At 35.7% G+C, this 125,921-nt stretch overlaps 3 protein-coding genes and 1 long non-coding RNA gene across 4 annotated transcripts in view; 3 read left to right on the forward strand and 1 right to left on the reverse strand.

The window, feature by feature from the left end:
* Window positions 1-2,836, reverse strand: part of LOC140163695 (uncharacterized) — a 5,163-nt gene extending 2,327 nt beyond the window's left edge. The window contains exons 1-4 of the mRNA XM_072187011.1: window positions 2,759-2,836; window positions 2,210-2,402; window positions 1,381-1,434; window positions 328-401 (exon numbers count right to left, since the gene is read on the reverse strand). Of these exons, the coding sequence (XP_072043112.1) occupies window positions 328-401; window positions 1,381-1,434; window positions 2,210-2,402; window positions 2,759-2,836 (399 nt within the window). The remainder of the gene's footprint in view (window positions 1-327; window positions 402-1,380; window positions 1,435-2,209; window positions 2,403-2,758) is intronic.
* A 17,087-nt stretch (window positions 2,837-19,923) lies between these two features.
* LOC140164866 (myosin-16-like) lies at window positions 19,924-103,403 on the forward strand. The gene is made up of 33 exons (XM_072188247.1): window positions 19,924-20,061; window positions 20,721-20,952; window positions 25,512-25,655; window positions 44,964-45,120; window positions 50,520-50,547; window positions 54,332-54,446; window positions 59,656-59,748; window positions 61,451-61,514; window positions 63,234-63,332; window positions 64,518-64,624; window positions 65,168-65,306; window positions 66,025-66,143; window positions 67,267-67,416; window positions 67,942-68,112; window positions 68,808-68,993; window positions 69,817-69,940; window positions 71,135-71,199; window positions 76,827-77,032; window positions 77,438-77,558; window positions 77,959-78,177; window positions 78,576-78,749; window positions 78,935-79,015; window positions 80,303-80,431; window positions 84,808-84,930; window positions 86,673-86,759; window positions 87,186-87,331; window positions 87,713-87,803; window positions 99,848-99,904; window positions 101,017-101,270; window positions 101,492-101,570; window positions 102,205-102,450; window positions 102,704-103,032; window positions 103,313-103,403. Exons 2-32 carry the CDS (start codon window positions 20,773-20,775, stop codon window positions 103,013-103,015), a joined length of 4,266 nt encoding a protein of 1,421 aa, XP_072044348.1. The 5' UTR covers window positions 19,924-20,061; window positions 20,721-20,772; the 3' UTR covers window positions 103,016-103,032; window positions 103,313-103,403.
* On the forward strand, window positions 103,364-107,702 carry LOC140163696 (putative uncharacterized protein MYH16). The gene is made up of 7 exons (XM_072187012.1): window positions 103,364-103,529; window positions 103,861-104,101; window positions 104,367-104,559; window positions 104,866-105,195; window positions 105,425-105,565; window positions 106,367-106,570; window positions 107,631-107,702. The coding sequence occupies exons 1-7, from the start codon at window positions 103,364-103,366 to the stop codon at window positions 107,700-107,702; spliced, it is 1,347 nt and encodes a 448-aa protein (XP_072043113.1).
* A 9,675-nt stretch (window positions 107,703-117,377) lies between these two features.
* LOC140164868 (uncharacterized) lies at window positions 117,378-121,154 on the forward strand. The gene is made up of 2 exons (XR_011860594.1): window positions 117,378-117,448; window positions 119,740-121,154. It is a non-coding gene; the product is annotated as an uncharacterized lncRNA (long non-coding RNA).
* Window positions 121,155-125,921: the final 4,767 nt, after the last annotated feature.

The following is a 125,921-nucleotide window of genomic DNA, read 5'->3' on the forward strand; positions in this document are numbered from 1 at the left end:
CAAACAAATTCAAAGTAAAAGGCAACCGTTACTACTAGTTTCACAGCAAACTATTCAAATTCAAATTATTCAAACTTATAGAAATATATTATTTCTACAAGCAAGAAATTAGGGCTAAAAATATGTTTGTGAAGGTTGTCATTCATCCAGGTTTAATAAATATTAAATTGAAAAGTTAACAAAAATAAATGAAATTATTATGCTAGTATTGTAGCTCTACATTATGAGTGAATTTTGGATATTGCTGAATGAATGTACAGGGTATTATACTGTGGAATGCTGCAAATAATGTTATATTTATCAATTCAAAGTAATACATAGGCTCACCTGTACTGATATGTGTTGAAGTAAACAGCACACAAGCTCCTCACATTCTAGTTGACAACATAGCTGTACAAGTACTAGGAATATTAACAGAAAAAAACTTATGTATTACAGATATCACCACCATCATATTCTACACCCCAATTGTTATAAGGGGGAAAAGGTTGACTCACAAACTTATGCACATAAATATGTAAACATAATAATTTCAAAAAGTTAAAAAGCTTAAAATATGTTTGGGTCTTTATTCACTTTCCACTTCAAATTCACTTGAAAAAAAAAGCACATTGACATAACAGAATCTTAGCCTGTAGTTTGGCTCTTGTAAATGTAAGAAGACTCCTACACAAAAAAAGGTGTTTTTGTTGTTGTTGCAAGTAAGTTACCTTCATAATAATAATAAAAAAAGTGAGGTTTAGAAAAACCCTTGCAAACAGTAAATTGAATGAGACCAAACTCAAGTAAACCACACTTAAATGTGGTTAATTCTATCATCAGTGCAAATACACATGTACAGTGAAACACTATTGGCTTAGTTTCTGGCTACCAGGGGAGATGCTGGTCACTACTTTTGTAACATGTATTGTGTTCAATTCATAAAGCCTCATATTGCATATGCCTATATCAAGACTTTCCCCAAGACGTTTTTTCTTCACCCTGAGGTCTGATATTTCAGTATCAGGAACTGCAATGTCATAACACATAGAAATAGTTATAAAGAGGTGTATTACTTGGACTTATTTCATTATGATTTGGGTTTGTTTTTGACGGATGGCTCAAGTTGGTGACGAGGGAAAGCCCTCTTTAAGCATCTCTTGGTGACGACAGCGCTTATATTTATTATTCCATATTACATGGTCCAAGTTTGGAAAACAGAGGAGCATGGTACACTTGTGGTACAATATGCAGGCCATGCAATACTTTTATTGATATACTTGAAATTACTATGCAGGCCATTCCCCGGGCCATACATGGTTCATTGATAATTTCATGGTGCCTGTATTATTCACATTACTCCCACCCACCCTTCTATCAGCTGTTTCAGTGTTAACTTACATTCAATTATCACATCAGTAATGGCGCTATCTTCTCTGTGAATCTCAAGCAGTTCTGTGGGCAACAAAATATAACATGTAAACTGATAGTTATTCTCAATAGTGAAACTGATGATGGTGATGACAACCATCAAGATTGCAATAATAATACTAATAAGTATATTTTTTCTATTGCTACTATTATTTATTTATTTGATACACCCACCAGTCACACTTGAGAGTATAATTATAATCACAATTATACATGTAAGAGTTCCAACAATTATACATGTAATTATAATTAGTAATAATAATAATATTGAGTATGCGGGTCATTCCTGTTTTCAGGGGTCAAAAAGTGTGACAGGTTTTTCATATCTCAATAGCAACAGGCAACAATTACCAAGCTATCCAGATCAAAACTGGGATATAACTTCTAAACAGTATTCCAATCTGGTTTGCTGAAGTTATAGCCCCAACATATCATAACTGGGACACCAAAACTAAATCTCATTTCAGATGGTTTAAAATATCTAAACGTGTTAGCATTGTAACAGTAGGACAAACCGTAAAATAAAATGGAGGCAATATTCCTGACAGTTTCATTCAAGACCAAAGTAGGGGGTTACTGACAGTGTTGTGTAGCCAGTAATTTTCCCGAGGGGCCAACGGAGGGCAATGCAACATTTCATAGTGGCCAGCATCTCAAATTTTGGGTCATTAAAAATGGCAATTTTTGTGTGCACCTTTCATGCACTTGTCCCAGAAGAGCCATATGGGAGAGAGTTTGTAAAAGATTTTGCAATTTGATCTCCCTCAGAATTTTAGCCTGATACACCACAGAGTCTTACCATGTAGAGTCTCCACAATATGCCATGTCAGTCTTTGATTATCAGCCAACATATCCAGTAGCATCTTGTTATTACTACCCATGAGTTGTAGCAGCTCTCCCAGGGCAAACTTCTTCTTCACAACTAACTCCTCTGTATCTTCCAGCATTTCAACTATGCATGGCATACAGATAAGAGAGTCTTGTCGAGTACCCTAAGATACAAAATTTGAAGAAAAAAATGCATTTCAATGAAGCCTTTAACATAGCAGCACTCATTTTTTAGGTAACTGGTAAAGGACAAACTAAAGCACCAAGGCTACCAATGAAATGATGAAGTCTGAAAATTGTTCTCTGAGACAGCATGGCCTAAATTGAAAACAGGAAGGTGCAGCACCCTAATCAGCATACAATCCGATTAACCATCCCAGCCAGGATCAGTCCCACAATCGAGTTTTGTACTGCTAAACTGGGATCATTAAAAGCAAGTCCCGGGTAATTTAATGCTAGCTCAATGTTTCCATCAGAACAAAGCAATGATGCAATCTAGTGCTCTATTGATTGAGTGTACTTGACTGTTATTCTTTGGTCGACCCTTGGTGTCCACCACAAATTCTTGTAACTTTGCATTCAAGTCAAATTTAAGCATATTTTCAGCAACACCTACACACAGAAAATAAGTTTCAGTAGAACAATGATTTTACGATAGACCATTTTTCCAATTGCCTAAAGTGCATAGTATTTTGGACCGGAACTACATCATACAACACAACGGGGGGAAGGAGCCTGCCCATTCCTTCCACCTCTTAAAGAAAGGCTTTCTATTTATAGTGTTTTCTAAAAAGGGAGGGGGACAAAATAGGAAAAGATGAACTTGCTTTGGAAACCCTTTATTTAAAAAAAATTCTGACTCAAGGGGTACCTCATGGGCTCCCCACAATGGCCAATAGATTTGCATTGTCACCAAAATTTGGTGGGCTCCTTTTAAGGAGAGGGCCCCAGCTTTAGAAAACATGGATACGCCCTGTAAATACAGGTATATCATCAAAAAGAGTTGCTAATCTTACCTGTAATGTCCACTCAGGATCATGATCTGTATGATTTCTGGTAAATAAAGACAACCTGCTGAAGTCTGCCATAATGTGCAATAGCTGATCGTTCAGAGCACCTGCATTTAACAAAAATGGTATATGGTGCGTGTTAGTAAGAGCTAGTAAAAAAATTAAGCTGGGTACATAGTGGCTTGGGCAAGTCTAGAAATCTGACACAAATCTATTTGCGTAGATTCTCATAAAACATCAACAGGGCCGGGTGAATACACACAGATTCGTGTAAACTTCAGAAGTTTACAAAAAGACAAAGTATGTACTTTTGAAGCACTGAGTTTGATAAATATTGCATATGGGTCATTTTATTTCTATTTATGTAGGGCCAGTGGTAAAAAATGTATAAGCCTATTCTACAGACAGTACAATGGGGGAATTGACAGGTTAGTTTAGTTAATTTTTGTGTTTTTATTGTACTTTCATTATCATTTTAAAACTTACCAAATGTATAATGAAAATACATTGTCCTCATTAATACAAATAAGCTAAAATGATTACCTTTTAGGCACAAAGTTGTGACATTTAAAAACAGCATTAAAAATTGAAATTTTCCCTTTTTTAGGGTTAACTTGGCTAAACTGATCGATAACACGCCAATTTTGACAATAAAACTGCATCTCATAAACGATATTTTCTCAATACTAGAGGTTTCACACAAAAAAAATTGGTTCCCAGTGTAAAATTTTGGTGTCCTCTAAATATAATTACACAAGGTCCCTTACTATTGTGTATATCATCCATAATAACTGCTATACCTTTTAAATGTTGATGGATAATTTAATAAGCCTGTACATGGTTTGAAGCATTTGAATGTTTATACTGTAGAGAAATTTAAGCAAATACCTGTATTGTGCGTGTGGTTGTTCAACGACAACCGTGGACCTACACACACAGACATATCATAATCCAAACGTGGACTACTGTGTTAAATTATGAAAGTTAATCGACTAACCTTAACCGTGGACCTGGTATTACACCTACAAATGAGGACCCTATCCCATATATGTAAAGGTATGCTGTATAGCACTCTCTGCCGCTGTCTTATGACCGTGGATGTCCAATTTGCTATGTATGGTTTTTCACTACACAAGTGTGGACTCAAAGTCCACGCTTGTAGGTGAAGTGAAAACAAACGCATGGAAAATCATGTGTTCAAATTCGCACTCAATTGTGGGAATCTGTAGCAGTTCTTGCAACAGGCTTTTATGAGCTGGTTCTCATCAAAACCAGGCTTTTGATTTCCATAAAATATTGAGGAAAACATGTAAAATCATAAGACTGTCACCACCTTCCCCTCATGGACCTGGCAAACAATGACAGACAATGCATGTTGCTTTCACTACCCTTTCACAGCTTTGCTGAATCTTAATACTAGTTCATCTGGCTAATCGGCCACTGTTGCCTTTCTGATTTAATTTTTACTTTGAGAAAATACAATCAATAAAGGAGATGTACATTACAACGGCAGCAAGGTCACTTCTATTAGAATAGGATGGTCGAGTAATAAGATAATAAGGTCGAGACGTAAGAAAAGAGCTTTTAGAACAGCCAAGAGAACCAAATCTCAAATCTCCAACTGACTGGCAGTACTACAAAGAGCTGAAGAAACTTGACCAGGCAGAATGTCGCAAAAGGTACCATTCTTACGTTAACAATATGACAAGTGAGAGCTTTAGCTCAAACTCCAAGAAGTTTTGGCGATACATCAAGAGCAAGAAATGTGACAATTCAGGTGTGGCACCTCTCAAGCGGGATGGTATTGCACAGTGGCGTAACCAGTGGGGGGGCGGGGCTGCCCGGACACAAAAAACTGGGAAGAAGAGCAAAAAATTGGGAAGAAAAGGGGGGGAGGAGAGAAAAAGAGGGAAGAAAAAAGGGGAAGGAGAAGAGAAAAAAGGGGAAAAAAGAGGGAAGAAGAGAAAGGGGAAAGAAGAAAAGAAAAAAGAGGGAAGAAAAAAGGGAAGGGAGAAGAGAAATGGGGAAGGGAGAAGAGAAAATGGAAAGAAAGAGGGAAGATCTATACTACTTTCATTGTGAAATTTTGTACTCTGAACACTGGATTTTTAGCTTCTAATATGCCAAAAACCATGAGCTTCAGGGGACTCCGACCCCTTGACCCCCGCCGGGGCTTTGCCCCTGGACCCCACCCGTTTATCACTTCGCGGCAAGCCGCTCACGATGCGCACATAAATAATACAACTTTTGGTCAAAATTGGGAAATTTTTCAATCTTGCCCCCCCGGAAGGTCAGGTCTGGTTACGCCCCTGGTATTGCACACAGCAACAGTAAGACCAAAGCTCAGATCCTGAATTAACAGTTCACTTCTGTGTTTACATGCGAAGATACAGATAATCTTCCTGACCTGGGACCAAGCCCCTACCCAGAGCTACCTGACATTCAAGTTCACTTCTGTGTTTACATGCGAAGATACAGATAATCTTCCTGACCTGGGACCAAGCCCCTACCCAGAGCTACCTGACATTCAAGTTCACTTCTGTGTTTACATGCGAAGATACAGATAATCTTCCTGACCTGGGACCAAGCCCCTACCCAGAGCTACCTGACATACCTCAAGTTCAACTTCTGTGTTTACATGCGAAGATACAGATAATCTTCCTGACCTGGGACCAAGTCCTTACCCAGAGCTACCTGACATTCAAGTTCATGTTTGTGGTGTTGCCAAGCTTTTGAGAGACCTTAATCCTCATAAAACATCTGGTCCGGATGGAATAACATCAAGTCTTTTAACTGAGGTTGCAGATGAGATTGCACCTGCACTGGCACTGCTTTTCCAAGCAACCCTGAATCAAGGTTGCATACCAGCTGTTTGGAAGGAGGGATTGATAACACCTGTCTTTAAGAAAGGAGATCGTAGCACTGCATCAAACTACAGGCCTATCTCCCTGACATCAATATGCTGCAAAATTCAGGAGCACATCATCCATAGTAGCATTATGGCCCATCTAGATACACACAAGATCTTATCAGATGACCAACATGGTTTTCGCATGCGCCGCTCATGCGAGACTCAGCTCATACTTACTCTGAACGACCCTGCAAAGGGATTTAACTCCAAACAGCAGATTGATGCAGTACTACTTGACTTTTCCAAGGCTTTTGACAGAGTTCCTCACCAATGCCTACTTCTGAAACTGCATTTCTACGGTATCCGTGGCCAAGTATTACAATGGATCAGAGACTTTCTCACTGGCTGCACCCAGCGTGTCCTAGTTGAGGGCCAGTCTTCAACCACTTCAAGTGTTACCTCTGGTGTACCACAGGGCACAGGCCTGGGCCCTCTGCTGTTTTTGGTCTTTATCAGAATGTTTGCAGATGATTGCCTCATGTATCGCACCATTCATGATACTTCTGATGCTGCAGCCTTGCAAGCAGACTTAGACAACTTACAGCAGTGGGAGCAGGACTGGCTGATGGATTTCAACCCAAGTAAATGCGAAGTCATCACCATCTCCAACAAGAGAAACTGCATATCATTTCGAAATACCATTCACAATGAAACTCTCAAGAAAACAGACTGTACCAAATACCTTGGTGTAAACATAACCAGCAACCTGTCTTGGAGCACCCGTGTAGATAAAATCTGCAAGAAAGCCAACAGCACTCAAGCATTTCTTCAGCGAAACATCAGAAGCTGCCCACAAAAGATCAAAGTCAGATGTTATACTACACTTGTCAGGCCATTGCTTGAATTCTCCTCAGCTGCATGGGCTCCTCACCATAAATCCGACATCAATAAGCTGGAATCGGTTCAAAGGGCGTGCAGCCCGTTTTGTGATGAGGGACTATCACCGCACGAGCAGTGTATCGAACATGTTTAGTCAGCTTAACTGGCCAACTCTCCAGCAATGCAGAGACATGTCCAAGCTTGTGATGTTGTACAAGAGCTATTATGGTCTTGTTGACCATGCCACCTTGTGCTGCTGTCAACATGTACAAGAGGTCACAACCTAAGATTTGTGATCCCTCGAGCCTCCATCTTGGTGTACCAACATGCATTCTTCCCAGTACCATCCGGATGTGGAATGCTCTTCCAGCTTCCTTGGTCACCGCTCCATCCTGTGAGGCATTCAGAGGAGGCCTGGCCAACATCATCCCTTAAGCATCATTGGAGTTTTTAGTCGCACTGTACAGCACCTTCATCTATTTCCTGCACCTTTTGTGTTTTTCTGCACCGCACTTGCTCCATGGATGTGATAATACTCGGCCAACGAGGGATACATCTCACCACAAAGAAGAAAAAGAAGAAGTAATATAAACATCAAAAGTACATGCATGCATATTGCATAGGCCATGGTTTTCCGTTCATGATCGTACAATAAATTGACAGCTAAAATGAAGAAAACTTTGCCATTTTTTCCCCAACATTTCAGAATTATATTTTTGGATTAATGAGAATATTAAAACATATTTCCGTTCTAATAAAGAAAGGTAAAATATAACACAACATGCGATCTGACACTTGGAAGCTTACGACAACCAATTTTGTTTCTTCTTCAAGATGTAATCCAGCGAGCACTTCAGGTGAACCGGTCTCAGGTTCTTGTTGGATTTCAATCCCTGAAAATCCCATTCAATGTGAGTTTTAACATTTTATAGTTTATAGTTACACAGCCGTTGACTACGGCTGTGTCTTATTTCTTACAGGATCTTCTTTCTTCTTCTTCTTTACACAGTGTCTTTTTTCTTACAGGTTCTTTCTTTCTTTAAGTTAGGCGGGCAGCTTAACTTATTTCTTTCTTCTTTTTGCCGACCATTACATTTGCTCTAGCACTAACATGCTTACACCGATTTGGACCTAACTTGGTCACAACCATCATTGACCATGCCCCTACGTGTCACATGATACTCGTGGGGTCAAAGGTCACGCTGGGGTCATAGGGGTCAAAAACGTGATTTCAACTCAAAATGCTTCTTCTCCTACAGATTACGTATGACGGTGACCCCACTTGCACACATGCATTGCTATGGGGTCCTCACAGATTTGGGGTCAAAGGTCATTAAGGGGTCACTTCCGGTATAAAACGAAAAACCTTCAAAATATTTTCTTTGCTAAGAAAAACATAGGACAGTAACGGTATGTTCACACATAAATTGTACTTACCCTGTGTAACTGTGGTATTTTTTTATTTAGGTTCAAAGGTCATTAAGGGCCACTTCGTATAAAACGAAATACCTTTAAAATGCTTCTTCTCCCACAAATTACGAGGACAGTGACACCACTTGCACACATGACTTGTTCTTACTCCAGTGTCTATGGGGTCATCACAGATTTGGGGTCAAATGTCATTAAGGGGTCACTTCCGGTATAAAACGAAAAACCTTCAAAAATTTTTTATTTGCTAAGAAAAACATAGGACAGTAACGGTATGTTCACACATGAATTGTGGTTACCCAATTCATATGTAGTATTTTTATTTGGGGTCAAATGTCATTAAGGGGTCACTTCCGGTCTGAGACGAAAAACCTTCAAAATACCCCTTCTGCCACAAGTAACATGGCAAAGTGGTGCCATGTGCACCCATGCATTGACATTAGCCAATGTCTATGGGCGTTTTCATATATTTTGGGGTCAAAGGTCATTAGGGGTCACAACACGGCTGTGTTCGTGGGTTAGACCACAGCTAAGTCTTCTTTCTTCTGTCGACCTTTATATTTGCTCTAGCACTGACATGCTTACACCGATTTAGACCTTACTTGGTCATAACTATCATTGACCATGCCCCTACATGTCACATGAAACTTGTGGGGTTAAAGGTCACGTAGGGGTCATAGGGGTCCAAAACGTGATTTTAACTCAAAATGCTTCTTCTCCTACAGATTACGTAGGACAGTGATGCCACTTGCACACATGCATTGTCATTACCCATTGTCTATGGGGTCCTCACAGATTTGGGGTCAAAGGTCATTAAGGGGTCATTTCCGGTATAAAACGAAAAACCTTCAAAATTTTTATTTCCTCTAGCCAAAATAACAAATTCTCGACCATGAGAGGATGTACCTTCTGCATCAGCGTACTTTTCATAGAATAACACAATCGCGCGACCTGCATGACCGAACCTTGACCTTGTCCTTGCCAAGCTGTGTTTGCGCCGTAAGCGCCGGTCTTTGCGTAGTACGCTCGACGCAAATAACTGTGCGTACCCAAGTTGGCTCTCATAAAGTCATGATCGAGAATTTAATATTTTGGCTATAAGAGAAACATCTTTTCTTTTAAATTTCTAAATCGAGTAAATATGTATTGTGTTTGGCCCCGGTTTAGGCCAATTTGGCTGAATAGCATGTTAGTTCACCACATAAACTTGTATGGCTCAAAATTCGGACCGCTCGCCATTAAGTTCACTGACTTCCGTGTTTTGAAATTTGTTGACGTTTTAATGATCCCCGATTTCCGGTTGATTATTTTAGCTGTGTCACGTCACGTGCATGACGCTGGTGGGAACCAGCCTAGCCTAACTTCAGTAAAAAACATGATCGCCGATATCGATGTGATGTGGGACTTGCATAGGATTACAGAGAGATATTTCTTGCCAAAATTTGACCATTTCTAGGCAAGTTGGCCCTACTTTGTCTGCGTTATGTGAAAAAGGACAGTCTTAAGTAAGTATACATGCAATGCCAACGCTTTTGATGTTTTGGGAGACTGTGAGGGATCCCAACAAACGGAAGACGGAGCCTATTCTTGACTGTGTAATATTCCTTCAACACGCTGCCGTACGGTAACAGTCTTAATATACGATGGACAGATAGTATCAGTTTGTGAATGAGGACATCATACTAAGCAAATAAGTTCCTTTCATGATACTAAGCAAATGTGTTAACTAAGGTTTGCCTTTCACTGCATCATTTTAAATATCAAATTAAAGCCCTTGAGTAAAGAAAGCCAAAACTGAAAACCTTTTTGTCATAGCACTTTCCGTGGCAAAGTTACATCTTTTCAAAGATCGACTTTCATCAAAAAGATTCTGCTAGCAAAATTCACCAAAACAGCATTACGGGGGTGTTTCTAGATCTTAGTCTCATGATGATAGCAGCTTTTTTTAATGGAACTGCTATCAAAATCCATCTAAAATTCCATGCGTGAGTGTCTCATTACCATAAAAATCATATATTTGGGTCAAGTGAAGTATAGAAAACATATTTATGTAGGTTTCCTTGACCGACCTGTTCTTGAAAAAAATTGAAATTTCTATGTAAATATGAATTGTGTTTGGTCCCCGGTCTAGGCGAATTTCGCTGACTAGCAAATGTGTTAACTAAGGTTTGCCTGGCATACCTAGACTTGCTTCAAGTCGTACTGTTGAAAAACAAAAGAACAAGTTTCTACAAAGGAAACAACCACTAAATAGAAACAAAATGTCTCTGTGACATCGACAAAGGTGATTCTCGCTCCGTGTGGCAGATTTGGGGTCAAAGGTCATTATGGGGTCATTTCCGGTATAAAACGAAAAACCTTCAAAAATTTTTATTTGGTCAGCCAAATAACAAAACATGAGAGGATGTACCTTCTGCATCAAAATAGCATTTTCATAGAATAACACAATCACGCGACCTGCATGGCCGAACCTTGACCTTGTCCTTGTAAGCTGTGTTTACCGCTGCAGTCAAGACCCGTTTCTTTGCGTAGTATGTACGACGCAAATAACTGTGTTACTCCAAGTTGGCTCTCATAAAGTCATGATCGAGAATTTAATATTTTGGCTATAAGAGAAACATCTTTTCTTTTAAATTTCTAAATCGAGTAAATATGTATTGTGTTTGGGCCCCGGTTTAGGCCAATTTGGCTGAATAGCATGTTAGTTCACCACATAAACTTGTATGGCTCAAAATTCGGACCGCTCGCCATTAAGTTCACTGACTTCCGTGTTTTGAAATTTGTTGACGTTTTAATGATCCCCGATTTCCGGTTGATTATTTTAGCTGTGTCACGTCACGTGCATGACGCTGGTGGGAACCAGCCTAGCCTAACTTCAGTAAAAAACATGATCGCCGATATCGATGTGATGTGGGACTTGCATAGGATTACACAGAGATATTTCTTGCCAAAATTTGACCATTTCTAGGCAAGTTGGCCCTACTTTGTCTGCGTTATGTGAAAAAGGACAGTCTTAAGTAAGTATACATGCAATGCCAATGCTTTTGATGTTTTGGGAGACTGTGAGGGATCCCAACAAACGGAAGACGGAGCCTATTCTTGACTGTGTAATATTCCTTCAACACGCTGCAATGACGGTAACAGTCTTAATAACGATGGACAGATAGTATCAGTTTGTGAATGAGGACATCGTATAAGTTCCTTGTACTAAGCAAATGTGTTAACTAAGGTTTGCCTTTCACTGCATCATTTTAAATATCAAATTAAAGCCCTTGAGTAAAGAAAGCCAAAACTGAAAACCTTTTGTCATAGCACTTTCCATTGGCAAAGTTACATCTTTTCAAAGATCGACTTTCATCAAAAAGATTCTGCTAGCAAAATTCACCAAAACAGCATTACGGGGGTGTTTCTAGATCTTAGTCTCATGACGATAGCAGCTTTTTTTAATGGAACTGCTGTCAAAATCCATCTAAAATTCCATGCGTGAGTGTCTCATTACCATAAAAATCATATATTTGGGTCAACAAGTATAGAAAACATATTTATGTAGGTTTCCTTGACCGACCTGTTCTTGAAAAAAATTGAAATTTCTATGTAAATATGAATTGTGTTTGGTCCCGGTCAGGCCAAAATTTCGCTGACTAGCAAATGTGTTAACTAAGGTTTGCCTGGCATACCTAGACTTGCTTCAAGTCGCACTGTTGAAAAACAAAAGAACAAGTTTCTACAAAGGAAACAACCACGAAATAGAAACAAAATGTCTCTGTGACATCGACAAAGGTGATTCTCGCTCCGAGTGGCTGAAAGCGATTCATGACGCCCTATGCAAAGCGTGCAAACATGGTCAATCAATTAATCAAAACAACAAACGTTAAGCTTTGCTAAAAATAGCTTTAGGTAATCGCCGCGCACTAGCACGCGTGGCCGATTACGCTGTTCGGGCGAGTTGTTTACCGCTGCTGGTCAATGACCCGTTTGGCTGCGGTTGTACACGAGCTGACTTCGGTGTTACTCCAGGGTTGGCTCGTGGCTGACAGCTATCAGATGTACTTCAGAGTAGCTTCTTAAGAGTACCTTTGGAGTAGCTCCGATATGGCGTATCCAGAAGTTGGCACAAGTGTAGCACCGGAGTTGGCTTCTAGACAGACAATGGATGGAGTAGCTCTGATATGGTGTATCCACTAGTCTATGGGGTTTGCTAAGGTGTAGCTACTACGGAGTAGCTTCAGAGTAGCTCTATTAAGGTGTAGCTTCAGGGCTACACCAGGTGTAGCCGCGAAGGTAATCTGCCGCGGGGGTAAACCGTGAATGAGAATCTGGATGTGTACCTACAATAGCTACATTACATTTTGCGATAAGCTTATTCTGTCGGTCCGTGCTACGTCACTTCCGGTTGATGATGCGACTCACGGTCGAGTGAAAACATTCGATTTTTGTTGATGATTTCTGTCATTGGTGTTATGTAAATTTCGATCGCAAATATTCAGTGGAATCAAACAACCGTTTCTAAGTCTTCAGAGTGGAAGAAACTTACTTGATTTACCGTTTATATACTGACAAACTTAAAATTAAATTCAATGGTCGAGTGTTGTTTTTTCCGAAATTGAGGGTCACTCCAGCAACATCGCTATGTAGCCTCCTTCACAGCCGGTTTCTGTTATTCACAACAAACCGTGAGCCACATGCAGTTTGGGCCCGAGACTAGAGATAGCCCGGATGTCCGACCGACAGAATAACGATTGCATACTTCAGTCTCATATGGATATGATTACACGTTTAAATAATGATCACCAAAAACTGAGAAACGTCTATCATTATATTTTCTACGACTTACGTCAACCAATAAGCTACAAAAATGCTTAAGTTTACTTCAATATTTCAAGTTCTCATTGATTCTTTTTCCACCACCAGCAGACGCCATCTTTGTTATAGACAGCTCGTATGAAATATTTTGCTCAATTTTGATTGGTTGAAAGTTAAAATGCAAACTAATGAGATTTCGTCAACAGATAGTGCTCCTGGAGCATTAAGGTTGGGCTAGGGTTAATGACTATAATGGTTTAGTGCTTTAGGATAGGAGAATAGGGTTAGGGTTTAGGGTTTAGGGCAGAAAAGGGCTTGTGTTCCAGGATAGTGTTGACGATATCGCATAGTTTAAAAGGAGGTGCTAGTTGCATGAGTATGGGTGGATACACTGCCTGGATATTGTGTTATTTAAACTAGTACAATATTGTAGGTTTACCCATGAAATAAAAGGGGAAATAAACAGACAAACAAGCAAACAAACAAACGCGAAATGAAGAAGAAAAATAACTAGAACAAATGTATATCAAAAGCTCTGTCTGGTTTTTTTTTTTTACTTGCGTACCGTACCGTACGATGTGCCACAGTTTTGGGGTAGGTCTACCTTCAGCGATTTTTTGGTATATCAATGGGTGGGTTTTCGGTAGAGACCAATGCGCCGAATTGGTTGCATTTGGGCAAAAGTGCCTTTTAAAATGTCCAATTAGGGTAAATTAAGGTGATTTTTTGAAAATTAGTGTACTGATGGGTTGCAAAAACAGCAAAAAGTAGGTATAATGAAAGTTAGCAACATAAAGTCTACGTGGCACATCCTGTGTCAACATGTTGGGGGGGGGGGGGGTTACAGGCCTTTTTATACGATTTTGGAGCTGTGAACCAACCGGGAAGGTTGCTTTCCCATTGCCTTTTTCTCTTTCTTCCCCCCTCTTTTCTTTTCCTTCTTTCCTCATTTATTTTTCACTTCCCCCTCTTTTCACTTTCATTACCTAGCTGGGGGTTTACACCCCCCAGCTAGGTATTGTAATCGTTCGGGTTCTTCCGCTGGCAACAAACCACTGTAATCTTCCCGTTTTCTTCCGCTGGCAACAAAGTGAAATTGCACATGTTTTTTACCTAACCCCCAGCTAGGTATTGTAATCGTTCGGGTTCTTCCGCTGGCAACAAACCACTGTGAAACCCTAACTTGATGCTATGTAAGAATTATTTGACTTGTGAAGATATGGTTTGGCCTTTTTGAATCATTGTTTTTAGCTGCGGGTGTTAGCTGCGGGTAGCAGCTCTATTAATAAGTCACCATTTCTTCTGTTAGTCCGGTTAGTAACAAACGCTAAAAATATGTTTTCTACATTGTTTGTCCCAATATATGATACTTGGTGAGGGGAGGGCCTATACCGGCCCCATATCAAAAAGAGTTTCGTTTAGAAATTTGGGAAAATGAGGGAAATTGAGGGAAGTTAAGAAACACCCCTAAAAATTGAAGAGAATTAAGGAAATTGGGATTTTTTTTTGAAGAGGATGAAGGAAATAGAAATTTTTGTTCTTTTTTTTTTTCCGAAATTTTTTGTTTGAAATTGTTTTTTCTGAATTTTTTTTTTTCCAAAATTTTTTTTTTTTGAAATTTTTTTTTTCCGAAATTTTTTTTGGTGAAATTTTTTTTTTTCCGAAATTTTTTTTTTCCCGATTTTTTTTTTTTTTTTTAAATAATTTTTTTTTTTTTATTTTTTCATTTTTGTTTTTTTTTTTTGAAATTTTTTTTTTTTTTTTTTTTCCGAAATTTTTTTTTTTTTAATTTTTTTTTTTTTTTTTTTTTTTTTTTTTTTTTTTTTTTTTTTTTTTTTTTTTTTTTTTTTTGATTTTTTTTTTTTTTTTTTCGTTTTTTTTTTTTCCGAATTTTTTTCGAATTTTGATTTTTTTTCCCGAACGAATTTTTTTATCAAACTCAGTGACAATAAACTTGATGAGAAGAGTAACATTTTGGAATATTTTGCATGGATCAGGTCAAAGGTCAGCTGGGGTCAAATCTTCGAATTTCAATATCTGGACATCTGTAAGGGTACGGGGCTCAATCTCGGCGACAACCTCATGACCAGGGGAACATGTTGGAACATTTTGCAGGGGGCAGGTCAAAGGTCAGCTGGGGTCAAATCTTCGAATTTCAATATCTGGACATCTGTAAGGGGTACGGGGCTCAATCTCGGTGACAACCTCATGACCTGTGGAACATATTGGAACATTTTGCAGGTCAGCTCATGAAAGACATCATTCTTGGGAAATCTTAGAATTGCGTTATCTGGACATCTGTAAGAGGTAAACAGGGCTCAAATTCAGGTGACAACTCATGACCAGGGGTGAATTATGGAACATCTTGCAGGGGTCTGGTCAAAGGTCATCTGGGTCAAATCTTAGGGAATTGCATTTTCTGGACATCTGTGAGGAGTACCGGACTCAAAACTGGTGACAACAAAAGCCTTTTCATGACAGGGGAAATTAAGGTGATTTTTTGAACATTTGTGTACTGATGGGTTCAGATACCTCCACAACACCAACATGTAGCTATGGTTTGTGGTCTATGACCACCATTTGCCTCTAGTTTAATTTTGCCACCCATTCGATTTTCATGTCTGTTGCCTACAGCGCCGACCATGCAAAAGATACAAGGCAGACCCAGGCAGACCATGCATGCTGTATTATTGAGCAATGTCAAGCAAAAATAGTGAAACACGCCGGCCGGCATTCTGTCGTGCGTATGCCGGCCGGCGGGAGGGACCTGGTTCGGTTACCCCGAGGTGAATATCAGGTTCAAGTGCTCTGTAAGTGTGAGGTCAAGTCAAGTCGCGTGCAAGACATAAGTTTCAGTCACTCGGATGTTGGGCTTGTATTATGGCATCTTTCCAAAAGCCATGCATGGTAATTTTTGACAGTAGCCCTAACATGTTTGTTGAAAAACACTGGTTACCATGGTTACTGTTTCTTTCCTGTGTCTGATATTTTATAGGTTCAGAAAAAACCCCAAAAAAAATGCCGCCGTATAAAAACATTAAATAAACCTAAAACATGTAAAATGAAACGGTGATTCGCGCATGATGAAAATATAGTATTGTAAAACACGATATAAATATAAGATCTACGAGGGTCATTCAATAAGTTCTACCCCTGCTCTCATAACTTTGGTTCTGTAAATGGTAGCTTCTTCAAACTTAGCATATTGAAATGTTACTTGCAAAAACTTTATACGTGTATCCAGAGCACGAGATTCTGCATATTATGACTATTTTAATAGTCATATTATATGCAGAACTTAAAAGTTCTGTCTTAGTCACAGAATTAAAACCTAATTCTGTGGTCTTAGAGCTAAAAATATAGACACTCAGCCACTTTTTGTCACTAGCTATTTTCAAATTAGTTTCCTTGGTGTCCAATTACCAAGTGACATTTCCATAGCAGGTTTTAAAATGTTTCCTGTTAGCCCTTTTTCCTAATACACACGTATTTTGGGCATTAATATTTGATTACATCTCTTATCTGCTCTTGTCTGTTCTTTACTAAAAAAAACAATGGTTTTTGAAAGTTATTATACTTAGTTCTCTGGGTTGATAGGATGAACAAATTTTAATCTTTCCCCGGAGCAGCCAGCGCACATAAACGTTGAAAAAAACCCCAGTACACCTGGCGGGATTCGAACCGGCAATCTTCGTAATACTAGAATGATGATCTAACCAACTGAGCCACAGAAGCACGCTAAAGAAGAGCGGAAGATGTAAATATATAGGATTGGGTAATGGTTTGAATGATGTTCGCCGCATTCCTAGCGAAAGGCATCAGAACTGCATATTTACAACAAATACACAAAGTCACCCAGGTAAAGTTATTATAGTTCTCTGGGTTGATAGGATGAACAATTTTTTAATCTTTCCCCGGAGCAGCCAGCGCACATAAACGTTGAAAAAAAAACCCAGTACACCTGACGGGATTCGAACCGGCAACCTTTCGTAATGCTAGCACGATGCTCTAACCAACTGATCCACAGAGGCATGCTGAAGAAGAGCGGAAGAGATTAATCTATAATTATTGGGTAATGGTTCGAATGATGTTCGCCGCATTCCTAGCGAAATGAATCAGAACTGCATATTTATAACAAATACACAAAGTCACGTAGGTATGAAAGTTATTATACTTAGTTCTTTGGGTTGATAGGATGAACACATTTTAACCTTTCCCCAGAGCAGCCAGCGCACATAAACGTTGAAAAAAAACCCAGTACATCTGGCCGGAATCGAACCGGCAATCTCCGTAATACTAACACGATGCTCTAACCAACTGATCCACAGAAGCACTTTGGGATAAGGATTGGGTAATGGTTCGAATGATGTTCGTCGCATTCCTAAAGGCATCAGAACTGCATATTTATAACAAATACACAAAGTCACATAGGTATGGAAGTTACTATACTTAGTTCTTTGGGTTGATAGGATGAACAAATTGTAATCTTTCCCCAGAGCAGCCAGCGCCCAGCGCACATAAACGTTGAAAAAAAACCCCAGTGCATCTGGCCGGACTCGAACCGGCGACCTTCGTAATACTAGCACGACGCTCTAACCAACTGAGCTGAGCCACATCATTACAACAAGTTGCCACAGCCCGAGTGACAAACTCTAATGAGCTGTGACATCATCACCCAATTTACATCTAGCCGTCCACGACAGCCAATACAATTGGAGCACCATTCGACTCATGACATATCATTTATACACAAATGCGCTAGAAAATGATTTATAGCGTATATGTAAATAACCACTCTCCTTGCTCCACAGTGTATCGGAAACCAGATCGGAAACTAACCCTTTGTTATGTTAAATAGCCTTCCCAATTTTACGTGTTGAAGACCACGCTCTCTATATCAGTACACATCAAAAGAGAAGCTAGCTCTAGCTGTTTTCCGTGTAAAAATGACACGGAATTTCTAGCGCACTTGTGCATAATATTTGTGTAATGGTTGGCCAAATATGGGCATTATGACCAATATTTATGAATATTGCATGGTACATCAAAAGAAAATAGCCGGATGGTGTCCAAATTTTGCTCGAATATACCTTATGGTCGATACTATCGAGTGAGTTTGATATTTTTTATGAATGAACTGTAGCATGAATGGTAGCACGCCGCCATCCACAGCCTTGATTCACTACGAAACTGTGAAATGTTGATATTTTGGCCTAAATTAATTTTGTTTAGCAAGATACGGCTTTTGAAAGGAGTGGATACGTGCAGTTGGCCTATACCCTTGAGTGTGTGGTTATTACGTTGTCAATTCGCCACACACGGGTGAATGGGAGATGTCCTCCAACTTTTTGTAATGGAAATTATTCAAAATTATTCCTTATGTCAGCTTCAATTTAAGCCAACTGAAATGACCAAATGGTATTTTATGGTCACTTCAATTTGGTTTACTTATGTGTTCTGTATGTACATATATTTTTTCTATTTTCGCGACACCGAATTCTGATTTCATTTCTACTTCGCCTTCAACAAATGGAAACAAATTAAAGCAACATTTGCTAATATGCTAGACAGGACCATGGGTTACAATAAAAATGTGAAAGGGCTACTATAATTATGTAGAAGTTGAGATATGAGGGTGGAGACAGAACTTTTTGAATGACCCTCGTATATCTGGAATTATCATTGTATGATTTATGATTAAAATAACGATGATTGTAGTCCTCGTTGCCATTATCGACGTCGTCATCATCATCACCACCATCATCATCATCTAAATCATCATCATCACTGTGATAGCCTATAGTCATGATAGCTCCAGACGCTCAGCTATAATTGTCAGGTCATCCTATAGCAGTTGATGCGACACGATCGCCTTTCCTTATTTGGGTTATGCGGGGTCGACGATTAAGAGAGAAGCACAGATTAACCAGTTGATTACATGTGTAATTAACAAATCAATACTTAATTACTTGTATTTCAAAATGGCGAAATTATAACAAGAAACTTGAAAATCAGTGTATAAATTAAGCGTTGAGAAAACCCCATATGCTTGTTTTTCGTAGACTTTATTACCATCAACAATATCCAGTAATTTTTGAAGGTAAGAAACACAATCCATAGGATCAAACACTTTTGATGTTTTGGGTCAGCCGTAAAAGCTAAAGGTAAATCTGCTTTGATATATTTTCAAATTCAAGGATGTGCACATTTGTAATTATCCAGAACCAATGCATGAAATTATAATGTAGGGTGGGGGTGCTGTAGTAAATGTACCGTACTGCCAATGCGAAACAGCATTAATATAAAAGTACAATTGAGACAGACAAGATTTATTTTTCTTGCCAGTAACAACCCCGCCTAGTTTGCACTCACCACGTACAGAGAATTTTACACAAATTTAAATTGATCAAGATATTGATAAACATATTCTCCCAACAGTGTTATAATATAAAACTTTTTTTCTTCAAATCCTATAGCATTGAAAATGAATATTGGTTTGCAAGTCCATGCACAGGGGCGCCGGCTGAATCTCTCCCTAACAGGAGTGCCTTTCATTCCCAACATACCGTGTGCATTCTCTGAGACGTATCATTGACGTCACCTCCTTATCAAACGTAACTTTTATTCATTTATGCAAAATTAATGTATATTCTACCGAGATATGTACGTTGATTGGAGAGAAGTAATGAGAGGGGCGGGGCTTTAGTATCCAACCAATGATATCGTGTACTGTGGGCAGGCTTGCATGGCCGCTGATCCTTGGTATGGTGTATCAACCCTATCCTCGTTGCAGTCCGTGTCCTGTGGATTAGGAGAGTAGTTCGGCTGTACAACTCGGCATCTTGCTTTAAGGTAAATCATTATTTGTATGTAATTAATATTTTTGATTTTAAAAATTATCTAAACTTTTTAGAACTATTTATATCACGAAGCATTTTCCTGGAGCTGATATCTTGCTATCGTATCCAATTCAACAAATTGTTTACCGCGTCAAAGCTTGTATTTGCAATTCGGATTGCTATTTTGGGGTTTGTGTGCGCTGCAAAATGAAATCTGTTCTGATGCTCAAATAGATAATTTCATTCTTGCACGGTTAGAGGGTATTAAACATCCTAGCTGATTTATTAGCCAGACGGATTTCTTGTGGGATTGTTATAATAAGTTGACTTTATACCACCACATTTAGTGCTAGGTAAGTGCAATTCTAGATGCTGTCAGTGTTATTTCAAAAGTTCATCTTCAGATGAAGGTTAAGGGTGCACACGCTGTTTTGAAGGATATCCTACCGGCTTTCAAAACTGTATAACTGGAAGACATATATAAATGAGAATGACGATTAGTATTATGATGATACTAACTAGGGCAATTTTAAGTACAGTTTTGCCACGGATAAAAGCATAGGTTGCATGCATTGTAAAATTAGCTTAGCTAATACGAGTATACAGTTCACATTATAAATTTGTATATTCAATTGATATGAACTATTTCTTGATTTTTCACTTCAATTTCAGCACCAACCTCCTGGATTTTCCCCTTGGATTTCAGTAATAAACCTCGGACATCATGGCAGATGATCCTGATCAATTTTTGTCTGTGGGCCGGAAGGAGCAGCTGGACAGTGCTGCTATGGCCTTCGACACCAAGAAATCATGTTGGGTCCCAGACGAAAAGGAGGGTTTTATCTCCGCAGAAATCATCAGCACAAAAGGAGAGATGGTGACCGTCAAAACCCTTACTGGAAAGGTACGGATTGCGTGGTGTGCCGCCATTTTGTATTGTTAAAAATCATTTGGATTTAATGAACTAAATATTCGTGTGTTGTGTGATAGTCATGATAATACACCAGCACGAATCGTCACGTCAACTTTCGTACGATTTGAGTTGTCATGTTGCTATGGTAACATCGTTGAATGTTTGTAATGGATGACTGTGTCTAATTTCCATCACTTGCAAAGTGACACATGGATGCTTAAGGATTATTTATAAATGTGATTCGGCTATAATTTATGTGTCCCACTGCAAAGGGTTACTTATTAACTGCGATAAAAAGAAACAAGAAAAATTAATTTCCATACATGTAATTAAGCTAAACCATTCTTACATTAGTCAAAATTTGATCGTATAATCACGTTTCCGGTTGCTATTGGTAGAGGAATTTATGTATGTAAGCATTATTTGCAGCATAGAAAAAGAAAATTCGTTATAGATAAATTCAAGAATTTTACAAGATAGTCTAGCATTGCGCAAACTTGACGTTTGAAACACAATTACCTGGGCAATGAACCCGGCAATGAACCGCCCAACTCAAATCAAAGGTCACGTCATGTAACAGAACATAAGACCGATATAGTTTGCCACTGATATTTGTGTTATCCTAAATTCAGTTTAGTTTAAATATTAGTTTATTATTTCCTAATGCTCTTTTGATATTGGAATGTAATCACTTTGTTCCGTCATTACCTGCTGCTATTAATTATCAATATATAAAGTAAAATGTCACAACCGAACGCAAAAAGTACAAATATTTACCTTTTAAATGCTTTTAAACATTTGATGTAACGGTTTGTTATGTAATCAGGTCAAAGATCGCTTTGTGTTTATACTATAGTCATAGGCAATATTCAACAAAACAATATGCGTGCGTCACGTTTGAATAAAAGTTGGTAACCACTTTGGGGCGCTGAATTTGTTGTCTTTCAAACAGATTTTGACACTATGAGTTGCCCCCTTAAATTATTCTCCCATGTGCATGGTCGTACAGGGGTAAAAAAATTAACTTAAGCTTTATTTTCAAATGTCAAATTCGTCTGGCCACATGAATATAAAGTTTGTGCGCGTGCGTCATATAAAAGGTCTAAGGTCATTTGTTATTGTTCAGGTCATGTTTGCTCCAATTATCGAGTGAGGCTAGCTAAGAGGTTTCAGAAAAGGAATTGGTTGTACTATCTGCGATGACGGTTTAGTATGTTACACACCAAAGAATTTAAAGATTAATAGCATTAAATGACCTTAGTTTTTATATATAGTGTATTCTTCATAGCTTCACACCACAGATAGTGTAGAATATTATTATTATGAATGCCCTTATTTTTTATCCCGTGTACCATTATACAAATTAACCATGGACCAAATTGATCCGGTCCTTCTGAGCCACATAATTTCTAATAACTATATGTCCTATGCGCTCAAATGTTACATTTGCGTGATCCTTAGGACCGGACCAATAATTTGATATGTTTTTCAGTCAATTTGGAGCATTTAATTTATTGTTGACCCATGAAAGATCATATGAAAGGATTTTCAGCGGGTTTTTTTTAAGGTGATGGGGTTCAAAACACAGCTTGCAGACTACGTATTCGAATTCAGCACCCTCAAATTAACTCAAGCAGTGTAGTTGCCAGCTTCCACTTAATAATGCCGAACGCCTCTAAAATAAGCATGTTTTTTCATTTCTGAACTAGTCTAAAAGTTCATACTATGACCGCAGGGCAAGTCACCTCGACTCTCGCCTGCTTAGTTCCAAATAAGGACCACGTTTTAACAACTAATTGTTTACACTCAAATGTCTGAGAACATAATTGCTAATTTGAGATTGAACATAAGTGATATTAATTATTATGTTGCCTTAATTTACACCACCTTAATATTAACATTAAGTAGAATTACCACTAATAACAGTGTAAGAGTGAAAAGGTTAAAATATGAAACATAGAAATAAATAGGAAATAACTATAAATAAGTTATTTATTTATTTAGTATCACAAACCATTTTTTACTGCTTTTGTTCATATGTTTATTTAATTATACAACTTATGAATTAATTAATTCTTCATAAGGTTTATAAGGGTTTGGTAGAATTTGTTTACAATTCCGTTTAAAACAATGCAAAAGTCACGCAAAGTCTCTAGTGCTACACGCAAAACACCTTTGTATTTCCACCTGCAAACAATTTAATTTTCACGGTATACATAAAGCTTTTATGTATGATTGTCGTATACATTGTAATTTTTGGAGTATTAAATGGAATTGTTTCGTATATTTAAGCGTATACAAATTGATATGCATTATAAAAATCTAGTAGCCTTGTATATCTTGCAGTATACATGCAGTAGTAGTGATGTACATGTATTTTGCTATGTCCATCACTGTATGGCTCGTGAATGGAATAGATCACATGTGGTAAACTGCTCTGGACATTAAATACCTTGAACAATTTGATTTTGAATTGTTCCTTTAACATTTGTAATTTAACATCTCATAATTGTAGATAGAGGAACACTTTGATAATTAGAATCACCCATCTGTAAGTAAATAGGTAAATGACAAGAACTGAAACTCTACAAGGACTATTTGAAAAGAAAATGACAAATATTTAACTAATCGTATTTTGTTTTGTTTTAACGCTTTATTCATGAAACAATGATCTAAACCGACGATGTTTTACGTACAATATTGGTACGATCGACAAGCTTGTATTGATAGGTAAATTAGCTGCAAATACGTCCAATCATTATTTCTTTTGGAATGCCATGATATTAATAATAATAATAATAATAATAATAAATAGACTTGTAACGTATTTTAATACTTAAAAGTTACCAAAATGTAATGATTTAACTTGTATTAGTTTAACTGACATAAAGCTTTATATGCAATACTGATAGGAAATGAAGTTTAAAAAAAAAAGTTATTACAATACTTGAATAATTGTTTTATGACAATAGTAACATTTAGCATGATTACAATCCCTCTCTGTGTGTAACATCAGTATAACAACCTAAAGTGGAATAACCCTATTACTACGTAACATACAGGTAATACTATGTTTGTGAAAATGTATAAATGGGTTTCTATTATGGAGTATAGTAAGCAATATATAACTTTAAACCTATAGATCCGTATGCACAAAACAAGTTAGACCAGGTCTCACTTTAGACCTGGTCTAACCATGGAGGTTAGAATTAGGGAGAAGGAATTTTTGGGTATTTACACTGATAAAACATACCTTATTCTATGTTTTTGTAGATCCTTTAAAGGGCAAATACATGTAGCTTAATATTAGATGGCTGCAGTTCAACTTCTGAAAAGATAAAACGATCCTTCCCTTATTCTAAACTCCATGGTTAGACCACATCTAACGTTAGACCTGGTCTAACTTGTTTTGTGCATACGGACCATAAAGTATAATATAGACTGAGTACTGGTTATAAAAGATTCAAATCATCAATCCTCATACTGCAGTTACTGTTCATACACAGTGCTCTCACCATTGAGGTGTGACCTCTACAAACAGTGTATGTTAGAGGTATAGGGCATTTCCTAGTTAACGTCACTGTGTGAAAAATAACCGGCCAATATTTATTGTACTCTCTGAAATTCTAGGAAATATAGTTTTGTAATATGTCCTAAATTTTTAGCTAATTTAGATATTTGGAAATATTCGTACTTTGGTGTTTTAGCAAGTAGGGAACGGCATGGCCTGCAAAATTCCCTGTGTAAATTGAAAAATCGGTTTACATAATATGAGTTGACCTACCAGTTGACCTATGATGTCAAATGTTTATATTGAGGACGCCCTCTATTGTTTCACACAGGGCAAAATACTAGTAATACAGAGTATCTATGACCAGTGGTCTATGGCAGACCACATGAAATGTTTTCACACAACCTATCTTGAATAACTTTTTTTTAATAATTTTATGATATTATGCAGCTTGTAGCACATGTAAACAAGTTTGGTAATATTTTTTTGTATTATTTGCCTTGAAACAAAAGCAAACAAAATCAACTCCATGTAGAATAATTATAGGGTCGTTCAGTTCAGTTCAGTTCAGTTTTATTTCAGTTCAGTTTTATTTCTTTTGCCCTGCAGGTTTTAAATCACAGAACAACAGAGAGCGTCCCAAATGTAAACATATGTCAACTCATCTACAATAATTAGCTTATTTGTTTACCTAGTTGCCACTTAACTAATACAAAACTAACAAATTAAAACCTATTGAAACCTACTTACCGAAGTCGTCATTGCTGCTGACAGGTAGTAATATTTCCCTGACCTGCTAAATTATAGCATAGAAATATGAACTTACATGTTTTCCTTGTCTAAACAACAAAATGTATTGTTCATTTGTTTCAAATTTCATTTGTTATTTGTTCACCTTTAATGATACACTAGAGCATGCAAGTATTACACTGGAAAATAAATCATATTTTTGTTTACTTTTAAAATTTACCGTATTACAAACTTAAATTGCATTCAGAATTTGACTCTTTTTTTTCTCTTTCTTTCCATCAAATTGCAGCAAGTAACATTGAAGAAGGATGACACCCAGCAGGTGAACCCACCTAAGTTCGAAAAGATGGAGGATATGGCCGGATTGACTTACCTCTCCGAAGCCGGTGTACTGCATAACCTGAGGCAACGTTACTATTCAGGTCTCATCTACGTAAGTACTAAATAATGCATGTGGTAGAGTCTACACTTGGATTGGAAATGATGCATAGAGCTAAAAATCGATCGATAGATTACTTGAATCAAATTAATCAATCAACCAATCAATCAATCAAAGCAAATCCAATGTCTCCTTAGCACCGATCTTTTAACGACAACGATAACATGATTTTGTAGAAAATGTGACATTGTGAGCAATTATTCAGATGTTCTTGTATTTGAGAAAATATGATAGTCCTGCTTGTCGAGGTACCAGTCCTTGCAAAGAAAAAGGAAACAATATAAACTATCCTATTTGACATGATTTGATAAAGCTTAATGTATCATTTCCAAACATATTTTGTGAACAATTGTGGATTTTTCTTCTACTATAGTAAAATATATAGAACATGATTTCATATTGGCTATAATAAAGCGACATCAAGTTAAGTATCCACTTTTTATAGTAATGTGAGACAACCAGTATTATACGGACATGCAAAATAATGCGAAAACTTTCAGTTACAGATACAAACTCCATTTTCACAACATATGCATGGGTAATCCGATCGAGATACTTAATTTTGTTAGGTAGTTCTTATATGCTACAAATCACTTGATAACTTGGTCACCTAAACCGCGGCTTAAAATTCCGAAATTACGGTACTGGTTAGCATTGGTAATACCAAAATGAATCAAGCACACGCCAGAAGCAACTTGCATTACTAAAGCAGGTTGGCATAGTGTAGCTATAGATCTCCTCTATCCAGTGATACCAAAATAAGTACAAATATTCCCCACATAATGTCGCTATAACGTCATAATGTGAGCGCGCCCATGCCAATTTGGGAAATTCTGGCTATGTGCAAAAATATAGGTTGAATTGATTTTCGGCTAAAATGATGGCCGGTCCTACCCCGGTAAGGTGCATTATTTTATCACTAAAATGAGCACAAAAGATGGATCTACGATTAGCTTAGGTCGTTTGGGCGTAAACGCGTGCGTTTTTCATGATGGATAAAAAATCTTAGGGGGGGGGGGAGGTGGTTCGTAGTTCTAGGATTAAAGAAGATGTATTTGCAAAGCTTTAACAGGGACGTTTTTATTTGGCATAAAAACAAATTTTGGCAAGAAAGGTGTACATTAAGACTAAGAAATGCCCTCTGGTTACATGCCATAAATGGACCCCTTCAGCACAAAATTATACCAAAATTATTTACATATGACATGCAAAATATATACTGCGACATCTAACGTATGCATGTTTTGGCACAAAAAACATACCATAGTCATGAAACTAAACCATTAGCATAACAGATTTGGTACGGAAAGTTTGCACTTGGCATGAATAGTCGACGCAAAGGGTATAGTCTAGCAGAAACGACATATTTAGCTTTAGGAGTAGATTGACATTTAAAACCACCAATGCATATAGAGACAAATGTACATTTTGGCACGAAATTACATTTGACATAAACAATGTAATGTTGGTTAAAAGGTTTGCATTGGGGATTAAAATTCTGGTAGCATACGTAAATATTCATTTGGCAAGTTAAAGTTTAGACATAGATGATGTCAAAGATGCCTTTTGTCAAAGCATTCTAGTGACTTTGTCTTTGTCAATGAAATTCCCTCATTTGGCACAAAAAAGCATACTGTGTGTTATAAAGTTATTATATATCTGGAGCATAAAGAGGAAATATTATGCAGAGTTTTGACGGGAAAGGTTTTATTTGGCATAAAAAACTAAACATAAACAACAAAACAACAACATGTATTTGACATAAAAAGTAAACTTTTTGTCATAAAAAAGTACACATTTGTAACACAATTGACACATTTTTTCAAAGAAAATTGTATATTCTGCATTAAAACCGAATGACATTGAAAAGCCCTTTGCATAAATGGAGCCCTTCAACACAATGTTATACCGTTAGTGTTAATGTTAATAGAATAGTGTTAGTGTTAAGAGAATAGCTGACAGAAACGACATATTTAGCATCAGGAATAGATTGACATTTAAAACACCAATGCATAGATAAATGCACATTTTGGCACGAAATAACATTTGATATAAATAGTGTAATTTTGGTTCAAAGATTTGTATTGGGCAATAGAATTGAGGTGGCATACGTAAATATTCTTTTGGCAAAAAAAATTAAGATTTAGACATAGAAGATGTCAAAACATTCTAATGCAAAAAAGCATAATGCGTTATAAAGTTATTATTTGGGATATAAAGAGGATATATTATGCGGAGATTTGAAGGGAAAGTTTTCATTTAGCATAATTAAAGAACTAAATTTGAGCAAAGAAAGTGTACCTTTAGCTAAAAGAAGCCCTCAGTTAGAAAATGTAAACATGTTGTATTTGGCATAAAAAGTTAACTTTTGTCTTGAAAATTGGCATTCAAAACCATTCCTTTATCATAAAAGTACGCATGAATAGGAAATAAACATGAAGACAATTAAAATGAACGAAGAGGTGTCTTTGGCATTATCAGAAAATTAGAAAGGTATAATCTCTGGCAGTAAGATTAATCGAAAGTATGTGTTATTTATCCATCTGAATGACCTTTGACCTCTATACTCATGCATCGTTTTCTGTGCCATGCTATATTAAGCATTTTAAAGAGTCATATAGAAACAAAAATTGTAAATACAAAAAATTGTAAACACGCATTGAACATTCCACTTTAATTAGAGCACCCTTTACATTTCTTTTAAAGCAGATTTAGCTCGTTAACATTCCTAAATATCATAAAGGCATGTTGATATGCCAACTTCGTCTATGCCACATGTGAAAGAGCATAATTGACTTTCATCCAAATTATGAGGTTTTGGCTGACTCTTTGATTCAATACATGTGTTCCTAAAATAAATGTTACTATTTTTAAAATTGGACCAGTAGACAAGGAATGTCATGATACCACTAAGTTGAGTATAAATATTCTGTTCATGGTATCTCAAACCAGAGTATTTTAGGTATGCCTTTGCATGGGTTTTTTTTTCAGAGTGTGCCACACACAAATTACCGGTAATTAATATCGTTACGAAGTACGGAAAAACTATATAGTTTTTAAACTGCAAACCAGATCCAAAAAGAAGAGTATGTTAGAAGAAAAAATTAAGTTATGTTATGGAATACGTTGGCCATAATCGTGAATATCACGAAGCTTTACAAATATGTGTGCATGGTGAAGCAGTATGACAACACATCAGACGTTAATTGACACGTTTTTGAAAGCGAACTTATTCCCCATTCCATTTGAAATTACAAAAATATTATCAACTTGCCAAATTACACACAGCTCAATCATAATTATTGTTAATTTGACCAAATTTATAAATTAAGGGCCAAAATTTGAGTGTGTTTAATTAAAGCAACACAAAAAAGTCAAAATGAGAGCAAAATTTGGAAAGATTTTGAATGCTTTGATTTTTGTCGAATCCATTGTCAGACAACATGCCGAAAATACAGCTTACAATACAAAGTTGTTATTAAGTAAGATTCACTTATTTTCTCAGGTGTGTTATGTCACGGATTCTTATGAAAATAATTGCAATTATGAGCAATTATGTATTGCAAGGTAGCTTCTATTATTAGTGACATATTATTTTGGAAAGCTTTTGGCTCTGGTTTTATTTATGATAAACGTAGTTTGAATGATAGGAATAATTCTGTTAATTCTGTTCCATAATTAAAATAGATTTGTTTAAACATTTGAAGAAACACATACCGTATTTGTACCGGTTATTTTCGCATTATGGCAAATCGTGTTCAGCGATGATTTTTTTTGACGTTTGTATAACGTTTCGCTAATTAAAGAATTTGACATTGCTCTGTCAAATATTGCAAGACATTGGTATGACATTATCCTCCAGTTGCAACTTTTACGTTAAACGGAAACAGGGAAACAACTTTAATTCGCTGTCGAAGTGACGTAATAATCGGATTAACTACCATAGCAATGGATGAATACAATTTTTGAATAGATCGCCATGCACTACAAGCAGATTGCACTAATCACCTGAGTATGTGACCAAACATAGATTGAATACAATACCGCTCTTTTCAAAGATACTAATCTTACAGGTGCGAGTGATTAGCATTTCTTTGACATTTATGGTTCAATGCAAAAATAACGTGAACGATGTAATGCAGGGCGATCTATTCAAAATTGTATTCATCCATTGCCATGGTAGTTAATCCGATTAATTATGTCACTTCGACAGCGAATAAATGGGTATGCGGTTCCACAAACAATAATCTTAATCGAAGATCCCAGCGAAGGTGTAAAAATAAAATTGTTTATAAATTGCCTACTTCATTAAAATTTTCATTGTGTATTTTTGCTACGAAACATTTGGCAAAAAACAAGGGAAACATCAGCATTGATACAGTTGAAGCCCCATTCAAATACATGTAAACTGGCTTCAAAAAGAAACTTATAATTTTTCACAAGGTCATATCTTAAAATCCTGTCTATTAAAATGAACAAAAATTACACACAGGATTACTTCAATACTCTACTCTAAACACATGTCAGTAACTAAGCAGTTGTCCAACTGACACAACAGCAAAATGCACTTACATGGGACACATTCACGGACCACATTCACAGCCCAACAGGTTTCTTTTGCTGGGTTCCAATTATTCGCCTGTGAATGTCAGTTCATTTTAGTGTTGTGTCATTTCGACAACTGCTTGAAACAAAAGAAAATCAACAACAACAACAACAACAACAGCAACAGAAACCATATTATGTTGATATCTCTTGAAAGCGTCAATCATGTGTAAACTTTGGCAACACAAATCAATAAGGGTTTGTTGTCAATTTTTATGGAACACAATCGAAATAAATATCAGTAAGAATTGCCTTTACATTATCCAAAAAGGGAGTTATTAAACAACTTGTAAACAAACGTTTGCAAAGACACTGTGCTAAAACAAAATTTAGCTTTCAGTAAAATGTTGTCATCAGCAGCATGTCCTACTTGTGTCAAATGGTGTTTATTATTAATTAAAAAAATAAAGTGTCAACATGCCATCTGTCTGAAGCAGGTTCCGGTATGTTAATGTTATCCATTTTCTAGTGTCAACTTTTGCGTAAAAGTGTTGTGTTTTGACGTCAAGAGACGTGTAGCTCATGTAGTATCCTGGCTGGTGGCCATCTTGGATGCCACGATGAGCATTCTTTTCATGTCAGACAAAATTAATACCTTTGCCGCCATTTTAGTTTCAGACTATATACTATGATCAGTCCTAAACTGGCGAACCTTATAACACTGCAGATTGATATCAACATCTTCAAAAGAAACTCTTGCCTAGTGATATGTTCTCTGATGTATATATAAAAATAGTTGATACGTGCCGTACATAATATGCGCAAATATTAAACAAAATGAACATTGTTATATTGCACAATTTTTGTTTGACTAAACTTGGATGTTTCGCTAAATAGGTGGTGACCAAAGAAATTGAGTAATTGGCAAAACATAAGTGGCTTTTTTTGACCAACATTTTTGTTCTATAGTCTATTCTAGCTAAAAAGCAAGTGCGAAAATGTCCATAAGTTGTTGAAGATTTGTTGTAATATAAGTAGGCGTCGACAAGAGCATAATTTTAATTTTACAAAACATACTTGACTATTATGATCACTCTACAAGACAGGTTTGCATGAATTTTTTCATAGCGAGACTTGCATTGTTCTGCACTTTAATTCACAGAATCAGCAAAATACAAAATCATCGGAAGTATTCCGTCACTAGTCGTCTTCAATGATAATTTCATTAATGTTTCAATCAAGGGCTATTAAGTTAGTCGAAACGTGGTCATTATTTGCTAACCACACTTTCTTGGCGGTATGTGTAAATATTAAGTAATCAGTTATAATAAAAGTAAGATAAACATGATTGAAAAGTAAATTTCCTACATTCCAAGTGACTGATGACACACTCCATATAGGGTATTCAGAGCAGATAGTGTTGCTTAAACTTATTCTTACTCCAGGAGCAGAGGATGATTTGGCAATTATAAAAGCGCCCGTGCGGTTTCTTGGGCAAAATAACCCCAATTCACAACTGTTTACATGCAAATGGTTAAATTTGAATTTGGACAGATATATTTACAGTAAAAACACCTTTTAAAGGTTGGTCGATTTCACATTTTAGTTATGTACAGAAGGCTGGAATGATCCTTCGTGCATACATCACTTTAGATCTGAAATCAAACCAACCAATAATGACACACGGCAATTCTAAAACAACATCGGAGTTCAGATGGATTTGAAAAGAAATGGCTGTTGAAACTCTAGTGATAACACTTTTACAGTGCATGATGGGGCTTCCTAAATCATCCTCTGCTCCAGGAGCGAGATCTGGCAATTATAAAAGCGCCCGTGCGGTTTCTTGGGCAAAATAACCCCAATTCACAACTGTTTAGATGCAAAAGCGCCCAATGATTTCATGTTTTCGTAGCAAATGGACTAATTTCCCTTGCAGATCGCAGAAGATCAGCTGGTATGTCTGCCTGACAGATTAAAACATAGAACACAAAACAGCCCAAAATGGGCGTCTAAGTCCTTACTTAAAAACACGGAGATAAGATGGTTGGAGATGGTTTGGACCCCCAGTGATTGCCCATCTAATCAATGGCATAACTGACGCGTTGACGGTCTTCGTTGGTATATATATGAGTGATTAGTGTGAAATTGTACCCAATGCAAGGGAGCTTTATACAGTTTATTAATAGTCAAGATTTCTGTTTTAGTTAGTGTTGTCGTTACGGTTTAGCGGTATCGATGGTTTAATGTCAGATGAGATTGATATATTCCAAGGGATTCAGGAACACAAAATCTGGCGTATTACCAGCAATGGTTTAATTTCGAGAAATAAAAGAAATCTTCATGATCCCAGCGTGTAGCGTATGAGATGGTTTAATCTCAACGAGATTGCTTAAAGGCCCATTCAGTGATCCCAGCGTGTAGCGTATATGAGATGGTTTAATCTCAACGAGATTGCTTAAAGGCCCATTCAGTGATCCCAGTGTGAGTGTAACAAAATTAAAATTTGCTAAAAGTGAAGGATAAGTCAGGTATTTTTGAAATTAACAATTTGACAAAAAACGAAGAAAACAGCAGTATTGAAAAACTTGAAGCCCCATTCAAATACATGTAGCCAATATTTCGCTACTTAAGTAGAGAAATTACAGATTCGTGTAAAATGTCTTCTATTGTCTTTAATACACGACTTTCAGCTTAACCTGAATTTGATGATTTTTACAATCCTCCCGATGAGCAAATCACTGAATGGGCCTTTAAGTTTAATATATTTTAGTATATTACATAAATATTTCAAACGTCGATTAAATGATGTGTCAAATAATTACAGCGTGTATCTCAAAAAAAAATGTTACAATTGTAAATAGTTTTTTCGATAAGACAAAGAGCGTTTTAGAGCTTTTGTTTTGAAGTGACAATCAATATACTGGGCATGCCGAAATTTACGTGGTCCCATTTCTATACATTGAGCCATAGGCAATTCAAGAAGTATTGATCATACCACGATAAGTATAGGGAATAGTGGACCAACTAGGATTTTCTCTACTTATGTAAATCCCCATATATATAGGTGTAGTTGCTTAAATGGGATGAGACAAAAGGTGGGTAAACAAAAGGAGCCTTATCATTTTAATATTATTTAAAAATAATAAATATTTCAGACGTTACTGTAGCAACCATAGTGATGCCATGTGTCAAATACTTCAGTCGTTAATGCAAGCGAGTACTTAGTACTAATAAAAATATGGCGATACCCTGAATTTTCAGATTTGCACTACAAAAGTACAACAGAAAGAATATTTGCTTGAAAACTTTATCTAAAGTATCTTTACCTCGACATGCTTTGTATCCAGACACTTTTCTTTCTTTGGTAAAGAACCCTTTATGATAACGATTTACGGATTTGTTATGATCAATATTTGCCTTAATCATTAAACGATTCCTGATGCAGATTTAAAATGATACAGTATCAACCGAGAGTAAGCTACTAAAAGTAAAACATTCTACTTACGCAATCTTATAGTCATAAAATCAGTAGAGTACTTGTTCTTCAATTAATTTGCGAATAAATAACCTTTATATCCTTTGAAACTATTGGATGAAGACCATTTTTGTGTTTGATTGCTGCAAACCACACACATTAAAATGAGTAAAATGTAATTATACATCTGCTCAAGCAGGACAGAAGATTTAATGAGGTTGACTTACGGAAAAAATAAACCACCCAATGGGTCTTTTCAAGTTTTCCGTATAGCTCATTTTAATATATTGTTCTGCTTGTGGATCATCGGAATTGTGCTTTGTATTGATATATGTTTCTACATTCATTATCGCTCGCTAAAATCCATACCAATCAAACACAAGAATTTGCCATATCCCCTTAAGAAAATGAAAAGGTTTATGCATATTCTGTTTCCCACATACCGGAGAGGTTTTCATACTTTATGTCCTAATCAGGCTCACAATAATAGGACTTGTCAATCATATCAAAGACCTTACAATAGGCGTTACCAAACAATACGAAAAACTTGAAACGTCCCAGTGTGTGGAATAAATCTAATTCTCATTCGAATTTTACATTGTATTGCTCGCAATATTTTGACAGCACATACCTGGTTCTATTTTTGTTTGATAAGTTCATTCAGCTGCATCATCAGATCTAGTGAGTGAAAATGGTATTATTTTTGGAACATTTCTCGGAAATAATCGGGACACCCTCTGTTTGTTTGGTACTTTTACTTGGTGGAGGTCGGTAAAACTGCTACCGAATCCCGAATCAAGTTACGCTATTCTTTGCAATATTTAGGTACATTTTATTTCACTAAAGATGGTGCCAGTGACTATAGATGAAGAAGTGAATTATTAAAATAGTAAAAATCAAAATAAGGATTCAAGCAATCCTAATATCTTTCATTACCGGGATTATCAGTGATTTACCAGACCAGAACACCCCAAAATTCATATAATTAGGTGTTTGCATTTTGAGATGACGCTATTTATGAAGGAATCTGATAAAGACAAAATCTGACATGAAAATGAAAGTAGGATAAACGTACTTTTTATTATTATGTGGTTAACCTACGACTAGCAGTCGACGCTGGGATTACATTATATTATGTGGTTAACCTACGACTAGCAGTCGACGCTGGGATTACATTATATTATGTGGTTAACCTACGACTACTAGCAGTCGACGCTGGGATTACATTATATTATGTGGTTAACCTACGACTACTAGCAGTCGACGCTGGGATTACATTATATTATGTGGTTAACCTACGACTACTAGCAGTCGACGCTGGGATTACATTATATTATGTGGTTAACCTACGACTACTAGCAATCGACGCTGGGATTACATTATATTACGTGGTTAACCTACGACTACTAGCAGTCGACGCTGGGATTACATTATATTATGTGGTTAACCTACGACTACTAGCAATCGACGCTGGGATTACATTATATTATGTGGTTAACCTACGACTACTAGCAATCGACGCTGGGATTACATTACAGAGCGAATTATTGTTCTATGAAATACACATATTGCGTGATCAAATTGGCCTGTATGTAATTGTGGATCGTTTGGTGGTGCAGGCTCTTTTGTACAGACAATCTCTGATAATTCATTTAGCTGTGTATATTTCCTCTTTTCACACAATGCTGATTTTATTCCTATTGAAAACAAATACAATAAATACTTTCCATCGAATTCATTACGCAATGATACCTTTGAAATAAAAATGGAATTCAACCGGGAAATACTGACGATATTTGTTAAACTTAATAATAAATTTACTATAAAGGTAAAGACAGACGAAGAATGTTGTCCACGATATGAAATTGGATAATGTTGTAAGAAAGATAAAAGGAAACTAACGGTTGGTGATTTAAAAAAAATTGGTACATTTATTTCAATCAGCTGATATTTACGTTGGCACTACGGTACATAATGCTCAATCTCAATGTCATTGTTATTGCCATAGGTTATTTCTGTACGATGGAATGTTGTTGCCTAAAGATATTTTGGCGCTAACATCAGCTGTGGTCATAGGTCTTCATGTGGTGTTTTTTAGTCACAATAGTAGTAAAATCACTTGCAATATTGTACTGATTTCAACAATTGTGAACCGTTCCCCCAAAACAGGAGAACATGTTAAAATCATGGTTCAATATAAATCCCCAAACGTTTTTGCACCATGAATACATTTTGAAGATTTGCAGACATTTGTCCCGGGTCCTTTGTTGTAAAATTATAATTATGAGAAATAAGTAATTGATATCTCCAATTCCACAGCATCACGAGACATAACATAAACAAACAATCACACCATGCTAGGGAGAAGTAGACCAACTAGGATTCTCTCTGCTTTATGTAAATCACCATATTTTTGGATGTAGATGCTTATAAATGAGATGGGATAAAAGTCATTGTGTTGATTAATTATACTGCTTTCTACGGACATTTCGTGGATTGTATCGTTTTGGGGACACACGCTTTTGGAAGATATTTATCAGAAATGTTCATGATAAGATCTACAAGTTCATTCAACTACTTACATGCAGACGTTACGAAAACAGAGTTTCCATTTTCAATGCTATTTTTGCAATGACGATCTGTATACAGCTAATGCTGACTGTTAGCCGAGTCGCCAAAGATGAAGTCAACACTCTCACCGATCACCTTAACCAATTGGACCTAAGTTTACCTATGAAAAGGAAGAGGAGAGCGAAATCCCATTTAGGACACCTTGATTGTTCGTCGTGATGGTGGATCAGTAAAGTTATTGGTTTGGGGCAATACAACGTGAGGCACGTTTTTGACGATCTGATATCTGAGAAAAAAATCAACTGGCAACTCGGTTGCTAAGCAGCAGTCAACATCAGCTGTATACAGATCATTGCAACAATAGCATCGAAAAAGAAAACTATCAGTTTTCTAAACATCTGCATGATAATGGAATTGTATTGGACTAGTCATTTGAACCAACAATCTGAGATACACGTCGTATGGGTACCGCAACAAAGATTCATTTAAACTCAAGTATTGTATATTAAGGTTAGCAACTATTTTGTATTGTTGTGATTTGGTAGTTCACAGCATCTTGCGAATGGTAGTGAGGTTTGACATAAATTACATTGCTCAATTCATAGCGAGCGTGTAGAAGAATCTAAATATCACAGATATACTTTTGTAGATCCTGTGGTTCTTGAGTTATGTTGTACAAAGGGCTGAAACAACAACACTTTTGTAAAACGTACATAACTCATTAGCAACAATAAATTAAGCAAGTTTTCAAAGTATATGATTTGTAGAATGCACTCTTGCAAAACATCAAAGTGTTATTTTTCAATAACATATTGATTCAGATAATGACAATCGATTTTTTGGTTGCTTCGACCAACAATACCTCGTCCACCCTTAAGAAGCGCTTGATACTACAACTATAATGAATAAGTTTGATTGTTACAAGCAAGGTTACAACTATTACAACGTGATAGTGTTTATCGTGAATAGTTTGCTGGTGTGCTTAAACTTTAATCTTTGTGATTAGTAAAAGATAGCTTGTTTTGAATTTGGGTTTGTAGCAAGATAATGACATTTAAATTAACAACGAACCATGAATATTGCGATAGGCTTATGTCATGATGATAATGGCAATAACAATACTATTATTTCGAAATAATAAATGATGATGGAATTAATAATAAAAAAACAGCAACAATATAGTGATAAAATTAGAAAAACAAAGAAAATAAAACAACAAATATTCTAATGTTATTTAAATAAAACTTAGAACCTTTCCAAATCCCATCTGACCTTTCCTCAACTGTTCCCACAAGCATGATGATAGTGCCCGTCTAATACTGGGTTCGTCGTGGATGGTTACATATAATATTATGTGTACTCTTTAACATACCTTCCATGTTGTTTTGGCACTTAATTTCAATAAACTTCATATCTTAAAATGGAAGCCGCGGCACAGAAAAGCACCATTATTGTGTATGCTTCCTAACTCAGGCTAGTATGACCTGTTTTGGCCGAAATGAGTTCTGGTACGATACAATGTAAGCTCATGCACCGTGTGTATCATACGAATACGAATGAGCACACAATAGTAATACTCATTGTTCTGGTGAGAAAAAGCAACAAAGATTGCCAAAAATATATTTTTAGAGCTCGTTAAAATAGTTCTCAAGTTTATTAAGAATAAACATTCAAATATTTAATTTCCCAATTCAAGCTTACATATATTTTTCTTATTTCAGAAAGAAATAGGATTGTTTTTTACTTTAGCTAATAAATCATACTTAATGTTTTGCTTCAATGTTTCAAACCACCCGGCGTAACAGTACTATGACCCTATTGTGAGACTACTTAAATTGCACCCTATTGCGTGTAGAGGTCTTGTCCTTAAAACAAAACACTATTTTACCTGAAGCATTTTTTAGAGGAAATTTCTTATAAAGTAATTCAAAAACATATACCTTGCGGAGACTTGTTGACTTAGGTTTCTTGTTTTAGATTTTTACATTCTATAATTTGCACATGGGTTTTATTAAAACTTCAAATTTCAATACAGAGAAATACAGCATGGGGTAATGCCAGTTGACTGGTCATGGCGACGGTTACAGGTTGACATCAAGTTGCCTCAAAACAAAGACTTCATGTACACAAATATACCTTAATTCAGCTTTTGATGGCATTTAAAATTTAAAATTCCGATTGTTTGTTACTTTCGACTACTTTGTATGTAAAATAAAGCATTTAAAATAACACAGAGACAGTTTTTAAATGGGCAGTTCTGAACCAGGCAAATAAGCATAGTTATATTCCTAGTGCTTAGCAATTGCTCCTATAATTCACAATAAGATTACGGTAATGAATCAATGGGCAATATAAAGTAACCTACTCGTACTTTCTTTTAAAAAATCAGCTTTATAACACTTTCTAGATTTTATTGCCAAATAATAGCGATTCCAAATAAATTATTGGTCAGTTGCTAAGCTAATGACCTTGAAATGGTGTTATCATATTCTTAATACTCTTTACTCATACATTCTGAAAGCAAGGAGACAAGTGTATTGCTAACCCATGATTGCATTTATGTAAGAGGAGGTCATATATATTCGCATCATGGAATCGGTAGCATAAGCTACAAATTGTTAAATATATGAGTTGAATTGATGTCAAATGTTCTATAGTTTGCACCGTACATCAACCCACAAAAGAATATCGCATCATTTACTCATAATAAAACTACCCAACAGTACATTTCAATTATAAAACCAATACAAAAGAATCTGTTCTGGATTTTTCAAAAATCATTCAGCCAAAGAATGTCGTTGTTGATGACAAAAAGGTTTTAAAGTTGTATAGGTAAATACTGTTGGATAATAGTTTGTATTTGTTCCAAGTGGACTTTGTTCTATCCGGTCAGAAAAGTTTTTGAGGTCTGGATGTGACATTCTAAACAAACTTTAATTGCTGTGAGATCCCGTGTGAGATGGACCGGTGGTTAGCTCTTAAAAATATCTAATAATTCATTTATAGCTAAAAATAATAAATAAGAATACAGTGCCAATTATGTTACATGGAAATGTTTGATACATAGTAACACATAATATGTAAACGTTATACAATAGTGCGACGCTTTACCATGTTTACAACAAGAAGGGTACGGAGCAAAGAAGAACTTGCAAGACTTTTATGCAAAATACACTGGAATGAAAAAGAATATACATTTTTTACAGCTCATATCATTCAAAGAGCCAAGAAGTATTATGCTATGAATATCATACATGTCAAACAATTACAACAGTACTTAATAACAAAACATGTAAACGTAAAATGAAGTGGTTTGATTTGTCTATATAATTACACAGTGTACAAAGTTCGATACAACATTGTACAAGAAGTAAATACGTAGTCTGAAGTGGGTACTGTAGACTTATTATTAAACTAACAATTGCGTCATTATCCTCGAATACAAATATACTTAGGACATAAATGTTTCAAATGGCCATTTGATGTTAGGTTTTACTATCCATATGGATGGATTCATTGGTTAGTGTTCAAATATGTTATTTATTTAAGAAACAATAATGTTGTTTTTTGTTACTTGTTTAAATATTTTAGCATGAATTTAACATGTGACAAAAGGCAGAGAAAAGTTGTCACCTGGCAAGTAACAACATCTTAATATATATAAAAAAAATCAAACAATTTATGAAAGGATGATATATTGGGGAAAATATTGGAAAATGTATTGATATAATGGAATATTCTGAAAATTAGAAATGTGCTGGTATGATTTTCTCCATAGATTTCGAAAAAGCGTTTGATACATTAGAATGGGATTTGTGCATTTCGGGGTTTAAAATTACTATGGTTTTGGGGATGATTTGTGCAGATAAATGGATCAATCTGTTTTATACAGATATTGAGAATTGTATAATAAACAATGGTTACGCTTCAGGTTATTTGAATATTTCTACTGGAGTTTCGCTAAGCCCTTACATTTTAATACAGCAGAAATTGTGGGTACTGCTTTGAGGAATGAAGGGTTTCCGAATGTATTATATTAAAACCAAAATAAGCTAATATTAGGATGACATCCTTATATTAGTGGATAGCAAGAAACGTTCTTTACTCAGAAATAATAGAAATACTTACTAAATTCAAAATATGTTCTGGATTATGTATACATTTTGATTAGTCCAAAATTATAACGCTTAAAATAAATTATTCTGACGACTTCCTACTTATAAATTTATCTATAGTATTTGTTTAACTAATAATATAGATTTCCTTAGTTCATTTTGAAAAGAGAAGAATATTGAAACATTGGTAGTTGATACATTTGTGAGATTGTAAATGTTTTTTTGCAATAATGTTAAATTGTTTTTGGTACGGTCTATGGAGTGAAAATATAAGAATATTTTTAACCAAATTTTTTTTGGGATACATTACAATACTTTTGATCCTAACCCTTTCATTAATTATGTAATTGAAATTGGAAATGGAAAATTAATCAAAAATGATAAAAGGTGTGGTTTATATCAACACGGTATATTTTCACATTATTTGGTAACATTTCTTATACCAACATTTCTTATACCAATGCTTGTTTTGTACTCTCAATTGTAATTTTTGTTTTTGTTTCCGGCTTGACGCAAATAAATAGTTATTGCTTCGGAATTAACAAATAGAAAAATGATTAAACTTCTCAAGTATAATGATGGACAAAATATCATCAAATCCGAAGTACATGTACATTTCAGTCCCCAGTCCCAGCCATATTCGGGTCCTAAATTTTAATACAATACAATGTACACGTATAGGCCTACACATTTTCCTCCGTGCTCTTATCAGGCCACAAGACTTGGTTACTTTACCAATCAAACCCATCATGTATCCCATTTAAGGAAATAATGATTGTTACTACTACTAGGGTGTATCTAAAGATATGTTACAATTTTAAATATTTTGGTTTCGACTAAAGAAGCAGGTACATTTAACAAAAATATATTATTTTTTATAGGGTTTTCCAGTGTGATTTAGAGCTTTTATTTTAAAGTGTCAGCCAATATACTAGGCATGCCAAAATTCACCCGGTCCAATTTCTATACATTCAGCCATAGGCAATTCAAAAGGTATTGATGACACCACGCTAGCATAGGGAAAAGTGGACCAACTAGGATTTTTCTATAAATGCAAATCAGCATATCATTAGATGTAGATCCTTAACATGATTTAAAATTGGATGGATACAAGCAATTGCGTTAAGTAATCGGGCTAACAAAGAGAGTCTTTATATTTTCAATATTTCTTTAGATTGTAACATTTTGTGAGATATACGCTGTATGTTAAATGATATTAACGTGAAGCAAACCAACATTTTCAAAAGTACCTTTTCCACAAAATATAGTATACATGTAAAAAATCTGTTTTGTACTATGAACACTAGAGGTAAAATTTTTTTAGTTGGATCATAGTGCATGTACACTGTCGTGGTATTTGAATGTAGGTTGCTAGCAACTTTTGACCTTTCGAAAGGGAGATACCAAAGTTAATTACAGGTATCTTCCGCCATCCATCTTTATGATGTTACAATGAGTCATTCAATGAAGTTAGGCGAGTTGATCCATTAAAGATTGAGCATAATAGCACATTAGAACTTTATTTTTCTAAATAAAGGATTTTAGATGCTTATCATTAAACTAAGCATGGTTAGAATTCGATTTGTATTTATAATACGCATTTATACACAGGCCTCCTATGTTGTTCTTTTTAAATTTATTTAATTTTTATGTCTGTATTTATTTATTTATTTATTTATTTATTTATTTATTTATTTATTTATTATATTGTTTGTGGTGCCTTATGGTGCCTTTTTGTTGTTCTTAAATCACTTTATTTGGTTAATTTCCTTATCATATTAAATATATTAAATACAAAAATAAAACAGCTTAGAAACTTTTGAAACTAAACGTATACTATTAACGTTTCATAATTTCCAATACTGTTACAAATATATTTCATTCTTAATTTTGAAAACTTAAAAGTGGTCATGACAGTTAACTATAACAAATGTTACGCCTTTCAAAATGATCTGTGTCAATTAGGCATATGAAACTGTAGATTGTCTTAGTGGCTACATGGGGTGTGCCTACACGTGCGTGTGTAGCCAAAGCAGTAGCGGTTTTCGTTCATACACACAGTAACGTCTATATATGGTTAGGTTATGCCAATGGATATGTCAAGAATGTATATGTGCTGGGTCATCCCAGTGATGCTGCATGCATCTTTATCGGGAGGATGTATGATGGTGATGGTATAATTTTACATACCTAGTATGCTGGTGAAGAGGTCATTAACTACGAGTTTCATCATCTAATTAACATTGTAAAAATAATCAAGCATCTGCATTAATTTGGATGGCGTTGCAAACGGTTTACTGTAATTTTCATAGTTAATCTTCATAAGCTCGAATGTAATTTTTCGTATGAAACAACAGAAAATGTTTGTACATTTTACGACTAGTCTCAAAAGAAACTATAATCAAAGACTGAATTAAAAAGACTAGTTTGCGTCTGATGTCATCTGTCAATCAAACTCGGGCACTGAGTTTCTGAACAGGGCGGTAAAACAGGGCTAACCAGCAACTCTTATGGTTGATTTTATACCTTCAAATATACAAACCGTCTCAAAAGTTAGGTCTTAGTAATGGGAAACTTTCTTTCCTGAAGGCACCATATCAACAATGTAAAAGTACCGTGATTTTTCTGTGATTCCTTTTCTCCGATTGGCACCAGATGAATAAACCTTCCTTTACGCACTACTAACCAATCAAGGGTCGTGGAGAGTTTGATTGACAGTGATGTCAGACACAAACTGGTCTTTTAAATTCAGCATCGAAGTGGTTACGTAATTCTCTTGGTTACCGGATCACGCTACTTTGGTATGCCTTCGAGTGCCATATACTTTATGTGGTGATCATTTCGATCGTGGTTGATTACTCTATCGCGTGATCCCGTTGACATAGTAACATTACGTAACTTCGATACTAAATTCTGTCTTTAGATTATAATATTTGGCAGCTAAGATCAAATTTCGTTTCATTCAAAATACTCATATTTCATTGTACTCAATTTCTTACTTAGCATTATTAACTTCGAACTATCAAAGCGAAAACGTGATGTTTTATGGTATCATAAACACGATTGGCCACCCATGTTTACATGCATGACATGCTGTTTTACTCACACAAATGATATGATATAAAAAAAACTATATAAATAAAAATTATAATAGCCGTATATAAAAAAATTTTTTAACTAAATAAAAAAAATACTCATTACTAATAATCTGAAAAATCCTAGCATGAGCATTCTTGAAAACAGTTTATTTTTCTGTATCTATTAAGCAAATAATAATAATAATAATAATAATAACAATAATAATAATAATAATAATAATAATAATAATAATAGATAAATTATAGTTCAATAATTATAATTGTAATGAAGTGTTAACTGTACCCTCAGTCTACTGAAGAGGGTTGCACCACTTCCAATCAGATTTTATTCAGCACGCTAAAACGCACGCAACAATTGACCACCAAATGACATGTAGGAAACACGGGGTAAGGGCGACCCTCGGCCCGAGAGGGCAGAGGGGGAGGGGATTAGTGTAACTCCGCATACTTTGTGTTGCTCTTATGAAAACATTCTAAGGGCTTTTGATTTCAAACTTGCTATTTATATTAGAATAGTGCCTTCCTTTCATATTAAGCCAAATATTTGGTAAAAATTGTTTCTAAAAATGTTTTTACGATTTTTTTAGCCTAAAATTGTTGCTTTGTGTTTTGTGCACAAATGGGATTTTCCATATTTCTTGACGGCTGACTCACATATTGATTTCATAATGACATAATAAGTGGTGATACTTATATTGATAGCAAAGGATAGAGGAGAGTCAGGAGACGCATATCTTTTCATATCAACTAAGATTATATATATAGGATATCCAGGGGTTGCAACAACCCTCCCCTCATCGGTAGACGTTTTGCATAAAATTCCTCCAGTACACACAAAAACATTTTTACATAACGTTATGTAAGTATAGAACCTCGTAATAATAAAGCAAAATTTACCTCAAAACTATGTAATATTTACTAAATTATGTAAAATTATTGTAGTAGAATAAAATTATACATAATTTAGTAAATATTGCATAGTTCGGAGGTAGATTTTACTTAATCATTATGAGATTTTATACTTACACAACGTTATGTAAACATTTCTGTGTTTCTACACTTGAGATGGGTTACCCTATGAGACTTGAGGTCTCTAATGTTACAACTCTATCATTTTTATGATTTTTTTTTCGAATTTCTTGTCTCAATAGTTTTTGTAATCTATAATTACTTTTATTATTGTGTTATTCTTATTGTTTATTTTATTTATTTTGCGGAATAAATCACTGATACGAGGGGTTATACCGTATGGTGATTGGTGTGTGTTTTTCGTGTGTACTTCGAGAGCAAGGTATTGATATCCCAGTTCTTCTCCTGAGATGTAGGTCAAGACCTTGGGGTTTATGATTTGCGTAAAGAAGTCTAAGAATACTAAATATGCTAATAGGGTATTGAGATTTTATTTTCATTGCATTAATTATTATTATTATTATTATTATTATTATTATTATTATTATTATTATTATTATACTTAATGTCCTTTTGATTTTTTCCACAGACATATTCAGGTCTATTCTGCGTTGCCATCAACCCCTACCGAAGACTGCCCATTTACACAGACAAGGTGGTGCTGCTGTACAAAGGAAAGAGACGAGCTGAAATGCCACCCCACGTCTACTCAGTGGCTGACAATGCCTACCATGACATGTTGCAAGGTACGTCATACAATTGACATGATTTTTTTTTCAAAGCAAAAAAAAATTACAAACATTTAAATTTGAAAGGCCGATAATGATTAAGCATTTTAACAAAACCCTAATTAATAAAGAGCATCCAAATTAAGGAGAATAGACTACCCAGCAAACACAAAAATATTTTTAAAACGTTTTATACATGTTATAGTTTGGGTTTTGGTTTAGATAAAAACGTTTTAATAACATAAAATGTCGGGTTATATAAAGGGCATGGAAATGTTTTAAAACGTTTTGCATGAAAACACACTACAACAATATTTTTAAAATGTTTTTAAAATGTTATTGTAAAATATTTTTGGCATACATTTTTTTGCCAAATATTTTGTCAACACTTCAATAACATTATGTTAGAATATTTGAAGTAAGTTGTCAACAAATGTTTTTGAATTTTATGAAAACATTTTATACCCTTTGTATGTCTTTTATATAACCCGACATTTAAACGTTTTCTGGCAACCGTTTTCTAACCTTTTGCGAATAAATTCGAAAACTGTGTTTGCTGGGTAATCATTATCAACTGTAATCAGTATAGAAAATCCACAGGGGCGGGTCCACATTAACGTAATTGCGACGCACCCCACTAAAATGTAGAAAAATAAGGGGAAAGAAACAAATAGAAGTTTTAGAAGGAAGGGGAAAGATATGAAGAAATGAGAAGAGAGAAGCACCTCACTTCATATCATAAATACATCCCTGTTCCTTACACGTGTTTGATCACCTCACTTCATATCATAAATACATCCCTGTTCCTTACACGTGTTTGATCACCTCACTTCATATCATAAATACATCCCTGTTCCTTACACGTGTTTACTTCATATCATAAATACATCCCTGTTCCTTACACGTGTTTAATTATTATATTGTCTGTAAGTACGGTTAAGCTGAAAGTTCATGCCCTGTAAAAGTGTTAACACTTCCAGACTAGTTATAACCACATCATACAGTAGATTTAGTAAATTAGGTAAAACTGTCAGATATAATTGGGCAGTAACTTCGTTTTCTCTGCACCACGTGGTGTTGTTATTACCAAATTATTTGGACTACAGTTTCCTTGGCGGGTGATCTAAAATAAAATGTGCATGTTAAACAGAAAATGAATGTGAATAGTGCTACACTAATGCGTTTATCCTGTTGCCAAAACATTGCATGTGATGCCGATCAAGCCGAATTTTTCGCAAAATATCTTGATAATGAATAGTTTGACATAGGCTCAGCAGATTGAATAGCTCAGCAGATTATGCAATCCTCATAATATAACATAAAAGTCTCTAGGACCCCTAGCTACCAAATATGGTAGGGTCCGTACATTGAAAATTATATTAACATAAAACAATGTTGATTTTTCTGTTGACATGTATACATGTTAATGCCATTAAACATAAATAAATCCCATTTGATCTAAAAAAAATAAATTTTGATATACATAGTACACACGTATATACCAACACGTGTAATCCTATGGAAGAAATAGTTGCCATCTATATAGCTAATCTGGATCGAATACCAATAGTCAACGGACTGAAGGTGCTATTAATCTTTCAGATTCAGATTTGAGCGCGGATATGTTATTAATATGACCCACACAAACACACCTTTGGGATAAGTGAGAACAATGGTACCACTTTCTCAAGTGGACACTTACACATGACTTTCTATTCATCACTTATAGACAGTTACCTGGCCGAAGCCTTTTGTCCGAAACAATGGTACCACCTTTATGACTAGCCTGTCGGCAAATCAAATCAGCCTCAAAGGAACAATGTGTTACGTAATCTATTGACACTCCATGTTTATAATCTCCTTGCCAATAGCTATTTCCGTTAAAAACTGAATTTGTAACGCACAGAGAACAAAAATGTATGACTCATGTTTTGGCCGAAATGCGCGACCCTTGAAACCCTTTGATCTCGGTCAAAGGTCATTCGTCTATGTTTGTGTGGTTTATTTTCTCTATTATGATCCCCCATATACGGAAAAATTGATCTTTAGCTCTGGATCCCCTAGCTATACTAACGTGGTGCACATGGCCGTAGTCGTTGTAACGTGATGTCAGAAAACCCCGTTACCCAATTATTTTTATCATATTTCAAATTTCGGGACTTGCAATTACAAATTGAGTATTAATACAAAGAGGTCTTATACATCGTGGATCTCAAAAAATGTTACAATCCGAAGAAAAATATTAAAAAATAATGGCTGTCTCAGTGTTTAGCCAACTCACATGACAGTCGGAAGCAAAATAATTACTCCACACAATGACTTTTATCTCACCTCATTTAAGCCTTTAAAGATATAGTGATTTACATAAAGCAGAGACAATCCTACTGTCTGTTCAATTAGCTTAGATTTTTGTTTTTTTAAGATAGTTGAAATTTTTTTTTTTTTGGCAAAGTCATCAAAGAAAAGTAATAGAACACTTTTAGACCCGACATGATTTATGCTTTTGAAATTCCAAAGTTCAATTTTTAACCCCATTTCTATTCAATTTTGCCTCATTTTGGCCGCTTATCGAAGGTAATCTAGGTCCACCGAATGAGTTTGCGACCTCGACACAGATCCATTGAGATGTCCATCCTCAGATTAGGGAGTACATCAGTGGCCTACCGTGGCCGCTCCTACCCCGGGGGCTGAAGAAAATTCAATTTTGCCGCCCCTTTCCCAACACCCCGAAGAGGTTGACCCAATTTTTTTTTCCGGTTGTTTGAAAAAGTGAAGAGCAAAAAAAAAAAAAAAAGAAAAAAAGGATTTTAGGCGCTAGCGCCCTAAAAGCAACACATTTGATGTATAGTACCATTTTTTCATAATTATTTATACTTTTTCAAAATTTTCCGCCCTCTTCTCTTAACTAATTCTTTTTGCCGCCTCATTCGTTTTTGGCCGCCCCTCCTGCTTCCGCCGCCCCTTCGTTTTGGCCGCCCCCTGCTTTTACCCCGGGGCTCGCGCCCCCAAAGCCCCCCCCCCCAAAAATACGCGCATGTACACGACGTCAAGTATGAATAGTGTAGACCGTTGAATTTAAACAATAGCGTTAATATGGCATAGTATGGCAAGCCGTATGCGCGGAAATCAATGAATTACCCTTACTTCCCGTATAACACCCCTCCCATTATACCGCAGTATTCATAATCATTATGAATATTTTGAGACCTAATTTAATTTTTTTATTTGAAAATATTCTACCGGTATAGTTTGTATGCAGCCAGTATAAGTTTTATAATATTAGGCCAAAAATTATTACAAATTTATTTTAAACAAGCACACCAATGAACCTAGACCCTCCCTCGGGTCCATGGAGAACGACTGGTAATGTAGATTATATAACATTAAATAAACCCGATTCGGATTTGGAGAGCTATTATAAAAAAATAAACAAGTTGGTTTGTAGATTAATTGAGTTTTCGTCGACGCACAGTGCTCCAGGAGCACTATAACTTTGTTGCCATTAGTTAGGGCTTAGTGGTGTGTTGGTTTTAATCTTTGGAGTGAAGGAGAAGGTGGTTTTAGCTCTAATTAATAATAAATAATAATAATAAATAATAAAAATAATAATTATTTACCCAGAGATGGAACCGAGACTGTGGGACAGTCTACAATGAACCTTGAGTGCTGCATACAAAGTTCAATATTGTATTTGTTTGAATCTAAACATAATTGCTACTGTAAATTATGACACACATCCTACACAAAATAAATAAATAAATAAATATATAAATAAATAAATAAATAAATAAATAAATAAATAAATCCCTTCTGTCCCTATGGGTTTATGGTTGGTTGTTTTATTACCACAGAGCATCCGATGATCAAGTGGAACAGTGATTACGTTACCGCGCCTATTCAATTAATGGTTCAATCCAGAGCTCGTCGGAAAAGGTTATGGTACCTGACGTTCTACAGATTTTTCTACATATTTGTAAACAATTGAGTTTTTATCATCAAATTTGTCAAGTGCAACTTGAAAACTTGTTGGGTCTGACCATATTTAGCAACATTTAATTTATTATTTATCACATTTATCGCTACTTTGTCAAATATTGAATTAAAACAAGAATCTAAGCTAATTGAACAGACAGTAGTTGGTCTGCTTTCCCCTAGCGTCGCGTGATCGGATCAATACTTTTTGAAATATCCCAACGTATAGATGAGTATAGAAATTGGACCAGGTGAATGTTGACATGCCTCAGTATAAAAGTGACTGTTACTTTAAAACAAAAGTTCTAAATTACACAGAAAACAATCCTGATTTGGCCGACATCATGCAACACTACCGACCAAGAAATACTTTTCGATGCCTATTTTCATTTAAAAGCATCCTTAAAATTGTAACGGGGATATCGAAAAGTGTTCGTCATCGAAGAAAAATGTTTCAGATATGCAAACAACTTACATCATGAAAGCTTTGCATTGCGGAAGTTTGATGCTTTCCAGTAGAGCGTAGTGGGGTACCCACTCAATGGCGTCAACATCATTATTCGAGGCGTGCAAAGTAAGAGATTTGATTTGTGCTTCAATTCGTTGGATTTGTATACCTCAATGTAGGGGTATTGCAATACCCCTGTACACGACGTTAAAAACTAAACACCAAAACATAAAAAGGCACAAAATATAAAATAGGAATATGAGAAAAGACAAAGGGAAAGAGAGGAAAAGAATAGATGGAGACAACAGAGAGAAAAAAGCAAGAAAATACATCACAATGAAAACGGTAAATTATGGGAAATATGGCAAACCACCGAAACGGAATTCTTAAAGGACAAATCCAAGTGCAAAACAAAATTTATGTGAATTGAAGCGATTCTGCTGGCCACTCATTGTGCTTACCATTTGCATTTGAACCTCGCCCTATTCCTGCAGAACTGCCCAGCAAACGCAAAACGTTTTCGACATCATTAGCAAAATGTTAGAAAAGGTTGCCAGAAAACGTTTAAATGTCGGGTTATATAGAGGGTATAAAACGTTTTCATAACATTCAAAAACATTTGTTGATTACCTACTGCAAATATTCTAACATAATGTTATTTAAGGGATCTGGAATGAGCGTTATGAGCGTTTCGACAGTATTTTTTGTGGGACATGAGAGCACATCAGACATATCGAATTGCATTCTGAATGCAAAAAATGTCTTTCTGATATCAAATGATTTTCATTTTTGAAATTCACGATATAATACAAATTTTATGACAAATTATTAAAATTTGATATTTTTCACATTGTTGATATATAACAGTCCTCGAAGTAAATTTTATAAATCTAATGATATATTTTTAAAACGTTTTAAAAACATTTTTGTGTTTGCTGGGTGCCTATGCCTCATTTTTTAAACCTTTCTGAATAATCGGGTTTTTTTCTATCGACAGATCACGAGAACCAGTCCATGTTGATTACGTAAGTACCCGAAACTGATATTATTCCTTTGTCTGATTTATATCGGTACCACTGAAATTTGATTAACATTTTCGATTGACATGTTCTTGAAGATTCCATCTGAGTTCAGTATTCAAATAGGTCTATCAAGATGGTCTTTTAATTAATGATCAAAGATAACAAATTCCAACTACTAAAAGGTCTATAATAATACAAACTCAACATGCATCTTCAATAATGGTCAATCAATATTTATGAAATTGTGAAAATCATGAAAATGTGCCGATTCGTTGTGGGTTTTCTCATAAAGACGAACTCCAGATAACTAAAACCATCACTTTGAATTAAACTGACCGTAGAGGGCGGCGTTATCGAACAGTGCGCCGAGTCGTTTTGTCCATGGCCGCTATACACGCACTCGGCGGAACAGTTTATAATACTGGCATTCGTCAATATGTGTAAATCTCGACGGTATAATAACAGAGATATAACATGACATAACAATGCTGTGTTAATTTTCAAAACATTACACCCTGACTAAGTGTGTCTTCATACTTTTCATCGAAAAAGCCACCTTTCAATTCCTTCCAAGCTACCAAATGATACCGATTGTTTTTAGTGGCTGTCACCAATTGACTCTATTCTGAATACCTTTAAGAAGGCTCTTACCTTTAAGTGTTAAGTGTTAAAACATTTGTGAAATATTTTGATATATATTAAATGACCAAATTTTAATTTTCGAATTTTTGAACGTAAATGAACAAAATAAAACCGTAACTTTTGACGTTTTTTGGCAGAATTTTGTAGGCCTATTTCAGCGATTATTAACATCGTCATTTTCAATTCCGATTACCCTAAAAAGTTATAAAAAAAAACATGATCCGAAAATATAAGGCAATGAAAATAATGAAGACCGGTAGATTATGAATAGTATCAAATGACATAGGATTATCTAATGAAATTATATTTCACAATACATTTGAATTTTTATACGGTTATTAATTCCTGTCGAATGCTGTGTTATTTATTTATAAGTATGTTTGTTTATCAACGTCCACTGTTTTCTCCACTATTGAAGCAGGTATTGCGCAGGTTCCAATGTGGATTAATACAGAGTGCACCTCAAAATATGTTACAATCCAAACAAATTCTTGGTTTACCCGATTCATATATCAGTAGAAAGCAGATACACACAAAGATTATGGTGATTTACATAAAGTAGAGAATCTTAGTTTGTCCACTTTCCCCTATACGTAGCGTGATGTGATCAATACCTTTTGAATTGTTTATGGCTCAATGTATAGAAATTTGACCAGGTGAATTTTGGAATGCCCAGTATATTGGCAGACACTTTAAAATAAAAGCTCTAAATCACCCATAACTACATCCTGACTTGGTCGACAACATGCTACATACCACTGATGGGGCAATAGTTTCGGTGTACCTTTCTTCTAGTAAAAAATATTTAAAATTGTAACAATTTTGAGATTCACCCTGTATGTCTCATGTCTGAAACTCTAAAGTCTTCTATGTTGTTTGAAGTTTATGAATAACAGGGAACAAAGGCAAAATTACATACAAGTAATTTCATTATCCTCCTCAATTTTTGAAATAATGTATATTTGTTATATGTATTGTTTCTTTCAACTTTACAGCACCGACAAGCTGCAAAGAATTATTATTATTTAATGTGCACGACACGCATGTCGTTGTATCATGCAAAGAAAAACAATAATGCTATCCACCCTTCTATTTGGAATGAAATATATATATTATTCTTATGGAAAGCACTTTAAACAACCCTGGACCAACATCTTTGCTATAAGCATGTCAAGCCTGTATCTAGGTTCCCAAACTCAAAGAAAGCATGATTAACTGGACCACTACTTTTAACATACTAAAGGTGATGCATCATAGGTGGTTATAAGTTGGAACAAGATTTCGTGCAAAAGTTACTTGCGCTTACTATATGTTATACAAGCTATCATACCAAAACGGTGTCGCTCAGTTTCATTTGTGTTCAAGGCAAATAAACCATAAGTCATTCATGCCCGATGTCAGTTTAATTCGTAAACAATACTCAAACGGGACGAAACCTAAATGTTCCGCACGCAGCAAGTTTCGACGCGATTAATTTTACCTCTGCGTAAAACTCATGCAGCCGTTGAGGGCGATAGATTCACTTTTCATATCTAACGTAAAGATATTTTTGTCGCAAATCAGAGGTCGAAAATGAACAGGACAAGAACACCTTGTCAAATTAGTCTATTACTATTAATTAATAATTGTTCCAAGCTTTTGCCACATAAAGATAATTATGCATCACTTTTCAAGCACGTAAAGATGTTATCAAAATATTATGAATTTTGTAAACCACAACTTAAAACCTGGTTTGAATAATATGGTAAAGCCATACCCAATGTCAATCCCTATCATCAATATTACACTCGAAAAGGATCACTTTGAAATTCCCCTTCAATATGTCCTTTGACTCTTGGTGAAGGCTGAAGCCCATGAGAGGAGGTCAGTCGAAACAAATGGCACCAACCTTAGTTTTGTAAGTTGAGTGTCAGGATCAAAAATACAAAAACAACATTGGTACCACTAATGTAGCAAGAAAAATGACCACATCATCATGCATTTTATTATTTATTTATTTTATTTATTACACTTTATCACTGGCACAGAATTACAAAAAAATATATAATATTGCACATAAGTTACATCAAAAATTACACAATATTATGAAAGGAACAATATTTGTTTTAAAAAGTCCAGTGAATGGCTGGAGCGAACAGGTGCCAGGCACCTCTAAGACGCCCCACCAAAATCATCACGGTAGGAGCGGTGCGTTTGATTCACCATTGACTGTCTTATAACCTGTAAATTAATAATTGACTATCCCCAATGACCCAAATGGGTCAGATGAAAAGATATAATATGTAAAGCAACGGTTCATCTCCTTACCAACACCTTTCTTCACCTTTTATTATCCAAATGCAGTTTAAGTCCTTCGGTGTAGACGAGTTTACCACTGATGTCAAATGTTTACATTGAGGACGCCCTCTGTTGTTTCACAAAAGGCAAAATAATACAGCAGGGTTTATGGCAGACCCCAAACCAAACTTGCAAAACAATTTTGTGATTATATAGCCCTTGATCAATAAGTTGGCTGTGGTCTTTTGCCCTGCATTTTTTAAATCTCAGACCAACAGAGGGCGTACCAAATGTAAACACATGTCAACTCGTCTATATCGCTCAACATACATTTAAAATCACATTTCAATTTCCAACCTTTTTTTGGTCGACTTTTCTTCTGTCTTTTCCTCGGTCTATTTCTCTTGAAAAATTGTGGTTTTACTCGTAATATTTTGTGATAATTATCATGTGCATGTTCGTCCTTTATTAACATCATGTTCTCACAAATTATTTCCAAAGAATCCCCATGGTGATTTGAGCCTGCAGACACAGTAACGATAGTTCATGAATTTTTGAATGACATTCCGGGACAAAATCTTAGTTTGTATTAATGATGAACTATTTACATATTGATTTTAATATTCAATACAACGACACTTTTAATTCACGTGGGACAATATACATAATTATTTTCATATTTGATTTAAACGGGGTGGATTGTTACGCTCAAATCACTTCCGGGGGTTTGTCCAGTTTGACGTGACCGTTCCAGCAACACTGATATGACTTTTACATAAAAAAATGAAAGTTTACGAAAATGAAATGTGCATGATATTTGACCTGTTTTGTTTCCTGCCTTTCCTTCAATCATTTTACACATATCCAGCGGAGAGTCTGGTGCGGGAAAGACGGAAAACACCAAAAAAGTCATCCAGTATTTTGCCAACATTGCTAGTGCCTCAGCAGGCGCAAAACCTGATCCTCAGGCTAAAGGGAAGAAGGTAGTTATGCCTAAATAATACTAGCCACCGGGTCAACACCTCTTAGAATCCTAGCCTATGATTTCTAAATGTCATTACATACCTGCATGCAATCATTTCAATCATTTCTTTTGGCATTCATTTTCATATTTCGAACTCTATTTACTAACATTCATAGCACCATTGTGACCGGATATACTAATATTCCATTGTGCTCAAACGATTTTAAGGAAGAGTAAAACAATCTAAACTGACAACTTTCTACTGTTGCCCAGTTTGCTGAGTGTTCTTAAAATGTTACCATTTGGATTTCATTTTGATATCAATCTGTTTTTTGGTATGAGCTACTTTTTAAAGGCTGAACAATCTCACATGATTTCGCAAGAGTGAACAGCAGATTGATAATTAACTTTTTTTTTTAACCTGCACATGTTAACTATTTTTGTCTTTAAAATAAGACTGACAAATTCAAATATAACGAGTTAAATCAATAATGTGCGATTTGCAGTTTTAAGGCCTAACAATCACACATGATTTTGCAAGAGCGAACAGCAGATTTATAATTTAACTCTTTTTCGAAACTTGCACATGTTAACTATTTTTGTCTTTAAAACAAGACTGACAAATTCAAACATAACCAGTTAAATCAATAATGTGCGATTTGCATTAAAAATTGATTCCCTCTTCAAATATGTTAGTTTCAGCTTTGGATAAATTATGTCCAGTTTTAATTTACAAGACGTACAACCTATTTAAGCCGCATATTAATGATTACGCATTCTCTTCCACCGAGTTTGATAATCTCGAGGGTTGGTAAATAAACCCAGGATCACAGGGTTTGTTATAAAAATTAAAGCATTTCAGGCGTAGTCTTTTACAGGGTATAAGTACATCATTGGGTATTACAATCGTGCAAAAAGTAGAAAAGTAGAAAACTTGAGGCCGTCGCTGTGAGCAAATCGCACATTATACGTTTTATATAGCATTAAAACAGAAGCTGAAATCAATGAGCAACTTCATTTGATTTAATACAATTCATAAAAAATCAAACAAAGAAGCAAAATATAAACACTCGGTTCTCATAGTTTTGGTTGAGATATTGGACTTAATCATTATCTTAAGTTAAAAGAGAGATAAAGTTTAAACGTCTTTTAAAGACGATGTTGGTACCTTTCTACCTAGCTATCCAAAGCCCATCCCATCCATACATTTCGGGCTGTGCAATAATTATGAGCCCCAGGGGAGGTAAAATGTTCAAACAGCGTGCAAACAATTGCATGCCCCCCTCCCTCCCACACTCGGCCTGCCAAAAATTGCTTGCCCCATTGGCCTGCCTAAAAATCTTTGCTCCCCCACTCTCCACATACTAAATTTGTTGGATCCCGATTTGCAAACCTTTTTGATGGGTTAGATTATAAAATGCGAGCGTAGCGAGCAGAAATTGTGTATATTAAATGTTTCGTACCATTTTCCAAAGCCTTTTTAAACCTTTTAAAAGGTGCCTTATACATGTGTGCCAAAAATCGCTTGTCCCCCTTTCGGGTTGCCAAACATTTTGCTTCTCCCGGCTTTCCCTCCACCCCCATAATTTTACCCTCCCTCAGGACTCATATTTATTGCACAGCTCCTAATATCGACGTATCATGGGATCTCTGCTTATGTGATTATCTGTAAAGCTTCTGATCTCCACCGTCTTGTTATACATCTCCATCAAGATTATGAAGATAGAGATAGGATAGCAAGTATGGTAGCTATGCTGAGGTCTTACTTGTATGCTTGCATCCGGAAGAGATTTCTACTAATTCTCATTAATATACTTGAAGCAATTTTGAACAATATTTTTAGAGGTTAATGAAATCAAATCATGATCCAGAAGGCCAGAAAAAGGAACGTTAGTGTTACTTGGTAAGATTAAAAATATCCAGATGGGAGGGGAAGAAGTTATTAATGCGAGAAAACAAAAAAGATTTACTCAAAATCATTGAACTTATTATTGTGTATTCAACTATTTCCAAAGTGAATACCGCTGCCTGGCACAAATGCAGACTTTAGTCAATATTGAAGATAAAATAAACTTGTTCACTTTGAGAGGAAAAATTTGTTTAATAACTGTTTTATCATCTTTATTTTAATAAACAAAACCTGTTGGTGCATTTCTCAGTTTTTGTAGAATCTTTAAAGATGAACTTATTCATTTATTTATTATTTCAGTTGCTTCAAGTCTCCCACTCTTAGTAAATAACCATGTTTCTACTCTTATTAACGAATCCATCTTAGAGTTCATTACTGTTGCATGTATGGTTCCTGCTTTTTTTCACACTATGGCTTCTTTAAAGCGATAGTCCAAAACACCATGCCAATCAATAATAGCATCATAGTACATACTACTGTTTAGAAAGTTCCGTGAAATGAATATGCAAGATAAGGGTAAATGCATGTACAAACATATGAGCTGGCAATGAAAGTTCATTATTTTTACCATTATTACGAAATGATGAATGTTGCTTGATGGCATCATATCATTTATAAAGCTCTTTCAACTGTTCAAAGAATGTACATTTCACGTTAATTATCCTCACCATATATGATAAAGACAATAAGAGGTATATTTGACCCAGTGGTTAGTATAAGCCTTGGCTGTTTTCGTGCGCTGCACCATGTTAACTCTAGCCACTTTCAAATTATTTTTTCGATGGCTTCGGAGTTAAGATGATGCATCGCGCCTTCTCGACCCGAACGTGTGGTGATCTTGATCATGATATTATCTAGCATTGGCTGACTAAACCCGAGCTCCACAGTCTAATCTGTGCCTCGGTATAGTTGGTCAAAATGGGAATTTGCTACTGTAAGTATTACAATTCTAAATCTATACTACTACACTTTTCTGTGTATATGAGACGCGGCCTATCCGATTTAATTACTACAATTCCAAAAGTGAACCTACGTTATCGTAATTTGTAGAAACTAAAATATTGACGAAGACATCGTTACAAAGAAAAGCTCGTAATTGCGAATAACGATAACTTTTGTCAGGAAATAAGAGGAAAAAACCCGGTAACAATACTAATTTTGATTTGATTAAACATACAAACATACATTATTGCTCTTCAAGAGTATCAAATTCCCAACAGCAATAGTGCTTACTGCGATCAAAGGATGTAAGTGGGTGGAGCATGAAGAGGTTATATGTAAGTAAAATGTAATGTAGATAAAGTTAAGTAAAATAAATATATAAATACATAAGTAGTGCTTGTTAGTAAGGCATTCCAGCAATAGTTGACATCACTTCTGTGATGGGATTGAGCGATGACTTTGAAGAAGTAGTTTGGTTTGTCAAGATCTATAAAACAGTACCAATATTCGATCAAAGTATTCAACGGTGGCTGTAAATGTAGTTAAATAACGCGGGATACAATACGAGGGTCATTGTTGTATGAATAGAACGTATATTCTGTTTATACATTGTATAACTATGGATGGCTTCAATTATGAAGCTACATTACAGCTGTCGTAAGTTGTTAATACTATTTATGCAATTCAAGATTTATTTCATTCACAAACGATCAGATAAGCGATTGCTCTAAATTTGGTAATTAAAATAATCTCCACAATACAGACATATTTTTCAAAAATCGTTCATTGAAATATTTGATACTTGAAAAATCTTTTTGACAATCTTAATTTATTCTTTTGTCGCCCTAATTATCTTGATTTTACCATCAAATGGAAAATATTTGGTATTTGAAAGCTAATACATGTTGTTTTCTGAAAACTGTTTTGAAAGGGAGTTTACAGAAACATCGGATGTATGCTACTATTACTTGTGTCAGATAGATTAAAGAATTATTAGCTATTGACACATGCGTATGTGAGTTTTAGGTAATGGAGTTAATTACAGACAAGATTATCTCATTATCAGTTCAAGACCTTGAACAAATTTCAACAATTATTTGTTTTCATTTCGATCACTTTAGAAGCATACGTTGAATGCAAATTCGTTGCTGATTTTTATATTTCAAATTTTGAAAATGATTTTGCAAAGAGTTGTCGTCAGGTGGATTTAAAAATGTTGGACAATTTGCGTTCTGATCGCTGCTTGCGATATAACTAAAATTGTATCGCTAATTGTGAATAACAATCTGAAAAATAAATAGATCGCTGTGATTGAATATTGGGACTCTACAATCTTGATATTTCTGAACCACCACTGGATTCGCGATATTGATCTGCACATTCACTTTTTCCCGACACGACAATTGATCCTATTCCTTCCTCTATTCTACCTAAAATCGTTCAGTACCTTTCAAACTTTTTGTTGCTGCATTTCTATAATAAGTCAATACTGAGTAGATACATACAGTAGATATAGTTTTGAACAGTCGTAAATCTCACTTCATACACGCATAGAATAGTACGATCCATGCATGGTAGGTATATGACCTTGACGAATTATAGGATCGTTTTTGGTTAGAGAAATGCACACTTTCGCTATAATAACCCATGAAAGGTACTGACGCGATGCTCACCACAATGGATAGTCTTGCGTAAACCATTATATACCATACCGATTCTTACCAATTTTACATTACTATTTACCTTTACCATACCGGAATGCAACATCCTGCATCAAATTGGTACAATAATTATGCTATGAAAGCATGCAAGCATTGCCACATACATTGCATCCTTATTTCAGCAAAGCAAAGTATGTATATCTGGCTCTATAGGAATACTTAGCTCTTCATAGGTTAGTGTAACTACTGGATATGACGGCATTATTTCAACATCAAGAACAAGGAGCATGGAGATCGGCATCATTGCCATCGCCAGCTACTGGGAAAGCGCCACTGTGCGGTAATGTTTATAATATCCAAACGCTCATCATCATTGATTGATTGCTGATTTATTGTAACGTATCATATATATTATAAATTTTACAACTTTCGCTTTTCTATTATCTATAATTATGATTATGATTATTATGTATATTTTACAAATTGCACACATGGCTGAAATTTGATTTGAATCACTTGCAATTAGGGCAATCTAGAAGACCAAGTTATCCAGGCAAATCCGCCTCTGGAAGCAATTGGTAATGCCAAGACCACCCGTAACGACAACTCATCTCGCTTTGTAAGTACCAAATCTTATGAAACATTCACTCAATATGTTACCATTTTAACCATTTCCATGCCTCTGTTTCTTCCATCAAATCAATGGAAACTTGTAGGGAAATCTTGAGGACCAAGTCATTCAAGCTAACCCGCCCTTGGAAGCTATGGGAAATGCCAAGACTACCAGGAACGATAACTCTTCCCGATTTGTGAGTAACATGACGGCCAGAGTAGTTTCAGTGTGCAGTGAATGGTTGGCCCAACGACAACTATACATCAAATCATAGATGTCTTTGTCCTTTATACTAAATTACATATTCTGTTTCAGTATATTAACCATTCTAGCTGATTTCATCACGTGAATATTTGTTGTTGTTGTGGTGGTGGTGTTTCCTTTTTTTCTTTTGTTTGTAGCGTCTTTTGTTTTTATGAGACATTAAGAATCCATAAGTAGTCGTTGGACACAAAATTATGGTATCGGCCTAATGGACGATGAAAATCGGACACCGTAATAGCTAAAGAGTTATATATCTTCGCTGCTCCACGTATGTCAATCGGAGTTGTTCATCTTTAAAATGTAGAATGTTATTTTGTATTTGTAGTGGTAGACGATAGCTCATGTGGTACGCTATTTGTGTACTATCTGTGGCTTGTACGCCCTTCAAATAAGGAAAACATTCTTAACTTTAAAATTGAACATTAAGTGGCTTCGTTCCACGATATAGTCCATACGTTATTTCCATTTTTGCTGTTGTTTAATGTCAGTATGTGCATGTAGTATTGTTTGAAGTTTGTAACAATGATTTCTTTTCAGTAGAAGACAATACAGTTTCTTATATTTTCATATATTATTGTTATGTTACATCTGATTGACATTGATAACATAATTTCAATGTAATGCCACTGTCACTGTTCAGTATACCAATCTATTCATGAGAAGACAAACTGAATGAATTCTGGGTCTCTACTAGGTGGTTGTTGTTAACTTATTCACAGTGATACAAATAAGCGAATCTAGATGATATGTTTTTTAGTAAAAAAAGGTTCAAAGACTTGAAAGAACATGGAGTACAATTCGCTTTATTTTATTGAATAATAGAAATATGCAAGTAAATCGAGACTTAAACATGTACAATGGGCAAGACATTTACAATAACAGAGATGCAAAATTCAAAACTTTCAATTGAAATTAAACATGTAACCATGGTAACCGGAAAGGAAACTTCACATACCAAGATAATGGATCAAACTCACATATGTATCCCATAATAAGTAAGCAACAATAGACCGATTAACTAACACCAAAGGCTCCTAGTGGAAACTCAATTTTCACACGTTTTCGATTGAAATAAGAACAGTTTGCTGATGCAGATCAGGGCGCTAAATTGAAACCAAAAAAATGATAGCAAATATTAGATTTTTCTCTACTTTATAGATATATGTCATGTATGTGGGGGTTTTATAACATTCGGTATAATGTAAATGTCAAAATGTTATTTGAATAACAAAAAAGTAGCTTCCAAAAAACAAACTTTTAAAGTTTTAAAATTCCTTACCAAAAATATATTTTTCATGTTGCAAGAATCAGCAGTATAATATGTGTGGTATGCTTTTTAATTAATTTTAAGTTTAATTAATTATATGTTGCACACAATCAATTTCTATTATATTCTAATCTAATAGATATTTCTGCAGTTGACAATATTTTTAACTTTACTGCATTTACCAATTTAGCGCTAGCGTTATTATGGCCACGTTGAAGTTTTGACGGTCATTTTATTTTGAGCATAAAACAGCTGATTTCTATAGACTCTTTTAGAATATTGATATCTGTGGTAACATAGCAATATATTTTAATTAATCAATTATTATAAGATGTTTTCTATGTTGATAAACTTGACATGAACACAGGGTAAATTCATCCGTATTCACTTCGGAAACAACGGAAAACTGGCCGGAGCTGACATTGAAACATGTAAGTATCATCGCTTTGAACAGATACGAATACATTTTTGGATACTAGTAATTAACAACTGAACAGCCTAGTTTTGTTCTTCTTGTTGTTTTTGAAAACATGTAACATATTTATCTTAGCTAGGTTACACACCTAATGGATAACACCATACTTGGCGCCAGGCATAGAGTCATTACCTGTAATATCATACTTGACGTCAGATATAGAGTCATTACCTGTAACATCATACTTGGATCCGGGCATATAGAGTCATTAGGGGCTGTGCAATAATTATGAGCCCTGGGGGCGGGTAAAATTGGGGGGGAGGGGAGAAATTTTTGGCGAGCCAAAAGGGGGGGGCAAGCGATTTTTGGCAAGCCGAGAGGGGGGGGCAAGCGATTTTTGGCACGCATTCATGGGGCGCCTTTTTAATAAAATGCTCTAAAAAGGCTTAGGAAAACAGTACGGAAAGGCTTAAATATGCAAATTTTCCTGCTCGCTGCGCTCGCAACATGCATCGAGACCATTAAGGTTTGCAATTTGGGATCCCAAAAATTTGGCATGTTCAAGGGGGGACGCAGAAATTTTGGCGGGCCGAGAGGGGGTGGCAAGCGATTTTGGCGGGCCGAGAGGGGGGGCAAGCGATTTTTGGCGAGCCGTTTGGAAATTTTACCCCCCCCGGGGGCTCATAATTGCATAGCCCCTTATCTGTACCATTATACTTAGCGCCAGGCATATAGAGTCATTACCTGTACCATTATACTTGGCACCAGGCATATAGAGTCATTACCTGTACCATTATACTTGGCGCCAGGCATATAGAGTCATTACCTGTACCATTATACTTGGCGCCAGGCATATAGAGTCATTACCTGTAACATTATACTTGGCGCCAGGCATAAAAAGAGTTATTACCTGTAACATTATACTTGGCTCCAGGCATATAGAGTCATTACCTGTACCATTATACTTGGCGCCAGGCATATAGAGTCATTACCTGTACCATTATACTTGGCACCAGGCATATAGACTCATTACCTGTACCATTATACTTGGCGCCAGGCATATAGAGTCATTACCTGTACCATTATACTTGGCGCCAGGCATATAGAGTCATTACCTGTAACATTATACTTGGCGCCAGGCATAAAAAGAGTTATTACCTGTAACATTATACTTGGCTCCAGGCATATAGAGTCATTACCTGTACCATTATACTTGGCGCCAGGCATATAGAGTCATTACCTGTAACATTATACTTGGCTCCAGGCATATAGAGTCATTACCTGTAACATTATACTTGGCGCCAGGCATAAAAAGAGTTATTACCTGTAACATTATACTTGGCGCCAGGCATATAGAGTCATTACCTGTACCATTATACTTGGCGCCAGGCATATAGAGTCATTACCTGTACCATTATACTTGGCGCCAGGCATATAGAGTCATTACCTGTACCATTATACTTGGCGCCAGGCATATAGAGTCATTACCTGTAACATTATACTTGGCGCCAGGCATATAGAGTCATTACCTGTAACATTATACTTGGCTCCAGGCATAAAAAGAGTTATTACCGCTTCACCTTGTAGGATGCATCTGGAGATGGGTTGTAAATTGACGATAGATAGTTCTTGTTTTGTTTGTTTGTATTGTTATTTATTTCACTATTTCACTATACGTATAAACTAAATTACACCATACTATGTTGATTGATATTTGAATTAATTTCTTTTCCAGATCTGTTGGAGAAGTCTCGTGTCATCTCTCAGCTTCCAGGTGAAAGAGCCTACCACGTCTTCTACCAGATCCTGTCTGGCTTTATTCCAGATTTGGCAGGTATGTAAAATGAGGCATGTAAATTTACATTGCAAATCTCCTATTTGAGTGTCCTAAGCCGAGGGTGGATCGTATGTACATGTATATAGGCCTATCTAACAAAAATGTATTGTTAACCCTCAAAAATATCAATGGCCATATCTCTGGCTCTAATACATTTATGCTAACCAAAGCTGGTGATAATAATCTTTGGGTAGGGGATATCATCAGGTGAGTGGAGATATTTGAGGTCAAAGGTCATCTACGAGTCAAATGAGGTCACAATTTTAAAATTATTCTGATTCATATCAATTTGTAAGCGCTCTTTAGCAAAGTCATAGTTCATTGTATTTACAACCGTATGACAAAACAGGCAAAAATAATAACTTTATGCACAAGATTGGCAATTTAAAGATAATCGGCCATTGCTCATTAAAATGAGGCTAGTATATGGACAATATAAGTGTGCTCTTTCATTTAATACCTACATTTTGGTCAAAAAATGTGCTTGGATAGGTAGTTGTCAACAGATTTACCACATTCGCTTTGCTATAACATTGAATTGCGTTATCTGTTAACCTAATGGGGAAAGGTGTTTTTAGGGGAAGTGTTAGCTTTTGTTTGATATTAAAAAAATTCTGATTGGATGAAGGGAACACTTGAGGTTTTGACAAAAACCAATCACAGAATCCTATTTTCCACTAGATCTCACACAGCTCTTATGATGCTATGCACTCAACCGTGTAGTATAACACAGACTGCGTACTAGGCTAGACTCGCTGTGCTGGAAATATCTGTGTGCTCGGGTGTATCAAGGTGGAAACTGTGCGTAGATGCATGCATTTATAAGAGAATCGTTTTTGTAGTAAAACCTTTTCATATGGAGCTCAAAGTCAAGTGGAGGTAATTCCATAATTCCATGACCTAGGTCAAAGTTCATGTGGGATCAAATTATAAAACTGCTCCGAGAATTCTTAATTGTCCAACAATAAGCCAACAATTTACATGCTTTTCTGCAAAAGCGATCGAGTATAAATACAGCTTTTACTCAAACCCTCACCGGCAAGTTCAAGCACTGGATAACCATGATAACACTGGTCATAATGAACCGGTTGAACTTGAAACAAGTAGCCTTAGTGACCCGTATCAGAGTATTGTTCTCTTTCAGGCTTTATGGAAAAAATCTATTATTCCATATCTTTGCAGACAAGTTGCTGATCGACAATACCGACCCCAAATGTTTCCACTTCTGTAGCCAGGGTGAAACATCAATCGACAATGTAGATGACAAAGATGAAATGAAAATCACTGACGTAAGTACACTGATTCTTCTACTTCTAGTTCTTCATATGCTCACAGGTAATATACTCAAATATGATGTCCTTTCAAAAACATAAATACAGGCTGTATCAAAATGATTGATACCCATCAATTTTGATGTTCATTGAAAAGCCTGCTTCTTCCAAATGCAACATTGGATACTCTCGACTTGTTATACAATTAATCTACAAATAATTGTTTATATCATATGATGAATTTTGAATTATATGTTGCGGAGGACGTGTCAACGTATGGACCTAAAGAAATATTAAAGAAAAAAAAAGGCATCTACTCGACTATTATCATAAATTGTGGAAAAGGTTGCAACCCTTAACTAGCTCATGGCAAGTTCATGTTTTTTGTCTTTCCAACCATTAGTAATGTGCTATTCAAATGGAGTCACTCATTTAGGTAACCACATTTGAAATTCACACTCCCTGTGTGGAAATTTAAGGTCAAGTCTTCCATAGGGTGTGTATGGATTTCAACTGGAATAACCCAAAGCATTTTATCAATATACACCTTCATACCTGCAGGATGCTCTGAATGTCTTGGGCTTCAATGAGGAAGAGAAATTCGCCATCTACAAAATGTGCGGTGCTATCCTTCACTTCGGTAACAGCAAATGGAAGCAGAGACCACGTGAAGAGCAGGCCGAAATTGAGGAACAACAGGGTATGAAATGACAATATTTACCAGCTAAATATATTGGTCCTCTAGTCTCGCCCAAAAAGATCGTAAAAAGCTCATAACACTGTGGAATGATGTTAACCTATCAAATGGCTATGATTCATGTTAGTTATTGTGATAGTTTCTTGACTCGTCATAAAAATATATAAAGAGTTTACAAGCTCTATGTTTCTCCCTAAGACCTTTGAAATTAATCGAAACATATTTTACGAATTTAAAATTATAAACAAAATGTAATAAACAACAAACGACTTGAATTAAATTGTTGAGAATTGAATGGACCAAAGTGCCACTTTCAAAACTGCACTTTTTCTTACATAACGAGCCATTCTACCCAAACGAAACGATGAGTTACATTATATAATTGGACCAGGCGTGTAAAAATAGGCTATAAACTTTTATAATTATTCAAGTTGGCAAAAACAAAATTTGATTCTAAAATGTGTAGGGGTAACTTCGGACCCTTTACGAACACATAGGGCAGATATTTGACAAATGGTGTTGTACAGGTGTTGCCACGAAGTTCAAAAAACTTTTTGTATAACAGCAGTGTAGGCATCTGAGATGTTGCAGCCCATTTAACCACCACAGCATTTATATCGTAACGACAAGTAATCAAAATCAAAACAAAAAAGAAATGCTACAGGAAACAAAACATAAATAATATTATTAATATTTTATAACTCTTTTCTGTAATTTGCAGCTATTGACAAGGTCGCTCACTTGTTGGGTGTAAACGCTGGTGAATTGACGAAGAACTTGTTGAAGCCACGTATCAAAGTCGGTACCGAATATGTACAACAGGGCCGTACCAAACAACAGGTAAATAAGCCACACCCCCACAAACCTACCCCACACCCTATATATAGGATAATGAAATACACTATCTCAAATTTCACATTATACACTTTATATATAATCTAACCCCTAAAAACATGGTGGCGTGACGTTTTTATTGGTAAAATGAAAAGATAATTATATCATCAAAATGAAGATGAATACTAAGGTCTTTTTTTAAAATTTGATACCAAAAAACCAGGATTTTCCATTGATCCCAATTAATTTTATGATCAATTAAGCTAACGGACTTGTAGGTTGGTGGATTGGCGGACACGGTACCATAGAAAGTCTATGGAAAAAGTTCATACAATTTGATGACATACGTTTCTTCTATTTTATGTTGAGTTGAAAACTTAAAATACATGATTATGTAGTACCAATTTGATGTCAGTAATTGTAGTCTCTAAATAGTTATGTTCTTTGTGTAATTTCATTTCATTAATCAGACTAACGACCAAATTTACATGCTCGTCCAATTGCAATTACAATTGGTCGAAAAGTGACAAACAGATATTGTATTATTTCTGGTTTGGAATGATTACTTATGACTAAAAGTAGTTACTGAAAAGTATTTAATCAGCTAATTAGCACTATTTAAACATTTGAATAATTAATTAGGTCTTATAATGATGCAAATTTATTCACCCTGTATACATAGAAGCAAGCATCGTACCCTATTATAAAGTTTTCTGGTGGGCCATTTCAAGTTCTGTTTGATTTTGTGGTCCTCAGATTGAGAAAATATAGTACTTCCAAAAAGAAATAGGCACTTCAGGTTTGGGTCATTGTAATCTCTGTTCTTTATGCTTTCCAGCAATGTATACGTTTACATACTATTATTGGTAAATAAAAAGGTATAACCCTTCATCTCAAAATTGATGTTTTCAGCTAAGAAAATAGTTTGTCACGAAAGAGGGTCCCAACTTGTAACACATGGCCATAGCCCTTTGAACTTTAAAGCACGAGTTTCTAACTTGTTAAATGATTTGAAGCCCCGGTATGCATGTATGAAACATACAACATAACTTATCAATAATTGTGAGTAGACCATTATTTGCATGCATTTAAGAATCACTTACAAAGGTGTAATTTTGTTTGTATTTAGGTCATATACTCCGTTGGTGCCCTCAGCAAGGCCATCTACAACAAAATGTTCTCCTGGCTGGTCGGTCTTATCAACAAGACCTTGGACACAAAGGCAACCAAACAGTTCTTCATTGGTGTATTGGATATTGCCGGTTTTGAGATCTTTGAGGTAAAGTTCTTGTACGATGTCAGGGGGGAAACCTTAAAATAAAAGCTTCATGGTTATAAAATAAAGACTCGGTTCATTAGGCAAAATTCTGTAGTTCATCGCTAACAACAATCACTTGTTTTATGCACAGAGGTGGCGTAGATTTCTTTCAGACATGGGGGGGGTCTTGAAGTAGTGAATCCAGTATCCTTTGGCGACAAAATAAGTTTATGGTACTTCGCGCGCGAAATTTTACCATATTGAAGCTAAAATGGTGAAATATGGAGCAAAAGTGAAACAAATTCGCGCGAACAGCGCAAACCTTTGCACTGATTATTAGGCTAAAATGGCCAATAATAAGGCCAGAAACCCACAAACAGGCGTCAACATTTGGGGATGATTGTATGGACCACACCCCCTCATAATATTGAGGGATATATCCCCACAGGATTTGACGCCTTTGGAAGTTAGCTTGTTAATCGTACATTAAATCCTGTTATCAAAATAGATTGTTTAAATCTTCATATATTGATCATTCTTTTGCAGTACAACACCTTTGAGCAGATTTGCATCAACCTCACCAACGAGAAGCTGCAGCAATTCTTCAACCATCACATGTTCATTCTTGAACAGGAAGAGTACAAGCGTGAGGGTATTGATTGGGAATTCATTGATTTCGGTCTTGACTTGGAGGCCACCATCGTCCTCATTGAAGGAGTAAGTTGGTTGAATACTGGCAACTACAACATACATACTATCAGATTTGAGCCAAAATAATTTCAAAAATCGGCATGGCTATACAGGTTTGCTGTAACGACTCGTATATGATTGCAAATTTAGCATGCGTTACTGTCATTTCATACAGATTTAAGGCCCATTCAGAGATTTTCTGCACAATTGTTGTCAAACTGCACCACTCAATTATAATAGGCCAATTTGATCACAATATATCATGTCTATTGTATAAAACATGTATAATAACCCGCTCTGAAAGTGTAAAAGGCTTATTAGTGCAGGCCTCATATGTATGAGTATTATCGCAATGCGTACAGACAAGCTGTACTTAGTTTTTTGTGATCTTCGGTGCATGCTTAGTGTCACCGCGATAAGATATTATAAAAAACAAAATACTAATAATACCGTACTTCAATGTATGTATTCTAGGCTTCTTTTTGATGTCCGATCTGAAGATTGCTTTCAAGTTCACCATTTTCCGCTCTAGTAGCACATTAATGCATGTTTCACAAATTTAAAAATCCGAATTTGTATTATTTGTAGGGTGTTCTAGTTCAGCAAATCGCAAAATGAGTCTTTAAATCAGACTTTATAAAGAGACTTACCCGTTTCAATCGCTAAATGGGTCTTTAAATCAGACTTTATAAAGAGACTTACCCATTTTACTTTCTCTTCAGCCCATGGGTGTATTCATGTGTCTAGAGGAGGAATGCATGTTCCCCAAAGCCACCGACAGAACCTTCCTTGAGAAATTGTGCAAGAACCAGGAGAACAATCACCACTTCAGCACACCCCAACTAGGCAGTAAAGCAAAGAAGACAAATGTAGAGCATCACTTCGAGATTCATCATTACGCTGGTACTGTAAGTAGAAAAAGTTTTGGTTCATTCGTAATCGTTCATTACAATATATCGAAAAGCGAACATATCCATTAACGTAGTTACGAGTGAAATTATTGAAGAGTATAAAAATTTAGATTTTACCTCACCAAGCTCGTACGTCCATCGGCAGTGGCATATCTTGTGACTGCATCCCGTCTCACATATAGTGCCATGCTACTGAATCCAATCGACCATCGCACCATCTATGATTGTAGAAGGATAGTTCGATTTTATCAAAACCTGCTTTAGTTTGAATCTTATGCAATGACCTTGACCCCCCCCCCCCCACTACCAAGATTTGGATGGCCTCTCCAGCCTTTTTAAACCGAGAGGCGAACATTTGCATTTTAAGGTCCTTTAAACTGTGTAACAATGAATCGGTTACGTTTTGATTAAAAATCAAATTGAAAAACAAACAAACCCAAAACAAAAACAAAAAACACCATTAGTCTTATGTCATATATACCATGTGGGCATGAGGGTATCAATCGGACCACCCTCGTTTAGAGAGACTTGTTTATGAAAAATCTACAGAAACCTCAAATCAAACATGTATTGCAATGCAATTGTTTTGATAATAACAGTTATGATCATAACTGAACACTATTTAAACCGGTCCTTTTGTATTATGACTATAGAGGGCGATATAATGGCTAATTGTCGATAATTGCCCGAGCTTCGTGGGTTATAATGGATAATGGACGATTTATAGTCATCTGATATCCGTCACTATGCGAAACCACGACGATTTAATGTTATGATAATGACTACTAATACTTTCATGAATTCAAATCTGACTCTATAGGTAGGATACAATATTGAATTCTGGTTGGACAAGAACAAGGATCCCCTGAACGAGGCTGTTGTTGAATTGTTCCAAAAGTCAGCAGAGCCATTGGTGGTCAAATTATTCACAGATCCAGTCGCTGGTAAGATAATATATTTGTGCATTTTGTTTCAATTTTGTTCTGTAAACTTATTACGCTATGAAGTTACGGAAATATCTAGCAGAAAATTGGTCGAAACTGTTCACGGTAAAATTTCTTTTATGAGAAGTTGTGTAGTTTTCCAGAAGATATGCCGAGTGACATTGTTTTTGGACAACTATTTCCGTTAATTACATTGCATAATAAATGATTACTGTGATAGTTCGTACGGACGAATTGTTGTTGTATTTACTCATTATGCTACTTTTTGAGTTTTGAAGTAATACTATATTTATTCTATGTTTTCCAATTGTTCAATTAATTCGAAGGTGCATGGCCAGATTATGGTCCAATTGTAATGGGCTACATTGTGTTTTCTACCTCACGCTGAGGCCCATCACCAAAACATTCTTATTCCAAGTACATTTATTGCTCCAGTGATCTGGATACTAGAAGTACAAAATGTGTATACTAGTAGCCCACATGCCACCAAACCACCTTGTTTTTGTTCTTCTCATCAGTGCTCATAGAGGTGGTGAATCGTCATTTTGATGGGGGTAAAGATGGGGGGGGTAAAGGGTAATGATTCTCTCAGTTTGGTCAAGCACCTTAGAATAAATTCATCAGGATAGTTATTCACATAACTTAGTACTTAGTTCTCAGAAGACTTGTACCGCAGTAATGCCCCGATCTAGTCACTACGACTATGCAGTAGTTACAGTGGCTAGATCGATGCATTATGGAAGAACGTCTAATGTGAGTAAAGCTTTGGATTTTGTTTGGCCCTCTTGTGTATGTTTTTGTTGGTCGTTTACAAATCAAATCATCACGTTTCGTACATTAGGCTATTTCAGAAATTATCTACACTCCCGTAAGAAGACATGATAGGTCAATTTTATTCCAATTTGGTGGATTTGGAAACACTTTGGACATTATCAAAATATTGTGGAAATTTCCCTGTCTGTTTTGGGTTTTGTCTGACGAGGCGTGTAATTCTCGAGTGTAATTTTGAGAATGTCCATAAAGAAACAAGATTACCTTATTGAGAATTTATGTTTTGAACAGTATTTTCACAGCGATAAGCCAATATGTGCACTTTTTTTTCATAAATCAATGAAATATCATCGTCAAAATTTACACATAATATGTTGTATAATTGTATGTTGGAGTTTTCTTTTTATATAAATAATAATATAGCAGGTGGAGGTGCTGGCAAAAAGAAGAAGGGTGGTTCTTTCCAGACCGTATCCGCTAAACATAGGGTAGGCCAGTGACATTGGAATGCCATTGGTTTTGAACAATACACCGCTTGTTCGTTTTCCTCTTCTCCCTTGAATGATTGTTGGTGTGTAATGCATTTTGTATCTATAATATCTTTTTGATTGTTTTTGCAAATGAGGGATTTGGCATTACCAAACAAAGACCGGTCGGCATAGTTATGATGTCGACTACAATATGCAAGAATATAGTTGAACTGAAATAGCTGTCATAACCCATTTTGCATTCAATCTATAGCCACCTGCTGAAGATCGCCCGTTATAGTTTTTTTCTTTCCCAAAGAGTTGCAAACCATACAAATAGATGAATGTTATCATACACCACTTTGTGTTTCAAAGCACAGACAAGATATTATAAAGTATGGTGTTAAAAATCTAATAATTTCTACAACAGAAAGATGTGGCTCGTTTTTAGTTGATATGGGTCGATATATAAACAGAAAAGAAATCAAAAGTATCGTAGATTTAAAGGCTTTATAGGCTTTATGTACATATGCGTTTGCGTTTGTTTAAACGGTTGCTCCATGTGGAGACACGCTTGGTTCAAATGGGACCATGCTCAAGCCAGAATAAAAAGTCTATACAAGGCGAGAAAAAAGAAGTCATTTTGATTTTTAAGCCAAATTGAAAAATCAAGCTAGAAGTTGCATAATTGCTCATTCTGTGGTTTTATTCATCACAATAAAAAGACTCGTCAAAATAAACGGTAGATGCGATTCACATCATTTTTGCACACAAGGCTACCATTGAGTGTAGCATTTATATAAACTTTGTTATGATTGTTATTCAACTCTTTTGACATAATCGAGGCTTTAAAATCTGTAATTGTTTGATACACATGACAGCTATTTTACTCAAAGTATTCTTACAGTCATTGTTACGTGATGTCTAATTCCTAACCTGCAACCTGATACACAGGTGGTCCCCGTAATGGTTCACGAAAGAAAAAGGGCGGGTCTTTCCAGACTGTTTCAGCGAAACACAGGGTAGGATGGTGGTAGAATTTACAGCATTATGTCATGGACTAGTAGAACAACCATCAGTTATCAATCACTGCCTAGTCACCATTCTGCAATTATCGATTGCATTTTCTTGGCAACAATTGCTTTGAATATGTCTTCAGGAAATGACTTTCCTCTTACACATGTTATGGATTTCGTGTTCTACGAGTATACATTGCAACTGGAAAGTCTTTTCTTGAAGACATGTTAATGAACTAGATTGCCAAAAATATGAAACTTGTTTAATATATAAGCACATTCATTCCTCATTCGAAATAAGCTCGCACACAACGCAATAGAAATCGTATCATTTTATATACGTTTTGAAATTACGAATATGAAAAAAAAGATAAAAATCGGATGTGAAGTTCCACATGGCTCTATTCTTGGCCCACTGAACTGATACAAATATTGTGTGTGTGGTACAACGCTTATCTCCGCTGCATTATCAGCACCATGAACCTAGCTGGGATCACTTCTTTCATATTATCACTTATCATATTTATCTGTATACCTCTATGCAAATGCTGAACCTCACTTTATAGCCTGGCCTGCTGCTACATCATGCTGATAAGCAAATTAAATGAACCCACCTCATCTTTTCCTCTACCCATCATGCAGCAATTCTTTCTAAATAACACTTGAAGAGCGAAAGATATCTTGAACTCCTTACATGTATCTTATCAGTCACCGAAACGGTTAGGAATTGCGGGATGTCTATCGCTCCTAAAATGTACAGAGGTGATATCTAATTATATGAACATGTTCAAAATGTGAATCATTATTCTTGAATCAATCTCATTAGATATCATCTCTTGATACGGTGTCCAAAAATAAATGTTTTACAAAGTATATTATCAATTACTGAAGTTGGACATAATGTGCACTTTCAATAAACATTCAAATTAGCATTCAAGACAAAATTGCGAATGCTGAAAGCGCGAAATAATAAATAGGCCTACCTACGACAGTGATATTTATTTTTGGACAGGTATATTTTTCTAAATATGGAAAAGACGTAACATACCATAGTTATAAAGATATTTAAATACAGGCTACAAATTTGAATTTTTGATATTAATTAAATAATAAAAGTCACAGATAATTCTGATTTTTTGACATTTCGTAGAAAGTCATCAACGAAAACTACCATTATCATGGTTATGACGTCATTTCCATATTTACCATTTTCACCTTTATGCTTCCCACCATTCTTTCCCCTTCCGTCATTTGCTAACACCATTTGCATTATCCTATATGCACTGTATTTTACAGCAGGTGGCAAAGGTGGCGCGGGCAAGAAAAAGAGTAACATCAAGACTATTAGTGCCGGACACAGGGTGTGCATGCATCAATGAGTATTCATGGTTTTCTAGTTGACAGTGATGATTTTTTTAATCCAAAATATCCAAAATAAATTGGATTTTGATGGGTTGTTTCTGGGTGTGAAAACAAGGAATGACCGAATGGCAGTTCTTGTATTTGTAGTTATAGTGTAGTTTGTAGGTTGGCATGAATTATAATCCCTGTAATCCGTTCGAAACCAATACTAATCTGTGCATTTATTTTTAGAATGAGATTTTGTTAATAAAATTGAGAAACTCTACGGATTTCTTTTTATTTGTTCAAAATTACAAACAAATACTATAAGAAATAAGGAGACGCTGCTATCGATACCTACGATGCTTCTTTGTAAAACATATTTCAAATCATAAAGGAATACTAGGGTACTATGGTACATAAAATTCCTTGCAGAATTAGTTCATCACAAAAATAAAGCTTTGAATTTAATTTTTTTAAATTTTTTAAGAAATAAAAAAAGGTCACAATTTGTTAAATGTTTATTCAATAAGAAATGAAATCACATATAATAGTTATAGTAAATTTTTAATTGCAGTGATTCTGATCATTTTTAACACTATTAATTTCCAAAAATACTTTAAACGAGGTCACTGTTTTGCCACTTGGTGTGATCGTTTTAACATATTACAAATCGTAACATTGGATGATATTGAAGCACTATTGTTTAGGTAAAAAATGCACAATTTGGTTTGATTTAATTCCAATTTTTTGTTTTGATTTGTATTCATTAGACTGAGTTGAGTTGAATATAACATTGATTGTTTTTCTAAAAACCTTCAAAACTGGGGATTAAATTTAGGACTTCAAAACTACACTTATTTTAGATTTAGGCTTTGCTTGTCTGTAGTTTATTGCAGGATATCATCTATCTCCCTTTTCTGCACTTTGTACACAACCACGCATGTATCAAATTCCCTCGTCTACCTGGCTAAAATGTATTCATGAATGCACCTACAATAATCATTTTTGTTTCTTAGAACCCTGCACCCTTTGCAATTCACCTTTACAGTAATTCCCACAATCCATTGCAAAATTACGTCATCGTCACTGCGCACATCGTCACTGCGCACGTCGTCACTGCGCACACTGAACTGTGCAGTAACGATGTGCGCATTGACGATGATGTATTCTCGGTGAAATTTGCAAATGCTTTTGGGAATGACCGTAATGGTCTATATTACCTTACTGTTCCTTCTCCCTAATTCTACAACCGCTTCTATATGATATGCTCACTATCTAGATGTTGCTGCATGAATTTAAAGTTACAGAACGCCTTTTTCATCACCCGTGAAAGAAAACATTATTTCCATATCATCCGAAACCATGAAATATGACTTATTGATTCATGTGCCATATTCAGTGTTGCCCAATTGCCTACTTTTGTGAACGCTTAATTCCCCTGCCTTTTAGCTGCAGTAATCTAAGTTGTAGCAAAATATGCATGCGTTATTCGCTATGTACATGCAGGGCGTCAAACAAAAAAAACGGGTCCCTACGAATATGGTGATATTTTAAAACGTATTTTCAACAATCTTTCATTAATTCATTGAGTAATACTGAATGATTGTTGAGGTATTGCTACTACACCTTTTAGCTTTGAGGTATTGCTACTACACCTTTTAGCTTTGAGGTATTGCTACTACACCTTTTAGCTATCATTTTCAAACAACCAGAGCTCATCGGATGTAAATTTTGCAATCTTCTGTTGACTTCTTTTTGCAAACGATAGCTAAAAGATATGGCATTTACATATGCAAACACTGGAAGACTGTTTAAAATACATTTTAAGATAACATTAGATTTGTCGGATCCGCTTTTTGGGATATCCCGTATGTAAGTACATGTACAGTTAACCGAAATGCATGCTCAATGATACTTTAAGCGTCAAATTATTATTATGGTATAACTATGACAAGCTTTTGAAATAAAATAAGAGCATTTATAAAATAAGAGCGTTTGGTATGCACTCAGAACTGGGTATCCCACAAAACATCATCATCAGTCTCATATAGTTGGTGACAGCAGTAATGAAATTTCATAGCATGCACTACATTCAAATCTGGGGGTGCCATTCTTTTCGCATGTTGAGTAACTACTAAGTTCGCACCACAGCTTTTCTAGCATGATAACTATGGTATTTTGGTATGCATGTCAATACCACAAAATCATGCGGTGCTGCACGCTGTTCAAGTCAGCTTGTCCTATAATAATCCTTGAAGTATTACAAACTGACTCAGTTATATTATCCCATCGCCCATAAATCATACGAACCAATATTAAGCACGAAGAAGGTACACAATCTTTATGGTACTTATGATGCACGAGTTCACAACACAACATCTATTAACAGAAATACATAACACATACATAGAAGCTGTGTTTTGAGTTCAGCAAATTGTTGATACTGAATAAAAAAAACATAGAAGATACGTGTTTATTAAAACAACCAACCAGAGTTAACCAAAAATACCGATAGTATAGGTTGGCTAAACAATTGATGTTAGTCAAATGTTCCTATATAGTTTATAAACATAGGATCCATGTGCCATTTTTGCACAATATCAAAATTTACCCTCTATTATAATGCTTGGCATCAAAATAAATTTTTACCTCTAGGTCTATTTGTGACGAAATCAGAACCACGGATCATTATCATAATTTACATATCACGATGAAACAGGTGCTTAATATTGGTACTCTATTTTAAAACCTTCAGCTGCCATGTTACCTATGTATGAAACCCAACTCCTGCATTGTTATTTTGGTAATTGTTCAGATTTGCTTTAATGAAACTTACCTGCAAACTGTCAATTGGTTATCTGCTACCCTACAGTTGTACCCCTAATTTATCAGAATGCTGTACCTTGAAAGGCACGATAATTTAAGCATGAAGCTGGAACATGTTTTCTCCCACACAACATGCGAAATGCTCTTTCACGCATGTTCAAGCATAATTACCGTTATGATATCCTTTCCAAAGTTACAGATACTTTGCGGCATGAAAAAAACCCACAATGTATTCACAATATAATGCTTGAATTGCTCTGGCATGTAGAATTTAAATCATGACAAGAAATGGCAACACAATATTGTTTTTGAACTTCATCACATATTATAGTCAAAACATAGGCAGCTGTGTCCTTGGAACATTTCATTCCACATCTTCATAATAATCACAGAATACACTTAAACAAAAAACAAAAACATTTGTATTAAACATGTACTATACCTTTTGTACCCGAATGACAGGAACAATTGAACCGTCTGATGGCAACTCTCGGCAACACCAAGCCTCACTTCGTACGTTGCATCATCCCCAACGAGAAAAAGGCAGCAGGCGTGATCGATGCGTTCCTCGTACTTCACCAGCTGGCCTGCAATGGTGTACTCGAGGGTATTCGTATCTGCCGTAAAGGATTCCCCAACAGAATGCCATTCGCTGACTTCAAACAGAGGTGGGTATACAATGTCTGGATGATATTCTTCGGTTGTACAGGTTATTTCAATCATTGAAAAAATAATATGCCACCAACAGTTGATTGCTACATGTACAATGCATTGAAATTCAATATATCAAATGTAGTAAATAAGTGTTGCGGCATTATCTTTTTTATTTGATAAGGATATTCTTATCCTCCAATCTCTCTATTTTGTCGTCATCAAATGGTGATGTTGGTAACTGTGGAAAGTAGGAAAGCATTTGAGAGAATGTATGAATGTACAATAAAATATAAAAAGAACTTACGAACGACGTTTTACATTCTAACGATGATATCGCAGACTGGTGTGCACTTTTATTTAAGAACAAGAAGAATAAGATTTACCATTCGGAACTTCTGTACACATTACCATTGTTACAGATATACCATCTTGGCCCCACAAGCTGTACCAGCCGGCTTCATTGATACTCGCAAAGCTGCTGATCTGCTGTTGTCACAACTTACGTTGGAACCAAATGAGTACAGAATGGGTCACACCAAGGTAAGGTTGAAAATGCAGATACTAAACTATATTAGGTGAATACATTGGAGAATCTATACAAACTTGTACAATCTTGACAATGATGTCAACAATGAAAAACATTTCATTCACTTTATGTTAATTTGCCATTCAAAGAGTAAAGATGCTAAGAACCAGATGAATTGCTGCGATATCCAGATAATTTAAGTTGCGAGATATTCATGATTTATACGCATGAGCATCTGTGAATACCCATATATGATTATATAATTAGTGAAACATAGAATGGCTTTTTCCATAGGCTATCACCTCAGATCATTTTGCAGGTGAAAAGGATAGTAAACTGAAAGCTTAATTTATTCTAACTTCCCCAAGTTGACCTACGAAATGATAACATTTTGTTAATATGTTGTGATTATAGGTGTTCTTCCGTGCCGGTGTCTTGGGTAACCTTGAGGAGATGCGTGACGAGCGTCTTGCCAAGATCTTGTCCCTCCTTCAAGCTCAATGCCGTGGCTTCCTCATGAGGAAAGAATACAAGAAAATGTTGGACAAGAGAGTTGGCCTGTTTGTATTGCAGCGTAACATTCGTAAATACCTCATCTTGCGTATCTGGCCATGGTGGAGACTGTACACTAAGGTAATTTTAATTACGAACTTAATAGCTTGCTTTTTGGCTTCACGAGTAAAAAGTTTTTCGAAAAAGTGACATTGATTTTTATACAAATATTGTTATACTCCAATTAAATGGAAGAGATCATACATTTTAAAAAGTTGGCAAAATATTACATACCTTTAGGAAGCTATACTTTTGTGAAGTTACAGCTTATAGTAACACGTAACCTATTTAGGACATGCTGCACAGTAACCCATTTTAAGAAACATGCAATAAATATCTAACGAAATAAACACCCTATGGAATCCTGTATGCCATATGACAGAACAACCAGCATTCTTACTACCATGTAATACCACATAATTGAGTCTATTATCAACAGGGCAATTGTTATACACCTGTAATGACCGTTTCGCCTTTAGGTCAAGCCCCTGCTCAATGTTGCCCGCTCAGAGGACGAGATGAAGGCAATCCAAGACGATTTGAAGAAAGCACAGGACACAGCCAAGAAGCTGGAAGACGAACGCAAGGCAATGGAAGAGAAGAATGCTGAACTGCTCAAGGAGAAGAATGATCTGTACATGCAACTGAATTCGGTTAGTTCGAACTAAATCTGTATATATTATGTATACTAGCATGAAGTTTATACCTGTATTATATTTGTTTCTAAAGAAATGATAATTACTATAATAATTCTTCTTGTTCTTCTTAATAATGTTGCCTTTATCATCATTCTCGTCTTCATCATCTTCATTATATTATTGATAATTTGCTATAATAGGATTCAGAATCCCAGGCTGAAGTAGAGGAGCAACTCTCCAAGATGATTGCACTGAAGGCTGATGTGGAATCTCAGTTGGAGGTACGTTATCCTAAAATGTGCACCGATTCAAATATCGATTGTTCTTCCAGGTGTGAATCATAATACAGCACTAACATTACAGCGCGTCCCAGAAAATCCAACTCCAATTATCAGTAATTATACATAATGATACAAACTACAGTGTGGTCCAAAAAGAACTTTACCCAATTTTACAGGTTCATTTTTTCGGAGTTTAGAGCCGCTATTCACAATATTGTTACATATGCTAAACATTTATCTTTCTATGAATATGTGGTGAAAAAATTAAATAAACGGAAGTTAAATGAACAAAGTAGAGCTAGTTTTAAGTAAGAGGGTCCAAAGTCACTTTGTCCACGCATAATTCAATATGTGTCGATTACCATCAGTATTGCGAATTTTGACACCTGATTTGTTGCCCTGCGAGCTTGTTAAAATAGTAAAGGGTCGGAGTTGCAGTAGTCCCTATACAAATGATTCTGCATATATTCCTGGATGAGCACCCAATGCATTCAAATATAAACCATTATGTTTGTCGCGTGGTTGATTAATCTATGAAAAGCAGTGACAAATGTTATGGTATTTTTTTGCTTTTAATATCATAATCGCAATGGCAATAATTGATTTCAAAACTTGGGGGATTATTTTGGTGCATGGATGCGACACCACACCTGCACAGAGCAAGAATAAAACAGACCTTTATTGACACTGAAAGGATATAAACTCTAGATTGGCCTTCAAAGGGCCCAGATTTGAACCCAATGGAGCACCTATTGGACTGGTCCCTTAATCCAGACACAACGCTAGAAGGTTCCTTTACCATTAAAATGCGTGTCACTTTCCTCAATGAGATCGCAGAGCAACAAACGTCAAACAGGTGTCAACATTTGCAGTATAAAACAGTTTTTTGATTTTCTCAATACGCTTTTGGTTTTTAAATCATGGCGAATTGTTCAAGTGTAACGATTCTTTTTTGAGCAGTAGATGTGAAAAAGTTGAGGAAAAAATACAAACAGTAAAAAAATCATATTTGACTGTATATACAATCGATTGCGATAACTGCGAAAGTTGTGTAATTCCTGTTGATTCATTATGTTCTATTCAGCAAGTTTATTGATTTTCTCAATACGCTTTTGGTTTTTAAATCATGACGACTTTTTCAAGTGTAATGGTCCTTTTTTGAGCAGTAGATGTGAAAAAAATTGAGGAAAAAATACAAACAGTAAAATAATCATATTAAATACAATCGATTGCGATAATTGCGAAAGTTGTGTAATTCCTGTTGATTCATTATGTTCTATCCTACAGGATGTCCAAGGCCGCTTGGAAGAGGAGGAGGATGCCAACGCACAACTCAGCGCAGCTAAACGCAAACTGGAACAAGAGAGTGACGGATTCAAGAAGGACATTGATGACCTTGAATTGTCCTTGTCTAAGGTACTGTGGCACAAATCCTTTGACCTCACCACTCATCCAATTACTACGTTGAGTAATTCATTCTTAGCTGGATAATACTCAAATAGTAGCTAATAGTGGTTGGATAAAATCAAGTCTAATTACCACGTGCTTCTCGGTGCTGTACATATAAACTGATTTTAATGAGAAAGCGCATGTCTCTTTGTCACGAGTTGATCTTGTCCAACCAGAATAATTGATGCACTTCATTGTTGAGAGAGAGTGGATAGAATGTGTTGTTATTGGCATTGTTAATATTATCATTTGATAATTACAGGTACTGTTTCCTACCTGCGACATACATTTATTAAGTGTACCTCATGAACAAAGTAAAACAAACATATACGGTATATGCGTAGCATGGTAGCATCTAAGTGTCATCCTACTTGACGACAAAGCGAGCATAGCACTTGGATGATTCCGTAGCATAGCCCGCCCCCCCCCCCGCCCCAAAAAAAATGTTTTTAAGGATACTCTTCTCTTTGCCGTCCCCATTTTATCCCCGAAAAATTTCCGTGGGGCAATACCCCCCGGCTCCCCTAAATAGGTCCCTGCCAAAAAACATACAAACACATCCCCAAAACAATTCATATATATAACAGCGATACCCATTCCCAAACATCTCTGTGGTAAAACAATTCCTTAGAATAAGTATCATTTTAATGATACTTTTCTTATCAAATTCAACAAAAGTTATTAAATAATCGACACCGTGAACAAAATACACATATCCACGTTTTCTAGAGCCTTTTGTTATAGCAATAAAATCACGACCAAGAAAAAAACATAATAAACATCACTTGTGAAACTGTTGACCTGGTAAAACAACATATTCTATTCAATCTCTCTCATGCATGTTTTGTGTGTAACCTGGTGAGTGCAATACCCTGATCACAAGTATAATACCTTTTGCTGTGTTATTTCAATGTTTTGGCAATCTTCTTTCCTTCAACAATATCTCGTGTCTTATTCCTTCTCTCTGTCCACTTCTGTTTTTCTCACTCTTTCATCTTTATCACGTACCCAGGCTCATCTTTTATGTGATTGGTTGATTATCCAAGTTTTAAAATACCCATCCCTGTTATATTTCCCGATTGCTGTGACTCTGCACAAAAAAAAGCACGTGAATGACTATGGTATTTTTTACCTTTGCTCTATCGTTTATAAATCAACCATTTTTTATTTATTACAAAACGAAACAAAGCACAAACCTAAGCGATGATTTGTGCGACGCATTGCATTGTAATAATTATTTCATCCAGCGTATTATTAAGCCAATGAAAGGTTTTAAAATGGGCTATTCCAGTTGAAATCCATACATTTCTATAGAAGACATGACCTAATATCTTCCACACAGGGACCATGAATTTCAAATGGAGTTACTTGAATTTGAAATCTATACCCCCTGTGTAAGAGATTAAGGCCATGTCTTCAATATAGGAGCGCATGGATTTCAACTGGAATAGCCCAAAAGAATAAATCATACATTACTCTTGCTATTGTTGGAGTTGATGATCATGATTCATAACCTCATTAATCCAATCACAGATAATAACTTTGAAATACGCGGACGCAAATGCAGGTCATTGAAAAAGTATAATGACCGCGTCTCGTGACGTAGCTAAAAGTACGCTCTACAATGACCGCGTTATGTGACGTGTTACGCGTTCGAACAATTTACGCGGACGCTGGCCGCCGTATTTGGACATAGCATGATTGCGTGCTAGTGTGATTGGTCGCTAGCGGTATTTCCTTAATGGGCTATTCGATTTTTTACAGGGAAAACGACAGATAAAGTTAAAATTGTGTTCTGTTTTCAAATTAAAAGAAGAAAATGTGACGTAAATTTAATTTAAGAAAGTGAAAAGTGACGGTTATGAATGAGGTTAATGACTTTGCATCAGTTATTTGTCGGGTATTGTGAAATATCTAAACATTGTGCTTTGGACCTTGGAATATCCCTCGGGGCTGCGCTGCGCCCCTCGGGATATTCCTCGGCTCCAAAGCACAATGTTTAGATATTTCACAATACCCTCAAAACAACTGATGCGCAGTCATTAACCTCTAAATATTAAAAACCGCCTGTGATTTAAATACTTATGTGAATTGTTCTCGAGGAAAGATTAAAAGCATGATTTTCGGTTCTTTTTTAAGGGAACGGATAGCAACGTTTGCACAGTATTTTTGTGGGACAAGTGAGCACATCAGACACATCAAATTGCATTCTGAATACGAGGAATGTATATGATATCAAAATTTGCTTTTTTGAAATTCGCGATATAGCCCAATACAAATTTTATGGAAAATTATTCATTCGAAATTGATATTTTTGATATTTAAAAGTCTTCGAAGTAAATTTTATAAATCTAATGACATGTACTTAAAGTGTATGTAGCTAGGAGGGAAAAGCCGTCCATCACTTGAGATATGCATTTTCCCCTATCTAAGTCAAAATTTTCAAATAATAGCCGGCCTTTCCTCCCAGCTACATACACTCTATGTACATATCATTAGACTTATAAACTTAATCTTGAGGATTGTTAAATATAAAAACATCAATTTAAAAAATTTGTATTATATCTCGAATTATCCAAATTATTTGATACCGGAAGGACATTCCTCATATTCAGAATGCAATGTGATGTGTCTAATATGCTCTCAGGTCCCACAAAAATACTGTGCAAACGTTGCTATCTGATTACTTAAAGGTAAAAGTAATAGTTGTTAAAAATTGTTGCTGTTACTATTATTATAAGAATAAGATGTATTGGATAATTATTTCAGAGCAACAATAAAAATGTTTACCATTAATACACTAAGCCAAAAAAGAAACTTATAATTTTTCACAAGGTCATATCTTAAAATCCTATCCATTCAAATTAACCAAAATTACACACAGGATTACCTCAATACTCTACTCTAAACACATGTCAGTAACCAAGCAGTTGTCCAACTGACACAACAGCAAAATGCACTGATATGGAACAGCTTCCTGGACCACATTCACAGCCCAATAATTGGCATCCAGCACAAGAAATATGTGAGAATCATTGAACAGATGATAATTTACAAAACGGTGCTGCTTTCTGCTTTTCGTTTAATAAACAGGTCTTGTTCTACACTATTCCACTTGGGAATTATCATCTGTGCAAGGACCTTGTTCATATTCTTACAGATATCTTGTGCTGGTACCTGTTGTGTAAGCTGGACAACTGCTTGGTTACTGACATGTGTTTAGAGTAGAGTATTGCAGTAATCTTGTGTTTTTTTTGTTTAGTGTATAGACCACTTGCCATGTGACGTCATTGCCCGGCAGTATGCGCGCGCATTATGGCAATTTCCATTGTTCTTTGCCCTGCAGTGTGCGTACGCATCGTAGTCTGCTAAGGGCACGTGCATTTTAAATCGCCCGCCACATTTCATATAGTACAGGAAAGCCATTGAACAGTGTAGCGGCTCGTTCGACCATATCGACAGATGAGTCCCTCGCCTTTGTTGATAAACAGTGATGTCAAGTGGTCTATATAGACCAATTTTATCATAATATCCCATATCAATTTCGTATAACATAATAACTCGCGCTGTTAGTGTAAATGGCTATATTCAGCGTGGAATGCCAGCTGCGTATCTAGGTTAACCATGCTTTCGAGTACAGACTTTGAATACTTTCGTTTTGGTATCAGATTTTGTCTTTATCGGATTGTTTTCACGTTTGTAATACGATTGCTTCATCAGCAGGTTAGGCATATCTACTTGTTCATTTTGATTAATTTTAGGGTGTTCTGCTTTGGCAATCACTGAGCGATAGATAATCCATTTAAATATCATTCGGCGAATCATTTTATATTACTGATCATCAACCTCATCTTTTCTCTCAATGCATATTCTTATTATTCTATAGTTATTGCCAAAATTTGTAAATGACAGTGATGTGTTGGTTATAGTTGTGATCAGAGAGGTCAGATTTGAGGCCACAATACAGCAGGCAATGCAATCAAGGACCATAATGATCTTTTAATTTGTAAAAAAGACAGGAATATTACACAATCTGTAAATTTACACAATAACAAGAAAGTATATATATCACACTGATTTGCCATGTCCTATGGCTATGTAAATGGAGTTGCAAACTGCATTACAATTTTGGACATTTGTTTCGAAAATAATATTTTCCCTGACAGAAATTATTTTCATGTTTTAATTATTTATTAATACAGATAAACAGTACATTATCGAGATTGAAATGATAATAATAACCCACAAAATCTTATTTTTATTCATGTTTGCTGTGTGCTAACGTTATACAAACCTGCTGTCGATCTGTGGCAAGACACAATTCCATCTTATTTATTGGTTAGGTCGAGGAAGAGAAGAAGCAGAAGGAGCATCAAATCACCCAGCTCAATGAAGATCTTGCTGCACAGGACGAAGCAATTTCCAAACTCAGCAAAGAGAAACATGCACTCCAAGAAGAAAACGCGGTAGGTGTCGTTGTGGGTGGGTGGATGCACATCTAAGGGGAATGACGAAATAATGGGTGGTTAAGGGAATGAAGAATAACGCATTAATTTACTATTTGGTAGGTAATAAGAAACGTTAGGATTATAAAAAATGATAAAATGTAGGAAATATATCAATAATGATAGCCAAAAGCTGAAAGGTTTACATTTTAGTGCGATTATGTTGGAACACCAAAAATTGACTACTATGTCCAACAAAATATAATTTAAATCAAAGTGGCTAGTTTCCAAGCTGGCCAACATTAAAATATTTGCGCTTTAAAGCTTCGTTTTAGGCGGAGTTTACATTACATTACTTTTACATAGAATCTGTATGTCAATCATAGGTCACATGTCTCATCCATGATCTATCAAACAAGCGACAACCTTATCCGTCAGTGCGCATGTGCTCAAACGGTAGACACTGTGCCTTTTGCAGACATGCGCAAATAAGCTTGGTCTGTCTGGTTTAAATTTGTCTATGCTAAGATTAGGTCCACAAAAAACACGAATAGATTTGATACGCTTTGATATTATGTTACATTTGTACAATTTGATCAAAATTAAGTACAATATATTGCTTAAATCGCATTATGGAAGGACAGCTTATGTGTGCTTCAAATGCATTATAGCAGAAGGATTCCGGTGTTAGTTCGTAGTCCAATGAGACCAAAATTTGTGTGCCCGATCAGGTTACAACTAAAACATCTGTAAATAGACTATTGCTGCCAATTACATTATTTACGTCGTCATCTCTTTGACATGTTTTCAATCAAATGGTGCAATACTTCATTAGTACGTGATAATATGCTTATGTTGCTTCTACACCTAATGCACCAAAATACACATAGACTGTGTAAATACCCTCAAGAGAATTCCTACGTACGTGAGGCCCAGATGTGTTGACGTGCGTACTGTCTATATTTGGTAGATGATTGAGTTTATTTTGATCACCCTTCTCAAAGTCAAAGTACAAATGATTTTTGACAGGTACCTATATTTCGCGATGATTTTCATATAATTACTATCATTAAATGAAAGTGATAATAAACCAGAAAACAACATTAATTTTGTTTCAATGTCTTAATGTATTTTTTACAACATGGAAAATATTGTCTAAAATTGAAACATAGCAGCGTAAAAATTTGCTCTCATGAAAATGTCGCCAATAGACATACCGCAGAGAGTGTGCTCTGTTTTTGAAGGGAGTGCGACATACCATGGAGGATATGTCCTGTTTTTATGTGGTTTAACATTCCTTTTAAGAAATGGGGTAGAAGATGTGGCATTTGATAATTTCATGCAATCTTTATCTGGCTAGCATATGAAACACATGTGACGCTGCAGTTCCACAAGGGCGTAGTTTTGGTGTGCTCTTTGTTCATTGTTGTATAGCGACGGCACTTCTGATAGGATCATACAAGAAACACCATGGGGGACGTTGACTATGAAAATGTACATACTATTTATTTTCTCATTTGAATATGAAGCGACTTTCCCTCCGCCAATAGCGATACTGATGTGTTATACTTCCGACGTATCTGAAGAATCATTGCGCATTATGCGATCATTTGTCACATGACACAGATGTATTGTAGATTTCGCTTCATAAGGATACCGATTTTTAGACAGCTTACGTAATGATGTAGTTTTGATGCTCAAAATGGCAACTGGAAATCCGAATAATGATACTTACAGCATTCTGTTTGGCTTTTTCATTCCAGAAAACCGTAGAAGCCCTGCAAGCCGAGGAGGATAAGGTCAACCACCTCAGCAAGGTCAAAGCCAAGCTCGAATCCAATATTGATGAGGTAAGTTTGATTCTTGTTATTATCTTAAAAATATAAATATACATAATACTCTTTAGACTTATCGATTTGACATATGATATCATTTTTGTAATTCAAAATTTTGCCCATAAAGAACTTCTTAAAAAAAAAAAAAACAAAGAGTTTCTTGTTTTATTATCCTAACAATTGGCTAGAACGCCTAAAGCACTTTTATTTGAGAATGCGGAACAATGGAGATGAGTGTCCTTCTGTGCGACTAGGAGGGAGATTGTAATTTTTATAGAGGATCAACCCACACCATTCCATATACTTGTTTGGAGGCTAGAATGTTTGCTGAAAGTAAGCAATTCGAAGTTTTGACATCACTGTGTACCACTTTATTAACATTAAATCAGAAGAGAAAGATCCGACGTTAAAACCACTTTGCTTTATTGCTTGTACTGACAGTTGGAAGATAACTTGGAACATGAGAAGAAAGCACGAGCCGATGTAGAGAAGGTGAAGCGTAAGCTTGAAGGAGACCTCAAGATGACTCAGGAGACTGTTGAAGAGCTAGAGCACGCCAAACGCGATCTAGAGGAGCACGTCAAGAAGTAAGTACCATTTGTTATCGTATTAAACACCAATTGAGCCTATTACAAGGACAATTAATCTCTAATAGCCTGTACGCAATTCTGATTTGCAAAACAGACGATGTCATGTATTAGTATGCCCTCTCAATCATAACAGACGTCAATGGCATATAAATGGCGGCCCTCATGAATTATTTTGTATTATAACGTGAAAACGAATAGGCCACATCCACTTAGCTACTATTACTGCTACTACTATTGTTTTTGCTAAGACTACTACTTCTTTATTACTACTCCAGCTTATGAACATTTTTCATTATCTACTTATTGAGCAACGTTCTATCTATGGTTGATTTTGGATTATAAACTAACCCTTTTCAATCACCATTTTGTTTTCATCAGGCGTGATTATGAGATCCAACAGCTTAGCAGCAAGTTGGAGGATGAACAAGGTTTGGTCGCACAACTGCAGAAGAAGATCAAGGAACTGCAGGTAAGATCAATAAGAGCTCAATCATTCCAATGTGTCAGAAATATATTTGTTGTCAGAACACAGATGAGAGGGTCCAATGGCATGTAATATTCTTAAGACTTTATACTTTGATCAGCTCGTAATCGGCGGGAAATGTTAGGTTTTACCACTACGCCGAAAAATAGATCTAATCAAGAGTGATATAGTTAACCTTAATTGATAATTTGTGATACTTCTGCCGAGTTGTCACAAGACAATACTCGAAAGGAAATATATTGATATTTATCCGCGATGTTATAAGGCCCGCCGATTAAGAGCTGATCAAACTATAGTTGCAATCCTTGATTGGATCACGAACAGGGTCTATGGTGATTTTAAAGCAGCTCTTACCTTTAGGTTCAATTCAAATTGTGAGCTTATTTCACTTCAAAAATACTCGTACTAATTTTTTAACCTTAAAATTCGAACACATCGCAGAATTTGACATAAAAGTACCAAGACATGTTGATCAAACTGATTGAGGATGGAAATGCCTATCATTTAGAGACCGTTGGACCACATTTATGAGTCATGACACAAATATGTTTGTACATCTATAAAATGACTTTTGAATGTGTCAAGTACAAAAACTCATTGCAACTTTAGGTCAACTTTTGAGCTATGCTTGATGAATTGAGGTTTTAGAACTATGCCAATGGGAATGAAAGCATTGGACTTAAAGATACAATATTGTAATGTCACAACATCAGGCAGCTGATGGAATGTGTCACTAGTTGTCACGAGTGATGCCGTAACATATTTCATCCCATGACTTTAAATTCTCTACTTTTGCATGATAACAAAACTTTCTGGAAAATTCACAGACCATAGAACATGGGTCGTTTTATATGAAAAAGAAAACTTTGACACTTCCGGAACACTTTTAATTTATATAAGATATTTTTAATGTATTTCCAATGTTTGTCTCATTTTTCAAATACTCTCAATATGTTAATTTGTAAATTAAGAATGTAAACATAACAGTAATTGCTGTTGAATGCATTATATTGGTACCTGAAAAACGATAATAATGTACTTCCAAGGCTTAACTGTATAAGTATTTGGTATGACAGGGATATGCAAATAAGCTGAAATTTAAGGGGGTATATCATCCACTGATAATTGTTAAATTTTCTCAGGCTCACAATTTTTTATGGTTTTGGTGACATATTATATTATGATTACAATATGCATTTCAGTTTTCTAACTCTGATCTGATGGCTATGTTAGTCAAGTTGCAGCCTTGAAACATATTTGTACGGACTTTTTTTTGGGGGGGGGGGGCAATTAGACACCTTAATTTGCATTCCTGCATAACCAAATCATTTGATGTATTTTGTATGTACGTTAAGATTATCAGTCATATTATGTACGAAATGTGTATTAAGTGTGTATAATTATCCATACAAATACCTCTTATCAAGTGCAATATTCTTATGGTTTCCCCTGTGGGTTGAAGGTCATTACACGATCAAGTTTTCATCCTGTTGTGATATACCTCAAATTGTCTCCTCATCAGAAAGATTAAAAGTTAAACGTCATGTTGCTCTAGGGTTATGAAATCAAGAAGGTCAAATGGCAACAACCTGATACACAGAGGTCAAAGTTCAAAAGGATCAGATTTTGATATAAAATTGGATCGGTTGAGCCCATATTTATTGGTCAAGCTATGAGTTTAAAAATATTGGACGAGACGTAATCGAGTCAATATTTTACAACTCATAGCGAGACCAATAAATATTGGCGTAAAGCATCAATTTTATCATTATTATGTTTTGGATCCAATATTTTCACAACTTGGATCCATCAAAACATAATAATTTTCAATATTGGTCTCAACTTATTCTTCTCTGAATAACAAATAATTATATAAATATATTTATTTCAAAATTAGGGTGCAATTTGTGATGTTGGTTCCTCATACAGGGTTATTGCAAATAATGTCTTACATGTTAACTTCTGAAGCAATAACCTATTCTTCTATAAATATTCAGCCGTTGATGGGGTAAATAGCCTTGAAAATATTGATAATCAGTAAAATAGAAACGTAAAATAAACATGAGACTGAGTTCAAACTGTTGAAGTCAAACTTTTATTTTACGCTTTTATATTAAGTGCTTGTCGATGTCAAGGCTATTTACCACTATATCTACGGCTGAATCGTGCCAATAAATAGCTTTAATAGACCAAACAAATTATGTTGGTATTGGGTTTGTTAAGAGTAATTGAGACCAGTTTTGAAGAAATCTGAAAATATGACTTCTGTGCAATAGATTGTTGGCATTTGATCTATTTGATGAACCCTGGCTGAACTACAAGTCCTAGAGCAATATGGACATTTACGTTTTTAATTCTTAGAACACTTTGAGATATATTACAACCTGATAGGATCATTTTGGAATTTGACACCTCATTATGTTATTTGACACCTGATGGAGACCATGAGGGAGCATTGAAAGAAACGCCATTTTAAACTTAGTTTTGTACTTTTAGGTGTGAAGGTTTAAAATTGCAACAGAAATACCATGTAATAGCATTAGTTTTCATTAAAAAGAAGTAGACATACCATTAACTTGGAGGTAACAAAACCATTTTGGAAATGTATATGTATTGACCTGATTATTTGGCGTTTTGAAATTAATTTGTAGTTGTAGATACAAATAATTAAACTATGCTCCTTCAGAAATACATTTCTTATACAAACAGACTCTCTGAAATTAACCCTAGTCCTAACAACACCCTCTTTGGATATATAATGAGAACTTCCATCCGATGCTAATCGTCTATAATGGACGATACCACCAGGGGTACAGTATGATGTAAAAGTCAGAGAAGTATAATAATGCGGATGGTTACCACACAGACAGTTTTATATTATGCTTTAACCCTCGTCTTAGTCAGGGTACAACGGGTTATTCTAGTTGAAATCCATACACCCCAAGAAACTACCTTAATCTCAAATGCAGATTTTTGCCAAAAAAAACATATTTTTTACGAACACATGCCGTCACCCAAAGACCCTTATTTTTTACTGCAACTTTCATTTATCACTGATTTTGTTACTTATTTAAAAAAAAGATTGAAGTCATTTGGAACTAGAAATTCGATGTTCGAGGTTTCTGCGGTGCTGTTCCGGAATCCGATGCAATAAAACTCTAAGCCACCAAGGCTTGGGTTCATCTTAGAAATAGCAAAACAACAATGGCAAACCTACAACCTTACCAGGGGCAAGTTGGACCATAACAATTCAAAGATAAAAATGATGGGCTATTACAGTCCACAAATTTAATCCCTTGTCACTATCACGTCATAATAATGCAAAATTCTGGCTATGTACAAAACAATTCTGGCTAGGCCAAAATTAATTGATTTTGGCTAAAACAATCTTACAAACATGCAATTTTTACCGGATTTCTGGCTAAATATAACGGAGAAACACAATTCTAATCTAAATTTGAGTTCAAATTTGAACTCAGTATCACTTTTAGAATATTTTAAGAGCAAAATCAAATCTTAAAAATTTGACCGACCGCCTTACCGCTGTGTAAGGTAGGTAGTAGTCAAAACACATTGGGCTAAAATGAGCGCAAAGAATGACTTAGACTTAGATAACCCAAGCTTTTGGATGGTTATTTGAGCGTTTTAGTACAGTGCACCGGGAAAATCTGTTAGAGGGTTGGAACAAGACAACGATAGTGTGGACTTGAACCTGTGTTTATAAAATAGCCAGTCCCCAATATAATAAGCAAAAACACAAATGACATTCCAATTTTTTAGCTATAAATGGAAAGTGGAGTTCCATAGCTATATACTTAAATTTGGCTTTAATAACACTTTAGAAAAGCAAGAGATTAAGGTGGTATTTCAGAAATTTTGGAAGTGCTCTATGCATGTTTTAAACAGACTAAAGGAGTAGTGCAACGAATACTGATCAATACGCTTTTTGTTTGAAGCTAATCGACATACGGTTTTTTATAATACACACATTTATAATTTCTTTGTATTGTATTGTTTTTATCAATAATCAATACAGTTAATGAGCTAATGTGACTTAAAAGTGCTCATTAATATGTAATTTTGCCAATATTTTGCAAAATATCAATGTATAAATGTTCATAACATTTTTATTTAATAGAATATTGGTTTCAAACTTAGTCAAAGTTTTCTATAATGATAATTTATGCATAATTAATTAGCTAGCCACCCTAATTTGCATAATAATTAGCTAATTATGCAAATTAGCTCCTTAATTATGCAAATATGCAAATTAAAGGGCGGCTAGACTATATACATTAGAACATATTAGAAACACTTTGACCAAGTTTCAAGGCAAAAGTTTACAAAATAAAAGTACCATGAACATTTATGCATTGATTTTTAGCAGAATATTGGCAAAAATTACATATTAATGATGCTTTTCAATGATTTTAGCTCATTAACTATATTGCTTATTGATAAAAACAATAGGATACAAAGAAAATATAAATTGATGTATTATGGAAACCGTATGTCCGATGTGCTCAAACAAAAGGCATATTGATCAGTGTACTTTACCCCACTCAATTAATCTGTATTAAACATGCTCAGATCATTTTCAAAAATTCTAGAATATATCCCAAATACCACCTTAATGTTGGTACAAAACAATCAAAGATTAATATTAAACAATAGTGTATGATTTGGTGAGGAGCATTCCTCATTTCTTCAACATTCTTAATTTTACACGACTGTAATGTACTTTAAAGACCCATTCAGTGATTTCTTATTCAAAATATCATATCAAATTATCAAAATTTAGTTTTTGCACCTTTGTTAGTTGCGTAGATGTGCTAACATAGCCTGCAGTGGCTGAGCCGAAAGCCGTGTATTAATGACAAAATAGGACATTTTAGCTCCATGCATTTGAATGGCTTCAACTTTGTCAATACTGTTGTTCTCGGGTTTTTTGCCAAATTTCAATTTTCAATATATCCAGTGACAATTTTGATGACGTATCCTCCCTTTTTAGTAACTTGAACTCAATTTTAAATTTGTTTACGCTTTTGATGGGATCTGAATGGGCCTTTAATGAACTCGAATACAAAAATACTTTTTGAACAAAATTTTGTCATGACTAGAAATGCTGTACACAAACATATCCGCCAAGATTCGAGGCCTGAAACGCGAATACAACTGACGACTAGTCAATCCTACACCACTAGTCAATCCAATACCACTTGTCAATCTTACACCCTGGGACTTAATTCAGCCAATCAGATTCACCGATACACGCATCCATAATCTGATGGTAAAAAGTAACATTTTGCGAGAAACAAAAATCTTTACAATATTGTTTTGAAGGATTGATATTACACTCTTTCACACTCAATATCCATGTTGAAAGTTTTACACTGATACCATGGATATGGTCCAAATCTAATGTCATTGTCAATTCTTTTATATTCAGCATGATATAAAAGTGAAATAAAATTACTTTTAAAGATATAGTTATTAAGATAATAGCTATTAAAATATTGACCTTTTGGTTAAACTTGAGAAATCATTATCTTAACTCAAACCACTTTGTCGAAATGTCAGCTGGATAAGAGAAAAATAGAAAAACGATCGGTGTAATTTGCCTAAAAGTTAAAAACCATGACCACGTGAATCATGTCGCTTTTATTTTACTAAAAATAAGTGATTTTAGAGACTGGAGAATTGCATCTCTAGTCAGCAAACGTGGTTGTTGAGATAATGATCAAAATTAAAGAACAATTTTATTGTTTTGGATACATTCGAATCTAAATTTAAGAACCTCTGGGCCTAGTAAACGGTAATCACAAGGACGGTTTTTAAAACCAAGGACGGTTTTTAAAACATTTACAACCAAAAGGTTAAGTAACAAATGACACCTTTCAAGCATAAAAATAAATAATAACCTATGAATTTTTCATATTCGCCTGAAGAATCGCTCACATAAAAGGGAAGCAATTTCACCTGTACAAAAAGCAGAGAATGATTATCTAAGTCTGTTTTGTCACTGCAGAGTCGATTTAACGATTTTGAACCAAAATACTGTGGCGATTTTTTCCCCATAATATTGGCATGATACGATCTTGAAATCATTAAAATATTCCAAAAATGTTGAATATTCAAAAATTAGAATCGATTTTGGGATCATTACTAAACAGGTTAAAAACACGCACATACCCACACACCCACCCGACAAATCTACCATAATATTCACGTTGAAATTAAATTGACCTTAAAAATACTTGTCTAAAATGTTGTAAAGATTAGAAGAACATGCGATGGTAAATTGAATTATGTTCTTCAGAAGTATGTTCCCTATATCATCGCTCAAAAATAGATTCAAATCAACATATTAATCATTCCGTGCATATTTGCAACCTATTTCCCCAGAAGTAATCAGATAAAATGTTATCAGAATAGGCCAATATGGCCAAGTGATGTGTGAAATTTGACCATTTATCGTCTAGGCCCATGTCCTGAACCAAGCAAATTCATTTAGCAACAAAGATTTGTTTCGCGAAATAATAATAAAGGAAATTTATCACGAAAAATATCGACGACAGATGAGCCATAGTAGTCCTACAATATCGACACGATGTCCTTGAAATTAATTGATCACTGATGTTTGAAGTAAATTAATTCCACAAAGTATGACTATCTCGCTCATCACTTTAAAGATGAAACCACAGATGAATCATGACTGGTGTACTCGCGTACATAGTCTAAATGCCAGTCGTCTACAAGCGGAGTCAGGCACATACGTGAACCGAACCCGATACAATACTTGGATGACGATCAGTTGTGTTTACGTATCTTCATTCAATAAGTTATAAGGGCCGTCGAATGTTTTGGCTTCTAGTTTCTATCATCATCAGTAAAATAGGGCAAACTTATAAATCATTCCACATCTTATTCTAAATACTTTCAGATCTACTAAGAAGGACGTAATAAATCGCAATCGACACACTGTATCTGATCTTAACAAATCACACTTCTTGCAGGACTCATGACAGTTTTATTTCAGAAACAGGTTTAGACTATTCAGTTATCTTGGATAACTAAATTAATAGATTGAAGTAATTGCGGACCAATTGCAAAGCACGAAAATATTTAAAAACATGCAGATGTTTCGGTGTTCATGAAATGTTTTCTTAAAATGGCGTCAAAATAATTTCTGCAATAAAATTTGGCTTCAATTTATCTTAGATATATTGTAAATATATTTGTCCCAATTTATTGTGACTATATTGTTTAAAAGAAAGATCTACGAAAAATTAAATGACTGACAGAAATGTAAATTTCTTCTGTCACCTTCGAGCTTGTAGAATTGTTAAAGAGCAAATGTTACGCCCTTAGTAGGCCCTGTCGTATCAAAAGTTGCAATCATTGCAGACACATAACATCGCTATTAATCATCCTCTACATTAATGAGCTAGCATTCTTATCGACCCTTGACCTACCCATGTACCTTTCAATTAGTTCAGCTATTCAGACAGCATATGGACTTACTGGACAAAGCTCAAACGGTAATTAGCATGGTTCAATGAAAGTTTCATTAAATATCAAAGACATCGTTAATCTTAGCTCACCTGGTAGGAATGTTTGGTCGTCATTACTCGGGTGGCATATTGCATCATTATTAATTGACCTTTGCTCATGCTGTCACTTTGGAGACTTTCTTACAATCACTAACTTCAAATTAGCAGATTTAATCAAACAGAAAGAAGACAAATAATTGCAATTCAATTTTGACTAAAATGTTTACTCTGACTCATTAATAAAAATTGCCTTTCAATGGTTAACATATATCGACTTACATAGTGAACTTAATTTTGTCAGTACTTTAGACGATACAGCTTAATAAAATCTTAAGCCAGACAAAAGGCATTGTACTCTCGCATGGACTATATACATGACAATAGAAATAATGGTGAACTTTTTCAAAGGTTCAACTTTAGCCAACTTTACAAAGGGAAATAATAATGGAAAAGCGATACCAAATTCGCAATATGTAAAATGTCTAGGCACCATGACCATGTAAACGTAATCATTACAAAGATGAGAAATATTTGTAAGTCCCTGCATTTGTATTTCTTAATTAGCATCGTTGGGACTTACCGCTCAAAGAAATACGCACATCCTATAAACACATCATTACCCATGCCACCCATAGGAGAAATTGCTGTTTCAGACACGTACAACAGAGACGTGAAGAGTAGTTGATCAAAATACAGCTGTTAGACACGACGATTCAATTATGAATGATTAATAAAACCCTCAAAAGCATGTAATTTAAATGAAATCAACCATGGAAACTTTAAAGCAATAATAACAAAAGTTAATTAATATGTAAGGCGACAATGAACATCAACAATGTTCAAGTCAAAACTTATGCTATCTCCTGAAGATGAAAGTATGGGACAAGCTATATAACCATGATATCGTATCAGACTAGACTATGCTATCTACTGAAGATGAAACTATGGGACAAGCTATATGGCCATGATAACGTATAGATTATCAGACTAGACTAGACCTACTTTTTGACACCGGTCCAAGTTTGGTACACTAATATAGACTTGGAAAATCTACAAAAGGCTGCCCCAGCCAACTATAGGTATAACATTGACTGAGTAAGATGGAAATATAAATCTGAAGGGGCACCTTGCCAATGCTGATTACGGTGTATAGGTGAAGCTTGTGTCAAATTAAAGTAACCTTTACATTTGAGCCACACAGCACGGTTACTACCTTTATGGACATATTTATTGCTGGTGTTTGAAGTTAGTATACACTTATTGCACTTACATTGAACTTACATCGGCTATATGTGTACTGTCTCAATAAATGGTTATGTATCGGTGGAGATGTAAGATTATTATATAACGTTGTCATATGCTGAAGTTGTACCAGGGTACAAACCCACAATATAATCCAAGACCGAATTAGAAAGGACTAGTTTGCGTCTGACGTCAGGACAAAGGCGCGGCGCGATTGATTGCTGACCTGCGCAATATGGTATTTTTGGTCTGTCATACGCAAACTAGTTTATTTCAATTCGGTCTTGAATTATAATAACATCTATGTTTAAGTTAGCAACAATTGTGTATTGAAAACCAACATAAATTATTCATTGAGCATGTAGGGTGCAATGACATTATTATGGTCTTCAACATATGCAAAGACATTGCAATCATACCTCCAACTATGTAACTACACTGACATCATTTGTAAATATTTAATCATCTCAGGACCCTACAGCGCTTCTATAATGAGCTCCTTAAAACCTTTATTAGGTTACAGCTTCCTGATCATGAGCACAATATTGTCTATAATTAAGAGGAATATATTATTTATGTACTAGTAATAGGACTAGATATAAAGCCATATCATTATTTCATAAGAATTATGTCCCCAATACTTTGTTTATACAACGGAATAAAAACTAGATCTTGTTATGCCCCCAGCAGCTGAATATCTAAACATAGCAACAATTAGTGTAATATAAATAGCCACGAGAGTGTCCTACCATGTTAATATATATCATTGTATACATGACAGTTTGAAAACTACTTATTATCCATGGTAGAATGGATATTTCTTGATTGGGGTGCCTTTCCTGAAGCTTTTGATTGGTGTCAATGAAATATCCTATAGATAGATGCACTCATATGCCTTTACCACATTTGGCTTGGAATCCAAGGAATGGCAGAGATCTAGTCAAGAGTGGGGAGTGTGGTCATACATGCCCTGGGTCAGTTAGCCTATACACTGGTATTACTCAATATGATAAACAAGATACATGTGTAAGTTTATTAGTAGTGTTTCAATTATGATATATGAGTAGAGTAAGTAGTACCAAAGATCTGCCCGTATTAGAGATTAAGGAATATTATTTGTTTGGATAGATAAACATTTGTAATGCTTAATTAAGCAATGTTGTGTCAAATGTATTTGAGATAACAGTAATGAACACTTTAGAGATGCTTAAAAAGAATTTGTTAAGATATCATGATGTGTCTGGATAAGATAAGATGAGTTATTGTAAGGGTTTACAGACAGCTGACATTAAGAATATCTTTCTGGGTCATAGTAGTTGATGCCATACAAATGATGTCAGTGCTGGAGAATTCATCCTATGGTGTGTAGCACATCATCTGTACACGTACACTGGCATCAATGAGTGAACTCTCAGGCAGCCAGGGCAAAGCAAGCCTCGAGTCGGGTTTCTCAACAGGCATCCACAGATGTGCACACGTCTCAATATGCATCTCACAACACTCCTATATTAGCATCGGCACATTCCAATTCCAAATAAGCACTGGTGGACCTAGTGCGCCAGCTGCGTTCTGATTGGTTGACATCCCTACTGAGCTTCCCTATTGGCTGTTCCCTGATCTGTGACTGCATAATAGTGTCTCATTACCTCCAAAGGCCTCCTGTAATGACACCAACTAATTTTTTTAAAAGGCAATGTTATCTAGTAGTCTATATCAGTACTCTGACAGTTCAGTCATAGGTAATAACGTGGTGTAGAGATATTCGGAACAGTCTCTTCATCTGCAAGGACGGTTGAATTTCCTCTCACCTCTTCAGTGCAATACCAAATCCGGAGCTGACACCAACGTCAGGGTCACTTCGTACACTATTCGAGCAAGTGCAATATTTGCAGTCAGTATCAGTACCCGGCTTGCCAGCAGTCAGGCAACAGCAGCTCTTCACTCTCATCTCAACATCACAACAGTACTTCTTCCTAGCTACTACAGGAAGACTTATACATTGACCAATTCTTCGTGCATCAAGACTTTATCAACACAGACCAACTAACTATTCAAGATGTCTCTCGCTAGTAGCTCTTCGATATCATACAAGAAGTCGTCTTCATCAATTACTTCTACTGGTGGATATGCACATGCTACCGACTTCGTCGGCCATTCAAATTATGCCAAGCTCAGCTCTAAATCAAAGCAGCTTATCAGAAGAAGTTATGAAATGGGCGATTCTGCGCCAGGAATGAAGCACCTTTTCCAAGTAGGCATATCTGCATGGAGTTTCTGCTATGTTTTCTTATTGCATGAATTGAAATGTTGTAAAAGTTCCAATTGGGCATGTTGGTCAAATTGTATAGGATTACTAAGGATTTATAGTGCAATGTATTGCCGAGGACCTTCAGATGGTAAGTTTAGACCAAGGATAGTGCTCAAAGTCAAGTCGTGTCATTATCTCAGTCAAGATATCAAGATGTCGGCCTGCTTGCAGCAGAATGCATAGTTTCTATTTGTATTTACAAATTACACTAATTTTGACTGTTCCGAGACGTGAATGCAGCACTCCAGGGGCTTCAAAATGCCTGCTGTGCGATAATTAGGACTGGTGGGAAAATCGGCAACCCAGCTGAAGAATCACAGGACGATTTAATTGAAATATTTGCAACTGGTAGGCTGAAGATGAACTTTTAATTGGCGCTAATTACACATCGTACCATATTGTAAATCCCGTAATCAATGGATATATATTCTATATACGACTGATTTGAGTGACGTCCACCATTTCACGGATTTAAATATTGCCTTGACAACCGTTTCCTAGGAACTATAACGTGTCAAATCTGAATGTTTATTCAGCGATCTAATGGGATTTTTGTGGTGTTTGTTTTCTGACTTTTCTTGGTTTAATAAGTTGCCAGGCGCGTATATTACACTTCTCCCTGTAGTGATAAAAAATAAGTTGGTAACCTTTCCGGTTCATTCAGTACTGAAATCAAGAACCTACTACAGAGTATCCGTATCGCATAACCAAAACGAGGAAAACGAGCAGCTCCAGCGTTAATTTGTTTAAATTGCAGGAATTCTCCAGTAAGAGAGCTATAATGTTTAGAATGCATGTATCAAAGCAGGTACGGTTTAATTGTTTATACGTATGTTCCATTTGACTGCTACAGAAGGAGTTCCTAACCAGAATGTTAAAGACAAACATTTAATTTCCGTATTTTGTATTTTGTTGTTTTACTTTAGGCTCGCATTGAAGAGCTCGAGGAGGAACTTGAGGCCGAAAGACAGGCTCGTGCTAAGGTAAGTTGTTGGTCATTTCGCGGTAAAAACCTTTCATCGGGCAAGCTTTAATTGCTATTTTAAAACCTTATCAACTTAAGACATGGCAAATAATTTTAGAATGACGCTCGGAAGTTTAGAAAAAGCATCACTTACATTGTGGAATTTGTTTGGTTAAAATCATCTGGGTGATATTTTGATGAGCGCTAAAAATAAACCCGAGTCGTACTTCTTAAATGTCATGACATGGCGGGAAGGCATTTGATGGTCGTGGAGGAATTTGCTTATTAAGACATGTCAAGATTTGGGATTTCATACTAGGATAGTTATGTAGACTTGTTATCACCTCCATCAAAATCACGTTTCATTTCAGACAAATATTTCTTTTCAATATTCTGTCAATATAGCATCTAATTCTTTAATTCATTTTGACTGTCTAATATTTTTGCGATTATCACCAAACGGCTTAAATGATCAAATATATGTATGTTTCATAATAATTCACGACGAAACAAAAACAGAATAATATTGAATTTGGGTTCAAAATTAAAACGTCCAGAGAGCAGCCTAAGTTGTCCTCTCTAAATATTGCTAGGAGGAAATTAGTAGATGCCGCGCATTCCTTTCATTCCTCTTTTGATGCTTACTGCACAACGATGTTGGGAACTAGATCTAACAGAATACATTTCATAAAATGACAGATATAAATTTTGCGTGAGATAAAGTTGAGGTTAAAGCATGAGAGATGCAAGGAAAGATGTTACCAAGTATTGCATTCCAGAGATGGTGCCACATTCACCACATTATAAAATGATAATCTGTCAAAGGGTCAAAGAATTCGCAATGACATATTGGATATAGACGTACAGCACTATTGCAGCGTTAATCAACACCTGGAAAATTGATACCCGTGACCTTATGATTGGGGGATAAATAATAGGTCACTGCTCTTTAGATAGGTTAAGAGTTCATCGCTGGACGAGATAATTTAGAGTCACTCAAGGTTCAAATTGTATTGATACCCTTTAATAAATTCACACATCTGAAACAGATGAAGACAGTGATAATAAACATAAAAATAAAATTGCTTGGACATTTTTTATTATGTTTGTTCATATTTGCTTATTTAACAGGCTGAGAAGGGACGTGCAGAATTTGCACGTGAACTCGAAGACCTTAGTGACCGTCTAGAGGAACAAGGTGGTGCAACGAACGTCCAAATTGAACTTAATAAGAGACGTGAGGCAGAAGTCACAAAACTGAAGCGTGAATTGGAAGATACTCACATGCAGAGTGAAGCAACATCAGCAGCGCTGCGAAAGAAACACCAAGATGCCGTGTCTGAACTTACAGAGAACTGCGAGGCTCTCAACAGAACTAAGTCAAAGTAAGTTATCGATCGATAAATTAGCCTACCTGAGAGCTACAGAATTTACCCATCTGAAATTAATATACCACGGAAGCAATATTGTATCAGCTAAATAAATTGGACGTGCATGATTTTTTTAATTAAAGAACAGGCTGTTAATCAGTAGCAGTACATTGAAATACTCTGAAATATCTTAGTTGATTTTCTAAGACTTGTACAATCGATATTTTGTCTTGCAGGATTGACAAAGAACGTCAACAACTCAAGGCAGAGGTAGATGACCTTTCAGGTAACATTGAAATGCTCCAGAGGTCAAAGGTAAGTAGATAATCTAAAGAGAGTATATTAAAGGAAGGTGACCCGGTATATTTGGAAAATCGAATTCTTTAAAACTTACCTATAACATAAAATGTCGTCCCTTTCAAGCATTCATGCAAAAAGAACACGTAAATTTGACTAATTCCTTACGGAATTACTGACATTAATACAGCGTGATACTGGTGGTCTACAGTGTTTGTTATTAATGAATGTCATCATGATCATGTAATACATTTTCTTATTAATATATTGACATTAGGAGTTCCAAATCAGTGTATTTCCGTAGATATCATCAAGTAAACATTTGAATTAGTCTCAAACGTGGTATACCACAGTCGAGACTAATTCGCCAGGGTTTTGAGGACTTCTTCGGAAATATACCGATTTGGAGAAAATATGAGCTTTTACCTGATACCAACATTTTAATGGGCTAAAGTGGGGATGGTTCTTTCAATCAGGTCACCCACCTTTAAGATATTAAGCACTTACTACTGGCAATGTTCATTTGAACTAATGTAAGAAGAAAATCGTCCTAGATCTCACAAATAACACATTATTATACTTTGAAATGCTCTATACCAACGTACCCGTATTTAATTATGCTTGGTATGTGTGCATCTTATTCTACCTATAGATTAATTCAGACAAAACCGCACATCAACTAGAAGCCCAACTAGGAGAAGCAAATGCTCGCCTTGATGAATTTCAACGCCAGATTGCCGAACTTAACAGCCACAAGAGCCGCATGTCTCAGGAGAATGCTGATCTTCAACGCCAACTCGAAGAAGCCGAGAGCGGCGGAAGTGCACTCACCAAGCTTCGTGCACAGCTGTCTGCTCAACTTGAAGATCTCAAGAGACAGCTTGAGGACGAAAGCAGGGTATGTCTAATTGAGCATTTTGCACTATAAAAGAATACAATGATTAGAACTGTAAAATGACTTTACAGTACCTGAAGTTCAAACACTCTTTAAATAAGGTAAGTTTAGGTGTCCTAATCTAGATATTAAAGTTTTGAAAGATGACTTAAAGACAAACAAAAAAAAAAAAAAAAAAGATTCAGCATTGAAGCTAAATATTTGACAATTTAATACAACTATTAAATCACTTCTATTTCTTATTTCTATCTTCCAGCAAAGGCACTCAATCCAAGCTCAGTACAAGAATGCTATACATGAGAACGACCAGCTCAGAGAGGCTGTGGATGAGGAAGCAGAAGGCAAAGCTGAAGCCACACGCAATCTTGCTAAAGTCAACAGTGAGCTCTCCGCCCTGCGCGCCAAATTCGACAGTGAGGCCGTTCAACGTGCAGAGGAATTGGAAGAACAGAGGAAGAAGCTCGTAGCTAAACTTGCAGCCCTTGAAGAACAACTCGCCACAGCTCTTAGCAAGAACAGCAGCTTGAGAAGACCAAAGCAAGACTGGCTGGTGAATGCGAGGATCTGATGATTGATGTTGAGAGAGAGTAAGGACGCTAGATTCCTAACAACAAAACAACTCAAACCTAAAGCAAATATATTGCATTGACTTTTGGATCCTTTGTAGACAAATATTCAGAAATGTATATTTTTAAGTTTAACCTTGTTTAACTTAACGACAATATTTGGAATTATGCGTACAAGTAAAATAGATTTCAATGCTTGCTTTATAAAATAACAAAAGTGATAATAATATCAACAACAAGTGCAATAACAACAACATAATAATAACAATGCATTCAACCATTTCCTTCTTTGTTCACAGCAAGCCAACCTGTGCGCAGCCTTGGAGAAGAAGCAGAAGAACTTCGACAAGATGGCCGCAGAATGGCAGGCGAGAATTAATGAGCTCACTGCAGAATTGGAAGCATCACAACGCGAAGCACGTGCCTACTCTACAGAACTCTTCAAATTCAAGAGTGTACACGAAGAGAGCCTTGAAACAATCGAGATCATCAGGAGGGAGAACAAGAACTTGCAAGGTAAATATTTTATTCCTAAATTTCACATTACAACTAAAACACGACATAAATTTATATTTGCCTAAAGATGTATCTTTTGTTAGCCATACGAACTTGAAGCTGATTTTGCACATAGTCGTTGAGCGATTAGTGTTTGATTCATTGGTCAATCAATCGTCGCAGCAACTGAGAGTCAATTAAGCTTTTCTGTTACTCTTTCAAATGCAAATAGATAAACACAAATTGCTAGAGGCGTTATTTTATTAACTTTACGCAGTCCATGAAAACAATACTTTCATTATAAGATAATCTGAATAAATGTAACTATAAATTCTTTTTACTATGTAAACAGATGAGATTCAAGATCTTACCGATCAGCTTGGTGAGGGTGGCAGGACCGCACACGACCTCCAGAAAGCACTCAAACGTGCCGAGATGGAGAAGGAAGAGCTGCAAGCCGCACTGGAAGAGGCTGAAGGTGCTCTGGAACAGGAAGAGGCTAAGGTGGTGAGAGCTCAACTTGAGGTCACACAGATCAAGTCTGAAATTGAACGCCGCCTCCGTGAGAAGGATGAAGAGTTCGAAGTCACCCGGTAATTATTTTGCATTAAACATAAAACATTTGATTTTGAAAGCATAAACTCAATGTACTTGAACATTTTCTGGCACTAGTCAGTTGGGCACGTAACAATGTTACTACCACGACATGAACTTATCTACATACAATCTCATATTGAGCAGGCTAGAATCTCAAATTAAACATAGAGAGGAAAGGTCTTTGAGAATAGTTCAATTCCTGCAGTGAATCAGGTACAATTATTTGAATCTCTATTGTGTTTGTGTATTTTTACCTTACAGCAAGAACCACGCGAAGGCCCTGGAATCTATGCAAGCCAGTCTGGAGGCCGAAGCCAAGGGTAGGGCTGATGCTCAACGTCTTAAGAAGAAGCTTGAGACAGAAGTGAATGAGCTTGAAATCCAACTTGATGCCGCCAACAGGAACTATGCTGAAGCATCCAAGACTGTCAAGAAATTGCAAATCACCATCAAGGTTAGTTCATATTGCATGGTCAAACTAAAAAGCAAATACTATACATGTATATGTGGCTCGAAACCAGTTTCGATAAGAGTAGGGTGACAACCCTAACTGACTCGGTCCGTTCCTGTTGCATCCCAGGAGTGCTAATACGGAAATCAATGTTTCGACAACACTTAATGGATGTGTAACGTAATCAATAAAATAAAACAAAGAATAAAATGAATCGTGCAATATTCGAGGTCTTTATAATGAAATATCAAAAGCGTTACTTACATCACGATTAAAAAAACCCTGTATCGTTTATTTTTTCTCATTCAGGAACTGCAAGCTCAACTTGATGACGAACAACGTGCACGTGAAGATCTACGTGACCAGTTCCAACTCACAGAACGTCGCTGCAACATGCTTCTTACCGAGCTGGAAGAGCTCCGTGCTGCTCTCGAGCACTCCGAGCGTGGACGCAAACTTGCCGAAGGTGAACTCTCCGATGCCACTGACCGTGTATCCGAACTGACTGTATCCGTCCACAGCCTGACTGCCCAACGCCGCAAGGTTGAATCCGAATTGTCTACTGCCCGCTCTGAGTATGAAGAAGCTGTCAATGATGCAAGAAACAAGGATGAGATGGCTAAGAAGGCTATGACCGATGTAAGTCAGAATGTAGAAACTGTGCAATTTCCATGCATTATGTCATAACGTCCAACTGAGTGAAAGAAAATCATCCACATAAGTTAAAACATATGTTTATAAAACATGTCAATAGGTGTAAAATACTTTATAAAACTTCAGCTGTAAAAATACTCTAATATTAGCATTGCCAAAGAAACATTGCATCTACAATTTTGACTTTAATCTTCATTATTTTTCCTATTAACAGGCCATGCGCTTGGCAGAGGAACTACGATCAGAACAAGACCGCTATACTGGCGAGAAGATGCGCAAGGGATTGGAACTTACCCTGAAAGACATGCAAGCACGTCTTGATGAGGCCGAAGGCCCAAGCACTCAAGGGAGGCAGGCGAATGATCCAGAAACTGGAACAGAGAGTACGTATATAATTAGGCATCAAAGTTCTGATTTTCATTTTAAATCGTTTTATTAAAACAGTAACAACTTTTGGACAACATTATACAAGTTGGAACTATTTAGTAGCAATCATTATTTGGATTATGCAAATGTTGTTGCCTATTTATTCTGTTCTTGAGAAACACTTGTTTGGGCTCGGAAGCTGCGAATTCACAGACCCATTTTGTGTTAATATTGGCAGCAAGTAAGGCACCACGTCGAATCATATCCTGGCGATACAGTTAATTGTATCAAGCACAATATTTAACATTTACATAGTGTTGTCGTTCGTCATTAAAACAATTTTTAAAGCGAATAGGGCCAAATTAGACGCTGTGCCTAAGAACTTCGGCAGTCTGTTTGGTACATGAGATTAATTCATATGTGCAATTTTTAAGCAGACCAAAACACCACAATAAAGCAGAATTATCCAAAATAAATTGCAGCATAACATTGTTCATTGCTTTTTAAAGACGTTTATTGTTGTAGAAATGTTTAAACCTCAATAACATAACTTACTGTAGGCACCTTGAAACGGAAGTAGATAAAGAAAATACAGTAAGCATGGCAAGAGTATGTTAGGAGTCTGTGAATTCACAGTGCCTTCGAACTAACATCTAAACGAAAAATAAAGGCATTATCGTAAAAAAATAAGAAAACAGCAGACTATTACATACTTCTTTATTGAAACTAATCAAAAAGTAATGCAAGCCATCACAGCTACTATGTACACTCTTACTTATCTTCCACCCAGGTGGAAGGAACCTCGAACACGACTATGAAAGGTGAACAACGCCGCCGTGGTGACACCGAGAAGAACTTGCGCAAACAGGAACGCCGTCTGAAGGAAGTCATCTATGCCGCAGAGGAAGACCATAAGAATGCTGAGAGAATGCAGGAAACCGTTGAGAAACTCAACACCAGATGCAAGATCTTCAAACGCCAAGTGGAAGAAACCGTAAGTGGTATTACCAACAATGGGACTTGAATTCAAGAGCTAATTATGAGCTGGGTGTTTGTGATATTAATCATGAGGTGCAGTACACATAGTGGGGTCTTTTAAAAGAATTAATTATATAATAACCTAGGATTGGAATTAGATTGCATTGCTATGAAAATCTTAGTGTGTGTGTAGAACTCGGAATTGATCCAAATAAAACCCTTCTAACGAATTTGAAGTTGGGCTTTGGTCAAATACGTTAGCTGAATTTAAAAGTAGAGGATTGTCTTGTATAATGGTTATAACTTTGTGGCGATCTAGCAGATCAGTGAAAACCAAAACGACAAACAAGCAGTGTTATTGGCCATGGACGTTTGAGATCAAGACATTTTACGATACTTTTGGGCGATGAGCTTGAAAGTACTGTTTTGAATTGATACACTCACAAACTCAAGCTATTGCCCATGAACTGAAAACAAGTGCCATTTGTTAAAATTATCTATTGAAAAACAATCGATAGCATGTTTCCATATTGCTTTACAGATTGCCGACGGATTGCATAAGTTTGGTGAGTTGTTTTACGCATTGTAACAAATGAAGACAATAAAACGGATATTAAAAAGTAAATTAGTGATACTGAAATAATTGTACTCAAAATTCAAACTCAATGAAAAATTTAAAAGTAGATTGTAAAATGTCTGCGTACTATTTTAAAAGTTTTGCATAATTGTTCTTAGAATTCCCATATACATGATACATATACAAGGTCGATGTATACATTCTTACAGAATTTTTGTTGTAGTCATAATTATGAAATACAGTTTATATATTACAAAAGACAATGATTAAAAACTGACGTTGTTGAGAACAGTTTATCTGTGTTCCTCCAAATATGATATGTTGTGATCCAACAACAATAGTGTTGGGGAGATAGTATTTATTTCGCCAGTATAGTCTACAATATTTGTTTTTTCATTGAACTTTGATATGGAACACTTTGTATTCAACCAATAACTTACTATATGCAATCTAAGTGCTCACACTTACGATGTGTTGACACCCATTTTAATTCTAACAGGAGGAGCAAGTAGAACATCCAACCTTGCTTACCAAGTGGCGCCGTTGCCAAACCGAGCTTGAAAGATGCTGAGGAGCGTGTTTGAAAGGATTACCAGAGAACCAACTGAATTAAACTCCGAGGCAAACATGCGCAACCAAATCACCACAACACCGCGCTATGGTGCTTGTTGATTATAGGGGATTATCAGGTACTTCAGGAAGTTGGTGACGAAATGCCAACCAGAGCCATACACATTATCATTGATCGCTCCCGCTCACCCTCACTGACTCCACTTCCACGAGTCGATCCCCTTCCTGCTTATCATCTGTCGCACCAACCCCACGATTGGAAGGTAACTTCCCAGGCTGAAGGCGGCGCTACCAGAGGATGTACCCACGGAGATCTGATCCGTCCACCTAGGGCACCCCTTTCAATGCCTTGAGACCGATCACCCCCAAACATGGCAACGTGTTCACAGGGTAGTACCAAAAGGCGACTTCTTTGCGTCGGGAGCTATGCACTCAACGTTACTACGGTGCTGATCATTCTGCGGCATATTCTAAGTCAGCGGAATATTTATCAAATGATATTGACCTGCACTTTCGGAATTGGACATTCTTTGAGATTAGATGATATTACTCTTTCAAACCAAGAACCTGTCATACAGCAGCGAGCCTATATTCGATGCACATGCAAGATCAGATGCACCTTCAGCGATGACACAGAACAGACATAGTGTGGTTGGAGTCGGATTGAGCCAGTTGCATCTGAGCCTGCGGCACCTAATAAAACGCACCTGTCGAGCAGGGGCGAGAGTTGAGGCAAACTGGGGAAGAAGCTCCAGCTGAAACCCCTTGCAGAACCGGTCAAAGCTTACAATCACCAAAGTGTACACATAATAAAATTATTGCCTACTATGGTCTGACGGTAGTTTGCGCATTTCACAAACTTTGCTAATGCCGTTGTCCTAAAGGCTACCTACGCTGATCGAAGCTGATATAGTTTTTCTGGCCATTAACTATATCGGCACTCTCTGCTTTCCTACGTGAAATTGAGATGTCTGGAAGGAAGATGCCGGAAGCACATATGAAATTTAAGAAGCATAATAACAGCAATGTTCAAATTTCATTTTTGAAAACCTGAAACAATATTTTTGGTATTATGAAACAATTGTAAGAAAAAGTTTTTTGCACCTTACGTTATTTTTTGTTCTAGAAATGCTATTAAGTGGATATGTATAAAATTTGAATCCATGAGAAGCACTGCACAATTATTTTTGAATGATTTCGACACAGCGTTGATTTGAGGTTAGGAGGAGACTTGCCGGTCACTTAAAAAGGACAAAAATCCACAGGACAACCTCAAATTATACTCAAATCATATTATATTACTTTGATATTAAAAACTTACCTTGATATCACAAGAATTTGAAACAATAATTGAGTAAATTACATAATATTGCACTTCTATTTATTCATTAATTTATATTTTATTTGATTTTCGTATTCACCAACATATATATTTTGTATTATTCAATATTACGTGACCACCATATCCCAGTCAGAATATCTTGTAAAAAGGCGGAGTTCGATAATTCCACTCTTTGGAACCACTTGTATAAAATATATCTGCTTATTATCTCCCTGTCTTTCCGCTTTGTTGGACAGACCAAATTTTGTAGTCGAATCGGAATGTTGTGCTCCAAACACTTTTGTACCAAGCTTTTTGCATTCATTTTATTATTCGTAGCTAACCTTTTAATATCTGAATGGGTGTACAATATCGACTTTTTTACAATATTAAATCAATATGACGGTCTCCCGATTTTCGCTGAAAATCATGCCGGTACATTTATTGGCTCTTGGGAATATAATGAAACAATATGTGTATTTATATATAGATTGAGTATTTATTCCTATTTCAAGATTGCACTGTTATTGAGAAATTTATGCTCCGTGGGTATAGATCAAAGGTATTATATATAAATATACTGACGCCCTGCTCGACACGATATATCAATCCTTTTTTCTGCTTTCTCTTTTGCAGTGTTTATATACCTTTAGCTTTTCGTCCCCATGTAAAACCCTAAAAACCAAGCTTCTAACTTGATATACTATAATTTATATAAATTGTTTTATACCGTGCATGAATCAGTATAAAAGAAATGCTGCAAAATACCACAGGGCCGATTCATGTAGTAGGTTAATACCATGGCTGGAAGCAAGCAACAAGCATAAGGCAACGATCAAACAAATTTCATTTCAGTTGTTCAAAAGGATTAAACCGTATACAGTCAGCTTATCAAAAATACCAACTGTATTTTATTTTTGGAATTTAGCTTTTTTTTTGACTAAATGTACCATTTTTTTGCCCATGCTAGAATTCAACAGTCTGCGCATCATTAGATATGAAATTAAAAGTATTAACACACTGTTCATGCCTCCAGTATATTTGTATGATACCATCTTCATTTCCATCTTTCTGTCTTGTGTTTTTGTCCATATGCATGCTGGACCTGGGCCAAGTTTCTCTCTTTCTATTGACACATACACAATTAAATGCTGGCTGAATTTAGTCTTGGTCCCAGGCAATTCCCCTTTTCCCACATTCAACTAATAGCTACTGTGGCATTCTGTACCTTTTATGCTTTTTAATACTAGCTACGTTCTACTACCGGTTAATTAACAACCTCATGACGTACTTTTTTTCTCTCTATTTTTCCTCTCTTGACTTAACTGCACTGAAAGGGTATGTTCCATAACTACTTGCCTGCTCAGAAACATTCCTTCCAAATATTTATATTTTTTTATATCTTGCTAATAATTCGAATGGCTATTCTTGTACTTTCAAATATTTTACCCAATATTTTCACATATCAAATAACAAAGCCAGATGATGGCATTACTGAGGCACTTTTTGTGACTGTTGGATTACTGCATTAGGGTAAAAAAATACGATTGCTTAGCTAATAACTGATTAATTGATCAAGAGAATTTAAGCTGGTATAAGAATTTGAAAAATCATATTTGTTCACTTTTACCGTTACATCTAGTCGTTTGTGAACTTCTGTTTGATCTGTTTTGGCTATTTGATGACATTTTGCATGTGTTTCGGGGAGGTGGTGCAATCAATTTTCATTAATCAAAACATTCACACGCATAGAGTACAACCAGGGCAACGTGAGAAATGCAAGACGTGAGTTTCAAAACAAATTCTTTAAAAAAATGCTTTAAAACTGCGGAATGATGATCACGCATTTGCTGCAATTAATTTGCCACCAATTACCAGCCTGAATAATTTATCGCCAGAGAAAGTTTCTATATCGATTTTTTGATTATCAAGAAACACTTAAGTTTGTTTTTGAAATGAAACGGTCTTAGTAATCTCAATCTGCCCTGCGGGTTTCTTACTATTTCAAAAGGTACTATCAGTGATTCGTTAGATTAGAAGTCATACAAAAATCATCAAAAATCAAGATTTGTGCTATTTTTTTGTTAGAGTATAGTGACATCCTATCATATACTCTTCAGCCAGTGTTGGAGGCCCTCCAGTCCATACGGACACTTTCAATTACACGGAGAATTAACCACTGCTGTTTTCTTAATTTATTCTCTTCGCCACATATTTCAAATGTTTTTTATACTATCTTGGAATCACCGAAAGTGCCTTTAAAAATCATTTGGGTTAGAAACCCATTAGCGACTTCAACTAAATGTTTTCAGACGTAAAACACAAATACAATACACAACAGACAAAAATATTACTGCCAACGGGTCACTTGCTTACTGGAAAAACGTTCAACACGGCCAATACAACAAGGTGATATTACTGATGACAGATTAGCCAGAAGACAGAAACCAACGTATTCAAGATACAACCACGCTGACGCTCTCCAAAGAAGAAGAGATGTAACGCCACCTAACCTGACCAGCAAATACCGAACTACAAGAAAAGGCGATTTGTGACCGCCAGAAGATGGGAGATGAATTGAACATCAATAACGGAATCGAGAATATATGAATAAACTGGATAAAGAAGTAGATAGAACCCCAGTAAAACCCTCATCGAAACAAATAAATTACAATACGAAGACGATCTACATACTTAATGCTAAAAGAAAACGTTCGCCAATAAAATAACACGGTGATATTGCTGATAATGAAGATAGAAGCCAAGACACGATCACCAAACGCTCAAAGAAGAGAGGATGTACAACGCCCACCTAACCTCCTGACCAGCAAATACCAAAGACTACAGAAGAGAGAGCGTTGTGACCTTAGGAGATGGGAGATGAATTGAACATCAATAGCGAGAATCAAGAGAATATATAAAGAATAAAAACTGGATAAAGAAGAAGCAGATGGAGGCCCCAGTAAAACCCTCATCAGAGACAAATAAAATTACCAATACAGACACGATCCTACACTTTTTCTTATTCTTTTCTAAAAGAAAACGTTCGCCAATAATAAAATAACACGGTGATATTGCTGATAATGAAGATAGAAGCCAAAGATACGATCACCAAACGCTCAAGAAGAAGAGGATATACAACGCCCATCTAACATCTGACCGGCAAATACCAAACAATATTGGAATATAGAAATGCAGCTCTCATAGACTACAGGAAAAGAGATTGTTGTGGCGATACAAAGGAGAGATGAATTCAACACTAATAACGAGAAACAAAAGAATATTACGTATAAAGAGCACAACCAATAGGAAACATATGCGACTAAGCTAGAAGTGACATGAAAAGGAGGTTGATCAGCGATCGTAAACAAATTAATTCAAGAGATGATAAAATGGAAAAAATAGAAACAGCGAAAAGCAAAAAAGGGTGATACGACATTAAGCAGGGGAACAGATACAAGAAAAAAAAAGAGTTCGAAGAGGGTAAATACAAGAAAGACATATTTACGACTCGAAATACGACGAAAGAGATGAGTGAAAGAGATGAGGTACAATGCTCCAACAGCATTTCCATCTATACAAATATCATCAAGCAGGTATATCGGATTATCACGAAACAGCAAATGAGACTTAAAAAGCATTATGATGAAGAAAGTACAAGCAATAATCACGATCTGCAAAAAATAGTGATGGAAAGATTTGCAAAAGACGTAAGGATTGTACGACTTCTTCGGGAAAAACTACATCGTAATTTTCAAAGGAAGCTTGACGGTTCCCACAGCAAATGAACATACACAATGTAGGAATAAAAACAGAAAGGGAAGGAAAAATAAAAATAAAACGAGAGGATGGAAGCAAAAGAAACGGCTCAAGAGGAAGAACAGAGAAAACTGATAAAAAAACAAAAACAAAATGAAAAAAGAAGAGAACATCAAACAGAACAATAAAAGGAAAGAAAATGAGAAAGGAAAACAAAACCTCTTGTCATAGTCAAGTTGACCGACTTCTGCTGTTATCACGCAACTCTCAACTGATTTACCACATGGGAAGTAACATCTGCTACGACATCTGGATGGTTCAAGATGGTGTATATAGATCACAAATAACGCCAATGAAATCCACGGCAATTCTGATCATTCATATAGAAGAAAATTCTGAGAACTAGAAAATCTACAATACTTTCAAACTAACACCACACCACCAGCTTGTTTCGATCACAGTTCTCCATAGTAAACTGTTGGACAACAAAACCTCAGTGTTTCCGATAGTACAGGCGTATAACATTCAGAACCATTCAACACTGTAGAGGTAACAATAATACATCAAACGTTAAGCTCCGATCTGGCGGTGTGAACCAACACGAATACATCAAACGTTAAGCTCCCATCTGGCGGTGTGAACTAATACGAATACATCAAACGTTAAGCTCCGATCTGGCTGAGTGAACTAATACGAATACATCAAACGTTAAGCTCCCATCTGGCGGTGTGAACTAATACGAATACATCAAACGTTAAGCTCCCATCTGGCGGTGTGAACTAATACGAATACATCAAACGTTAACTCCCATCTGGCGGTGTGAACTAATACGAATACATCAAACGTTAAGCTCCGATCTGGCTGAGTGAACTAATACGAATACATCAAACGTCAAATACAAGAAATCTGAGAAAAGCAGTGGTGAGAGAGGCTTTCACGATGGATTGAAAACAAAGCTGTCGAGCTCTGACTGCTTGTAATCTACTACACAAGAACATTTCACGCAAAGACTACTACCAGATACTAGTATGTGACGCTTTCGACAATGTGCTGCATGCATTATCATCAAGTAGCATCTGAAAATTCAAAGTTCACACTTTACAGAAGACTGCATTTCCCTCAGAGCATCGCACAAAGGCAAAAACATCCAACTGAATTATCTTCCTAATTTACACAACGCGTCAACACAGAGTCTACTCAAATTCAGCACCAGTCATCAAAGGGCATCTTGGAATCTGCAGGTATATTGACAACCTATGCAACTACATCTAATTCACCAAAGGAAGAGAGGATAAAAAGCATAGGAATTTTTTCAATCTAAGAAAAATAGTTACCAGATAATCTACAATACACAACCGATTGTAGCAAAATACGAGGATATTGTAAACCATTATTCTAATTGTTGACTGAAGGGATGAAGAGGGATTCGTCTTACTCAAAGGAAAAAAATCACCAAAAGACTTCTGCCAAATCGTCATGAAATCATTGAGAGATCATCGGGAGATGAACAAGAGACAAAAACATCAGTAGACCTCGTTATCGCTATTCGCTGCGAAGTGACTCGATTAACAAGCAAATTACGGTTTCGCCATTCATAGTAACATTACACTAATTATTACGTCCGAAAACAAGATCCCAGTCGTACATATAATTACGTTCGAGGTTATCTTTATCATCGAAAAGTAACCAAGGATGATGGAAACTGTTACAAAGTTTCCTGGCATATATATGATGTGTAATCATCATATATCTGAGTCAAAATTGTAAAGAAATTGGATTTGAAAATATAATTTTTAATCTGTTGCAACACTATTTAAATTGAAAAATATGATTTTTTTACAATTTCGAGACATTTTGCTCAAATTATTCTGTTCAAAAAGTATAGGAAAAAGTACATTTTCTGGATATTTTCTGTCATTCCATGATTTTATTGACAAAATCAAGTGGCAATATTTAATCAGCTCAAGTTATAATCGTAATTTTGGTGACTAGAGCTTATCTAAATATTTTATCTTCTAGCTTTATGGTCAAATTCTTGATTTTGTGTTTTCCACGTATCAAATTAGATTTTATCACCATTTTCAAACCAATTTCTTTGCTGATTCAGGTCAAAGGATATATGTTTCCAAAAACAGGAAATATAAGACCTGAATTTGAAGAGCATGATGAATATGCAACACGCATAATTAAGTGATTTGATTAGATATGCAAAACACATAATTATGTCATTTGATTCACTTAATCAACGGTCAATACTTATGAAATTTGGACATGGACAAAATGTCAAAAGAGGATGAACACCACAAAGAGCAGAACTTTACTTACCTTTTCTAGTTTTGCAATTGTACTCAAATTTCACATTTTTGGCTATTGGAATGAATGGATCAAATGATGTTGCAAATGATTGGGTTTTCGAGTACCACAAGGTACCAAAAGGTACAGAGTTACACTAACAGCATCTTCTGATTTTCACATCAGAAATATCAGCATGACCCTTTTACTCATCATATTCAAAGATTGATATATCGAACTGGACGTTCCCTCATTGTCCAATTCTTATCGACTACAATGGAGTAACATATTCTCATCAGGTCTTGCCATTTTAGCTTCATCTTGTGTTTTAAGAAACAGACTACGCCCCTTTCTTCATTACGCGTCGCTGCATTGCACGATCAAGATCGCATTCTTCTTGAAACATAGGCTATATAAGCGTGAAACGCGGCATTGGCAAACACAAAATAGCGTCCATGATAATCTATGGCTCCCTGAAGTTATGTGTTAAATGTATTGTCTTGATTGGGGGGACATGAAAGCAAGAAAGCGAGATGTGCCGTGCTTGGGTATAATCTCATTGCAATATTTGGCAGTAGAATAGTTTCAATACGTATTATTTACAACTTGCTTCACATTGCATTTGTAAAGTTTGATAGCCTCATTTTTTGCCAATTCAAATCACTAAACGATAGCTTACTATTTTCAAAACCTTATTTTCAAAAATGATAATATCAGTGAAAAAAGTGGATGCTATTACACTTGCCAATTTAAAATTTTCTTCAGATATGTGCGTTTGTTGCAAGCCAAACAAAAACATTTTCTTCGACCTCTATTCTAAGAATATAACATTCTCACTGATTTAGTTTTTAGCCAATTTTTGTTTAAAAAAATGTTGCACAAATTTTTCAATGCCATACATTTGCAAATTTCAAATTTTCTTCAAATATGTTTTTTGTTGCCAAAGAAACTCCCAATCTTCACAATTTCACCCTTTATTCTAAGAACTCGTCGTCCTCATTAATTTCGTTTCGAGGTAATAAAAAAAATACATACACATAAAATGTTGTGTATGTAATAATGCAATGACCAAGTTTTACATTTTTGAAAATAAGTTTACTATGCAACAAATACCATAAAGCCCTCTTGCTTCTTGCTATCATGTTATATTTATTCGTAATATATCGTAATTTGTAGACCGTTATCGCCGTTGACATTTTGTGTCTGTACCATTATACTCGTTATTCACGTCCAAGCGTTTACAAGTGAGTGGCGTATTCGGTATATTACCATTAAGGATTCTGATAGCGATGTTTTCACGTATTTTTGTGGGACCTGAGAGCACATCAGATATATCGAATTGCATTTTGAATACGAGTAATGTACTTCTGATATCAAACAATTTAGATTTTTTTTAAATTCGTGATATAATGCACATTTTATGGCAAATGATTAAAATTGATATTTTTGTGAAATTTAACAGTCCTCGAAGTAAATTGTATAAATCTAATGATATGAACTTAAAGTGTGTGTAACTTTCGTATTGAAGATATAGATTTTGTCCCCCAAAACACCAAAAAAGTAGGTGTTTTGGGGAAAACAGATCGTCGATCGTCGGCTTTTCATCCCAGCTACATACACTTTAAGTACATATCATTAGATTTATAACGTTTATTTCGAGGACTGTTCAATTTCAAATATGTCAATTTTAATCATTTGCCATCAAATGTATTATATCGCAAATTTCAAAAATCAAAATTATTTGATATTAGAAGGGCATTCCTCGTATTCAAGATGCGATTCGATATGTCTGATGCTCTCAGGTCTCACAAAAATATGTGAAAACGTCGCTATCCAAGCCCTTAAGACGTTTAGTGTATTCTGACCATGAGTGGGTCCTCTAAAGATTTTTACTTGGGCATTTCAAGAGTATTTTGAGTATTTTGACCAAGTGACCAAATTCAAAATATTTTTATGTTATTTTTATCTTTATTCGTCTACAATTTTCTCGGTCAATTCCTTATCTTGCTGGCCAATTTTGGACCATGGCCTATAGAACAAAAGATGCTAACCAGTGTATATGTAGAAAAATACACATGTACAAATTAATACTGGATATATACCGAATAATTGATAAATAATGTACCACCACGCAAAGCCGGAATATTATATATCCCAAATACCATGATGTATATACTGAATACCGCAGCTCATCGCCAAAACGCTTAATGATATTCAATGCAACTGTTAACTCCTTTTCTCTCTTCTCTCTATTTTCCATCCATGTTCTCTACGGCCATTTTTCATGGTATTTAGAGAGGATCGAGGATCCAGCATTTCTATTAAGCTGTAAACGACTCACGAATAAACTTGACAACTCTTAGCAAAACAAAACGGTAAAAAATCAAGTCCTTAACTGATCGACTGCGGTGTTGTTCAATCTGCACGTTGTAACTTCACTTCCTGCACGACGTGATTATTGCACGACACATAATATTTAAAAATATCCTTCCCACGTGAAAACGATTTGGATCAAAATTGTGTCCATTATGGGAATTTTTTGAAATTGGAGATCTTGCCTAATTATATCTGGTTACATTGCTCCGGCTGGATTTGTGCATATTATAGGTCTTACTGGGATAGCCAAGTTGAAATCCAACACACCTAACGTGATCACATGACCTTAACCTACCACACATAGGAGAGTGTGAATTTCAAATGGAGCTACCTGATTGGGTGACTCCATTTGGAAATAGAAACCCACAATATGTGGGAGATTTAGGAATTATGGCTCTTCCATAAGAGTGTATAGGATTTCAACTGGAATAGCCTATTTCGGCCTAGTTCTGTAACACCCTGTAACTCACTTGTTTTTATATTATAAAGACCTGATTTGCACATTTCTTTGTATTTCCACCCTCAAGCATTCAAATATATTGCACTATCATGACCAATTTCACTCTTGCACTTTTTTTCCTTTTAGCCCCAAAGCTGGGACTAGGTATTCTAGTCTCAAGTCTCAAGATTCAGATTCCGATTAATCAACCATTATTAAGTCGATAGGTTAGCAAAATCTCAGGAAAAAAACATTATGTGATACTTTTTCCCTCAGGCATGGTGTTTTGGTCGGACTTAATTGGTGAGACTATGCGATATGCACCACTGGCACTTGATGTTGTGGCAATTACTAATCAAATATATTTGAATTTGAAGGTAGTAAATTTTAAATTCAATTTTTTTTTTGTTTAATATTGTATATACTAATCACGATTATAGTAGTGTGAGATGAAATTATATTATACACAAAAGAAACAGAGAGTTTGAAAGCCGATAATACTAAATGCGACTACTTACCAACGCTCACGATTTTGTTGCCAACTTAAAAAACTGACTTTCCTGTCTGCTCTATGGTAACAGGGACAACTCCACATAATTGGTTGCATCTTGAATGTAGAGGCAAGTTGCACGTTTGGTTTGACAATTAACATATGCATTCATTATTGTGGGCATTGCTTCAGCCAAAATATCGAATATTTGTCTGATTTCCAATTTGGTTCCAATAGGCTACTATCAAACTAATTCGTCCCACACTTTTTTATTTAATAGACCATTTTAGTATCCCGTAAGCCTGTGCGAATCTCCGATGCGCACATCGTTACTCGGCGGTTACTGCGCAGTTGAACGTGAGCAGTAACGATATGCGCATTATCAAAACGGTGACCTATGACAGCTTAATCTGCTCAAAAACAACTTCGCTCAATTCGGTTTCTTTCTCATTCAATGGACTTTTCACTCATCCACCGCATGTACATGACATGCCTTCGTATTCATATGACCTCTCACCTTGATGACCTCATCTCAATTGAGGTCGTAAACTCGTAATGCACGAAAGGTACCAGCCATTTACCGCGGTACTCCTGAGTCTCCATTTGATATCACGAGGCTTTCACCTGTCAATGTATGAAAAAAATTGAATTCCTTTGCATATGCTGAACCCACTTCAATGTCATGCCTGATTCAAATTGGTCAAATATGAGCAAAACTGCAAGTTTATGAGTGAATATGATACGAAACTCTTAAAGGAGTACGTTAAGAAAGATTTATTCAAGCCATATCAAGAACATACTTAATCCAACCTTATCCAAAGGTTTATCAATGAATTGGAAGTACAGATTTCTTGTAATTTTTTCCATCAAGAATTATTCTGGATGCAGTTAATTTTACTTCTATACTTGTATGTGAACAAAGGAATGATGATGTCACTGCCATCTGAAAGGTGGGGATGGAGGGGTGGCGATGACATCTCTACATACAGCTACTGCCTATTTCATTGCAGATTATAGATAGCGACGGTTCGTGTAACCAAGTGGAACAGACTATATAAGTGTTTGTACCGTGCTTCGCACCCGTCCACTCTATTGATTTAAGAAAGAGTGCTGTTATGCCGTTGTTCTAACCAAGTTTCAGTTGGAGAGGATAATGTTGTTGCATCAAAATATAATAGCTAACATTGGTAGACATTTTGGCTGAAAGTTATAGGAACTCTATATTTCCAATTCATTGTTATGCCTTTGGATATGGTTGGACTAAGTATGTTCTTGAAATGCCCTGTATATCTTTTACTTTCATACTACTCCTTTAATAATACCTTCTGCTAATATTTAATCTCTGTGGTGTTTCTTTTCAGGCTAGTACCAGTCCATTCGTCAGATCATCGTCGATCTACTCTTCATATTCTTCAGGGCGTAGCCGGACACGCAACGGCTCCATATCATCCAATGGTACTCATAGCCGTAGAAATAGCATAGGCCATACAAACGGCGACTCTAAAGACGACGATCTTGAAAATGATCTTCAAATTACTATTTAAACAAAACATTATGATGAAAGAAGAATATTAAAATGGTGATAATCGCAACTTGCTAACTGATATGACTGTAACTTTAAAAATTAAAAAATTAACGAAATCACCAAGGGAAGTAAAGCAACCCTTTTACTGATGTTATTTACATACAGTAAAATGAGTGTAATAAAGCAATAATGCCAAAATTTTAGAATGTTATACACAGCATCAAACAAACCTAAAAACTTGTTTATGAACTTTTACAAAAGAAATTGCTTCATGGAATAATGCAATAGAAACTTAAATTATTTCTAATATTATATTGTCTGTTATTTATATTCTTTAATGTATGTAGAATGTTTCTAGACTATACAGTAATTTATTGCAAAACCTAAGATGTTAAGATACACCATTAATAGGGCAAATTGTACTTTAGCAAACCATGCATTTCCCAAGGTGCTTGTACATAGGGCGTAGATGCCTGTTTCTTCTAGGAAAAGATCCTGTAGGGAAACTGTAGGAAACAACCCTGTCCTTCCTTGTTAGGGCTACGGCTGAAAGAGATTCGGAGCTTAGGCCTAAACTTGGGTGCAGGCTTGCATACATTATTTGCAAGTAGATCACGCAGTGTCGTCCTTTTCGTTCAGCACAAAAAATCACTGTCGCTTTTTTAGCTCCAGAGTTGAATGAATGAGGAAAGATGCGAGTGGTGTTGGCGGCCTAAGCTTACCTAATGTTGAAAAGACCATTGTAATGGCATACTCGCACTTTCTTTCAATCTGAGACTTGGTTTTTATAGAATCACATATCTAACATTTGTAAATCGTGTTGTCAAGGAATTTTATTGAATTGCTTATTAACAAACGCCACATCAATTGGGAAAATGCATTGCGTTGCTTAGAACAATCACTGCACACTATTTTGAAACATGGACATATGATTTTTTATTTTTCATTTCAAATTTTAGTGTATTTATTAATAGAAACTGTGCATGTATGACAAAATGTGTGATCATGATTGGGAAAGAAGAATACTTCAAAAAAGCCTTAACAAAACAGAAATGATTAAAACTAAGTAATGCATCCACTTCTGCTGTAGAGTGTAGTTTATTGTAGTTGCCATCATATTATTTTAAGTTCCAAGCATAACATTTCAACTTTGTTTCCTTTAAAGAATGCTTAAATCATAAGCTTACTTAAAAAGTAGTCGTTAGATTATGTTATACCTCATTCCATTAAAAAATCATAACTGAAAATGCATATTTTTATTTCTTTGATTGCAGTTTATTTTAGGGAAGCGTAAATTTCTTAAAATGCCTGTTGTGTTAGAATATAGGAAAGTTGCCTAAGCTTTTATAACCTCTTAAACCATCAACGTGTGCGGTACTTACTGGCTGAGTATCAAACACGAACACACACAAAAGGAGAAACAACTGTCTACAGCTTATATAAATTATATATATAAATAAAAGTAATTTTTTGAGAATTTTGGTCCAAGAGACATTGAGAGGAAAAGGAGAAGATGATTATATAACATTGTGTATAATATCCCTTGGTAGGATAGTTGACACGACGTCGTGACATAGTGATAATTTGTGGCTTTCAAATACTATGTGAGATATTCTACTACTATTACTTCACTTGAATGAATGAATGAATGTACCTGTCTTCCTCTAACATTGCTATTAATAAACTCTTGTGGGTTGGTACCAATTCGCAAAAAATGAACGAAAAAATGGAAAGAATTTTGACTCTTTATTAAGAAGTATTGAATCCGTTTGGAAGTACATCCGCACACACGTCACATCATAATGACAACATCACCTTCCTGGTACTTATCTTTAAGACTTAGACTACCAAGCTAATATATTGGTCGCACTATATCGGATCACCTGTACTATACACTAGGACTAGATAGGACACAATCTGCAATGTTTGAATCTCCATCCTTCTCTGGCTCAATTGTTGAAGTTAAAATATTGTTTCTGCTCTCATGTGACTCATGTCAGGATCTTAACTACGCGAAAAGATGAGAGCTATAAAGATTGGAAACAAAGGTGTCGTTGAGGTGTTATATTTAAATATATATATATTGAGGGTTGAGAACCAGAAAGCCTTGATAATGTAACACATTGTGAGTTAAGGCTTTCTGATTCTCACCTATCGATTATATAATACCATATGAGTAAAATTGAACTCACCTGGACAATTATAGTCCCACAATAGTCCAAATGATCCATCAGGTTTGGCCAACATTCTAGCTTGGAAAGGTGGCAATCCTAAAGTTTCATCGGTCGGTCACTGGCAGGCAATTAAGTAGAGCACTTGTTGAGGCTACTTGGTTACGGCTAGTGTAAGCCAGCTTCATCGATAATCCAGACTCACGTAGTCCTTGGTCACCTAAAGATGATATTGCCGATTAACCTTGGTAAATAATGTTTCTCAAACCAACAAGACTACCTATCTTGTATCGATTGGGATATTCATTTAAATTCACATCCTTCGTTGAAAGATTACTTTGCTATTCATTTCTAATTGCCCCATATGGACGTGTTTACCTGTTTGATGCTAAATTTCATCTTTAAAATTGTTGAAAACATTGCTGGATTTTTTACACACTTGGCCCCTCATTAAATACTTTTGTTTGGAATTGCAAAATGCTTTGCAGACCTTTTTCCACTAATGATGATAGTGTTATATTTTATGATTGAAATTCCAAATTCTTCTTCAACCGGATGCAATTTTCATAATGAAATAGCCCAATACATATTTAAACAAATTTCCCTTTAATCCTGGGTTTTCTCACATTACTGATAAGTTATGTACCAAAATCTTCTTTCATACACTTAACATGAAATTACCTATCAGACGTAGTTTACCAACATGTGCCCAGCGGTTCCTTAATGATTTTCACGAAGAGCTTTCATCTGATCTTCAGATATGGAGTTCCTCCGTTCAATCATTCTGTGACATTGAAATGGTAGGCATATACCTTGGGTAGTCCACACACCTTGGGTATGTATGAGGTAAAAGAATGTATAGTCTGGTGGGGCCAAACGGTTGTACATGCTCTTTTAAAACAAACCATCTCAGGACACACGGAGAGATATCTCCGATTGGTTGATTGATTGGCCAAAATGAAACCCTGCAGTAGAAACGAAATCACAGAACGCCCGATGATCTTCTACGTTCAATTTTAGAACAGAAAAGATTTTAGTTTCTAAAATATATGATGAGAGAGGAAAACTTACTCAGTTTTGTAAAGATAAATATACAATTGCGGTTGCATACCAGCGGTTAGTAAAGTATCCAGGCTGTCAGTAACGCAATTTTGATGCCAATACGAAAGCACATGTGCCAACAACAAGGTGTTTTTCATTGACCAATCAGAAACATTTCTCCCGTGTGTGTCGACAGACGATTTGTTTAGTAACTAAGGAGCACAAGTCACCTTGACCCCAAGACAATGAAGAATAATCTTAGAAGTAACTGGTGCCTATGTGAAATTGTTGGTCTTTTGCGCCGCAACTTAATATTCACTTCTTAATTCCGAGTTCCAAATAAGTGCTAGTTTTTATTTTACTTTGGCACATTTACATTTTTCACCTAATCCATACCAAATCAGGTGACTTTGAGGACAACTTCAGCGCATGTGATTTTCTTCAGATAATTACACTGATTCCTTAAAATGGTCTCTTATATATCTATATATATTTACAAAGCGGCAGCTAATGTTGGAAAGAGCAGAATGAATCGAGAATATTCATTTATAAAAGTAAAACCCAGTTTTGTTGGAAAAACCAAAGCTCAACAGACCGAGCGCAACTCAAGTAAGGTGCAATACTTTTAACAAACTGACTCACCTGTATTGTGTATTCCATTTATGTCTGAGACTCGTGGATTTGTCCAGGGAATGCGAGGTATTTCTTCGAGTCCCTGTAGACTAGGGGCTGACATTCCACCTAGTTGCACAAAGTATTTTCCACAGAATAACAATCAAAAAGTATCCTATTATAATGGAGAGTGGTACACATAAAATAATGCAATAGGATGAACATATTCATCAGGATTGTGTGAAATAATCTCTTGTAAACAGGGTTCGTTGTATCTGATCTAGAAAATGTACTCGTGTACGTTTCAGTATACAACTGTTGCCTTTGCCAGCACTTGATGAGTCATTGTTACTGGCAACTTATCTTAGATGTATCTGTAGCGCAGGTCTTAGTGCAGTCAGTTGATTTGCCATCTGAGATTCGCTTGATAACTGTTGTAGAAACTCATCGAAAATGTGAACAAGTGATACTGTCTCTTAATTCTCTGTTCATAGTGATGCTCCTCCTCTTTCTAATTTCTATAACCTCATGTTTAATCCAGCGTTTAAAATGGTTCTTGTTCCGTGCGAATACAATCAACTTCCCCCCATTCAAAGACGCATGATTCATGGCATCAACATGATTCGTTATGGCTGACTTGTCAGAATAGTTGTTAGGCTTCTTCTACCTGCTCTGGTGGCCCATAGAAGACTGTTGCTGACCTTTGGAAAAAGATAGAAATATAAAGAGATTTGAAACAAAGGTTGGATTGTATATAATATAAATCATTAAAAAACTTTTGTTTGAATTAGCCAAATTTTCCAGATCTTTTTCCACTAGTGTTATATCGGTTGAAATTCAAAATTCTCTTCAAGCGGGTATGAGTTCCAAACTGTAATAGCCCAATACATACTTTCTAAACAAATTCCCTTTAAATTGGGTACACCAATACTAAGTAATCAGAAGTAGTTTACCTATCATGCCCAGTAGTTCTTTACTGATTTTCAAGAAGAGCTTTCATCTGATCTTCAGATATGGAGTTCACTCCGTACAAGCATTCTGTGACAGTGAAATGGCAGGCCTATAGACCACTTGACATCACTGTTTATCAACAAAGGCGAGGGACTCGTCTATCGATATGCTCGAACGAGCCGCTACACTGTTCAATGGCTTTCTTGTATTGTATGAAATGTGGCGGGCGATTTAAATTACACATGCCCTTAGCAGACTACGATGCGTACGCACACTGCAGGGCAAAGAACAATGTAAATTGTCATAATGCGCGCGCATACTGCCGGGCAATGACGTCACATGCCAAGTGGTCTATACCTTGGGTAGTCCACGCCTTGGGTAGTCCAAGGTACCCCTATAATACTACAAATGTAAACTGTATGAGCCAGTAAGAATGTAATCTCACAAGCCCAACCGGCTTGTGCTCTTTAAAACAAACCCCTGCACCTGCCTCTGGGGACACACATGGGAGAGATATCTCCAATTGGTTGATTGATTGGCTGAAATGACACCCAGAATGAAAAACATACTCACAGAACGCCCCATGATCTTCAAGTTCAATTATTGAACAAAAAGATATTTTAAAAGCTTCTAAAATATATGATGAGAAAGGAAATACTAGTCGCCTTTTTAAAAACAAATTACAATTGCATTTACATTCCGGTGGTTAGTAAAGTATCCAGGCTGTAAGCAATACAGTTTTTATAAAGAAAAATATACAATTGCGGTTGCATACCAGCAGTAAATAAAGTATCCAGGCTGTCAGTAATGCAATTTTGATGCCAATACGAAAGCACAAGCGCTAACAACAAGGTGTTTTTCATTGACCAATCAGAAACATTTCTCCCGTGTGTGTCGACAGACGGTTTGTTTAGTAACTAAGGAGCACAAGTCACCTGGACCCCAAGACAAGGAAGAATAATCTTAGAAGTAACTGGTGCCTACGTGAAATTGTTGGTTTTTGCGCCGCAGGCGCAGCTAATATTCACTTCTTAATTCCGAGTTCCAAATAAGTGCTAGGTTTTATTTTACTTTTGCACATTTTATATTGTCACCAAATCAATATCAAAACAATCAACCCAGCAAACACAAAACGTTTTCGACATCATTCGCAAAAGGTTATAAAAGGTTGTCAGAAAACGTTTAAATGTCGGGTTATAGAAAGGGTATATTAAGAGTATAAAACGTTTTCATAACCTTTAAA

This window comes from Amphiura filiformis, chromosome 11 (assembly GCF_039555335.1).
Source record: "Amphiura filiformis chromosome 11, Afil_fr2py, whole genome shotgun sequence".
In the NCBI taxonomy this organism is placed as follows: Eukaryota; Metazoa; Echinodermata; class Ophiuroidea; order Amphilepidida; family Amphiuridae; genus Amphiura; species Amphiura filiformis.

Bases quoted from the DNA above. Each gene is read 5' to 3' on its own strand.
- LOC140164866 (XM_072188247.1), top strand. From the start codon at position 20,773: ATGGCAGATGATCCTGATCAATTTTTGTCTGTGGGCCGGAAGGAGCAG. The intron at 68,994-69,816 runs GTAAGTAGAAAA...CTGACTCTATAG, and splicing joins TTCATCATTACGCTGGTACT to GTAGGATACAATATTGAATT. The intron at 77,033-77,437 runs GTGGGTATACAA...CCATTGTTACAG, and splicing joins TTCGCTGACTTCAAACAGAG to ATATACCATCTTGGCCCCAC.
- LOC140163696 (XM_072187012.1), top strand. From the start codon at position 103,364: ATGGCCGCAGAATGGCAGGCGAGAATTAATGAGCTCACTGCAGAATTG. The intron at 103,530-103,860 runs GTAAATATTTTA...CTATGTAAACAG, and splicing joins GGAGAACAAGAACTTGCAAG to ATGAGATTCAAGATCTTACC. The intron at 104,560-104,865 runs GTTAGTTCATAT...TTTCTCATTCAG, and splicing joins AATTGCAAATCACCATCAAG to GAACTGCAAGCTCAACTTGA.